The sequence below is a fragment of the Somniosus microcephalus genome, chromosome 29 (genome assembly GCF_052327205.1).
Source record: "Somniosus microcephalus isolate GS21.2 chromosome 29, FLI_Smic_1.0, whole genome shotgun sequence".
In the NCBI taxonomy this organism is placed as follows: Eukaryota; Metazoa; Chordata; class Chondrichthyes; order Squaliformes; family Somniosidae; genus Somniosus; species Somniosus microcephalus.
The window spans coordinates 34,466,543-34,570,860 of record NC_141015.1 but is presented as its reverse complement, the minus strand read 5'-3'; the positions used below and the strand labels follow the sequence as shown (position 1 = coordinate 34,570,860).

Sequence of the window (104,318 nt, the reverse complement as noted above, 5' to 3'; positions counted from 1 at the left end):
CTGAAATAACAACAGAAATTGCTTGCTAGGTCATTTCAGAGAGGCAGTTAAGAGTCAACCACATTGCTGTGGGTCTGGAGTCACATATTGGCCAGACTGGGTAAGGACGGCAGATTTCCTTCCCTAAAGGACATCAGTGAACCAGATGGGTTTTTACGACAATCCGGCAGTTTCCTGGTCACCATTACTGGCACTAGCTTTTTAATTCCAGATTTATTGAATTAGCTGAATTTAAGAGGGGTCAATAACCAGGGGGCATAGTTTCAAGGTAAGGGGCAGGAGGTTTAGAGGGGATTTGAGGAAAAACTTTTTCACCCAGAGGGTGGTTGGAATCTGGAACTCACTGCCGGAAAGGGTGGTAGAGGCAGGAACCCTCACAACATTCAAGAAGCATTTAGATGAGCACTTGCAACGCCATAGCATACAAGGCTACGGACCAAGTGCTGGAATATGGGATTAGAATAGACAGGGCTTGGTGGCCGGCGCGGACACGATGGGCCGAAGGGCCTCTTTCTGTGCTGTATAACTCTATGGCTCTAAATTCCCCAGCAGCAGTGGGTGGGATTTGAACTCATATCTCCGGATCCGGAACTTTGCAACCTTCCGGACTCAATATCGAGTTCAACAATTTCAGATCATAACCTCGGCCCCTATTACATTTTTACTCATTTTTTCCCCCACCCCTTTGTTTTGGGTTTTACCTTCCCCCCCCTTTCCTTTTTTTCCTCTCTCCCATATGACAGCTGTCTCCCATCCTGCCAGTACACTTCACACCTAATCTGAGCCATCTTTTGTCTCCACTGTCCTATCACCATCTCGTCTGGTTTTGAATACCTCTTAATGTCTCTTTACTTCTTTTGTTCTCTCCCAGCCCTGCCTTTCGATCTATTTCATTTCCTTTCCAGTTTTGAAAAAGGGTTAGACCCGAAACGTCGACTAATTTCTCTCCACGGATGTTGCCTGGCCTGCTGAGTTTTTCCAGCATTTTCTGTTGTCTCCGGATCATTAGTCCGGGCCACTGGATTACTAGTCCAGTGACATTACCACTATGCTACCTTACCCCAAGAAGATTGTCATAATATCGTTTGCAACAACAAAAAAAATGCCAAAAGTTACAATGATTCAAAGAGCCTGATGCTTGAGTTGTAGCTTGGCTGTAACTGGGACAGGGTGGTACAGGGTGTCAAAGGTGTGCCAGAATCGTTTTTTTTCCCAGTTTGACTGGTTGTGACGTTTAGGGCGGAGCAATCAGGTAGGAAGTGAAACTGGGTTGTTGGAAGATCACCCGCCCTCCAGCCTCTGCGGGTTTAGCGGAGGGGGGACGCGGCAACACCAACTGAGCTTTGCAGACCTGTCCACACAGCCGGCAGGTAAGAGTCCTATAGCCCAGACACATGAGAGGGGAGGGTGGAGGAGCGTTCAAGCCGCTGTGTGTTTGAGCAGATCATTTGCAACCTGTGGGCTTCAGTAGCAAGGCAAGAGAATCTCAACAGGCAGGAAACGTTTGGTGGCGACAGTTGTTTGCATGTGATCAAAATTAACCAGCAGAGGCTTTGTGTGTCAGAGAGGCAGGAGGAGGAGGAGGAGCATGCAGATTATTGTGACTGCAATTTTCTTCCTCCCCAGTTGCAGCTAGTTTCCGACCAAAAGTTTGGCCACTCAAAGGTCCTTCTCTGTTTTTTTTGCAGTCAAGTGTGCAGGAGGCCAGTGGACGCAAGTGGTCCCCTTGCCTGCACAACTGGAAAAAATAAAAAGCAACGATTCTGTTCACCTGGGAGTCCTGTGGCGCCTCTTCATGCGCTCGCAGGTTGCAGACTGCTCTAACTTAACGCTGTTCAGCCAGAGGAACATTTGGATTCTGAGTTCACGCTGCGGAATTTGTGGCAAACTGGGGAACGATATTGGGGTTTATGCAGCACCCGAATGTCCCAAAGTGCTTCACACACAGTGAATGACCTCGAATTGCAGTGACAAGTGGGCACACACAGCAAGATCCCACAAACAGCGATTGAAATTAATGGACAAGTTGATCTGTCTACTTTAAAAAAATAATGGTAACTCATCTGGGCTTGGTATTGTATGAATAAATACTAGCTTGTCCTCCCAGGACAGTAAATTTATTATGAATTTTCTTTTGGTTTGTATATGATTACAAAAATTGAGGTATAATTTTGGATTGACTATTCAAGGGTTGGTCTGTGGCAATATCTCGGTGTATCCCTTTTTATAATATTTTTTGTTGTTACTAAGGGAAAGGGAGCCCCTTTGTTCAGGGATGTTTTACCTTTGGCTGGAGTTTAGAAGAATGAGAGGGGATCTCATTGAAACTTATAAAATTCTGACAGGACTAGACAAACTAGATGCAGGAAGGATGTTCCCGATGGTCGGGGAGTCCAGAACCAGGGGTCACAGTCTAATGATAAGGGGTAAGCCATTTAGGACAGAGATGAGGAGGAATTTCTTCACCCAGAGAGTGGTGAACCTGTGGAATTCTCTACCACAGAAGGCAGTAGAGGCCAATTCATTAAATATATTCAAGAAGGAGTTGGATATATTTCTTAAGGCTAAAGGGATCAAGGGGTATGGGGAGAAAGCAGGGACAGGGTATTGAATTTGGATGATCAGCCATGATCTCATTAAATGGCGGAGCAGGCTCGAGGGGCCGAATGGCCTACTCCTGCTCCTATCTATGTTTCTATGTTTTCTGGTCTCCTTGGGGTGGCAATTCCTGTAGGCCCGTTTTCAGGCCTGAAATGCGCGCCCCACCCACCAAATGGCAGGTCCAAGGCCTTATTAATGTTATCTGAGCAAACCGCTGGTCACTTGACTCACTTCCATAGGCAGCTTGACCGTCTGAAGATGATGAATTTCAGGCCCACAGGTAAGTTCCAGGAAGGGGGGGTGGGAAAAGGTGAAGTCGGGGGTGGGGCTGGATACTGTTGAGTCAAGGGTTGGGGGGGAGGGAAGGGCAATCCTGCTCCTCCTAGCTCCACAGCAATGAGTTTTAAAAAAAATTACTCCCCCACTGTTGGCAGCCATTGAGAGAGCCCAGCCCCTTGATTTGCTCATCACAAAACAATCTCGGCTAGGGCGGGCCTAAAACCGGTGTAAGGCCCATAATGGGATATGTGTTTCATGGACCCATGTCTTTTATTGCAGTGGGGCAGAAACGTAATGCCACTGCGATTAGAATTACCCAATAATCGTCCACAATTTTTTTGACTTGCAGTTAATGGAGCTGTAATTGTTGAGGTATAAATGCAGTAATGTGTCTTAACTAAGTGGAGTGAACTGGGCGTCGGTGCCCATGCAACTGGCACAAAAATAAAATGCCTCCAAGTTGAATAAAACCATTCCCTAAAATTATTGATTTGGAAAATACCAGGATTGATTAAGCAGGGAATACCAGGTGGCTGAGAGCGGATTAAGGAAGTAACGTCATCTAGGGTTTAGGGGCGTAATCCACAGAACGAAGCTGTCACCTTAAGCTTGAGATGAGGCCGCTGCCTTGCAGTTCCACCCCCACTCCGCGATCTGATTTTTATTATGTAATTGGGGAATTAGGGCCCAGGCAGCTGAAGGCACGGCTGCCAATGGTGGAGCGATGAAAATCGGGGATCATAGAATCCTAGAATGGTAACAGCACAGAAGGAGGCCATTCGGCCCGTCGAGCCCGTGCCGGCTCTCTGCAAGAGCATTTCAGCTAGTCCCACTCCCCCGCCCTTTCCCCACAGCCCTGCAAATTTTTTCTTTCAGGTAGTTATCCAATTCCCTTTTGAAAGCCACGATTGAATCTGCCTCCACCACCCTTTCAGGAAGTGACATTCCAGATCCTAACCACTCGCTCACTTTTCCTCATGTCTCCTTTGGTTCTTTTGCCAATCACCTTGAATCTGTGTCCCCTGGTTCTCGACCCTTCCACCAATGGGAATAGTTTCTCTCTATCTACCCTGTCTAGACCCCTCATGATTTTGAACACCTCTATCAAATCTCTCAACCTTCTCTGCTCCAAGGAGAACAACCCCAGCTTCTCCAGTCTATCCACATAACTGAAGTCCCTCATCCCTGTAACTGAAGTCCCTCATCCCTGGAATCATTCTAATAAATCTTTTCTGCACCCTGTCTAAGGCCTTCACATCCTTCCTAAAGTGTGGTGCTCAGAATTGGACACAATGCTTTAGTTGAGGCCGAACCAGTGTTTTATACAGGTTCATCATAACCTCCTTGCTTTTACACTCTATGCCTCTATTTCTGAAGCCCAGTATCCCGTATGCTTTTTTAACCACTTTCTTTCTTTGCCCTGTCACCTTCAATGATTTGTGCACATATACCCCAGGTCTCTCTCTTCGTGCACCCCCTTTAGAATTGTATCCTTCAGTTTATATTGCCTCTCCTCGTATTTCCTACCAAAATGTATCATTTCACACCTTTCTGTGTTAAATTTCATCTGCCACGTGTCTGCCCATTCCACCAGCCTGTCTATGTCCTCTTGAAGTCTATCACTATCCTCCTCACTGTTCACTATACTTCCAAGTTTTGTGTCATCTGCAGATTTTGAAATTGTGCCCTGTACTCCTGAGTCCAAGACATTAATATATATCAAGAAAAGCAGTGGTCCTAGTACCGACCCCTGGGGAACACCACTGTATGTATACTTTCCTCCAGTCCGAAAAACAACCGTTCACCGCTACTCTCTGTTTCCTGTCACTTAGCCAATTTTGTATCCATGCTGTCACTGTCCCTTTTATTCCATGTGACTCAACTTTGCTGGCAAGCCTATTATGTGGCACTTTATCAAACGCCTTTTGAAAATCCATACACACCACGTCAACCTCATTGCCCTCACTAACCCTCTCTGTTACCTCATCAAGAAACTCAATCAAGTTAGTTAAACACGATTTGCCTTTAACAAATCTGCACTGGCTTTCCTTAATTAATCCACACTTGTCCAAGTGACTGTTAACTTTGTCCCTGATTATCATTTCCAAAAGCTTCCCCACTACCGAGGTTAAACTGACTGGGATGTGCAAGAGGCCAGAATTGGAGGAGCGTTGAGATCTCGTAGGGCTGCAGGAGATTACAGAGCTGGGGAGTGGCAAGGACTTGAAGAAGGGATTTGAAAACAAGGATGACAATTTTAAAATCGAGGCGTTGCCGGACCGAGAACCAAAGTAGGTTAGCAAGCATAGGAGTGATGGGTGAACGGGACTTGGTGTGAGTCAGATACAGGCAGCAGAGTAACTTAGCAACTCGGCAGTCTGACCTTGATTGAAAGGTCCATTAGAGTCTTTAAGAAATAAATCAATTCTACTCCACTCCCCCTGAACCGGGGGTGTATTCTCAGAGTCATAGAGTTATACAGCACAGAAAGAGGCCCATCGTGTCCACGCCGGCCATCAAGCCCTGTCTATTCTAATCCCATTTTCCAGCACTTGGTCCGTAACCTTGTATGCTATGACGTTTCAAGTGCTCATCTAAATGCTTCTTGAACGTTGTGAGGGTTCCTGTCTCTACCACCCTTTCAGGCAGAGAGGATTCTGTGCTGTATTATATGTCTGTGTTGATGTTGTATTCCAGTGTATTCTCTGAGCTCAGTATACAAATCTGCGTGCGCAGTCCGAGTCATATCAAACCATTTCTAATTCTGGCTGATGCTGAGTCTGGTTCATAGATGTCATTGATTTAAAACTGGGTGCGGCGTGTCAGATGGTACGAGTACATTTACAAACTTATCTGTAAAATTAAAGCGTTGTTTGTTATAGCAATGAATCTGACAGAATGAAAGGAGGGTTGATGCAGCCACAATACTTTTATGAGTGTTTAAAGGCTCGTCCCATGATGTGACGAGGCCATGATGGGTTGCAATACTTCTGATTTCATATTTGAATGTTTCTCCGCTCTCTCCCTTCACTTCAAGGTTGCGATGCAGTGAGCTCTTTCAGTGTAAACCGGTTAATTGTTGCTTTGCAAGTAGAGTTGAGGACAGGCAGTCATTTGGTAAATACCGCAAGGGCTTACACCTACACATAGTGCGAGGCCTGTTGTACACCATTCTCTGTAGGATTAGCTGTTGACACCACCATAAACATTCGCTGTATTAACTCCTGCCTCTGCTGTAACCCTGTCCTTGGAGTATGGTGAGGAGAGCAAACGATATGAGAGCCATTATCAGTTTGCTTTGTTTACTTGCCGAATGTAAGACTGCCCTTGAGTAGTTGTGTCTTTTTTAATTCATTCATGGGATCTGGGCGTCGCTGGCAAGGCCAGCATTTATTGCCCATCCCTAATTGCCCTCAAGAAGGTGGTGGTGAGCCGCCTTCTTGAACTGCGGCAGTCCGTGTGGTGAAGGTGCTCCCACAGTGCTGTTAGGGAGCCAGTTCCAGGATTTTGACCCAGCGACGATGAAGGAACGGCCGATATATTTCCAAGTCAGGATGGTGTGTAACTTGGAGGGGAACTTGGAGGTGGTGGTGTTCCCATGCGCCTGCTGCCCTTGTCCTTCTAGGTGGGAGAGTCGCAAGTTTGGGAGGTGCCATCGAAGAATCGGGTATCAGTGAGAAGGCCGGCGTTTATTGCCTTTCCCTAGTTGCCCTAAGAAGGTGGTGGGCCGCCTTCTTGAATTACCGATGGTGGTTTGATACAACTGAGTGGCTTGCTAGGCCACTTCAGAGGTAGTTAAACCACAGTGATATGGAACTGGAGTCACATGTAGACCAGACCAGGCAAGGGCAAATATCTATATATATATATATATATTTTTCAGCTGAAGACAAGACTCGACAGTGATGCCCTCATGGTTAAGTCATTTGCCATGAACTACAGTCTTCACTCACCCACGTGAATGAGGGAGCAAACTCATAATCCAAAATATGATAAAAATTGGACATATTTTCACCCCTAGCTGTGACACTTTGAGTAGACTTATATTGCAGCTACCATTCCAAGACCAGTTGGGGCAGCATCCGTGGAACTGTAGACCAAGATTTTCTGCTCCTAATAAGCCCCAGCTCCTGATTTTCAGCCATTCATTTCAATGGATGGAGAATTATGGGGTGGGAGTGCACCGAAGCAGGACAGTCCCTCTTGGATCACCAACATGTGTCAGCAGGGTCACCATCATGGCCGCACCACCACCACCACCTCAGCATAACTTGGGATGGACAATAAATGTGGCATCGTGAATTACATAGACTTACATAGAATATACAGCACATAAACAGGCCCAGCCAGTCCATGCTGGTGTTGATGCTCCACTCGAACGTGAGAGTGTTAACCACAGTTCCCTTTCTTCACTCACCGAAGGGAGAAGAGCTCCCTCTGATGAGCAGATAAAACTATATAAGAATATGAGGGATGACAAAGAGACAACATTAGATGTGCAGATACCCACCATAATTATACCACCTAGAATTAATTGTCAGTTCAAAGTGACACAGCTAGTCCTTGAAAGGAGTAAGTGACGAAATAAAACTCACTCCGCACTTGGTTTTAGCATAAAGCAAGGCTTTAATCAACTTGTTTCAGAACATGGAAGTCTAGTTGTATTTCACTAGCTCCTTGTCTTACAAAATGTCCCTGCAAGCTGGAGCCCACGCCCGAGTATTTATACTCCTTGGATGGCGCCACCAGCTGGCCGTCCAGCGTTATTTCATAAGTAGATTCTTGATGAGATTTATAACAGTAAGTATATCCTACGCCAATATATAAGTATGAGTTGCAAACCTTTGTGCTGACTATTTGTAGCAGACTCGCTCTGCAGTGGTATAAAGTACTGATTTTCTTTTTATCTTTCAGAATGAAACTATTGTTCTTCACCCTTTCACTCTTCATATGGACTTTGGCCATCTTGAAGTCGTCCATAGCTGCTAAGATAATGATAATCCCGCCAATCATGTTTGAAAGTCACTTGCTCATATTTAAAACACTGGCAAAGGCATTACACGAGCAGGGGCACGAGGTGGTCATCGTATCGTCAAGAGGCCGAGAAATTGAGGAATCTCCTCATTACAGATTTCAACAATATCCCGGTATGTTCACCACGCAGACTGCTGACGACTTCCTGCAGGAGAAAATGCAGAACATCTTCTCGGGGAAGTTGACTTCTCTGGAACTCTTTGGCATTTTGGAAAGTTACACCGCCAACTGTGACCAGATGGTGGGCAATCGAGACTTAGAAGACCGGCTGAGGGAAGAAAACTTTGATCTGTTGCTGGTTGACCCCAATGAAATGTGTGGTTTTGTATACGCTCAGATCCTGGGTGTAAAACACGTTACATTCTCCACTGGGCTGTGGTTTCCAGCAGAACTCGGTGCTCCTTCGCCAGTTTCTTATGTTCCAGAATTTAACTCCCTGATGACCGATCGGATGAACCTCTTGGAGCGTGTTTGGAACAGTTTGATTTACATTGTCAGCCGAATAGGCACCAGATGTGCCATCCTTCCGAAGTATGATGCCATTATGAAGAAGCACAACGTGAATCCTTCCAGATCCATGATGGAGATAGTCCAGGGCTCCTGCATGTTTCTCCTCTGCACTGACGTAGCTCTGGAGTTTCCCAGGCCGAGTCTACCTACCATTGCTTTTGTGGGAGGAATCCTCACGAGGCGTGCAAATCCATTGCCGGAGGTAAGTTAATGCAATTCCGCCTTTAACCAAACGTATCTTTCTAATGAAACCGTTTAGCCCAAATATCCAAGCCCTTAAAATAAGAAAGAGAAGTGCAAACGTACCTCCTATATCTAAGTTTGCAGATGACGCCAAATTAGGGGGTGGTTTCAATAATCGGGACAAGGTAAACCAAATGCAAATAGTCTGGAAGAAAGAACTTGCATTTCTATAGCGTCTTTCATGACCACCAGACGTCTCAAAACGTTTTACAACCAACAAAGTCCTTTTCTGAAGTGTAGTCACTGTTGTAATGTGGGAAACGCGGCAGCCAATTTGCGCACAGCAAGCTCCCACAAACAGCGATGTGATAATGGCCAGATAATCTGTTTCGGAGATGTTGGTTGAGGGATAAATATTGGCCAGGATAGTGTCGAAATAGTGCCATTGGATCTTTTACGTCCACCTGAGAGAGCAGACGGGGCCTCGGTTTAACATTTCATCCGAAAGACGGCACCTCCGACAGTGCAGCACTTCCTCAGCGCCGCACTGGGAGTGTCAGCCTAGCTTTCTGTGCTCAAGTCTCTGGAGTGGGACTTGAACCCACAACCTTCTGACTCGGAGGCGAGGGTGCTGCCCACTGAGCCACGGCTGACACTGGAAAGGAACACAACTGACTGGCAAATGGCATTTTATGTGGAGAAATGAGATGAGGGAAGGGTTTAAAAACAAATAGTGGAAAAATGAACAAAAACTAAATACTGCAGATGCTGGAAATCTGAAATAAAAACACAAAATGCTGGAAATACTCAGCAGGTTAGGCAGCATCTGTGGAGAGAGAAACAGAGTTAACGTTCCACTTAACTAATAATCCAGAGACATGAGTTCAAATCCCACCACGGTAGCTGGGGAATTTTAAATTCAGTTAATTAAATAAATCTGGAATATAAAAGTTAGTATCAGTAATGGTGAATACTCAGAGTACTTTGTATCGGTGTTTAATAAGGAGGTGGATGCTGACAAAATATCGGTAGAAGTGGAAAAGGTAGAAGCAATGGAAGGGGTGAAAATTGATAGACAGGATGTTGCCTGGCCTGCTGAGTTTTTCCAGCATTTTCTGTTGTTATTTTGGATTTCCAGCATCTGCGGTATTTTGCTATTGTACTAGAAAGGCTGGGTATGCTTGGAGTGGACAAGTCGCCTGGTCCAGATGGCTTGCATCCCAGGTTGCTAAGGGAATTGGGGGAGGAGATAGCGGAAGGGCTTGCCATAATTTTCCAATCTTCCCTAGATGCGGAGAAAGGTGCCTGAGGATTGGAAAGTGGCAAATGTGACACCATTGTTCAAGAAAGGGTGTAAGGACAATCCTAGTAACTGCAGGCTGGTCAGTTTAACATCAGTGGTGGGTAAAGTTTTAGAAACAATAATCAAGGAAAAAATTAACGGGCACTTGGCGAGGTTTGAGCTAATTAAGGAGAGCCAGCACGGATTTGTAAAAGGCAGATCGTGTTTGACTAATCTAATTGAATTTTTTGATGAAGTAACAGGGAGGATTGATGAAGGGAATGCAATGGATGTTGTCTACATGGCTTTTAGGAAGGCGTTTGATTAAGTACCACATAGAAGGTTGGTTAACAAAATTGAGGCTCATGGAATAGGTGGGTCAGTGGCAGCTTGGATAAGGAATTGGCTTAAGGACAGAAAACAGCGAGTTGTGGTAAATGGCTGTTTTTTCAGACTGGAGGATGGTAGACAGTGGTGTTCCCCAAGGGTCAGTGCTGGGGCCACTGCTTTTATTGATATATATAAATGACCTGGATATTGCAATACAGAGTAGAATTTCTAAATTTGTCGATGACACCAAACTTGAGTGTATGGCAAACAGTGAGGATGATACCAATCGACTGCAACAGGACATAGGAAGGCAGACAAGTGGCAGATGGAATTTAATACAGAGAAGTGTGTGGTGATGCATTTTGGCAGAAGGAACAGGGCGAGGCAATATACACTTAATGGCACAGTTTTAAAGAGTGTGCAGGGACAGAGGGACCAGGGAGTTAATGTGCATAGGTCCCTGAAGGTGGCAGGACATATTGAGAGAGTGGTTAGCAAAGCAAGTGGGATCTTGGGCTTCATAAATAGAGGTATTGAGTACAAAAGTAGAGAAGTTATGCTGAACCTTTATAAAGCGCTGGTTAGGCCACAACTGGAGTATTGCGTCCAGTTCTGGTCACCACACTTTAGGAAGGATGTGAAGGGCCTTGAGAGGTTGCAGAGGAGATTTACCAGAATGGTTCCGGGGATGGGAGATCTTAGCTACAAGGACAGGTTGGAGAAGCTGGATTTGTTTTCATGAGAGCAAAGGAGGTTGAGGGGTGATTTGATAGAGGTGTACAAGATTATGACGGGTTTGGATAGGCTAGACGGGGAAAGGCTGTTCCCACTAGTTGATGGTACAAGGACCAGGGGACACAAAATTAAGGTTTTGGGCAAGAGATACAGGGGGGATGTGAGGAAAAACTTTTTTACACAGCGAGTGGTGAGGACTTGGAACTCGCTGCCGACAGAAGTGGTGGAAGCTGCGACACTCGATATTTTCAAGGGGAGACTTGATAGGCACTTGAGGGAAATAAACTTGCAGGGATACGGGGCTAGAGCGGGGGAATGGGACTGACTGGATTGCTCTACAGAGAGCCGGCACGGACTCGATGGGCCGAATGGCGGCCTCCTGTGCCTCTATGACCATGAAGCTACCGGATTGTCGTAAAAACCCACCTGGTTCACTAATGCCCTTTAGGGAAGAAAGCCTGCTGCCCTTAGCCGGTCTGGCCTACATGTAACTCCAGATCCACAACAATGTGGTTGACTCTCAGTTGCCCTCCGAAGCCACTCAGTTGTACCAAACCGCTACGAATAAGTCACTGTGGGAATACCTTCAACACAAGGACTGCAGTGGTTGAAGAAGGTGACTCACCACCACCTTCTCATGGGCAATAAATGCCGGCTTTGCCGGCGACGCCCACATCCTGTGAATTAATTTTAAGTGGGAGTGTTGGTAAAGATCTAAAGTTGTTAAACTCAATTTATCAGTCCGAAAGGCTGTAAAGTGAGCAGTGAAGGGAGCTCACCAGATCTTGAGATGAGGAGCCTAGGATTGTTTACTCTTGGAAAGGCTCTGATGAGATTCAAGTATTGAAGGTCCTCAAGGGAATAGATACATTGAATCTTGATGTGTTCACAACTGCCACAGACTCTAGAACCAGGGGACAGGGGCTCAAGTGGAAAAGGGAAAGTGTGCAGAGTGTTTAAAACCAGTATTGCAAGTGAAAACAGCCACAGAAAGGGCAGGTGGTGTTCACAGGGGTTTGTATTGATGACGCTCTTATTTACTCAATACATTCATGATCTGGATTTAGGAACTGAAGGAACAGTGTTAAAAATGACTACATTGGAGAGGCATGGCAACACATGATGAGGTATGTGAAGGATTGCAGGGCCGGAGGACATAGATAGGCAAGTGCGGTTCAATGTGAAGTAATACATTTTAGAAGTGAGGGTAAGCAAATACGCCTTGTATAGTAAGATGGAGTAGAGGAGCAGAGGGACCTTGGCGTGTAAGATATACAGATCATTAAAATTGGCAGCGCAAGTAGATAAGGCCATAAAAAATAGAATCTTTTGTTTTCTATCTTTGGTTTTAAGGTCCCAGCGCCTTGGGACGTTTTGCTACGTTAAAGGCACTATATAAATACAAAATACAAGTTGTTATTGTTGCATCAAAATACAAAAGCAAGTGATCGATGCTGAGCACTCAGAGGGTTGTGAATCTTTGGAATTCTCCACCCCAGAGGGCTGTGGATGGTGAATCGTTGAGTATATTCAAGGCCGAGATAGATTGATTTTTGGAATCGAGGGATATGGGGATCGGGCAGGAAAGTGGAGTTGAGGTCGATGATCGGTCATGATTTTATTGAATGGCGGAGCAGGCTCGAGGGGCCGCATAGCCTACTCCTGCTCCTAATTCGTATGTTCTTATGTTAAGGTCACGGTTGGAGTGTAGGGTGCAGTTCATTGGGAGGCCATGAAAGATACAGCGTAGATTCACTCAGATGTTACCGTGGATCAGGGAGACTGGAGAAATTTGGGCTTTTTCCATTGGAGTTGAGAAGGTCTTCAAGATTATGGTTACGATAAGGTAAATCGTGATCGATTGTTTCCGCTGGTTGGTGAGGTGGTAACAGGAGGGCACAAAAAGAATTAAAGTGGAGATTAGAAAAAACTTCTTTAAACAGAATACCTATTACAATGTAAAATCTGTTGTTTTTCCACAACAATTAGAAGATATCTGCCTGAGTCAAGAGAAGGCTTGAGGAGGCCTTTGCTCGGGACTGGACAAATCTGGGCCAAGATATTGTTGAAAAATGTTTGCTCTTAAAAAGCTTGAATAAAATCTGGTGGATCTGTACACCTTGTTCATAGAATGGTTACAGCACTGAAGGAGGCCATTCGGCCCGTCGAGCCCGTGCTGGCTCATGCAAGAGAGTCCAACTGTGCTTGTTTGGCTTCCAACTAAAATTCTAAAAGTTCTCCATGGTTAAGTTCCACAAAAACCTTTTGTGGTTTTGAAGTGGAGTCCGTAAATCCTTTTAATAAGGAATGGGCATTATTAGTTAGCGCATTATTCCTGTTGCTGTATAATAATTGTTTCCTGCAATGGTGCCCCCGCATTTTTTTTTGGGTAGCGGACATTGCAAGTTAGGACGGGGGCTTCCCTGGATTGTATCAACATGAGGAGGGGATCCTCGGAGTGGGTGGAGGTGGGGGGTGTCAGTATTGGCATGGGGTCTGCCACACACAGAGAAGTTCGGAAAACACTGCTGTACGCTAGGCTGCTGATTAAAGCTGGTCGCTCACACATGGAGCTTAAAGGATATTAAACTAAAGTTCGACCTGAACAAAGTAGCGTTCTCCAGTGCTCCCAACTTCTTTACAATGCTTTGATTTTCAAAAGTCGCACATGAATTATTAATAATAACAATTCATACTTGGAATACATGTGTAGAATTCTGGTCGCCATATCATAAAAATGATATAGAGGCACAGGAGAGGGTGCAGGGAAGATTTACAAGGGTGATACCAGAAATGCGAGGGTACACCTATCGGGGAAAGGATGAACAGGCTGGGTCTCTCTTCTTTTGAAAAGAGAAGGCTGAGGGGTGACCTAATAGAGGTCTTTAAAATCATGAAAGGTTTTGATAGAGTGGATACAGAGAGAATGTTTCCACTTGTGGGGAAGAGCAAAACTAGAGGCCATCAATATAAGATAGTCACCAAGAAATCCAATAGGGAATTCAGAAGAAACGTCTTTTTCCAGGGAGTGGCTGAGGCGAATAGTATACATAGAAACATAAACATAGAAGATAGGAGCGGGAGTAGGCCATTCGGCCCCTCGAGCCTGCTCCGCCATTCAATGAGATCATGGCTGATCATCCAAATTCAGTACCCTGTCCCTGCCTTCTCCCCAGATCCCTTGAGCCTCAAGAAATATATCTAACTCCTTCTTGAATATATTTAATGAATTGGCCTCAACTGCCTTCTGTGGTAGAGAATGCCATAGGTTCACCACTCTCTGGGTTAAGAAATTCCTCCTCATCTCTGTCCTAAATGGCTTACCCCTTATCCTTAGACTGTGGCCCCTGGTTCTGGACTCCCCCACCATTGGGAACATCCTTCCTGCATCTAGTCTGTCTAGTCCTGTTAGAATTTTAATGTATTATGTATTATGAATTTTAATTATAGATGTATTTAAGGGGAGGCTAGCTAAGCTTATGAGTGAGAAGGGGATAGAGGGTTACGCTGATGGTTAGATGAGGAAAGACGGGAGGAGGTTCGAGTGGTGCATGGACTGGTTGGGCTGGATGGCCTGTTTGTGTGCTGTATATCCTATGTAAGCAAAATGAATATCCACCCAACTGCTAATGGTGAGGGCTTTCATTTTCCTTGTGATTCTTGGATTAACGCATTTATAAAAATATTTTCTCGACTGAATACACATATATAGCAGTTGCCATGCCAACCAGCCAACACGCTGGTCCTATTTACCCAGCAGAGAGCTGGGGCTGTGTGTGGAGACACTCTGTATCCAGGCAATCAGTGCAGCAGCAATAATGTATTCAAGGGCCGCAGTGTGAATTCAAGTGGCCACTCTGTCCGTGCAGAAGGAGAGGACAAATTAGAAAATATGTTTTAATGTTTCTTTTTACTGCCTAGTCTGAGTCACAGAGCTTGCTCGCTCGTAGCAGTTAAGTGACTCGCTGATGAGATAAGCTGCGATTGGAGGCAAAGGACAGCGTTGTCAAGCTAACACTTGCACAGTTTCAGGGTGGCGCCGGGGTCAGCTCCAGAGAGATGAGAGGGAATTTACATTACATAACGGGGAAATATTGAAGCCGCCTTCACACTTGTACTGATCATTAAACTGAAAGCACACTTAAAATTGGTTCTACCGCAATTTAATGATAAGATATCATTAGAGTTGCAAACAGAATACAGGGCAATACAATTTTAATTTCTCCTTATTGCTTGCGAGTCCTCAACAGCTTGATATGTTCATATAAAATTGCCACTTCCCATTGTGTGCTCCGATAGAAGTCCTGGGAGAGCAGTGATATCCGATCACTTTTGTACGAAGCCCTGCTGCACTTAAATAAAAAAATATTTTGCCTTCCTTATCTGGATTTATAGGCGGAAAAGCATTTTAGGTTATTGGATGCTGAAATAAAATCGGAAGAAGCTGTTTGCGTCTCTGTGGTTGTTGGCTGCAGACAGCTGCTGGGTGGGAGGGTGAGATCAAGCTGACTGTGAGGATGGGGAAGGAACTCTTGTCATTCTCTCGTTTGGCTGTGACCATCTCCCAGTTCTATTGGTTGCGGGGGGGGGGGGGGGGGGTGCCGAATGGGGCAGCAGGAGCGGCTTGTCCACGACTTGAGAGGGCACTGGATTCCGCGGTTAAAGCTGGGCCACTTTCAGCGCCTCTCCAGCCTTCCTTGCCTTGCTGCAGATAAAAGTCATTGCTGATGTGTGGCACCCAGCGTAGACAACATGGGGAGCTGGCAGCTTGAAGGATGGATAACACTGAGAGTGGATAATTAAAATGCTGATGTGATGTTCAAAGTGAGTGGAAAATTTTGTGTGCACATCCTTCTGATGTCAGAACAAGCCCTGAAGATTCTGTCTCCCAAGAGCGTGCTAATTAACATCTGCGTCTTTGAGCAGAAAGAAGGTAATTGTGGTTTATGCCTGTACCCATCGATCCTTGCACTGTGCATTTAGGTGGAGCTATGCTATGTAACCACATTTTAATATAAGGAAATGGGATTCTGATACTGCCTTTTAGATACCATTGGTGAGCAGTGCAAGGTGGCAGTACGGAGTTATACTGCTAGCTCTGCACATAGTCATAACGGCACAGAAGGAGGCCATTCGGCCCATCGAATCCGCGCCGGCTCTCTGTAGCTCATTCCAGTCAGTCCCATTCCCCCACTCTATCCCCGTAGCCCTGCAAGTTTATTTCCCTCAAGTGCCTATCAGTCTCCCCTTGAAAATTGAGTGTCTCCGCTTCCACCACTTCCGTCGGCAGCGAGTTCCAGGTCCTCACCACTCGCTGCGTAAAAAAGTTTTTCCTCACATCCCCCCTGTATCTCTTGCCCAAAACCTTAAATCTGTGTCCCCTAGTCCTTGTACCATCAACTAGTGGGAACAGCCTTTCCCCGTCTAGCCTATCCAAACCCGTCATAATCTTGTACACCTCGATCAAATCACCCCTCAACCTCCTTTGCTCTAATGAAAACAAATCCAGCTTCTCCAACCTGTTCTTGTAGGTAAGATCCCTCATCCCCCGGAACCATTCTGGTAAATCTCCTCTGCACCCTCTCAAGGCCCTTCACATCCTTCCTAAAGTGTGGTGACCAGAACTGGACGCAATACTCCAGTTGTGGCCTAACCAGCGCTTTATAAAGGTTCAGCATAACTTCTCTACTTTTGTACTCAATACCTCTATTTATGAAGCCCAAGATCCCATTTGCTTTGCTAACCACTCTCTCAATATGTCCCGCCACCTTCAGGGAGCTATGCACATTAACTCCCGGGTCCCTCTGTCCCTGCACACTCTTAATGGCACAGTTTTAAAGTGTATATTGCCTCTCCCTGTTCTTTCTGCCAAAATGCATCACCTCACACTTCTCTATTAAATTCCATCTGTCACTTGTCTGCCTTTCTATGTCCTGTTTCAGTCGATTGGTATCATCCTCACTGTTTGCCACACCCCCAAGTTTGGTGTCATCGGCAAATTTAGAAATTCTACTCTGTATTCCAATATCCAGGTCAATTTATATATATCAAAAAAAGCAGTGGCCCCAGCATCTGCCCATTAGTGGGGAAGAGGAGAGTACTGTGCATACATCCCTGGAGGCCTGAGCTGTTCTAAACAGCAGATGAACGCCGTTTGAAATTATAATTCTGAGCTGTGTTCGGGGGGTGGGTTATGGTCAAATGTGGAGCCACCGGTAAAACTCAGCATCACGCAGAGAAACTGTGTACAACCGCTGGAGCCAAACAAACTAGCCATAGAAGCACTGTCGGAAGGTGGCGAGGGGGAGTCGCAATATAAATACAGACACTTCATGTTGCAGTTCACATCAGTGCCTTAATGGATCGATTGGGGGGTTGAGTGGGGGCAGTGGTGTTGTGCGGGGTGATGTGGAAATGGGGCGTTTTGTGGGTGCGATGTTGTGCGGTGAGGGGGGTGTTGTACGGGGGGAGTGGTGTTATGCGGTGGGGGACAGGGAGTGCTGTACGGGAGGGGTGCGGTGGGTGGGGATGTGATGTTGTACGGGGTTGATTTACGGGGGCTCGCGGTGGTAGGGGGTCGTTTTGCGGGGGTTTGATGTACGGTGGGTGGGGTTGTTCAGGGGTTGAGGTGGGGGGGGGGGCAGTGGTGTTCAGGGTTGAGCTGGGGGGGTTGCGGGTGATATTGTGCGGGAGGGGGGCCCCAGAATTCTTAATCGGGCCCCGGCTGTACTTTCATTTATTAAAAACACAAAGGTGTTCTGGTGGCCTGCCTGAAAGTGTCAAAATCAAGCTGAAAGCGCATTGACAATTGATTACACAATGATTTAGTTACAAGGACCACTAGTGTTGTAAACAGAGGTTGATGGAGCTCAAGGAAATATGATTTCAGTTTATCCTCCTTTTCCAAGCTTGCTTTGCACCGACTGTAGTTATACAGCAGCCTGCGCTCTGAGACTACCTCCTCAAGGTTGGTCTCGGCTATGGTCCAAAGTAACAGAAGGTGTAGATAAGGTTGAAGCAAGCAAACTATTTAACTTGGACAGTGAGCGAGGGACACAAGTACAACATTCACAGGCCTTGTACAAGACTAGAGATTAGGAAAAAAAACTCTTGTCGCCCCCTCAGGATGGTTGCAACAGAGTCCGAGACGTTAGTAGATTTGGGGACAATTGACGCCTTTAAAGGGAAGCTGGCCCCATAATCTGTTGGGTACGGTAGCATAGTGCTTATGTTACTGGAATCGTAATCCAGAGGCCCTGGACTAATGATCCATGAGACACAAGTTCAAATCCCACCACAGCAGCTGGGGAATTTAAATTCAGTTAATTAAATAAATCTGGAATAAAAGGCTAGTGTCAGTAATGGTGACCATGAAACTACCAGATTGTTGTAAAAACCCATCTGGTTCACTAATGCCCTTTAGGGAAGGAAATCTGCTGTCGCTTACCCGGTCTGGCCTATATGTGACTCCAGACCCACAACAATGTGGTTGACTTTTAACTGCCCTCTGAAATGGCCTAGCAAGCCACTCAGTTGTATCAAACCGCCACAAAGAAGACGGACTGCAGCGGTTCAAGAAGGCGGTTCGCCAGCATCTTCTCAAGGGCAATAAATGCTGGCCTTACCAGCGACGCCCACATTCCATGAATGAATTTTAAAAAAAATCTGTTGAGAGGGTAAAGACATATTTACAGAATTGCTTTTTTTTTCAGCGAAGTAGGGGGAAGAAATTTCGGGGATAATACTGGGCCGTGTGCTGCCCGTTTGTCGGGCGAGAAATGATCATTGGGAGCATGAATTATGAGCAGCGCTGTCCTGCGCCCGATCGCTCTCAGATGCGTGCCAGCAGTTGAATTAGCAGTTGGCAATTCCCCAGTGGGGGGGCTGCCTGTCTGATACAAGCGTTGGGTTCCTTGAATATGCTAATTGGGGCCTAACGCCCATTTATAGGACCCCCGCTCTCCAAATGTGGCGTCACCTGGGCAGAGCACGCGGCGTGCAAACTCCACTCCGTTTTTTCAGGTCTACAGTGGCTTAGCTGGTGGTCCTTAAAAGGATCACTGGAGGCCGCAGAGAAAAGGTAAGTACATTTTTTAATTTTAACTTGCACCCGTGTGGATCCAGGAGGAGCAGGAGTTCTTCATCTGACTCCACAGCAATACTGCGGATAGCTGCCAGCCCAGGCTCACCCCCCATCCCCATCCTGTTCGCCTCCTCCCTCCCCTCCAGGACCTACCTATGGGTCAGTTTTGGTGCCGGCTGAATTATCCAGGGTCCTGATTGGCGAGATACATCGGGACATCCGATTGGCGACTGCAGCTCGCTGGTTTTATGTAGATAGAAACATAGAAGATAGGAGCAGGAGTAGGCCATTCGGCCCCTCGAGCCATTCAATGAGATCATGGCTGATCATCCAAATTCAGTACCCTGTCCCTGCCTTCTCCCCATATCCCTTGATCCCTTTAGCCTTAAGAAATATATCTAACTCCTTCTTGAATATATTGAATGAATTGGCCTCCACCGCCCTCTGTGGCAGAGAATTCCACAGGTTCAACACTCTCTGGGTGAAGAAATTCCTCCTCATCTCAGTCCTAAATGGCTTACCCCTTATCCTTAGACTGTGACCCCTGGTTCTGGACTCCCCCGCCATCGGGAACATCCTTCCTGCGTCTAGTCTGTCCAGTCCTGTGTCTCCAGGTTGGACGATCAGTTGAAGCTGAGGTCCGAGACCCCAATTCTCAGGTGAGCCTTGGGCCGATATCTTCGGGTACATGTTCCGAGTGTGCCCCCACTTCACACCGGTTTCCGGCACTGGACCAACTCCTCCCCCTTGGTGCTCCTCAAAGTAGGATCGTCTAGGGACGGGGAAGTCCACGTCTTGTAGAGCAATGTAATAAAACTCTGCGCCAAGCCCCGCGTTTCGATACGGGTGGAGACCGCTTGGTTTCTAAAGTCACCGCTCTAATTTGCCTTTTTGTTTCAAGGACCTAGCTACTTGGGTGGAAGATGCACCTGATGGAGTTGTGGTGGTGTCATTTGGTGCTGGAGTCAAATATCTTTCAGATGAGCTAACGGAGAAACTAGCAGCTGCCTTTGCCCGTTTACCACAGAAAGTCCTTTGGAGGTAGGTATAGAGTTTGTTAAGTTGTCAAAAGTGCAAAACTTCAAAGAACGTTTAAAAAAAAAAAGTCCGAGTACACAGAGTGTATTGGTGTTACTGTTACCAGTAAACTTCAAATGACCAGGTGGAAAAGTAGTGTTGTGCATTGGCATACTAATATATCCCAGTATAGTCTACAGCACCTCCCTTCCCTGCAACCTCTATTGCTGTGAAGGACAAAAGTAGCAATTTAATGGAAACATCACCTCCAAGTTCTCCTCCAAGTCACTCACCATCCTGACTTGGACTGCTCCTTCATCGTTGCTGGGTCAATATCTTGAAATTCCCTACCTGACCCCATTCTTCTTAGGCAGTCCCTCGGAACCGAGGATGACTTGCTTCTACACTGAAGGCGAGTTCTCAGGTGACTGATGAGTCCAATGCGGGACCTACAGTCTCTGTCACAGGTGGGGCAGACGGTGGTTGAAGGGGCGGGTGGGTGGGGTGCTTGGGTTGACGTGCGCTCCTTGCGCTGCCTGCGCTTGGCTTCCGCTTGCTCCCGGCGAAGAGACTCGAGATGTTCGGCACCTTCCCGGATGCTTTTCCTCCACTTTGTGCGGTCTTGGGCCAGGTCTTGACCCCATTACCACAAGGGCTGCAGCAGTCCAAGGAGAAGTCCCATCACCCCACCCTCTCGGGGGCAGCACCACCCACATCCGGAGAACAAATCAAGAAAACGGGTTGCGGTGGGAAGCCATTCTTGGATGTCAAACTTTGGGAGGTGGTTGTTCTCCACAGCAAGGGAGGGCGAATAGAGGGCACTGCCCAACATTTCACACTTCCAAGTGACTGGCTCTCTGGAGCATTGGCAGAGAGTTCACAGCCGGCCAGGTGGGGAAACTGGGAAGGAAACTAGAGAGAGGTTTTACGCTAAAGAAACCCTTCAAACTCGGAACATAGTAACAGGAGGAGGCCATTCAGCCCCTCGAGCCTGCTCTCCCATTCAATTAGAGCATAGCTGATCTGTACCTCAATACCATTTGCCCCATCGCCCCTCTTAGCTCCATATCCCATGATACCCATACCTAAATCTATCGATCTCAATCTTGAAAGCTCCAATTGTCCCAGCATCCACAGCCTTATGGGGGGAGATCATTCCAGATTTCGATGACCCTTTGTGTGGAAAAAGTGCTTCCTGAGTTCCCTCCTAAATGCCTAGCTCTAATTTTAAGGTTATGTCCTTCATTTTTGATTCCCCTAACAGGAAATAGTTTAGGTCTATCTACCCTATTGAATCCTTTTTAACAGTTTAAAAACCTCAATCAGATCGATCCTCAATCTTCTATACTCAAGGGAATATAAGCCAAGTTTATGTAACCTGTTCTCCATTTAACCTTCACAGCTCTGGTATAATTCTAGTTGAATCTGACGCTGCACTCCCTCCAAGGCCTATATATCCTTCCTATCAGCTGATCACAATGGAGATGGGGTCTGACCAAGACTCTGTACTACTTTTGTGTTGTATGATATTTTTACTACAGCAAAGTTTAAAGGTCACGTTTAGTTAGAAGAGGTGGTGGGCCATATCAGAGAGCTTTGGGAGACTGGATTGTGACTGCAGTTCCTGGCAAGATTTCCAGTTTTTAAAAATTCGTTTATGGGATGTGGGCGTCACTGGCAAGGCCAGCATTTATTGCCCATCCCTAATTGCTCTTGAGAAGGTGGTGGTGAGCCGCCACCTTGAACCGCTGCAGTCTGTGTGGTGAAGGTGCTCCCACAGTGCTGTTAGGGAGGGAGTTCCAGGATTTTGACCCAGCGACGATATGCTTCTAAGTCAGGATGGTGTGTGTGACTTGGAGGGGAACTTGGAGGTGGTGGTGTTCCTATGTGCCTGCTGCCCTTGTCCTTCTAGGTGGAAGAGGTCACGGGTTTGGGAGGTGCTGCTGAAGAAGCCTTGGCGAGTTGCTGCAGTGCATCTTGTAGATGGTACACACTGCAGCCACGGTGCGCCGGTGGTGGAGGGAGTGAATGTTTAAGGTGGTAGATGGGGTGGTCACTTTCCCACAGTGAAGGAAGGAAAATCAGAAGACAGTTCGGCCTGGGACAGCTCTCGCACGTTCCAGCATCAGTAGGTCACCTGTTCATCTTCTCCAATGGGGGTAGTGCTTTGGACCTCACCTTCTCTTTCAAATAACCGAGCCCGTTGGTTGATGCGTTTTCAGGAAGAGTAAGTGAAGAGAGAGGTATAATAACAGCGACTGCATGAGATCAAACACAATCTTCTTTTCAACCCCTAGGTTTTTTGGAAAAAAGCCAAGTTGCTTAGGGAACAATACTAAACTGATGGAGTGGATACCACAGAATGACTTGTTGGGTATGTGTCAATATTCTAGGATTAGATTTTTTTTTTTAACTGATCGCTTATTTCATGATCATGAAATAAGTGAAGAAAATCTAAAGTATTATTTTGAGAAGACTGCGTCAAAAATGATTATGGATGAATTACAGTACAAGGCAGTGAAGTGAAACCTGTAAATTATGGACACCTATGGGACTGGCATCGGCTGTCCATTTTTTGCAGGTGCCCTTACTTTCAAAATGGTCATTGTGTGAACTGTAAAACAAATTGTCCCAACAATCATAGAAGAACCTGCTGAGATTCTGATCAGCACTTAATCATCTGTCGTAATGCTAAGAACTTAAGTTTGGAAGCAGATACAACAAAACTGATGTGCCAAGGATTGTCCCTGTACAGTGGAACCTGTTCCTAACTACACTGAGGCGGACAACCCTACCGCGTGGTGGTCAGGTGTGCGCAAATCTTCTGGGTCCGCATGTGCTTCTTCTGGTGTGTGTTGTCGACAGGCGTCTGTAAGCTGCGGTTCCCCCACAGACCCAATTCACGTACGAACCGGGGTCAAGCAACGCTCTTCTCGATCTTCCTTGCTGCAATGCTCCATCTCACCCTCAGTAAGCTCCCCACTGGAGTGGAGCTAATTTACAGAACAAACGGGAAACTGTTCAACCTCCGTCGCCTCCAGTCCAGACCCAAGGTCGTCCCATCCTCTGTCGTCGAATTACAGTATGCAGACAACGCTTGCGTCTGCGCTCACTCGGAGGTCGAACTCCAAACCATCGTCAACACCTTCACCGAAGCGTACGAGAGCATAGGCCTTACACTAAACATGCGTAAGACAAAGGTCCTCTACCAACCTTCCCCCGCCACACAGTACTGGCTCCCGATTATCAAAATCCATGACAAGGCCTTGGACAACGTGGACCACTTTCCATACCTCGGGAGCCTACTGTCAACAAGGGCAGACGTCGGCGACGAAGTCCAACACCGCCTTCAGTGTGCCAGTGCAGCCTTTGGTCGCCTGAGGAAGAGTGTTTGAAGACCAGGACCTCAAACCTGGCACTAAGCTCATGGTCTACAGAGCAGCAGTGATACCTGCCCTGCTGTATGCCTTAGAGACATGGACCTGGTCTGGTCTTCAAACACTCTTCCTCAGGCGACCAAAGGCAGGCACCTCAAAGCACTGGAGAGGTACCACCAACGCTGCCTCCGCAAGATCCTGCAAATCCATTGGCAGGATAGGCGCACCAACCTCACTGTTCTCGCTCAGGCCAACATCCCCAGCATCGAAGCTTTGACCACGCTCGATCAGCTCCGATGGACGGATCACATTGTCCGCATGCCCGATATGAGACTCCCAAAACAAGCGCTCTACTCAGAGCTCCGGCACGGCAAGTGAGCCCCAGGTGGGCAGAGGAAACCCTTCAAGGGCACCCTCAAAGCCGCCTTGAAAAAGTGTAACATCCCCACCGACACCTGGGAATTCCTGGCCCAAGACCGCACAAAGTGGAGAAGCATCCGGGAAGCACCCCACCCACCCGCCCCTTCAACCACCGTCTGCCCCACCTGTGACAGAGACTGTAGGTCCCGCATTGGACTCATCAGTCACCTGAGAACTCATTTTTAATGTGGAAGCAAGTCATCCTCGGTTCCGAGGGACTGCCTAAGAGAAAATAAGAAAAAAGCTTTGGAGGCATGGACAGTGTGTGTGGGGGTGATTCAGACTCTGGTACAGGCAGTAATTGCTGAGCTGGACAATGGAGGAGAGTCAAACTAAGCTTTTCTCTCCATAGGATATTTTGCTACAATGTTCATTTTATTAACTTGGGCCTTCTTTTTGTTTTAGGCCACCAAAATGTCAAGGCATTTTTGAGCCATGGTGGGTTGAACGGCATCTACGAATCCATCTACCATGGTGTGCCAGTGGTAGGGATTCCATTCTTTGGAGACCATTATGACATCATGACGAGAATCCACGCTAAAGGAATGGGAATTTTTCTATCTTGGCACACAATGACTAAAGAGGATATTTATCGAGCCGTTGTCACAGTGGCCACAGAGCCAAGGTAGGAACCAAATACCATAGAATAGTACAGTACAGAAGGCCATTTGGCCCATTGAGTCTGCGCCGGCTCTTTCGAAGAGCAATCCAGTTAGTCCCCATATCCCTGCAATTTTTGCTCCTTTAAGTATTTATCCAATTCCCTTTTGAAGGCTGCTATTGAATCTGTACCCACCGCCCTAACATGCAGCTTTTGTACTCTACGCTTTGCACTCAGTCGTGAACAATCTGCTTTTCTGTCATTGGCTCATGCTAAACAATCTCTATCGTGGCCGCTTTCTCACTAAGTTAATGAAAGGCTTGAACATCTCTTACAAAACCAATCAGTGTGTTCATTGAATTAATATAGGATTACAATATTTGTATTCTAATTCAATAGCTATAAAGAATGTGCACACAGAATACTGTTTGAAATGAGTTTGCTCTGATTACCAGGTACAAGAAGCAGGCTGTGTATTTATCCAAACTGCATCAGGACCAGCCTCTGCACCCAGTGAACCGTACAGTCTACTGGCTCGATTACGTTCTCCGGCACAATGGAGCGGCGCATCTGCGCCCTACCTTGTACGACCTGTCCTTCCATCAGTATTACATGCTTGACGTGGTAGCTGTTTTCGCTGTGTGTTTAATATCGTTTTGTTACTGTTCTTTCAAAATGGTGAGCAAACTGAAAGGGAGCAGTTTGCCAAAAGCGAAAATCAGCCACGCTCAGAATGGCTTTCAAAACAGAAAGATGGTATCGGAGAGCAAAAAGAGGAAGTAACGCAGTTCACCATTATCAGACTACACTGGGAGACAGATACCTAACTGGGTTTCTCACACGTGAAACTTAGTTGCAGAAGTATTTTGATAGCCGGAAGCTAATGTGTGCAGTTTCAAGCCATGAATGTTATTTCTACTGAAATTTTTTTTATAATAAAGATATATCTTTATAAATTGGTGTGGTATTTGGGTCTAGTTTATAACTTATAATAATGGCTGTCAGCTGTGGCTGAGTGGGTAGCACACTCGCCTCGGAGTCAGAAGGTTGTGGGTTCAAGTCCCGCTCCAGGGTCTTGAGCACATGAAGTTAGGCTGACTCTCCCAGTGCAGTGCTGAGGGAGTGCTGCACTGTCAGAGGTGCCGTCTTTTGGCTGAGCTGTTAAACCGAGGCCCCGTCTACTCTCTCAGGTGGATGTAAAAGATCCCATGGCACTATTTTGAAGAGGAGCAGGGGAGTTATCCCTGGTGTCCAAATATTTCTCCCTCAACATAACAAATGCAGATGATCTGATCATTATCGCATTGCTGTTTGTGGGAGCTTGCTGTGTGCAAATTGGCTGCTGCGTTTCCTACATTACAACAGTGAGTACACTTCAAAAAGTACTTCATTGGCTGTAATGAAGGCTGAAGGTCAATTCATCACAGCCCCAGAACATCACTGCAGGAGTTCCTCAGGGCAGTGTCCTAAGACCAACCATCTTCAGCTGCTTCATCAATGAACTTCCCTCCAACATAAGGTTGGGGATGTTTGCTGATGACTGCAGTGTTCAGCGCCATTCACAACTCCTCAGATAATGAAGCAGTCCCTACATGCATGCAACAAGACCTGGACAATGTCCAGGCTTGGGCTGATGTGTGGCATGAATGTTACCTGCCACTTAAGTGCCAGGCAATGACTATCTCCAACAAGCGAGAGTCTAACCACCACCCCATGACATTCAACGGCATTACCATCGCCGAATCCCCCATTATCAACATCCTGGGGGGTCACCACTAACCAGAAACTTAACTGGACCAGCCACATAAATACTGTGGCAACAAGAGCAGGTCAGAGGCTGGGTATTCTGCAGCGAGTGTCTCACCTCCTGACTCCCCAAAGCCTTTCCACCATCTATAAGGCACAAGTCAGGAGTGTGATGGAATACTCTCCACTTGCCTGGATGAGTGCAGCTCCAACAGCACTCAAGAAGCTCAACACCATCCAGGTCAAAGCAGCCCGCTTGATTGGCCGCCCATCCACCACCGGCGTACCGTGGCTGCAGTGTGTACCATCTACAAGATGCACTGCAGCAACTTGCCAAGGCTCATTCGGCAGCACCTCCCAAACCCGCGACCTCTTCCACCTAGAAGGACAAGGGCAGCAGGCGCATGGGAACACCACCACCTCCAAGTTCCCCCCCCAAGTCACACACCATCCTGACTTAAGAAGTATATCGTCGCTGGATCAAAATCCTGGAACTCCCTCCCTAACAGCACTGTGGAAGCACCTTCACCACACGGACTGCAGCGGTTCAAGAAGGTGGCTCACCACCACCTTCTCAAGGGCAACTAGGGAGGGGCAATAAATGAAAAAAAATAAGAGACGTCCAGTGGTCGTGAAAGGCGCTATAGAAATGCAAGTCTTTTTATAAATTCTGTGAACTCTAAAAAGTGCACTATGCTACAATTATCATTTGTTACAAATTACAGCAATATAAAACATATCCATGATTTTTTTTAAAACAGATTTTCTTTATTCACAAACAGCATAATGTAGTTACATGACCAGCACTTCCCATGTGACCCATTAAAATCTGCCCAAACTCTGTCAAAATAAAAGTCAGCTGCATGCACAGGCATCTCCGTGCAGCAACAACGCTGAATGGTGGTAACATTTCCGTTTGATAATTGCATCAGAATGTTAATCTTGATCAACTCCTTCTTCACAAAGTCAGGGTCAGTCAGCATCTTAATCCACCCAGATCTCAGCTGTAGAAACTTAAAATGGAATACAGTATGGCCACTGACTAATTTAATCAACTTGCAGTTCCTATCAAGTGTCATTTCTAATCCTTGATAGCCTGAACATTTTAAACCTATAAATACCAGTAACAAACCCTCACGCCCATGGGAAATCCACGATCATGCTTTAAAATAAACTTTTTGACACTGAAATTAAGTTCATTTTAGCAGCCGCTCATCAAATGCATCCTTTTACCAGGTCGCTTTCTGTAATGCAGCAGTTCTTCTGCATTGCAAGATGTTCCCAAGTGTACTCTATAGACTGCTGCAGGAAACTCCAAGCCCTCCTGTAAAGATTCTGAAACAAAACTGACAGAATGCCATCATTCTATCACGCCAAATAAGATTCTATGGTTGAAAACAGTCCGTGCAATTCCTGCTACGTAGCTATCGGGATGTGAAATTCAGTACTGTCAAATATCAACGGTCTCTTGGGTGGGTCTGGGTCCTTGTCAGCTTTGTGTAGAAGTTTGAATAGTCCTGTTCCTATGTTCATTGGGATTCCCATGATAATACACTCCGACACACCTTTAGAGACAAAGGGAACAGCCAGTGAGTGGGATGGAAGCTGTTCGGAGAACGAAGATTGAGGAACAGTACATTTACTGATCAAAGTTATAGTTAGTCACAATGCTAATCAATACATTTAAGCTCCAAAACTACAAGGCCGAACTTACCACAGACCGAGTCCTTCTGCCCAAAGTATGCAGCATCAAAGAGGTGATCTGCAGTTTTCTCAAACGAGGCTAACATCAGAACACTTTCTTTCATTTTTGCCAAGCCAAACCGGGTTATTCCCAACACTTCACCCTGCAGAGATAAGGACAGTACCGTGAAACATGCATCTAATCTAACCGTAAGTGGCGTGCAACTTAATCCTTGCTCGACATGCAGAGATGAATGCTAAAAATACCAAATGTGGAAACTAAACATCTCTCGGGATTGTTTTGGAAATGGCCACAAATCCGTTTCTGGGGGAGAGGAGAGTGGAAGAGTGTGCATTACATAGACACAGATGAGGCAAAAAGGAATGATTTTAAAATGAAATATTTTAAAGGACAGGGGAAACTTTCATTTCAAGTATCTTTTTCATCTGTTTTAATGATTTTTTAAAAATTCGTTTATGGGATGTGGGTGTCACTGGCAATGCCAGCATTTATTGCCCATCCCGAGTTGCCCTTGAGAAGGTGGTGGTGAGCCTCCGCCTTGAACCGCTGCAGTCCATGTGGTGAAGGTGCTCCCACAGTGCTGTTAGGGAGGGAGTTCCAGGATTTTGACCCAGCGACGATGAAGGATCGGCGCTATACTAAGTCAGGATGGTGTGTGACTTGGAGGGGAAGTTGGAGGTGGTGGTGTTCCTATACGCCTGCTGCCCTTGTCCTTTTAGGTGGAAGAGGTCGCGGGTTTGGGAGGTGCTGCCGAAGAAGCCTTGGCGAGTTGCTGCAGTGCACCTCATACTGTTTTAAGACAAAGCTAGGGGACAGTGAAGAAAAACGTCATCCCTAAACTTTATTTCTCCATTACACTGCTTGAACTTTGGAGTAAGGGATAGTTATCTGCCTATTGCATCCCAAGACATCTGTTTGGGGCAGTCAGAGTTTGCTGAAGCCCAACCTACTGATGTCCTCCTAGTCACAGGCAACGCACTTTGCCTTTGCTGCTCTTGGTAACTCTGGGAGCAGCCAGAGGACATCTATCAAACAAGACTGAGAGTCAAGCCAGAACCCCTGGTCTGTGGCTGGGGTGGACTAAAGAAATTCTTCTTCAGTGAACACTTCTTGTTCGGGGAGTTACGGATTCTAACCTTGTACGTCATCAGGTCCGACAAAAGCATGACATGTCTTCTGTCAATGCTCATCCCATGATTTTTCATTGTATACTGGATCTCGTGGATAATGGTGGATCGAGCACCTTCGATCCCCAATGTCTTCTCTACCTGTGGACAATAGTAAAATACGAACTTCAAGTGTCAGCAATTCTAATCTAATTTTCAAAATATTTTCAAGCAAGCCGTTAGCTGGAACAACCTTGACATGGCCCACCATCAAACAGCAATTAAAATTCTCATCAGCAGAGCACAAAAGGCTAAGTTGAAGATAATTGTGAAGACGTCTATTCAGCCGCCCTCACATTTGAAGGAGGCTCACGTGGGTGAGCAGCATCGAGAGTTAAATTCAGGATGCAATACAATGTAAACCCACCCACACACAGTTTAACATCACACACACATATCACCGTGAGCTATAGAAAGAATCAGAGGGTTGCAGTTTTCCTGCTTATTCTACAAGAAAAGTTCTCGACGTTACAAGATCACAAATGAGGGAGGGGGATCGCTTGACCTATCTTAGCTCAGTCATGCAGACAAAAGACCCCATCACATCATCTAACTGAACTCTGAATAAGGCTTTCACCTCTACTACTCTGCCAGGAAAACCATTCCAAGTATTGATCTCTCTACATGAAGTTCTTTCTGACATCTGCCATAAACTTACCTTTTACCGGTTCTAACCCACGCCTCCTTGTTCTTGCATCCTAGTAGACCCTGAAATATGGCTCTGGATTAACCTTATTTATGCCATTTAATGGGTTATAAAAGTACACAAGGCTCTTTCTAAATTGCTTCCTCTCAAGGCTAAAACCAGTCCGAGGTTCTCCAGTTTTTCTTTATACCAGGAAACTTTCTGGTATCCGGCACTGACGGGACCGAGTTGGTGCCGTCCCATCAAAACTGGCGTATAAACCGGCGCTAATGTTAAAACATACTCAGCTCCGTATGAAACAACAAACCCTGTTGCTTAGCAACAGCTTCAAAACAGTCGGCCGCAGCTTAAAAGCGTCTCTGTAGCTAAGCAACTGCTTCAGCTAGACGCTTGGGAGCCACGATTGGGGGGAAAAAAACGAGAAGTAAAAAAACTTATAGGAAACGGCTCCTGAATTTTGCCGGTAGATAGAGCTTTCCGGGCATTTAACCTCTGGTTAAACAAAAGTTTCCTGTAACACAAATCTTTGGTGCTAGGGATCACCATCTTGCATTCCCCGTGTGCCTTGATGACCAAAACTGAACACAGTAGTCAAGGTTTGGTCCGACCAAGGTACTGTAGAGTTTTAGCAGGACATCTTCAGATTTATATTGAACTGACCTAGCAATATAACTGAAACATTATTTGTTGGTGCCTCAGTGATTTGACATGTTAAGTACTGAACCTACAATGAGCCCCTCATTCCTTGCTGTTTCACTGTTTGCTATTTCTGCACCACCCATACCCCACTTGTGACGTCCATTTTTCGTGCAATGCCATGCAATAGAATATTGACATGCCAATGTTGTGAGGCACCCTCCTCCTCTCATGTGAGGGAGCACAACGACAGCAGTGATAAGATATGAAAAACTCTATTGGAATAATCTAGAACTTGGGGCTTAGTTTCAGAATAAAGAGTCGCCCTTTTAGAACTGAGATAAGGAGGAATTTCTTCTCTCAGAGGGTCATAAATCCGTGGAATTCTGACCCAGAGAGCCGTGGAGGCTGGGTCATTGAATATATTTAAGGTGGAGATAGACAGATTTTTGCAAGATAAGGGAGTGAAGGGTTATGGGGAGCGGGCGGGGAAGTGGCTTTGAGCCCAAGATCAGCCCATGATCTTATTGAATGGCGGAGCAGGCTCGAGGGGCCAAGTGGCCTATTCCTGCTCCTATTTCTTATGTTCTAAGTTCAATTCAATAGCAGATAAAAAAAAAAATTCTTTAAAAAAAACTTCTAAAGATAGCTCAGGACTGTTACACACAGATTTGGACATTGCAAACTATAACAGTGAAGTACTCTGAACCTCTCGAGTTCATCATAGCCTTTTATCATATATTTCCCAACTTACTGAGTGTAAGTAATCGACTCAGTAATAATGTGACCATTTCACAGCACATTCTTTTTCGGTCATTTTGATAGGTAATTAATTTTTCGTGTCTGACAATGCCTTCGCACAGGAACAAAAAGGAGAAATCTTTTTCCAGGTAGCCAAGTGCCACAGCAGGTCTGTGTCCCGATGTGGTGTGACGTGGAATGACAGGGCACACAAGCCCTGCGATTCCCAACGCAATGAACTTGCGGTCCCGTCAGGCCAACAGGAAGACACCGACTGAAGGGCAGGAGGTTCCCCACAGGAGAACAGTTCCCACAAGTCACCTCGAAATCCTCTTGGATACATCCTAGCACGGATAACAGTAGCATTTGCAGAGGCCAATGCAGGAGCCACAGGCTATCATCTGCATGCATGCGCAGGCCAAGAGCGAGACTGAAGGACAGTATTTTATATACGTTAATAAGGAAGAGCAGTGGAGAAGTATATTACCTCGTACGTATTGTTTGAGGTTGTCTGCGTTCCTTTGACTCCATGAGTTGCCATGACACTACGCAAGTTGTCACCTTCCACCAACAGCTTGTACTTCTTCCTTCCACCTTGCTCATCAACATGAATAACTGCCCTGGAGACTTCCGGGATACCCTGGACAACAATCTGAAACATTTCAACTTCGTTAGATGGACTCTCTCGCATGCTTTGCCACACACACACTAAACAAGACAAAGGGGCGGGGCACAGAAACCAGTGTAAACGCTTAAAGTACTATACTCCAAACAATATTATTTAACAGCGATTTACTTGTACTTCCTGCAATCTAGTATACTGTGATCGCTGCTCGTGATGTGGTCTCCTCTACATTGGGGAGACCAAACTCAGATTGGGCGACCGCTTTGCGGAACACCTCCGTTCAGTCCGTTAAGGGGGACCCCCGAGCTCCCGGTGGCCTGTCACTTTAATTCTCCACTTCACTCCCACTCTGATCTCTGTCCTCGGCCTCTTACACTGTTCCAATGAAACTCAACACCTCATCTTTCGATTAGGCACTTTACAGTCTGCCGGACTCAACATAGAGTTCAACAATTTCAGATCATAACCTCGGCCCCCATTTTTCATGCTGTACGATTTTGCCATTCCCATTTGCAACATTTTCACAGCATGTTTTTTCAATTCCTTCCTCCCCTCCTAACCACCCCGTCTCTGCACCTGCTTAATATCTGTTACATCTCCAGCCTTTTCCAGTTCTGATGAAGGGTCCCAGACCTGAAACGTTAACTCTGTTTCTCTCTCCACGGATGCTGCCTGGCCTGCTGAGTTTTTCCAGCATTTTCTGTTGTTATTTCATATTATTTACAGCACATTTAAGCACTCAAAAAATTTACTGAACGTGACCAGACAGCTTCTGCCCCACCCTTCGAACCAAAGAAGTTTACAGCACAGAAGGAGACCATTCAGCCCATCACATTTGTACCAGCTCTCGCATGGCATTTTATTCCCCGACTGATTGCTGGCGAACATTGTGTTATTGATTGCTCTGAGCCCATGTGGAACAGTGCAGTAATGCGGAGCTTCTATTCTCCACTATCTGCCAGTGACCTGATTTGGTTAACAGCACGGTACACTAATTCTTATTTAAGATTGGTCTTATAAATGGTGATAAAGGAGCTACACCCGAAACGTTAACACATCTATTCGCTTTCCAGGTGCCGATAGGCCTGCTGTGCATTTCCAGCTCTTTATTTCACCTTATTGAGGTCCTAACTCGCACCAAGTCCCGTTCGCCCATCACCCCTGTGCTCGCTGACCTACATTGGCTCCCGGTTAAGCAACGCCTCGATTTCAAAATTCTCATCCTTGTTTTCAAATCCCTCCATGGCCTCGCCCCCCCTCCCTATCTCTGTAATTTCCTTCAGCCCCACAAACTCCCCCCCCCCCCCCCGAGATATCTGCGCTCCTCTAAATCTGCCCTCTTGAGCATCCGATTATAATCGCTTGATCATTGGTGGCCGTGCCTTCAGCTGCCTAGGCCCTAAGCTCTGGAATTCCCTCCCTAAACCTCTCCGCCTCGCTACCTCTCTTTCCTCCTTTAAGACGCTCCTTAAAACCTACCTCTTTGACCAAGCTTTTCGTCACCTGCCCTAATTTATCCTTATGTGGATCGGTGTCAAATTTGTTGTCTTATAACACTCCTGTGAAGCGCCTTGGGACTTTTTACTACATTAAAGGCGCTCTATAAATACAAGTTGTTGTTGTTATTCATATTCCCAGCCGAGGCTCAGCCTTTCAATCCACCTTACCTTTGGCAGCTCCTCTTTCAGATACTGAAGAACGTAGTACATTGAACTTTTGCTATTCTCTCGAGGCGTGACGCACACAACCGCTTCACCGTGAACGGCAATGTCGCCTGGTTTCACCCGCAGCTTCGAGGTGCAGATGGAGTATCTCACAGTCTCTGCATTCACCTTGAAATTCAAGATATCAGAATAAGATGACGTTTCTTTTAACCATACTCGCACAGTAAGGTACGCTCTTGAGTTCTGGGTTCTGATGAAGGGTCCCAGACCTGAAATGTTAACTCTGTTTCTCTCTCCGCGGATGCTGCCTGGCCAGCTGAGTGTTCCCAGTGTTTTCTGTTGTTATGCTCTTGAGGTTGGTTGAAGCACTTTTTGCTGGGGCTATGTAACAGTAGAGGGACTTGGGAGTGCTTGACGCGGTCACTAGATGGCCAAATGAATAGGGTTCCATTCCTCATGTCTACCATCAAGTGACGCCAGCAGTGAAACTCTTTATAATTCACTTAAAAAATATAATGAAGAACACCACCCATGCATAAATACCGAGAGTGGAATTCTGGCCAATTCACACTAGCCAGTGACGCTGTGGCTTATTGTAATTATATATAATTATACCCTTCCGGTTATAGTTTAAAATTTGCAGATATATTGTCTGCATATATAACCCGTATGTTAACTTGGGAGTATTTATAATACAAGCAAATATTTTCCACTTTCGGTCTCCTTACACAGTGGGTGATAATAGAAGCCCCTGAAAAGGTTCAGAGTAGATCAATACCTAGTTTAAATGCCCCAAGTTACCACAATAAGCTTAAAGAGATGGGACCTTTTAACTCTAGAAAAGCATGGCCTTCAAGGAAATTTCACTGAGGTCCTTAAAATAAATTTTAAAAGGCTTAGACTCGGACCACGTGGCTGCTAGATAGCTTAGGGACACGAGTACAAGTTGCTTAAGATTAGATGTTGGAAGGTACTACTTTTCCGCAGAGAGTCTTTGATCTCTGGAATATGTTGCCGGCTCGTGCAGCGAGTGCGGATTCGCTGCAAGTGTTCAAAAGGGAGGGTGAGAAGCTCCCGAGAGTGCCCAACATAACTGCGATAGAAGGTAGGCGGGTACTAGGGGAGGTGTCTCCCAGAACTTGTTTGATCGACTTGGGGGAGTTCCGGCAGGAACTTCCAAAAGTTTTCTCCCCCTAAATTGGTCAAAGCTTTTTTTCTTTTTGTATCTGTTCGGAGAGGACCTGACTGATGGGTGGTAGGAGAGGGAGAAAATGGGGCTGATGGGATGTGGATGTTACACCAGGTCTTTTACCCGTACTTCCTTTTCCTCGGTGGATTCAACTTCGCATCATTAATGGTTTAGCAAGTTTATCCAGTAAGTAGCAGACTTGCAGATAAGGAATGTCCCAGGCAGATTTACCGGATTTCGGCCAGGGTGACGCTTTAAGTCAGAGAGGGGAAACTTGGTCAGGATTCCTGCTCCTGATTGCTGTCCGGTGACCCTGGTGACGCATAGCTGTGATATCAGGCATAAGCAAGATCAGGTCGAGCCATTACTACCCCTGCAGTTCAAAAGACTGCTGACATTCACTGTGAAGATTTATACATGGATAATGGACATGTGGGCAATGGAAGCCCATGGAACTGTATACCCCCCAAGAGGAGTCATTGCCACTAGGAAAGAAGGGGAGGCGAGAAGATTTTCTGAAAGAGGGGCAAATCCCAGTACAGGAAACTCTCGATTTACCGGCACCTAAATAACCGGAAATCTCTGTTAACCGGCAAAATTCAGGAGTAGGTTCAGGTAAGTTTTACTTCATATTAGTGGCAGTTCCTGGATCTGCGGCTGTGTAACTGGGGTTCGTGCACTTGTTGCTAAGCAACAGGGACGCTTGGTCTGTGGCTGGGGTTCCTGCACATGTTGCTAAGCAACAGGGAAGCCTGGATTTGTTGCTGTGTACGGAGCTCTCGTACCTTTTCAACTATACCTCTCTGTAATCCGGACTTTTTGATAAACCGGCACCACGCCGGTCCCGTTGGTGCCGGATAATAAAGAGTTTCCTGTACATTCACCATTTACCTCCAGTCTCAGAAGTCTGACTCTTTCCAGGGAAAGCTTGACGAGAATGAAGCAGTCATCGGGCAGGAAAACCTCTTCAATGTACTCCGAAATCTGCAAAAATTTGTAACAACTGGAATTTAAAAAAGACTTGCTTCCAGTTACATATGTTAGTTAACACACATCAAATCTCTTGCATTTTCCAAGGTTAGCACAAAGTTTTCAATAAACAAAATCCGGTCCACCAGGAAGGATGACATTCTTGTTTTTATTTGTCCTCCCCAGTTCAGGTATCAGTCACTGGGGGACTTTTATCTGCCTCCACGGGTGCAGGAACAATCTGACACTACCCTCAAACTTTCCCATTTACACAGAACCTGCTGGTTCCAAGTTCAAGTATCTTCTGCAAATATTGTGAATCTTCTGCTCTGTCCGTAGTGCATAAAGTAACAAACCTTGCAGTGCAGCTTTTAAACCTGGCAGCAAATCAAATGGATTCTGATTTGGTGGCCGCTTGTATAAATCCCTGCCAGGCTCCTTGAACAAAACAGTGCAAGCAACAGCAACTGGACACCACCTGAATAATTCAGCCCTTAAACTATCAACAGTTCTGGGCAATTCCAGGATCTTTAAAAGAAAATTCCTCCTCTCACTATGTTGCTGAAGCAAACCCCAATACTGTAATAAAGCTACTCTGATGTCAGAAGCTGTGATTTTAACCCTACAATAAATAATCTATTTGGTCTCTATCGTTGTTGCCGCCCCCCACCCCCCCACCCCCCCTGCCTTTTATTAAGCCTGTTGTGTTTTATTTTTTCACTGACCAGTTTTCCCCGGTGTCCTGGCCAATATTTCTCCCTCAATCGACATCACTAAAATACAGACTCTCTGATCATTATCACGTTGCTGTTTGTGGGAGCTTGCTGTGCGCAAATTGGCTGCCGTGTTTCCCACATTACAACAGCGACTACACTTCACAAGTACTTAATTGGCTGTAAAGCACTTTGGGATGTCCGGTGGTCGTGAAAGGCGCTGTAGAAATCTAAGTCTTTCTTTCTTTCTCTGGGATTTAACCACCCATTTTTTGGATACGATCCAGACTGTAAAATTTGGCCTTGGATTAGATGAAAACCAGCAAAATAGCACCCCCCCCCCCCCCCCCAAAGTTAGCACGGCTGAAGCGCCCACTGTGGTCTCATACCCTCTGCCAGTTTCTCTCAGTGCCCAAATACAGAGAAAAGGCCATGCTGATAACAGTCTGTGGGAAAACTTTGTTTTTTGCACGTGTTCACAGGATCCCATCAGCTGGGAGCCCATTGACTTAAAAATCCTTCTGGTGGTGGGAGAACCAGCACTCAAGTTAGCTGCAGTGTAGAACTGATCCATGCAATCTTGCTCATTTCTTGGTGACCCAATCATCATGTTGGTTGCAGTAAGCTAAAGAAGCTGGGGTTGTTCTCCTGGGAGCAGAGAAGGTTGAGAGGAGATTTGATGGAGGTGTTCAAAATCATGAGGGGTCGGGACAGAGTAGAGAGAGAGAAACTGTTCCCACTGGCGGAAGGGTTGAGAACCAGAGGACACAGATTTAAGGTGATTGGCCGTAGATCCAAAGGCGACATGAGGAAAAACTTTTTTATGCAGTGAGTGGTTAGGATCTGGAATGCGCTGGTGGAGGCAGACTCAATCGTGGCTTTCAAAAGGGAATTAGATAAGTACCTGAAGGAAAAAACTGTGCAGGGCTACGGGGAAAGGGCAGGGGAGTGGGACTAGCTGAAGTGCTCTTGTAGAGAGCAGGCATGGGCTCGACGGGCCGAATGGCCTCCTACTGTGCTTTAACCATTCTATGATTTGTAGGAATGTCAACATTTGAAAAATATTTGCATGGGAGGCTTGAAAGCCATTGCTCAAGACTGCAAAAGTTGATGCAGTTACGTCACGGATGCAACCAGCTCAACTTTTGATGGGATTTTTTTTTAAACAGTGCAGCTGAGAGAACGACCACTTGAGAAGTCATCTTGTTGGTGGCCCCGGTAGTCTGACTGCATCGCAACAAGACAGTGTGTCATTGGTGCTTTGAGGGTTATGGAGAGTACTTGACAGCGCGCTGGAAGGACGGACCCCGACGGATGAAACTGCCTTTTCTCATCCCAGACTTCTAGGTCCTCTGCTTTTTAGAAAACAATGCCGAGGGAGAGCAAATCCCTTTCACTTTAACCAACCTTAACTGAACCAGATGTCTAAACCAGGGTTTCCAACTGTCATCTTTCTCACTTTATCATCAGTGGTGCGCCTGAGCTTGTAGAACACTCCTGGCATCCTAGCAGCCATGTCGTTCTCTCGGGTGAAGGTTATCGTGGCCGTGAATGAGGGGCATCCTGTAGCTCGCGAAGGAGTACCTAAAATGCCTGGTGCATGGTCTCAGCGCTCTAATTTTACAGAAAGAAACCTGTCGGCCCGCACCAGCTGCTGCGCACGCTGGCAAGAACGCAGGTGAAATGAGGATTTAACCTGAACGGTATGTGTTTTCAACGGAATAGAGAGATTGACCTACTTCTCCTAGCAGAGTCTTTTCAATTCTTCCTTTCACCAGTCGAGCAAAGTCAGCATCGTCATCTTGATCAAGGTGTGCTGTAATAATTGGGGTGCTGTAAGCAAAGTGAAATATTAACAGCTTAACTACTAGCCATGTTTTGAGGTGAGCTAGTCTGGAAGAAAGTTTGGAAAACATATCTTCAAGTGAGATATATATATAGTGATCTGGAATTTAAAGCAGTGGAACAATCGACTACCCTCGAAGAAATCTGTGCATTGAATCCAAGGAATTGACAGTCACTTGAACTCGCTTGGTTTAGGTGGGGCAGTTTTGCCAACTCGACTAAGCTGGCAGAGGTATGCAGCATAGGCACTGACTCATTCCACCGTACAGAATGGCAGGACTGTCGTATGAGGAGAGATTGGGTCAACTAGGCCTGTATTCACTAGAGTTTAGAAGAATGAGAGGGGATCTCATTGAAACGTATAAAATTCTGACAGGGCTAGACAGACTGGATGCAGAGAGGATGTTTCCCCTGGCTGGGGGGTCTAGAATAAGGGGTCACAGTCTCAGGATACAGGGTAGGACATTTAGGACTAGATGAGGAGAAATTTCTTCACTCAGAGGGTGGTGAACCTGTGGAATTCTCTACCACAGGAAGCTGTGGAGGCCAAGTCACTGAATATATTTAAGAAGGAGATAGATTTCTAGACACAAAAGGCATCAAGGAGTATGGGGAGAGAGCAGGAATATGGTATTGAGATAGAGGATCAGCCATGATCATATTGAATGGCGGAGCAGGCTCGAAGGGCCGACTCCTGCTCCTATTTTTCTATGTTTCTATAGACCTTTCTCTTGACTGAAACGGGAGCCAAATCTAGTGTTCCATGCATCAATCCATGACCAGAACGTTTTGACTCCTTCTTGTACCCTCACCCCTTCCTAACCCTTTAACGCCGGCGCGCCACCCGCCCCCCCCAGCCCCACCCCTGAAAATGAAGCTGTGTCGAAATAAATATCCATACAGGAGAAAACGGACAGAAGAAAATCAATGATTAGCTTTCTAAATTACATTCGGTTTGAGGCAGTCGTGTTAAAAAAGCTGTAAATGGATAATCAGTACCAGTGGATATTCATTGTAATTTAAAACACTTGTACACAAACTGATTGAAAATTCACACCTCAATGCAGTAAAAACGAAAACCATGCTGAGAAACAGAACTATATATCTGGATTTACCTTATAGATTTTGATGCATTAATAATTTCTTTTATTCTGGGTACGCCCAGAGTAATATTCATGGAAGCTACACCAGCAAAGTGGAAAGTCTTCAAGGTCATCTGCGTGCCTGGCTCTCCGATACTCTGTGCACACAAGGCTCCAACAGCAGAACCTGGCTCCATTTGAGCTCTTGTTAAAGGGACAAATATGCAAGAGGTCAGAATAAATATGAGAGAGATCATAATAAATGCAACAGTGACTTCTGATCAATGATTAAACTATTGGTAAAGCCCAAATACTATCAAGTCTTTTCAAATACAAAGTTTGCATCAGGAGCTATCTTACCGAGATTTGGATTTATCTATACAGAAACCAAAGGTGGGATCAGAAGAAAATGAAAGTTTCCAGTAATAGTTTTGTAAGATCAGATTTTGTTACGATAAGATTTGACTGGAGATAAACTGATTTACATTAATTCTCACTCTCTTTCTTAATATGGTGGTCATTTCAGTTCTGGTTATTAGAGACTCTTTGTCCATTATAGGATGATACAGCACAGGAGGCAGCCATTCGGCCCATCGTGCCGGCTCTTTGAAAGAGCTCTCCAATTAGTTCCACTCCCCAGCACTTTCCCCATCGCCCAGCAAAATGTTCCTTTTTAAGTATTTATCCAATTCCCTTTTGAAAGTTATTACTGAATCTGCTTCCACCGCCCTCTCAGGCAATGCATTCGAGATCATGACAACTCGCTGCACAAAACAATGTTTCGGCATCTCGCCTCTGGTTCTTTTGGCAATCACCTTAAACCTGTGTCCTCTGGTTACCGACCCTTCTGCCACTGGAAACAGTTTCTCCTTACTTACTCTATCAAAACCCTTCAAGATTTTGAACATCTCTATCAAATCTCCCCTTACTCTTCTCTGCTCTAAGGAGAACAACCCCAGTTTCTCTAGTCTCTCCATGTAACTGAAGTCTTTCATCCCTACTATATACAATTGGATTCCATTGCACAGGATTGAAAATAGAGCTTATTAAAACAAAGGCAGGTACTGTAGCTAACATCTTAATTATTCAGAGGATATGTTTGTGAAGAATGGCTAATCTTTCCCGGAGGTTTTTGCTCCATCTGCTGGTGGTAGTATAACCTGTATTTATCCATGACATCATCAGGGCGTACACACTATCTATCCAACATAATCATAACCGTACCTTGGACAATAAGTTCTCAATTCTAGCTAGTACTGTCATCATATAACACATCTGATTTCCACACAACACAAGCTTCCCACAAAACAGATTGCACAATTCTGTGTGGGGCCTAACTTGTGTGCATGATTCTGATCAAATGTTTAAGTTTACAGTAAATCTGAATCAGAATTAAATGGCTTAGACAGAACAGTTAGTTTAAGGGGTCAGCCGTGGCTCAGTGGGCAGCACTCTCGCCTCAGAGTTAGAAGGTCGTGGGTTCAAGTCCCACGCCAGAGACATGAACACATAATCTAGGCTGACACGCCAGTGCAGTGCTGAGGGAGTGCCGCACTGTCGGAGGTGCCGTCTTCTGGATGAGACGTTAAACTGAGGCCCCGTCTGCTTTCTCAGGTGGATGTAAAAGGTCCCATGGAACCATCAAAGAACAGGGACATTATCCCCGGTGTCCTGGCCAATATTTATCCCTCAACCAACATCACAGAGATTATCTGGTCATTATCACATTGCTGTTTGTGGGAGCTTGCTGTGTGCAAATTGGTTGCTGTGTTTCCTACGTTACACTTCAAAAATACTTCATTGGGACATCCTGAGGCAATGAAAGGTACTATATAAATGCAAGTTCTTCCTTTCTAATCCTAGTTGAATTCTAATAAAGTTTACCTATTTCACCAGCCAGGAATAAATCTAAATACACTTCAAGATTGTGCCAATAGGCCACAGCTAGAATACTGCGTGCCGTTCTGGTCACCACATTACAGGAAGGATGTGATTGCACTAGAGGGGGTGCAGAGGAGATTTACGAGGATGATGCCTGGGCTGGGGAGTTCTAGCTGTGAGGAAAGATTGGATCGGCTTGGGTTGTTTTCTTTGGAACAGAGGAGGCTGAGGGGAGACTTAATTGAGGTGTATAAAATTATGAGGGGCCTAGATAGAGTGGATAGGAAGGACCTATTTTCCTTAGCAGAAGGGTCAATAATCAGGGGGCATAGATTTAAAGTAATTGGTTGGAGTTTTAGAGGGGAGTTGAGGAGAACTTTTTTCACCCAGAGGGTGGTGGGGGTCTGGAACTCACTGCCTGAAAGGGTGGTAGAGGCAGAAACCCTCATCACATTTAAAAAGTACTTGGATATGCACTTGAAGTGCCGTAACCGACAGGGCTACGGACCAAGAGCTGGAAAGTGGGATTAGGGTGGAGAGCTCTTTGTCGGCTGGCACAGACACGATGGGCCGAATGGCCTCCTTCTGTGCAGTAAATTTCTATGATTCTAGATAAATTCCACAAGCCTGCAGCATCCGCTAAACGTTTTAGCATGGCTGGCGATATCACAACGCAGATTTGGTCTCTTCCTGCATTGCAGGTTGAATCAAAACACAAGTCATTCAAAAACGCTCCCGTGCAAGCAAAAAAAAACCGGAATCTAAAGAAATCAGTTCCATATGGATCAACTATAAATCATCCTTCAAAACCTCGTGAACCAGAAAAAGCCAACACAATTATAATTTAATCTCTGACTAGGTTTAAATCAGGCGCTTTTGTTCCAAATTCCCAAACTCAGTGAAAATCCTCAAAATTACAGGAAACTCTCTTAACCGGCACCTAAATATCCGGAAACCTCTCTTAACCAGCAAAATGCGGGAATAGGTTCAGGTAAGTTTTACTATATATTAGTGGCCGTGTAACCGGGGTTCCTGCACCTGTGGCCGTGCTACAGGGACTCCTGGATCTGTGGCCGTGTAACCGGGGTTCCTGGACCTGTGGCCGTGCAACAGGGACTCCTGGATCTGTGGCCGTGTAACCGGGGTTCCTGCACCTGTGGCCGTGCAACAGGGACTCCTGGATCTGTGGCCGTGTAACCGGGGTTCCTGGACCTGTGGCCGTGCAACAGGGACTCCTGGATCTGTGGCCGTGTAACCGGGGTTCCTGCACCTGTGGCCGTGCAACAGGGACTCCTGGATCTGTGGCCGTGTAACCGGGGTTCCTGCACCTGTGGCCGTGCAACAGGGACTCCTGGATCTGTGGCCGTGTAACCGGGGTTCCTGCACCTGTGGCCGTGCAACAGGGACTCCTGGATCTGTGGCCGTGTAACCGGGGTTCCTGGACCTGTGGCCGTGCAACAGGGACTCCTGGATCTGTGGCCGTGTAACCGGGGTTCCTGGACCTGTGGCCGTGCAACAGGGACTCCTGGATCTGTGGCCGTGTAACCGGGGTTCCTGGACCTGTGGCCGTGCAACAGGGACTCCTGGATCTGTGGCCGTGTAACCGGGGTTCCTGCACCTGTGGCCGTGCAACAGGGACTCCTGGATCTGTGGCCGTGTAACCGGGGTTCCTGCACCTGTGGCCGTGCAACAGGGACTCCTGGATCTGTGGCCGTGTAACCGGGGTTCCTGCACCTGTGGCCGTGCAACAGGGACTCCTGGATCTGTGGCTGTGTAACCGGGGTTCCTGCACCTGTGGCCGTGCAACAGGGACTCCTGGATCTGTGGCCGTGCAACAGGGACTCCTGGATCTGTGGCCGTGTAACCGGGGTTCCTGCACCTGTGCAACAGGGACTCCTGGATCTGTGGCCGTGTAACCAGGACTCCTGCACCTGTGGCCGTGCAACAGGGACTCCTGGATCTGTGGCCGTGTAACCAGGACTCCTGCACCTGTGGCCGTGCAACAGGGACTCCTGGATCTGTGGCCGTGTAACCAGGACTCCTGCACAAGTGCCGGGTAACCGGGGCTCCTGCACCTGTGGCCGTGTACGGGGCTCTCGTACCTTGGTAAGTATACCTCTCTGTAATCTGGACTTTTTGACCAACCGGCACCACGCTGGTGCCGGATAAAAAAGAGTTTCCTGTGCATCAAGGAAGGAACGCCTGTGAAAAAGGGTGGCTCCTGTCTCTGCGCAGTTCATGTAACAAGATCGTGAAAGGCAAAGGACGTCAACTTTTACAAAATCAGCTCCAGCATCAATAGCGTTGTTCAACGGTTAACGAAAAGGTTCTCCAAATGGAGCAAAAGAAAAAAAAACTTTTAGCTGCTAAAACTTAACAGTTGCAATTGTACAAAAAGAATACTTAATAAAAAAAATACTGCGTGCAACGCAAGCTATATTGTCAGAGGGTGAATGCTGGAATCTGATGACAATTTACACCCAAAACAGAACCTCAGTCCTGCATAGTTGCGTCTCACCTCATGTACTTGTCCCGACAGGTTTCTAGAAATTTGTCCACTTGTGTAGGAGTAATTCGGTCCAACTGGTATAGAACTCGGGGCTAGAGAAATAATTAAAGATTAGTTAAATAATCCAACCAAAACGTATTTACAAAAAGCACGCCATTAGAGTATAAACTGAACATATTTTACCCAATTTTATTAATGCTGAAATTTCCAACATTACATTCTATCAATGAGACCAATCATATCCCCTCTTGTCTGCATGTTGACAAATGCACTATAAACTTTTATTAAAGAATGCAATACCTCGGTAGTTCCATTGTCATTAATGCCGTACTTGTCTCGAGTTTTCTTGATCTTATCAGAAAAATCCTTGATAAAATTTCTGATCGCCTAATGAAAGTAGAACAGTCAGATTCAATATTCAGAACTATTTGCATGAAATCCAATTATTTACCAGTGACGCAGAGCTGAATATCTAAATAAATTCCTCAATTCGTGTATATTTCTCAGATTTAGAATACAAGATTCCTGGAATGATATTAAAATTCTATTTAATTTCAGAAAGATTAAAATACAGTCTCGTCCTGTGAATTCAAAGTCTCTTTTGCTTGACTAAAAACCTGAATTTAAACTAAACAGCACAGGAGGCTCTTTTGCACGATTTCAATTCAAATGAACAGCTATTTCATGTATAAACGACACATCCCATTCACTAGTCCAAGCTCAGTGTCATTACAGAGAACCTGAATGGCAGATCGTATTAAAACTTGTTCTGGAAAAGACTTGGAGTTGGTAATCTAATCTAGTAAAACCGGTTGTGTTTGCCGTTACTTCTTCCAATTTTATTTCTTAATTAACCTAATTCATAGTTTACTGCTTGTGCTGTACAGTCTGTCAGCGTGTCATTTCCCTATCAAAAAAATCCAGAGATTATGAGGCAGCTCGTACTCGAGCTCATCGGCAGAACAAGGCGTTTATTATTCACCCCAGGTACACTACGCCCGGAAGTACTTTGTGGACATGTCGGTTCACAGGAAGCGGGCTTGGCTGCGGAAGCCATCCTTTGCACTAGGCACAAGCAAGATTATCTGGAGAAGCCTGTATCATAACTAGAAGCTCTTTAGAAACACACACCATGCCAAGTCAATACATCCAAAATATTCATGCACTTTCCACTCGCAATCAAGCGGCTGAAGACTCCCAGCTATATTCACCCCGTCACACCAGTCTAATGGGTAATGCTGAATATTAAGATTTGAGGACACTAGCAAGTGGGTAAACACACTGTGTGATGTTGCATTGAGCCATAGAGACGGGCATCATCTTAAGCTCAATTCTTGATCCGTCCTTGGCTAATCTCACCCAATACAACAGTGGGGAAGAAAGTGCAACAACTGACCTCTGCCCCAAAGGTAAGAGCAGAAATCATTAGCAAGGGTTTCCAATGATGATAATTATCCAGCAAGGTGCTGACCATTGCTACCTTGTGACATGGCTGGTAACTGGTTGGGAAGTAGGAGAGAGCAGGTGTAAAAGGGGATGTATACACTGATTGGCGGGATGTGACAAGTGGTGTTCCCCAGGAATCTGTACTGGTGCCTCAGCTTTTGACCATATATATCAATAACTTAGGTGAAGGAAGAGAGGGTGAAATTGGACATGGCCAGGGACGCTAAACAGGCAGCCTCCCATCAGATTGGACTTCAATAGAATGGAATATTGGCGTGTCGCAAAAGCGATACTGCCTGTTTTGCACCACCCGCCCTGGTCAATTTTCACCCCCAGAGAGGTGTATACCCAAGTTTGCAGATGACACAAAGTTAGGAGGCTCAGTAAGTTGTGTCGACGGGAGCAGGAAGTTACAAAAGGGACACAAACAGATTTACTGAGTTGGCTAAACTATGGCAGATGGATTTCAATGCGATGAATTACGAGGTCATCCACTTTGGATCCAAGAAAGACCACACGGAATATTTTCTAAATGACGAAAGAGTTGGAACTATGGAAGAGCAAAGGGTTTCGGGTGTCCAGGTACATAAATCACCAAATGCTAGTGCACAGGTTCAAAAAGGCTAACAGAATGTTGGTCTTCATATCAAGGGGGGCTGGAATATAAAATGGAGGAAGTTATGCTTCAGTTGCACAGAGCAACTGGTCAGACCCCGTCTGGAGTACTGCGTTCCGTTTTGGGCACCACACCTCTAAAAGGATATATTGGCCTTATATCTGGCACAACAGTGATTCACCAGAATGATGCCAGCGCGCAAAGGGTTAAATGACGAGACCAGTTTGCATAAACTAGGCTTGTATTCCCTCGAGTTTAGAAGGTTGAGGGGTGATCCAATGGAGGTCTTTGAAATGATAAAGGGATTCAAAAGGTTAGCTACAGAGAAATTATTTCCTCTTGTTAGGAAGCAAAAGAGAAGACAGCTGGAGGGCAAAAACAGACGAGATGAAGTAGGAGTGGATGTTTCGAACCGTCAGGTCCCCTCTCGGACATTACTTTTTGTGCTGTTTTGTTGAGCATGTGGTTCCTGATCTTTTCCTGGGTTAGTGGCGTTTTTCAGACCAGCATTAAGAAATGTGAAAAAGCAGTCCAGGGATGGCTCTCCCTTTCTTGTTATACATAAGTACCTCTACTTGACATGTACCATGGCAAAATGGTTGTAATGAGAGAGGTGCAAGGATAGTAAGCGTGAAACCACATCCCACCATTACATTTCCTCCTTTTTTCTTATTAGACTGAAACGATTCCCTCACGGTATGTTCTAAATACCCCCCACAGAAAGTAACTTGGAACAAATCAATTGCAAGAGACAGAGTAACACAGGGGCTAGTTTCATCAGCTATAGGGTTGGGATTGGGATTGGGATTGAGCTCAGACTAATGGGATCACAGCTATGTTCTGTTAGCTGCAAGGATGCAATCATTTGGGGTTATTTAAGCCCAGTTCCTAGAGGCTCTGAATCAACAGTGCAAAACTACTCATACAGGAAACTTTCGTTTAAACGGAGGTTAAATCTCCGGAATGCTCTAGCCACCAGCAAAATTCAGGAGTCGGTTCAGATAACTTTTTTTTACTTTTCGTTGCTTTTTTTCCTCCATTCCTGGCTCTGCAAGCGTCTAGCTGAAGCTGTTGCTTAGCTACAGAGACGCTTGCAAGCTGCGCCGACTGTTTTGAAGCTGTTGCTAAGCAACAGGGTTTGTTGCTTCAGACGGAGCTCAGAAGCTCCGTATGTTTTAACATTAGCGCTGGTTTCTCCGGCAGTGTTGATCGACCGGCACCAGCTTGGTCCCCGTCAGTGCCGGATACCAGAAAGTTTCCTGTAATTTGACAAAGTCGCAATCTCACAGAGAGGGTGTGGAAAGATCAGTGTGGGAGATGCCTATAATGGTATTGTAGGGGTTTCTCTTTTGATGCTTGATTTAAACACACATGTCGGTAATCTAGTGCGGGGCAATGGGCACAAAAGGGTTCCAAGTCCTCCAAAATGTCCTACCAGTACTAAAAAGAATTAAAAATCTGAACTTCCAGGACGAGCCTGGTGGGAATCACTGACTTGAGATTTAAATGTGCAGCAGAACAATTGCTTGTGCTACTAGTATGTTCCTCAATACACAAGGAGCAACGTATTAAAGCCTCCTGATGTGGGAGTACCTAAGTGACTGACTATAAATCTTTTGTAGATGCTTTAAAGGTTAAATTGAGGAGCTAGCAGCAAAATCAGCCAGTGCATTAGGGGAGGCATTTACAGTGAGTGAGGTTCTGTAAGACGAAAATGCCCAAACCACACAACTATAACCATTACCTCAATGTACTTCTCACAATTGGTCCCAGTTAGAGCCTTTAGAAATGGGATAGATTCATCAATACAAGGAAAAAGTGAAACACAATAGGAAACAAAGGCTGCATTCTCCATCTCACGTACAATAATGCTTTGATGTAAAGAGAACGAGAACTCTGCTAACCTGCAGATATTCATTTTGACAGCTCAGAAACTCGCTTCTCTTCATAATCCCCTCGGCAGCTGCAACCACTTCATTCTTACTCAGCGCCGGTTCACTGTGGCACGGGTAAATGGCCTAGGAGGGAAGAAAAGCTTATGATGGAGCTGTACAAAACGCTAGTTAGGCCACAGCTGGAATACTGTGTGCAGTTCTGGTCGCCACACTATAGGAAGGATGTGATTGCATTGGAGAGGGCGCAGAGGAGATTCACCAGGATGTTACCTGGGCTGGAGCGCTTCAGCTATGAAGAGAGACTGGACAGGCTGGGTTTGTTTTCCTTAGAGCAGAGAAGGCTGAGGGGGGACCTGATTGAGGTGTACAAAATTATGAGGGGCATAGATAGGGTAGATGGAAAGGAACTTTTTCCCCTTAGTAGAGGAGTCAATAACCAGGGGGCATAGTTTCAAGATAAGGGGCAGGAGGTTTAAGAGGGGATTTGAGGAAAAACCTTTTCACCCAGAGGGTGGTTGGAATCTGGAACTCACTGCCTGAAAGGGTGGTAGAGGCAGGAAACCTCAACATTCAAGAAGCATTTAGATGAGCACTTGAAACGCCACAGCATACAAGGCTATGGACCAAGTGCTGGAAAATGGGATTAGAATAGACAGGGTTTGATGGCCGGCGCGGACACGATGGGCCTCTTTCTGTGTTGTATAACTCTATGACTCTATAAAAGCAAAGATACTCCTTTAAAAAAAAAAAAAAAACAGCTTTCAAATGAAACCATCTGACACTGCTGTGGCTATACCTGCATAACACACAGGAGTATATCAGGAGTATATTCTGTAGTTAGTAGTTCAGCTAAGCTTTACTCATTGTGGATCAAACATTTCCATGAACTGTAGCACGTCAACAGGGCTGTCTCCAGGGATAAAATGCACTCACACGACAATTGTTTTGGACATGAAGAGTACAAGGAACTAGCCAAATTATACTAGAATTGTTATTTTAATATGCTGAATACATAAGTTTTCACAAAATGAACAGAAGATTTTGCTAAACTTGAGTGAACAAAGTAACACAGAATCCTGTTTATTTTGCCACTGCACAAAGCAGACTCAACATATATTATAGCGCAGTACAGTAACAGGTGTTTTTCAGTGTTTGAACCTGAAGTAATACAGGAAACTTTGTGTTATCCGGAGACTAAATGTCCGGCAAGCTCGAGCCACCGGCAAAAATCAGGAGCCGTTTCATTAGTTTTTTTTTCTTTTCGTTGCTTTTTTCTCAACAGTCAAGCTCTGCAGGGTCTCGCTGAAGCTGTTGCTAAGCTACAGAGACGCTTGCAAGGTACGGCCGACTGTTTAGAAGCTGAGCAACAGGGTTTGTTGCCAGATATGGAGCTCAAAATCTCCGTATGTTTCAACATTAGCGCTGGTTTGTCCGGCAGTTTTGATGGGACGGCAACAGCTCTGTCCCGTCGGTGCCGGATAGCGCAAAGTTTCCTGTATCCTCTTTCCCAGTCCATTCTGTCTTTAGGAATTCAGTGGTCATAGGTAGACAGAAACTCAGTGGTCACGGATAGACAGAGATCCCTCGTTTTCTGTCAATGCTGTCTTAATTTAAATCCCAATTTTACTAAGCAAGTCACAGAATCTTTTAGAAACAGCAAGATTGGCAGTATACAGGAATACTGCAATAAAATGGAAGAATTTTTCAAACAAGACTGAACACTACGGAGGTAGGTTAGAAGGATGTGAGCTTAGCTGCCTTGCAGAACAAGAACTGTATTAAAGGTTTTTTGAGGAGTGGAAATCTTTTGTCCAGTGCTTAAGAAATTCAAGATAAGGTCCTGAAAAACATGCAGACATTTGTTGAAATTTTACTTACATATATTCATGAGAAAACAGTTTCGCTTTTTCAAATTCCATTGTGAAAATTAATTTAAGCATGTACTAACACAACTTCTGTTAGATACCGGTTCTTAATGGAATTGAAATTGATAAAATTAAAGTCTCTCTCTTATCCCCAAGAACAACTTAATTCTCACAGATAGGTGTAAAGATTCAATCATAGCACTGGGTGCAGCCAAGGGTGCCGCACAGAGGTTCAATCTCTCAACTTCAGTGAATTTCTCAGCTCATCCACACTGCTGTATAGTGGCAATACTGAAGGGAGGGTCACCATACACTTTCACAAAAAATCTTGTGACTAGTTCAACAGCAACATGGGCAGAGACCAGAAAGAAGGCTGCCTACTGGACATGGGCTGGAGGGGCCAGAACAGCCGTGAAAATTGTGTGGAGGCGTGTGGTGATGATGGGAGGAGGTGGCAGAAACCGCGAGATCAAATTAACATTTGGGAAATCAATTAATCTTCTCAGTACAAGTTTTACAACTGAACATTTATCTCAGTTCAGAAGTTTAAGAGTTCTTACTAACCTGGGAAAATCCACAATTCTCAGAACTGAGAAAAATGAATTTAACAGTTCTACAGTGGTGAATTTAAGGGAGGAGAGGTATAATGTCCAATTCTGGGCACCACACTTTAGGAAGGACGTGAAGGCTTTGGAGAGGGTGCAGAAGAGATTTACTAGAATGGTTCCAGGGATGAGAAAATACCGTTACGTGGATAGACTAGAGAAGCTGGGGTTGTTCTCCTTGAAGCAGAGGAGGCCAAGAGGAGATTTGATAGAGGTGTTTAAAACCATGAAGGATTTAGATAGAATAAATAAAGAGAATCTGTTGCCAACAACTGAAGGGTCGATAACCAGAGAGCACAGATTTAAAGTGATTGGCTTAAGAACCAGAGGCGGCATGAGGAAACTTTTTTTTTTAAAGCAACGAGTGGTTAGGATTTGGAATGCACTGCCTGAGCGGGCGGTGGATACAGATTCAATAGTAGCTTTCAAAAGGGGAATCGGGTAAATACTTTTGAGAAAAAAAATGTAGGGATATGGGGAAAGAGCGGGGGAGTGGGACTAACTGGATTGCTCTTCGAAAGAGCCGGCGCAGACTCTGTGTTGTGCTATTCTATAACAATATATTTTGGTTTGTACTATTGCTTGGATAATACCACTTGACATGAACCATGGTACAATAATAATTTTAGCACGTTCTTTTTCTAAACAGGTTTCAAAAAAGTAGTATATATAAACTTATCACAATTAAGCCTGTAACTAAAGGGCATTCCTTGAATATATTTGACCTCAAGCTGGCAGAAACATAGTTTAACCTGGAGTTGGTAGAAACAACACAAGCTTTAAAGTTTACGAAACTATCCAAAGCATAGCATATTGCGGTACGCACCACATCAACAAGCGTTAGAAACAGAATCTCATTACCCGAATGTTATCCAGCACCCGCTTAAACTCTAAAGGTTCATCTTTGCCTTCCATAGCTGCTGGGTCTAAGCCATCTCCGCCATAGATAAACTGGATAATGTCACCAGTTGAGCTGCGGACAGTTAGATCATACTGTGTGCAAAGATCCTCCAAAGATTTAACCAGACGTCTCTGGGGGAAATAAAGCACAAACAGAAAAATATCTTCAGAACAGACTGTTGTACACTAAATACTGCAACTGTATTCCAAATGTATCGGGGTACTGAATATCTACAGACAGATAAATAAGTGCATACTTAAGACTCTATTGCTCTTGGAAATGGCTTTAAAAAATATAGAAGGACAGGTGCCCGATACAGACACGTTAGTCATGCCCCCTTACCTTCCATGACTGTACTCGAAAGACAAAAAGTGTAAGTGTAAGAAGAAATGTTATCTACTTTGTAGAATGTTATAAAATGTACACACAGTGCTGGAGTTTTGCAAGGCTCTGGGAGAAAGCACTGGTGGGTGATGCACCTTTGTAACATTTTTTGACATGCAGATTAGGGGGGAGTAGATGGGCTGATGAAAGATTTAAGCCCAGGTTGTTCTAAACTTTTCCATTTGGCCATCAACCAGAGCATACCCCGCAGTACCGGGGGGGGGGGGGGGGGGGGGGGGTGAACCTGTGGGTGGTTCCAGCACAGGTAGGGGCCTCTCCAGTGCAGCAGGCCATACCAGATGTCATCCACCAAGTGGTTTCCCCAGAATGCTGATCAGATCTGGCTCCAGTTAATAACCTGGTGTGTGCAGGATGCACAATTCAGGTTTTCACTTTGAAAGCTGGAAAATGTTTTATTGTTGGTTTCATAGATGGCCTTCCAAATTATTTTTATACATTCTTTCTGCACTTTTCAAAAAATCCAGAAAGTATGCAATACAGAAGGTAAATGAAATACACCAATCAAGATTGAGAATACATCTAAAGACACACTAGAATAAGTGCTAATAGTTAAATAATTTCACATTGCAGATATACATATAAAATAGTAAGAATGCTATTAAAGGTATTAAAACACAGACAGTCCAATTAAGTGCCACCTATTTGTTGGTAAAATGTTGAGGAAAATTTAGGGCCAAATAGTCTTCAATGGTGCAAGTTACTCTTCCAAGCAGTGGAATGTCACGAAGCTCAGACATCTCATTCGTAATAAGTTAATAAGACTTCCCTAGATGTCAAAAAATCGTGACATAATCGAGGCATTCACATTACCTGAACAGCAAAGATTCTCTTAAGGATTGCCTTAAGGTTCAACAGGGGTTAGAATTTGAAAGGTAGCCTTTGGCATTTACCTTCTCCACAGCAAACAAGAAAGATTGCCATCTACCCGGAATAATTATCTACGCGGAACCAAGTTCTCAGTGTAATTTACCATCAGTGTAGTTCGAGCACGAATCACCTGATTGTGGTGGGGGTGGAGAGGAGGAAGAAGAGGAGGTAGAGGCAGCACACTATTTCAGGCTACGTAGATGATATCATTGAGCTGTGTTGTGCATGGAATACTTAGGACAATGCTCTAGAGGTTACACTACCAACATTTTACTGCACATTGGAATGGAAAACAAAGCCAAAATAAACAGCATGGATTAGTCAAAGATTTGGTCATTAACATTGAGAGTTTTTTTACAAATTATGCACACTTAGGATCAATGTTCTCCAATATTTTTTGTCCTGCGCGGTCCTTTTAATTGACTGCGTGGCCCATTCAAATTTACGCGCATGCGCGGTTTCTCCCGTATAAAAGCCGGCGAGCAGCCTGCGCGGGACCTCCAGACCGCTGCGCAACCGCCCAGCATTAGCGGGAATGCTGCTTAGGACGGAGATTCACATTTGTTCTGCAACTAAATACTGCTAGAATATGCTACGCCCGACAATGACACCCAGCGACTTTTTCCAAATTTTGCTTTGGTCGGAAAAGTGGTTCAAACCGATTAGGCCAGCATCAAATTCGATTGTAGGAACAAGTCAATACTTCCCACACCACTCATTATTACAAAGATGTGAAATTCTGCCATTACCTGCATGTATCCAGTTTCTGCTGTCTTGACAGCAGTATCTACCAGGCCCTCACGACCAGCCATGGTATGGAAGATAAACTCTGTCGGAGTTAAGCCAGAATAGAAACTGTCTGCAACAAAGCCCTTTGCTGCTGGAAGCTGCGCAAAGAGATTTGCAAAATTAATTAGAAGTTGCACAGTAGATTTGTAAACGAATTATTAGAAGAGATGAACATAAAGCCAAGTGATGATAGGAGCTTCGTCTAAATAAGTGGGCTGCTCACCTTGGAATGCTTTTCGAAGTGAGGTAGAGATCGGTTCTCAAAACCGTCAGGAACACGAGATCCACTAATAGCCTGCTGTCCTACACAGGCAATCATCTGCGAGATGTTGATGAAGGAGCCTGTTAAAGAGGGTTCATTACTACAGGGTTAATACATTATGGGAGATTAAAAGGAAAATGCTAGTATTTATTCCTAGAGGTTAGAAATTGTGGTTTAAACAAAATACTAAAAAGAACCATAACTCTGTCTCTGTAAGCGAGTAACTGATCGCAACTGCGCTACCAGGAAGCAGCCCCAAGAGGCAAGATGCTTTCCGACGGAAAGGAAGCAAGCAAGGAGGAGGGGGCAGTTTCGGCAATCTGCTCTCAATCAACTTGAAATTGTAGTTATACTGTTTCAGTGGCAGAGTATTTGGAGCTGGTCCCTGTTTACCTTTACACCAATGGAATGGCGTACTACACGCAGAGAAGTCCTGCTACAACTGTACAGGGTATTGGCGAGACCACACCTGGAGTACTGCGTACAGTTTTGGTCTCCTTATTTAATGAAGGATATACTTGCATTGGAGGCAGTTCAGAGACAATTCACTGGGTTAATTCCAGAGATGAAGGGGTTGTCTTATGAAGAAAGGTTGAGCAGGTTGGGCCTATACTCATTGGAACTTAGAAGAATGAGAGGTGATCTTTTTGAAACATATAAGATACTGAGGGGGCTCGACAAGGTAGATGCAGAGAGGATGTTTCCCCTCGAGGGGAAATCTAGAACTCAGGGGCATAGTTTCAGAATAAAGGGTCGCCCTTTTAGAACTGAGATGAGGAGGAATTCCTTCTCTCAGAGCCTTATCCTCCCGTTACCTGATAACCACATACATGCACCTTTCAGCTGGGACCGCAGCATAATTTAGGATAGTGATCAGGAGCAGAAACCTGGTCTGATTTTCGCTTCTCACTACTAATCACTATCCACGGGCACAGTACCAGATGTCTGTGAGCACTCATGGAAGTATATGTCAGCAAGAGTTAGTGTTTCAGCAAAGGAGGAAATTAAAGGTAAAAATACTGTATTGAATTTTGCGGTAGTCCTTAAAATGCTAAAGAAATATATTTAGAGTAAAATTCTCAACATTAGAATGTGTTACACATTAGCAGATAATTAATAAGCTTTGTGAAGACTCCAGGGACTGTTTACCTTTATTACTAAAAATCAAACACTTTGATTAATCTCTTGTACATTAACAAATCTGAAACCAAAAACAATGACCAAGAGGGGGCTACTTCATATAGCTTTGTGTACATATATATGGAATGCAGAAAAGAAATGCACGAATATGCAACTACTTAAAACATTAGAACGATGTCGACTGTAAATGTTACATTCTCCCATTACTAAATATGTCAAAGTATCTAAGTTTAAAAAAAAACTAAACACCCACTCAGTGTCCATTTGACTAAATAATCTCTAACACGGCTATCCACCCACACACCAGCAACAGCATTTGCAATTTAAAGATGACTAAATTGCAGTTACCTTTTGACCCACAGAGGGCCATAGTGAGGGGGCTATTGCTCTTGTCCAGCTCCCTGAGGCATGCACTGCCAGCGTGGTCTCTAATTACAGAGAGCTCCTTGAGGATCAAAGCCTGAAAGTAGTGAAAGTACCATGTCAAATCTGTTCAGGCAAAATGTAAGCAGACATATTTTGCTTTGTTCATTAAAGCAACCATAGAACTGAAAACAGCAAAGAACGAAATGTTATTCTAAAACCCAAGTGCAGAGTGTGATGATCTGGGATATTTCTTTTACATTTTTAGAAGATTTTAGGCGAATGCGTTTTATAAATTGGCCTCAGCGAGCAGTGGCCTGCAGCAAGAGGAACGTAGTCAGGTTTTCTGGGATGAAGCTGACGCCTTTGAACGCAAGATAATCAAATTATTAATCCTTTGAAAGATAATGATATTTTGTAAACTTCAGCTGATGCAAATCAGATGAAAGTTTGCGGTTTCAATTGTTGTCAAGTATCAAACAGACTATTCGATGGGCAGCAGACTAGTCAACACTTTGTCTGCTTGAGCATTAAAGGTGGTTAAGCTGTTAGACCACCGAGAGCTAATTTCGATCATCAAATGGCCTGCTTTAACATCAAAATATATTTATTCACCTGAACCTTGTGGTCTCCAGTGGAGAATGAGGAATGCACAATATATGATTTCACCTTTAACACTGCACAATATACTTGAGGATTCTTATTACTCTTCGGCGTTTTCATAGTACAGAATTAGCATTTAAAAAAAAACTTTACTCATGACCGTCCATACCATAAATGCCCAAGGAAGTTTGTGACAAACATGTTTCATGCAAATCTTTCCAGAAGGTTTAATCACAGATATACAGGAAACTTTCTGGTATCCGGTACTGACGGGACCGAGCTGTTGCCGTCCCATCAAAACTGCCGTAGAAACCAGCGCTAATGTTAAAACATACGGAGCTTCTGAGCTCCGTGTGAAGCAACAAACCCTGTGCTTCAAAACAGTCGGCGTAGCTTGCAAGCGTCTCTGTAGCTAAGCAACAGCTTCAGCTAGACCTTGCAGAGCCACGACTGCAGAAAAAAAGCAACGTAAAGAAAAAAAAAATTATCTGAACCGACTCCTGAATTTTGCCGGTGGATAGAGCTTTCCGGACATTTAACCTCCGGATAAACGAAAGTTTCCTGTACATCAGTCTCATTTTTGGTATGAGGTGAAGCCAGCCATTTTTCAATCACTATTTGAATTTTCACTAGAGAAATGTGCAAATTGGCTGCCGCCTTTCCTACATTACAACAGTAACTACACTTCAAAAAAGTACTTCGTTGGCTGTAAAGCGCTTTGGGACGTCCGGTGGTCGTGAAAGGGGCTATAGAAATGCAAGTCTTTCTTTAACAAAAAGTATAAATGCATGTTTATTGTGGGTTTTGCAAAAATAATTGATTAGTTTAAGTGTTGCCACGGAGACTAATTTCTGGCCCACATATTTCTTCATTACAGCCATTCTATGCTACAGTGCAAGCAGATTTATTTTGTAATTTAACTGAAAGAAATGTTCCGTGTATCCTGCAAGAACCAAATGCATTTGTTAATTTGAGAAAAGATGAGTAAATTATTTATGAAAGAGACAAACAGATGACATTTTAAATGTATACTTTTTTCACTTTGGAAGGATAAACCAACCCTTACTTCTAAAGTTTCTTCTGCTGTACAGCCAGGTTGTTGCTGAAGCTTGCCGGTGTTGAGTGCTTCAATGAATTCATCACACTTCTTATAGCCAGCATCAAGTAGTTCCTGTTTGGCTTTCAGCAGCCCCTGACCTGGTGTTACATCACCAATGCCAATAGAAAATCCTCGATTGGCTAGGTTTTAAAAAGAACAAACACAAACATGGAAAATTAAACCTTAAAATAAAATGTAACACAGCCAAACACCGATAAAGGAACATGTCAAAAGCAATGTTTGCATCAAGGTAATGCTGTTGACAACTTCCAACAGAATTGTGCAATATTTCTGCCGCCGCACATTAAAATTAATTCTACAAAAGGATTATAAATTCAAACACTGCAACACAAACTGATAATTAATAAAGTGTGGATAATCGTAGTACAATTGTTAATTCTTCAGTGTGTACGTTATGCGCCCGCGACACGGCGCGCACGTTATGGAAAAAAAGATGTACATGGTTAGCAAAAACAGATTAATGGATTGAAAATATTTAGTGCATGAAGCACTGGAAACAAACACTTCATGGCTAAATAAGGATTACATTTATGTGGTCTGCTAACATCAGGAATTCTATTATCTACTAGAAATAAAGAGGGGTATTTTGGTGCAGAGGAATTATATACTTTCATCCGTGGTCAATTTTAGTTCAAGTGTGCATTTAACCAAGAAAAGCATCCAATTAGGTAAAAACAAAAAAAAGAGAACGTTTGTAGATCAGGGATTTAACTGTTGGTAATTACTGTAGAGTGTTAAAATAATCACTTGATCCCCAGGGGTCAGTACTAGGACCACTACTTTTCTCGATATATATTAATGACTTGGGAGTACAGGGCACAATTTCAAAATCTACAGATGGCACAAAACAAGGAAGTATAGTGAACAGTGAGGAGGATAGTGATAGACTTCAAGAAGACATAGATAGGCTGGTGAAATGGGCGGACACTAGCAGATGAAGTTTAATGCAGAAAAGTGCAAAGTGATGGAATTTGGTAGGAAGAACGAGGAGAGGCAATATAAACTAAAGGGTACAATCCTAAAGGGGGTGCATGAAGAGAGAGAGCTGGGGGTATGTGTGCACAAATCATTGAAGGTGGCAGGGAAGGTTGAGAAGTTAAAAAAGCATACGGGATATTGGACTTCATAAATAGAGGCAGAGCACAAAAGCAAGGAGGTTATGATGAACCTGTATAAAACACTGGTTCGGCCTCAACTGGAGTATTGTGTCCAATTCTGGGCACCGCTCTTTAGGAAGAATATGAAGGCCTTAGAGAGGGTGCAGAAAAGGTTTACGAGAATGATCCCAGGGATGAGGGACTTCAGTTACGTATATAGACTAGAGAAGCTGGGGTTGTTCTCCTTAGAGCAGAGAAGGTTGAGAGGAGATTTTATAGAGGTATTCAAAATCATGAGGGGTCTAGACAGAGTAGATAGAGAGAAACTGTTCCCATTGGCGGAAGGGTCGAGAACCAGAGGACACAGGTTCAAGGTGATTGGCAGAAGAACCAAAGGTGACATGAGGAAAATCTTTTTTACGCAGCGAGTGGTTAGGATCTGGAATGCACTGCCTGAAAGGGTGGTGGAGGCAGACTCAATCGTGGCTTTCAAAAGGGAATTGGATAAGTACCTGAAGGGAAAAAATTTGCAGGGCTACGGTGAAAGGGTGAGGGAGTGGGACTAGCTGAAGTGCTCTTGCAGAGAGCGGCACGGGCTCGACGGGCCAAATGGCCTCCTTCTGTGCTGTAACCATTCTATGATTCTATAACAATGTAGAAGACAGGCAATTAATACTGCAGATGACAGCACAGCGTCACTGTAGTTTCAACAGGTGCACCAGGGAATGGCAACATATACAGCTGTACTTTTAACACCCCACATTAAACCCAACCCAATCTCAACCATCCAGCCCCCACATTAAACCCAATCTCGACCATTCAGCCCCACATTAAACCCAATCTCGACCATTCAGCCCCACATTAAACCCAATCTCGACCATTCAGCCCCACATTAAACCCAATCTCGACCATTCAGCCCCACATTAAACCCAATCTCGACCATTCAGCCCCCAACATTAAACCCAATCTCGACCAGTCAGCCCCCACATTAAACCCAATCTCGACCAGTCAGCCCCCACATTAAACCCAATCTCGATCATCCAACCCCCAACATTAAACCCAATCTCGACCAGTCAGCCCCCACATTAAATCCAATCTCGATCATCCAACCCCCAACATTAAACCCAATCTCGACCAGTCAGCCCCCACATTAAACCCGATCTCGAACATCCAACCCCCAACATTAAACCCAATCTCGACCAGTCAGCCCCCACATTAAACCCGATCTCGAACATCCAACCCCCAACATTAAACCCAATCTCGACCAGTCAGCCCCCACATTAAACCCAATGTTGGCCAATCAGCTGAAAATCAAATCTAAAATAAATTCCAAAATCAATGCCGAGTAAGCCCAGGTGTAAAAAGGCTGAAATATGGTTACAGCACTGATACTGCTCACACATGGTGGCAAAAGTGAAAGTTCCCTTACTCCACCCCCTTTATTAGGCCATAATCCAATCCCAATTAGATTGGAAGGCCTCAAAAAAGCAGATTTTGTTCAAATTAAATGTGTGATTGCAACATATAAAAACAATAAGGCTTAGGTTGCCCAGCATATATCTGTAAAACATAGAATAAGCGCTATTTTGGTTCTTGCAAAATACTTACGACAGAAAACTTCAAAGTAACCTGCACTAGCATATCTATTCCAGGTTGATGATATTTATCCATCATTAAAAATCTTGTACCGATCCTTTCCGTCATATTTGCCCGATTGTAGAAAGGGTCAAAATTCACTGATTCAGATCCCAACACTGGTCCAAGGCGTCATGGTTAACGTGAACCAATCAGATCCTAACACTGGCCCAAGCTAACATCTATATATATAAAGCGGCTCTTCTGTCTGTCCCAATGTCTGTCCTGATGTCTGTCTGTCCGTTCTCTATACGTTTGAAAGTTACAGAGCGTACCGACGCGTGCGTCGCCTCAAAAGAAAGCTTGCGATTCCGGACCGGTCATAGGCGTATTTACGTTTCGGCCGGACAAAAATCCCGCCCGCGGTATCCCAAAAACGTTCAGCGTTCCGTTCATTAGCATCTCATTAGCGACCGTGTGACGTCGAGGTCCACCAATCGGACGGCGGGTTCCTTCCTACAGTTGAGTGTCGAGTGACTCGACGATTGACCAATCCTACGCTTCGGTGACCCGACCGGTCGACCAATGCGTGTGTGGGCGGGCCTTATCCTTCTGAACCGAGGTGAGTGGCCGCCATCTTGATTTTTCACAATTTTTTCCCCCACACTTTCTGTGTTAGGGAACTAAGGTAAATATTTTAATGATGTGTTAGGGAATTAAATAACAATTTAATGGGGGGGGGGGGGGGGGGAGAAAGAGAGCCTCGGGAAATCGCGGGGGGGGGGCCTCGGGAAATCGCGGGGGGGGGGGGGCCTCGGGAAATCGCGGGGGGGGGGGGGCGAGCCTCGGGAAATTGCGGGGGGGCTCGCGCCGCCCGCCCGCCCACAGCGGCCGTCCATCAGCCGCGCGATACGCGGGGGACCTCAGCTCCAGTCCGTCCCGGCCCGGCCGCTATCGCAACGGCACCGGACCTCAGGCGCTAGGCAGGGGGAGGGGCCGGAGAGAGGGACAGAGGGGAGTGGGGGAGCGGGGGAGGGGGTGGGCGAGGGGAGGGGAGGGGAGGGGAGGGTAGGTGTGGGGGTGGGGGGAGGGAGGGAGAGGAGGGGTGGGGAGGGAGAGGAGGGGAGGGGAGGGAGGGATAGGACAGGGAGAGGACATGACAGGGAGAGGGGGGACACACAGGGGCAGGGAGACCAAGCGCCCCAAAATTGCCCTCGCAACGCGGGGCTCCCCAGCTAGTGACACTATAAAGCAGATTGGTGGAAAACATATTTAACCAATTTTCAGCCCCCTTGTAGGTTCCCCGATCTCCCTCCATTAACCCTCCACTTGGGGCATTTTACCCAGTCACCCAATCTTTGTTTCTCCTAGGCCTTCGTCCCCAGTGTTCCTGCTCTGTTACACTCCCTCACTTCCCCCAGTATTGTAGCCCTATGCAACATGACTAGTTTTTCAGCTATTACCAAATACAGGAAACACTTTTTTTAAAATCCGGCACCGACGGGACCGGCGTGGTGCCGGTTGATCAAAAAAATCCGGATTACAGAGAGGTATACTTACCAAGGTACGAGAGCCCCGGTTACACGGCACTTGTGCAGGAGTCCCGGCTACACGGCACTTGCGCAGGAGTCCTGGCTACACGGCACTTGCGCAGGAGTCCCGGTTACACGGCACTTGTGCAGGAGCCCCGGTTACACGGCACTTGTGCAGGAGCCCCGGTTACACGGCACTTGCGCAGGAGCCCCGGCTACACGGCACTTGCGCAGGAGCCCCGGTTACACGGCACTTGCGCAGGAGTCCCGGTTACACGGCACTTGCGCAGGAGTCCCGGTTACACGGCACTTGTGCAGGAGTCCCGGTTACACGGCACTTGTGCAGGAGCCCCGGTTACACGGCACTTGTGCAGGAGCCCCGGTTACACGGCACTTGTGCAGGAGCCCCGGTTACACGGCACTTGTGCAGGAGCCCCGGTTACACGACACTTGTGCAGGAGTCCCGGTTACACGGCACTTGTGCAGGAGCCCCGGTTACACGGCACTTGTGCAGGAGCCCCGGTTACACGGCACTTGTGCAGGAGCCCCGGTTACACGGCACTTGTGCAGGAGCCCCGGTTACACGGCACTTGTGCAGGAGTCCCTGTTGCACGGCAGCAGGTGCAGAAACCCCGGTTACACGGCCACAGATCCAGGAACCCCGGTTACACGGCCACTAGTATACAGTAAAACTTACCTGAACCTACTCCTGAATTTTGCCGGTTAAGAGAGATTGCTGGATATTTAGGTGCCGGTTAAAAGAGAGTTTCCTGTAAATCAGTTTGTTGTTCATGGGACTGGCAGTGTAATATTTATGGTCGTGAATTAGCAACCCGGAGGTCGAGAGCTCAAATCCAACTATGGCAAGTTGCAAAATATCCCAAGAACAAAAAAAAACAGATGTCCTCAAGGTAAATTCAATAGTCATTTAGACAGCAGCATTTTACAACCAAGTTACTACTTGCAAATACTTACAAAGGTAGACAGGAGCCAGCCGAGCAAGACGAGACATGGCATCGGCAGCAGCCATCTGCCCCCAGTCTCTCAGCAGAATGTAGAAGATGTTGTTCTTGGAACCTGACCCCAGAGTTCCTTTATCCAGGGTCCCAGACATCAGCTCACTGTTCTGGATTACAACGACTGCAAGATGACAAAAAAAAGCAAGGTGGTAAAAAACACAATGCATTTGCTTATAGGGAGAGATACCCCTGTGTAAAAGAAATATGTGGAATATTGTAACTGTGCTTCCATCACTCTGATCTGTGGGGAAAGTAGTTTCTGGACAACTGCATGCATGTGGAGAAATCCCAGTGCAAATAAAGACCTACATTTCTACTAGTATATCACGAAAGTTTCAACTGGGCTACAAAAGATATTTTATATTATTCAAGACATATTGGCCCATAATTTCCGATTGGAAGCTTCCTGCGTGTGAATGCCTCCTATCGGAAAAAAACCTACAAACTTACCCGAGGGCTCCCGAGGTCCGGACACTTCTGCTCTTGGGCCTCTCCACAGTCGAAATGCGCAGGGCCCACGTATCCCAGACGTAAGATTTCTAAGGGTTTTCAGCAGACGGAGGTTCTCCAGAAAGTAGAACTCTCCCGCCCGCAGAGGCCCTTCTCCAGGGCAGGCGTCCGATCGGTCAAGAGCATTCTTGACAGATCGGAAATGCCGCTTTTCAGCGCATTTCTGATGTCCCTATGGGTGAGTACACAGCCCGTACACACCCGTAGGCATCGGAAAATACGGGCCATTATGAGTGTTTATATCATTTGGAGATGCTTAATATCTAGTGGTTTGAACACTCATTGCATACCATACCTACAAAATGTTCTACAACATCTAAATAACAAACGTGTGTACAACGTTTGAACCCATCTGGATAATCCCCATGTGGGAGGATCACTATGATCTGGCTTTCGAACTGACATGGTTGATTCCAGGTCAACTACCAAGGAAATATTTAAAATTTCTGTTAATGTGCACAAATGTTCAGTGATCACAAAGTCACTGAATTTTCCCATAGGACAGACTGCACTCCCAAGTTTTTTTTAATTCACTAACCGTCAGGAATAGCTTCATATGCCCCCCATAGCCACAAATAGGACAGAAATTCCGAAGAGACAGACTACGAATAAACTCACCATCAGTGTCATTGAAAACATTCTATTGGAATCTGAAAATGGGCATCAAAATTATAGTTTCCCACATACCAGGCAACTGTGGTTGATTTTTTTCACGTGCATATCACGTTGCTGGCTGCTAGAAATCATTTAATTTATATAGCACCTTTAACGTAGAAAAATGCCCCAATGTGCTTCACAGAAGCCTAATCAAACAAAAATTGGCACCGAGTCAACTGAGGAGGTATTGGGAGGGGTGACAAAAAGTTTGGTCAAAGAGGTATGTTTTAAGAAGGATCTTAAAGGAGGAGAGGGAGGCAGAGGGGGTTAGGGAGGAAATTCCAGAGGTTATGGCCTAGAGGACTAAAGGCACAACCATCAATGGTGGGGTGAAGAAAGAGAGGGATGCACAAGAGGCCAAAGCTGGAGGGTTGTAACTCTGGAGGAGGTTAGAGGTAGGGAGGGACGAGGCCATGAAAGGATTTGAATACAAGGATGAGAACTTTAAATTGGAGGTGGTGGGAGACCGGGAGCCAATGTAGATCAGCGAGCACAGGGTGATGGGCTTGGTGTGGATGAGGATAAGGGCAACTGTATGTGGAGTGTGGAGCAGGGCCCGAAGACAGCGGCTCATACAGGGCTGGATGTTGGACTCACGTGTTGACAACAGAGACAAAGGAGGGGTGGAGAGAGGTGGCGCTGAAGGTCGTCAGCGTACATGTGGAACCTGATGCCACGTCTTCTGATGATTTTGCTAAAAGGCAGCACGTAGGTGAGGAATAGCAGGGGGCCAAGGAGAGATCTTTGGGGGACTCCAGAGGTGATGGTGCGGGGGGCGGGATGAGAAGCCATTGCTGGAGATGCTCTGACTACAATTGGATAAGCAAGAGTGGAACCAAGCAAGGGCAATCGCACATAGATGAACAACGGAGGAGAACGGTGTGGCTGATCGGATCAAAGGCTGCAGAGAGCTCAAGAAGGACAGTGCACCATGGTCATAGTCACAGAGGATGCCATTTGTGACTTTGATTAGTGCCGTTTTAGTGCTGTGGTGGGGCGGAAACCAGATTGGAGAGATTTAAACATGAAGTTGTGGGAAAGGTGGGCATCGATTTGGGCGACAATACACTAAAGGATTCGAGAGGAAAGGGAGGTTGGAGCTGGGGCAGTAGTTTGCAAGAACAGAGGGGTTGTGGGATTTCGAGGAAGGGGGATGATAGCGGCAGTTTTGAGAGGGGGGGGACAGTACTTCAGGAGAGGGAACCATTTACGATGTCAGCTAACATGGGGACTAGGAAGGGAAGTTGGGTGGTCAGTAGTTTAGTGGGAACAGGGTCATGGTGAGTCTCGTGGGCAGGATGACCTTGGATAGGGCATGAGGGGAGACAGGAGAAAGACACGAGTTCAGGGCTAGGGCAGTGGGGAGGATGCGGCAGAGGCAGCTGAGCAGATAGTTTCAATCCGAGTGGCAAAGATCCACGAGGTCCTCGCACTCGCTGTTGGAGATGAGGGTGAATGGAAGCAGGGGAAGAGGAAGTTAAGGAGAAGGTTTGAAGTGGCGAAAAGAAGCCAGGTATTATCTTTGCATTGCAGGATAATCCTGGAATAGTGGTTTTGCCAGAGGAAAGCAAGGCCTGATAGTGCTCGATGATTGCAAACAAGTAACATTCTGCTTGAAAATCAGCCACTTAACCGAGATCCCTTCTGCAACATGAGAGTCTAAGTGTACACTTATCATCGCATCTAAACCTCGAAAAGAAAACCGCTCGCATCACTCTTTTAAAGAAAGGCCTCATTGTGAGGCATCACTGTAAATGAGGATTTAGCTATGGGTTAATGCAATAGCCTGAACAACAGAAAACTAACTGAGACACCCATTTCCAGTGTTCTGATATAATGGTAAGCGATCCCTACTGATAAGATAGTCGTTTTTGTATTAAATCTTGCTTTGTTGCTTGAACTTTGCGTTCAATCATTCACTTGTATCATGTTTTCGATTTTGTTTAAGAATGCTCACTTTTTCGCTGCATTTTAAGAGTTTACATTCACAAATATATTTGATGACGTCACTGTACATTTGATTACATTCTGCTTTCGGGAGTGCGCTGATGAGGTTTCCTGGCACAAGTGAACTTGCACGGGGAGGGAAACGCAGGTTTAAATGTTGAAGCAATTTGCGAAGTGGTAGAAAATGTTATTGTAAAATGTAAAAAAAAAATGTTCCACAGGAGGATTAGCTGCCACACTGGACCAGAACCCTCAGGTGGACAACAGAAATTAATGGATGATTGAGGGCTCACTGGTGCAGGGAGCTGTACAGAACAGTCTCCTACACACAGCTCTCATTACATTGTTTCTTTTCAAATCTTTTATTGTTATTATTATTGAGCGGACTAAAGATTTGAAAGGAGAGGCAGCTATACGAGCCTCCTCTGCTCCCATGATCAGCGAGTTCCTCACAGTGATCTTGGCACTCGAGCGTTCTTTCCCTCCAGTCATCACTCCCAACAGCTGCCACTGCCTTCGAACTCATCTGCACATAGTTCACCTTACATCGTGTCTCGTCTTAGAAGGGGGTGCAACGAAGGCTCATTAGATTTGATTCTTGGGATGAGGGGATTGCCCTATGAGAAGAGATTGAGTAGAATTGGCCTATATTCTCTGGAGTTTAGAAGAATGAGAGGTGATCTCATTGAAACATAAGATTCTGAGAGGGATTGACAGGGTAGATGGCGAGAGGCTGTTTCCCCCTGGCTGGAGTGTCTAGAACTAGAGGTCACGGTGGCATAGTGGTTAGCACTGTTGCCTCACAGCGCCTGAGACCCGGGTTCAAATCCGGCCTCGGGTGACTGTGTGGAGTTTGCACATTCTCCCTGTGTTTGCGTGGGTTTTCTCCGGGTGCTCCGGTTTCCTCCCACAGTCCAAAGATGTGCGGGTTAGGTTGATTGGCCATGATAAAAATAAAAAAAATTGGCCCTTAGTGTTAGGGGGGATTAAATACGTGGGGTTACGGGGATAGGGCTTGTGTGGGATGGCGGTCGGTGTAGGGACCGGGTGCTAGGGTTTGGATGATCAGCCATGATCTCGTTGAATGGCGGAGCAGGCTCGAAGGGCCGAATGGCCTACTCCTGCTCCTATCTTCTATGTTTCTATGTCACAGTCTCAGGATAAGGGGTCGGCCATTTAGGACTGAGATGAGGAGAAATGTCTTCACTCAGAGGGTGGTGAATCTTTGGAATTCTCTACCCCAGAGGGCTGTGGAGGCTCAGTCGTTGAGTATATTCAAGGCTGAGATAGATAGATTGTTGGACTCTAGGGGAATCAAGGAATATGGGGATAGGGCGGGAAAGTGCAGTTGAGGTAGATGATCAGCCATGATCTTATTGAATGGCGGAGCAGGCTCGAGGGGCCTTATGGCCGACTCCTGCTCCTATTTCTTATGTTCTTGTCAAATTTTTTGTCACTTTAAGAATGACTCAATGAAAGCGTCTACAAGGATAGCCATATACAAGAGACTCCTCCACAGCTGGCCAGCGTGCCCCTCTACCTCGCTATTCCCGGCTGGCCTCCTGGCTCCCACAACAATTCTGGAAAATGAGGTCGAACACAGATACTCATGCTCCACTGGATGCAACATTCAATTATATAATTAACCCCATTTCATATCACAAATACTCACTTAAATGTCAAGGACCTCTGGCAGCTAAAACTGGAATATAAACATCTCAACTACTTCAGTTTTATTCTAATGCCACACAGTCTGCATGACATCAAACATGTGCCAAATTTGGAATGATTAGTAATTAACAGGAACAAAAAGTCTTCCCGTATAAAATGATTTCCAACAAAAGTTATTGCTCAGCCTGTTTTAAGCATGTCATTCTGTTCTGATGATCTGAAGGTTTTTGTTTAAGGTGAAAACGTTTATCTGACTTACAGGAGTCATTGTGGCAGAGGTCCTCGCCTTTTCCACAGTACTGCTTGCCCTTGGTACGCAGGTTTGCATTAATCGGACAGTCTTTGTTTGGTTTGAGAATAAGGCTAAAAATTTGCTTCCCTGTCCATAGTGTCACAGGCTGTAAAGGAGACAATATGACATTATCTTGCACTTTAGCACCGATCATGCTCAGCTCTCGGTCACAAACCTAAAGTACGGATTTACAAAGAAATGTACAACCTCCTTTCCCATAACAGATGCAAGGAACAGCCACCATTAAGGTACTGAATTATGCAATTTATCCCATAAATGAATGCGATTAAATAACTTGCTAGCAACATGAATTTGGCCAAGTTGTATACACCTCTCAAAAATTAAGCATCTGTTTATCCCTTATCTACGGTAACAAATAACCATTGATATTTTAACTGTAAATTTGTATACAATTCCAAATGGGCGATCATCAGCAAGAAGGACATACAATTTGCCTGATACTTTATATGAGGCAGCTTTAATACGGTTCATTGATTTGGCTATCACCTTGCAAACCATGTGGTTATGGATTGATTTTAGAAATGAGCTAAGGTAGGGCCACCCAAAAAAAAAAATCAATAGATTTTCTGTGGAGTGGGGTGGGGGGAAATTTTATCCTTACCCACCTGGCAGAAACTGGATGGTTAGGCCCTAATTCACATATGCTAATTGGGGTACGATGAGGTCTTCAGGCCCCCAACAGCTATATTAACTTCAATTTGAGCTCGGAAGCACCGCGGCTTTCCCCGTCATGTGAAGGCCAGTTTGAAGAGGGCCAAGAAGCTCAAGAGGCCCTTCCAAGTAAGTTTTTTTTTTACTTTCCTCCGGGCCCCACATCAAAAGTTTAGGCTTCCTTGTGCCGGACTCCCCACCTTACCTGACCGCGAGATCCCCCAGCACTCCCTCCCCCACACTTGCCTGAGCGCGGGCGAGCAGCCAAGGGCTGCCCGATTTTCCGAGAGGTTGGCAGCCGCCTCCCAGGTGGAAAGTTGACTGGCGGCATATTAATCAGGCCCAGTGCCTATAATTGCCGTGGCCAGGTACAGGAAACTCTATCAGGCACCAACGGGACTGGCGTGGTGCCGGTTTATCAAAAAGTCCGGATTACAGAGAGGTATAGTAAAAGGTACAAGAGCCCCGTACACGGCCACAGATCCAGGCGTCCCTGTTGCATAGCAACAGGTGCAGGAACCCGGCCACAGATCCAGGCGTCCCTGTTGCATAGCAACAGGTGCAGGAACACCGGTTACACGGCCACAGATCCAGGAACGGCCACTAATATGAAGTAAAACTTTCCTGAATCTACTCCTGAATCTTGCTGGTTAATAGAGATTTCCGGTTATTTAGGTGGCGGTAAATCGAGAGTTTCCTGTACTGCAACAGATGGGTGGGCAACTTACTGAAGCCAGCAGTTTTGGGGATGGAAACCCGCTGGCAGTTAAAATCCCACCCCCCCCAAATTTCCAATTTAGTGACACCCTGATTAGAAACAGGTTAACATCATGGTGAACACGGAAATGAAATGGGGAGCATGTAAAACCTCAATGATTAAAAACTTGCATGTTTGTAAAGGTTTTATCCAGCCCTGTGATAAACTAAAAAGATCAAACTGTAGGAGAATATATAAACTGTGTCGCGGGAACAGACTCAAATTAAGTTTTGTGAATCAAGTTAGTCCCATATCTTGCATAACCCGCATTTGTGAAGCATCACCATATAGTATATTGAACATATACTGCATAAAATTGCCCACCTTAAAATCTGTGAAATAAGGGACAGGAGTCCTGCCCAAGCTCCCAGCTTACGTAATTTCAGCATTAAATGATAAAAACTTATTTCAGCTTTTTAAAAATAGATAGAAGGATCACCCTCAGGATTGCAGGAGGCGGAAGACTAATTTTGATTCGCTCATCTTTCCCTGAAAGAATGGAGGCAACGATCTGACACGTCTTCGCTCTGTCAAAGAAAGTGTCTTTCATGGTAAGCAGATAGGCACCTGTCCAAACAAAAATGAATCATCTTTTAATAAATGGGATATCTTCTCAGCAGTCACGTACAAAGCCATGTGGTATATATGTAAAAACCAGCACACAGTCTGCTACATCATACTGAATATAGTCATGGAAGGCAAGTTAAAAATTCTTTCTGTACGCATATATTTCCAAGTGCTGAATTCCTGAACTCAACTCTACCAATTGTGGGAGAAGCCAGGCATTTCCCATAGAGAAAGGGTGGGATGGGGAGGGGAAAGGAAATATTCCTGAACCATGGCTGGTCTCACTGTGCCTGCAAGTTGCCAGTTTGAGGGTGGCACTGGCTAAAGACTGGAAAGAAGAAAGCAGTAAGCGACCTTGTGAATTGAAATACCGTTTCAGGCCACTTCTCGGCCTGATTCCAGATCAAATCTTAAAACTCTGCAGGTCGATATTCAAAGCCATTTACATCAGTTTGTGCATTCAGTCACTGAACAAAAAGTGAACAATTTGCCAAGTTTGAAGACTTTTAAAAGCAACTCTTATACCGTCAACTCGACTGAAACAAACGTCAATCATGCTACTGATACTGGTACCAACTTCGGCTGTTGTCAACCAGTAGCACAACTGCACTCTCTTCCTAATCAACTACAGGAAACTTTGGTTTATCCGGAGGTTAACTGTCCGGAATGCTCGAGCCACCGGCAAAAATCAGGAGCCATTTCGTTCGGTTTTTTTTCTTTTCGTTGCTTTTTTTTCCCCACCAGTCAGGCTCTGCAAGGTCTCGCTGAAGCTGTTGCTAAGCTACAGAGACGCTTGCAAGGTACGGCCGACTGTTTAGAAGCTGTGCAACAGGGTTTGTCGCCAGATACGGAGCTCAAAATCTCCGTATGTTTCAACATTAGCGCTGGTTTGTCCGGCAGTTTTGATGGGACGGCAACAGCTCGGTCCCGTCGGTGCCGGACAGCACAAAGTTTCCTGGTAGTTAACTATATGTGATGAGGTACGTTTTTAAAAAAAAAAGCCATCCAGTACAACAATTGCTTGACAAAGAGGATGCAATTGTCAAGAATCAAACACTATTATGTTAACAAATTAAATACCAATATACATATTAGCAATAAAGCTATCTTAGCAACAGAAACTCAAAAAAAAAAGATTACTGGGGATATCAGCAAATTCCATTGTACAAACATTCAAAAAGGAAATTAAGTTGTAAAGCCTGCTCAAATCCCAGGACATAATCAGTTATATGTACAGTTGGCCTGATCGAGTTCCTGGTAAGTTTGGAGAGAACGCAAACTCCAGTTGATTCACAAAGTGCACAGAATTTTCACTACTCTTAACATATCAGTTAAATAAAATCCCAAACATTGACATGAAAAATGCTTAACTCTACTTCACCTGTTAGAAAGTCCTGGATTGCAGCAATTAGGGGCTCCCCATTTCTAGGAGTTACCAAGTTGGCTTTTGTCTAAAGGGAAAAGAAAAGGAATCGTGTGGCGATAAATGAATTCAACTGTGACAGCTATTGCTTTTTTATATAACACGTTATAAATCTCATCATCAAGAAACTACTTATGAAATAACGCTGGATGGCCAGCTGGTGACGCCGTCCAAGGAGTATAAATACTCGGGCGTGGGCCCCAGCTTTTCAGGGACATTTTGTAAGACAAGGAGCTAGTGAAGTACAACTAGACTTCCATGTTCTGAAACAAGTTGATTAAAGCCTTGCTTTATGCTCAAACCAAGTGAGTGAGTTTTATTACGTCAACACTTTGATGCTCCCGAGAACGAGACGTTGTTATTGAAATGAATCCGGTGTATTAGACCCAGTTAAATAATATAATCAAACCGCACTTACCCCCATAAGAATAAGTGCTTCAGCCTTGGCCTCCTCAGTTTGAGGAAGATGAAGATTCATTTCATCACCGTCAAAATCTGCATTATATGGTGTGCAGACACATTCATTGAACCTGAATGTTCGGTGCGGTTTCACCACGGCCTGAAATTTATATAAAAATAAAAAAGGAAAAAAAATGGAGCTGAATTTCCTTCTTTTATCTTGGCAGACTTTACATTTTACAGAAGTTACTATTAATCCTGGTTATACTTTGACAATACAAACTCAGCTACCAGTAAATTTCAAGAGGATTATAATATAAACCAGAGTGGGGAGAGGAAAGAGAAAAGGCGGAATCAATTGGAGAAATTCTGCTTTTGCAAATTACAGACATCATTTGGAGCTAAACATAAGCCTCGCTTTTTTAATTTTTTCACACCTTGCAGACATGCCAGAAACAATTAAGAGCACAAAATATTAGCAGGGTGTTGAAGGACACATTTGTCTGTCTAAATATTTTTGCAGTATTGTACCACAGAAGCTGATGTACAAAATCTATTCAAGTTATTTTTATTTACGCCAAATATATGGTGCAATTGAAAACACCAGTATAAAGCAATTTGTTTCTACAACCCAGGATATGAATAATGCACTTTTACAGCATTTCGTGTTTTACAAAACACTTACTATGTGGGCCATGATGCTCAGCTTGTGCAGGGACGGTTGTCTATTGAACAGCACGATATCCCCATCAATTAGATGTCGCTCCACAATGTCACCATATTTCAGCTCTTGTGCCATCTTCTCCCTATTTCCATATCTTAGAAACCTTTATTTCAAGGGGCAAAAATTAGGCAGTGTATGTAAATAAACATATACAAAAATGTTGTCTTTAGAAGAGTAATTTGTACTCCTGTGCAACCAAAACTTTTGGCACAAACATTGGTTGTGTGAGTGCTAGATGCACTCAAATGTACAGTAATATCCCATAACCAATTCAACACAAGAGAGCAGTTTACAGACAATCTCGCTCTAAACTCTAGCTTCAAAAGAAAGCTGGGAAACTATGCAAGGCCGCATCACTTAACCTCACAATCACGCCACAGTCAGAACACTGAAAGTGCCAGAAAATGGCAATTTTTCCAAAAAATACTTTACGCAGACATCCATAAATAATTGCTTGCGACGGCCAGTTCACTGAAAATAGTCCGGTCGCATTAATAACACAAGGGCATCACAGGTACTTGTGAGCAATGCTCCCTCTAATTTTTTCCCCCCCAGCGTGGGCCTTTTAAATTTGCTGTGCTGCATGCGCAGTATCTGTTCCAGCAGTGGCCTGCCCGGGACCTCGCAATCGGTACGCGGCCTGGGGGGAAACGTTGCTTGTGAGTTACTTGGCCAACGCACTCTGGTTTAATTTCCACGATTCACCAGCTCATGACTGGCCATTGGTTATGCTGGAAGCCAAACTCACCGTTCATTGATGTCAATGTACCAAGCTGCCCGACAGCCATGAAGCACCAAGCATACCTTGTTCCACAAATCATAAATTATATATGCTCATACTGTACTGTAGATGGCACTTTTATACAATTGTATTGCTCAAGATATGTATATAAGCAGGATAAAGCTGCACAAAAATTGTTAATAAATTAACCCGTTAAACAGTCACACCTTTAGTCAATACACAGTTCCAGAACAAATGGTCAACTCGCAATGTCACTTTTCTAGTCTTTCACATGTACACTAATAAAGAATTGTTTTTGATGGTATAACGTCACACATCTCCCATGCAATCAAATTCTGCGATCTATATTTCATCTGACAACTTTAGGTTGCACTCAAGTTAATATATAAATATGTTACAGTGACTTCATTTCAGCTTTCTCTGCGGGCCAGACAACATCTTTTTAAAGATAGCTTCTCCCTTTACTGTGCACCTTTACTTGATGCGGTCTTGCATAGTTTCCCAGCTTTCTTTTGAAGCTCGAGTTTACTTGGATCATTGGGGATGTGGTGTTCTGCTCCCACACCTTTCCAACGCCACTCAGATCTACAAAGAATGGCCTGGCTTAACGCCACCTCTGGCAAAAAGCATCTGGGCCTCCACTCAACACTTCTTCCTGATGGCACAGTGGAGATAGGCAGCAGCGTGCTGGGTTAGCAAGGGCAAGATGCTGCATTCCCAACACTTTGTGGCTCCAAAGCACTAACAACTCCACCCTTTTCCTCTTTTAAAAAAGACAGCTGAAGGAATTGAAAGAAAAAAGTTCCAACTACAATTAACTCTTTCGTATCCGGCATCTACGGGACCGGGATGGCGCCGGTTGATGAAAAATTCCAGATAACAGAGAGGTAGGCAATTTTTAACACAAAAAAAATAAAAACCACGGACTTACTCGGCCACCGGGGGAAACTCAGACTCGGAAAAATGGATGGATTCGGCAAGATTACCGGTTATCTATTTTGCCGGTTATTAAAGAATTCCGGATGTTTAAGTGCCGTTTAAACAAGCGTTTACTGTACATCAAACTTAAAGTCTCCATTCTGTATAATCACTGAACGAAAACAGGATAAACTCCAGAGCAATTAATATTTTAAATTGGGAACAACAACAACGACTTGTATTTATATAGCGCCTTTAAACTAGTAAAATGTCCCAGGGCATTTCACAGGAGTGTCATAAAACAACATTTGACACCGAGCCACATGCGGTATTAAGGCAGGCTTGGTCAAAGAGGTAGGTTTTAAGGAGCGTCTTAAAGGAGGAGAGCGAGGTAGAGAGACGGAGAGGGAAGGAAAAAATGCAAACAAAATCAGCTATAAACCAAAACTCAAAGGGAAATGATCACCTCTTCAGGTTTGTGTGCCGCTGCTGAATAAAGTTAGCCCCTGGGTGTACTTCAGGTCCACTGCGCACAAGTTTCTGCATCAAGTCCAGGTTGGCTTTCGTCACCTGTTGCAAAAATAACAAAAGTTAATATGGTTTAAACAGACACTTTCCAATAAGGGATAAAATATCCTTAAAGGAAACTCACCCTTTCGGGATACGTCAGGATCTTTGCCACATGCACTGGAACCGCTACTTCATCTATACGCAGATTAGGGTCGGGAGAGATGACAGTTCTGCTGGAAAAATCCACTCTTTTTCCAGACAAGTTTCCTCGAAATCGACCTACAGTTTTATTTTGAATAAAGAGCTATCATTTAGTATTATACATTCTTTCATGTATGATGACTAGGGTGTATTGTCATGTTTCTGAGGGACTTATAACTTTACAGCTATTTCAGTCTGACAGGCCGCAACAAGTGATCGTGAGTATGCTGTTGTTTTGACTCAAATCTCTGAACCTGTATAGTTAGCAGTTAGATTTTAATGGGGTGAAGAAGGCAAGGACAGGGATCAAGGCAGAATGGAATTTAATAAAGATCTAGTGATCTTGGTGTGAGCGAACAGAGCACGAGAATCGTTAGCTCCAGGGAGCTAGAAATTGCTGAGGGAAGTGAAAACAACCCAAATGCAACCAACCGTTTTCAAAAACTCACTTCGACAGAGCAAACTAAAACTTTCCTGCTTCTCACCCACCCAGTTATTCAAAGAAATACACAGGATATCGTTCAGTTTCAGGTCACCAGGATTTTGAATGAACTATTCAATTTCTTAAGATTCTCCTGACCGCATTGGGTTCCTGTTGCATCTGAATGCTCTAAGTTACTGCGTTAGTTGTGCAGTCGCTCGTTAATGTGTTTATTTTACTCAGCCATAGAGAACACATCTACACATTCATTTTTGTATAATTAACGGAGTTTTCCTCTATTTATTTCATGCCAGATAACTTCCCTGGCTGAATAAGGGCAGGTGGGTGACGCGCTCCCCAAGTCTCTGTCGATTGGGGTTGGAGTATAAGAGTAAGGAGGTCTTGCTGCAATTGTACAGGGCCTTGGTGAGACCACACCTGGAGCACTGTGCACAGTTTTGGTCTCCTTATCTAAGGAAGGATACACAAGCCTTGGAGGCTGAGCAATGAAGGTTCACTCAACTGATTCTTGGGATGAGAGGGCTGTCCTATAAGGAAAGATTGAGTAGAATGGGCCTATACTCTCTGGAGTTTAGAAGAATGAGAGGTGATCTCATTGAAACATACAAGATTCTGAAGGGGATTGACAGGGTAGATGCTGAGAGGTTGTTTCCCCTGGCTGGAGAGTCTAGAACTAGGGGGCATAGTCTCAGGATAAAGGGTCGGCCATTTAAGACCGAGATGAGGAGGAATTTCTTCACTCAGAAGGTTGTGAATCTTTGGAATTCTCTGCCCCAGAGGGCTGTGAATGCAGAGTCTTTTGACTCAGCCGAGGCTGAGATAGATGGATTTTTGGACTCTAGGGGAATCAAGGGATATGGGGATGGTGCGGGACGGTGGAGTTGAGGTCGATGATCAGCCATGATCTTATTGAATGGCGGAGCAGGCTCGAGGGGCCGTGTGGCCGACTCCTGCTCCTAATTCTTATGTCATTAGTGCTTTGGGCGACTTGGCCTCTGATTTTTCCCTCGCTCCCTGAAGGAAGCAGATGCCCTCGGCTTGCCTCTCTTCTGTGGCAGCGGTGAAACTGAAAGTGCAATGTGCTGAATTATGTTGCACCATCCTTATGCATTTCTATTATTTTCTCGGATGTGGGGCACAGTTTTGTTTTTAAATTTGTCAAGTGGCATTTAGGCTGCACAAGGTTACGTCAAATCACAGTATAACTGTAGACTGAATATCTCCATTTTGATAAATGGGTCTTAGTTAGGAAAAAACCAAAAGAATTAATTTGAAATATTTGCTGCAGTTTCCTTGATGGGGAAAGACATCACCCACTGAGGTACTGAGCATTATCCTCCTCTCCCAGCACTCAGAGCTCAAGGGAAACTTTGCACTGTTAATGGGATAAAAGACACTTTAAACTTAATAAAAAGGTTGCATAAAAAGAACAAAAACTATTGACAAAGTTATATGATCGGTGTTATATATGATCATCCTTTGCAACATTATCAAACTAAATTTAAATAAGAATTATGCAGCCCTTGCTGCCCCACAGTGAAGTCCAATACAGGAAACTCTCGATTTACTGGCACCTAAATAACCGGAAATCTCTGTTAACCGGTAAAATTCAGGAGTAGGTTCAGGTAAGTTTTACTTCATATTAGTAGCCGTTCCTGGATATGTGGCTGTGTAACCGGGGTTCCTGCACCTGTTGCTAAGCAACAGGGACACCTGGATCTTGTGGCCGGAGTTCCTGCACATGTTGCTAAGCAACAGGGAAGCCTGGATTTGTTGCTGTGTACGGGGCTCTCGTACCTTTTACTATACCTCTCTGTAATCCGGACTTTGATAAACCGGCACCACGCCGGTCCCGGATAAAAAAAAGAGTTTTCTGTACCTAGAATTGAGCTGCAGGATCCTCCTCCCGCCCCCCCCATTTTCTCCCATGGGGTATCACAATCAAATTTCTTTTGAGACCAAAAAAACTCACGTGTTTATGAATTTTTGTTTCATTCTATTCGGAGACAGAGCCTTTAAGTACTTAAACAGAAAGCAATCCACTGCAGTTTGAAGTAACCTACCCTGTTTTCCTTTCAACCTCTGCACGAAGCCCCTGGTCCATTTCTTGGGTGCCATGTTGAGAGGAATGCCAGAAAGCTCACTATTGATGTAAAGTGCACACTGTAATTGTAGGAAGTCCCAGTCTTCCATGATCATTTGAGTCTTTGCTCCGGACATTCGATGCTGAGGAAACAGAGAGTTCATGATCCAACTCTGCGCTCTGAAGCGGAGAACTGCTGACAGGTTTTGAACTGAAGTTTACAAATGGATCTGACGAAAGGGCATCGACCTGAAACGTTAACTCTGTTCCTCTCTTCACAGATGCTGCGTGACCTGCTGAGTGTCTCCAGCATGTTCTGTTTTTATTTACAAATGGACTATACAGCAACGGTTTATGATGTTAAAGGGGAATTCCATTTCCCTCTCTATAACCTTCACGAAGCCAAGATCAATTTGATCCAACCACTTTCCATCCAATTCCACTGCACAGAATCCCAATAAGAACATAAGAAATAGGAGCAGGAGTAGGCCAATCGGCCCCTTGAGCCTGCTCCGCCATTCAATATCATGGCTGATCTGATCCTAACCGCCAATCTACTATCACAGAACCATCTCCTGAATCTAACAGAATTAGACACACGAAATAGGAGCAGGATCAGGCTACACGGCCCCTGGGCCTGCTCCGCTACCCACAGGGCCATGACCGATCCGAACCTAGACTCATGTCCAAATTCCTGCCCGCTCCCCGTAACCCTGAATTCCCTTTACTTCTAGGAAACTGTCTATTTCGGTTTTAAATTTATGTAATGATGTAGCTTCTACAGCTTGTACAAAACACCATTGCTTTTGTCCGATTCACTAAATCTTTGTGCCCCTCATTTATTTTCCTCTTTCTGTATGCTCTGTCACATTTTTCTCAAAGTCGTCTCTTGCATGCTGCCCGATTCTAACCAGATTCTTCTCAACATCCAGTGCTCACCACACCCGCCTTCTTCCAACTTTGAAATATCACCCGCCTCCGTCCCTACCCTTCCCCCACCACTGTAGAGACACTAATCCATCTATTTATCATCTCGACTTTTCTAATGCTGTCCTAGCTGGACTCCTCACTTCCATTTGCCATAAACTGCAGCATGTTCAGAATGTTGCAGCCTCTACCTACCCTTACCCACACAAAGCTCTAAACTTCCATCAGCCACGTCAGGCTCCAATAGCTCCCTATTCTCCATTCTTCAGGCCAACAGCCCTGCTCATAACACTTTGCTCCTCTAACACTGGCCTTCTCCTTGTTCCCTGCCTTCTTCACTCCACCACTGATGGCCACTCTTTCAGCCACCGTGCCCCGACACTCAAACGCCCTCCCAAAATTCACATGCCAAACCTTCTCCCTCATTTCTTTCTTTTCACCTATCCCTCAATTCCATTCCTCTCTTGCTCAGTGTATTTTTCTTCACTCTGCGAAACAGTCCAAGACATCTTTTTGACATCAATAACACTACATAAATGCCAGTTGTTATATCTGTTTATCTAGAATTTCTTTTCTCCCCATACTATTCCCCTCCCTATTTCTTTTAAATTGGCTCTTCCCTCTGTCTCTCCTCTCTTCTGTACATCACCCAATTTTTCTTTGATATTCACACATTTCTTTACCGGTGTATCTCTTATTCTTTCTAAAACCTTTGGTACGGAGCAAGATGGGAGGCAGTGCGTATTGGGTCAGTGGAGAGTACTGGGATCAGGTGAGAGGAGAGATGTTGTAACAAAAAATTGGGGCGGGCCAGGACTGAGGCTCTGGGATCGAGAGGAACGAGGTATTAGAATTTGGAAAGGGAGAGTAACACCATGCCACAGAATTGACTTTGGAACCAGCTACACTGCATCTATGGGGCTAGGGAGTAAGAATTTCCTAGCAGGCAGGAAGCTCAGTGAGAGTGTGGAAAGACTAAGACCAAAACATTTTCTATTAAAAGTAGAAAGTTGTACAAAAATGGTTAAAAAATACATTTGTAATATATATTTCACATATACTGGTCCACAGGAAACTTTGGTTTATCCGGAGGTTGTATGTCCGGAAACCTCGATCTAACGGCAGAAATCAGCAGCCGTTTTGTTAGGTTTTTTTTCTTTTTTTTTCTTCTCCTAGCATTTTTTTAAACAGTCAGTCTCTGGAAAGCCTCTCTGAAGCTGTTGCTAAGCTACAGAGACGCTTCCAAGGTATGGGCCGACTGTTTACAAGCTGTTGCTAAGCAACAGTGTTTGTTGTCAGATACGGAGATGAAAACCTCCGTATCCTTCAACATTAGCGCTGGTCTGTCCGGAAGTTTTCATAGATCGGCATCACGCCGGTCCCGTCGGTGCCGGATATCGCGAAGTTTCCTGTATTTCAAACTAGTGTAAGGTACCGAATACAGTGCTAAAATCACAATGGCCACAAGATGGTGCCATGTTCAGAACAAGTCTGAAAATTATAACAAAAAATTCTTGCATTTATTCATCATACTGGGTAGCCAATGACATATGGGAAATACACCAGCAAGAGAACTTGAACCTGCTGTAATCATTCATGAGTTACGTCCTAACATTATCTTGCTATCCGGCGTGCATCTTCTGTACTGTACACAAACACTAAAATTGCGGTGTGAGATTACAAGACACAGGCAATGCTTGAGGGAAGGGGATAAAGCCAAAGACTCCCTTTCTCTCGCTTCCCTTTCCACTGACCCGATACCAACCAGAGCTCCTCGTATGTTGTGGTGCCTCCAAGTAAACTTTGGAACAATACAACCATTTGCTTCACTCTTCTCCGGGGGGAGGGGGGGGGTGGGGGGGTACATCCCGGAGTCAGACTGAAACGCTGAAGGGACTTTCACTGCTGTGGCCTGGGTTCAAATCCAGCCCATACCAACGGTAGTGAAGTCTAGTCAGTCTCAAACTTGGTGGTCGCGCACATCAATCCGCGGAATAAAAACCACAAACTGCAATCTGAAACAGATAAAGCCAGAGGGAGGGCTTCTTTGGGGAAATAGCAACGTCAAATGGCTGTAGTTGGGGGCACTCTAATCCAATTTAGATTAAGAAACAACAGAGTAAGAAAGTTTCATTCTGCATCTGGGTAGCTTGAGACAGATAATATTTGTAAAAAAAAAAATGGAGAAACCTTCTGTTTCCAAGCACCAAGATTCTTCATGAGGATACAAAATTACCCCCAAAAACTCAATTTAACGCCAGCACATCTCCGGTGGTGTTACTCACACCATGTCAGGAGGTATGCAGCTTTACAGGGACTATTTCGCACACAATATATTACTTCGCTGCTGGGGAAACGTGCGCGCAACTCGGCCTGTCCTTTTAATGCCACATGTTCTTAAACACAGACATCCTATGGTAAAGGAGACATATTCCCCTCTGGTGCTAGCGAAGTTTCTCTGAAATCTCAGGGAATAACTGGCTTCCTGTTTTAAGTATAATAGAAATTTGTAGATTAAGTTCAATCTTCTTCTTCTTAGGCAGTCCCTCGGAACCGAGGATGACTTGCTTCCACACTAAAAATGAGTTCTCAGGTGACTGATGAGTCCAATGCGGGACCTGCAGTCTCTGTCACAGTTGGGGTTGTCTGTGAGGGTCCCGACGTTCCAGGTCCCTAACTTCATTTTAAAGGGTGGAAGATGCCTGTGCGTGAATTCTTTTAACGTGGGGTGGCCGTTGCACACCAGCTACCACACGGGGCTTGACAGAGCAAGGTCTTGGCCCAATGGCAAGGGGATCCAAGACGATTGGAGACCAGGCTCTGCTACAGCGGCCTAGCGCGCACACACACAGTTCAATACCACAATTGTGAGAGGTGTCTTGTGAACATTATATATAAAATTGCATAGAGACTTTTAACAAATTAGCTACATGAATGATGTACCATCTTATAATATGCACAGGGCAGGCAATTCTCTTTATAAGTTATATCAAACAATTCAAATTACCAGGTACGTTATTTAAATTGATTGCATGATCCCATGTTTTGACCCACTTGTCTTAATCCCCACCAGACGGGAAAGGAGCCACTTTGCAAAAACTGCGATCCGCAGAATACACAGGGCGCAATGGCTGTTGGATAGCAAGGAGAGGGAACCCTGGCTAATTTGTCCCTCGCTTAGCAAGGGCACTGAGGAAAGAGGTGATGGGTTACTATCTGTACTAAATGTTACACATTTAAGACCAATCCTAAACACAAAACCAAAAAAGTTAGGTATGGAACAAAAATGCTCCATGAACAAAGACAAACTCACACCTGTTTAGGATCTTAGCCAATGTTTTACATTTACAGAAAAACAAATACAAACATCTCAATTAAGTTATTTAGGATATGTACTACTTATTGTAGAACCCTGCTAAAAGCCCAAGACTGTATTTAACTGTTATTAGATTGTAGCACTGACCAAGTCCACTTCAGTGCATGCTCATCACGGAGCATTGCATTATAATGCTGGATAAAATGTAAATTCTAGAAACATGGCCTGACCTTTTTAATGACGTCATTTAGGAAGATAATTTCTGTCAGCTTCATGGTCAGGTCGTCTTCGTTAGTCCCCGATTTCAGGTCACTGACCACTGAAGGCCGGATGCAAAGTGGAGGAACCAGCAACCGAGTAAGGACCAAGTCAGCGGGCTTCCCTGCTTCCAGGTTCATAAGAAGCAGTGGGATATCTTCTGAGGGGATTCTTTTAAATAAGTTCAACACCACAAGGGGATTGAGATTCTCCTGAAAGATTAAGAAAGCGAGTTGTAGAAGACTGCATATAAAATAAGCTTTTGAGAGATTGCGGTGATATATAATCAATACTTTCAGAAATTATACACTCAGCAGGCAAACTTCCCTGGCTTTTAAGACAGCGATGTACTGTAATGAAGTACAGATTAAAGTATATATCCAAGACAGGTATGCCCCATACATTGTACACACCTTTCTCAAGGCTAATATTCAAGATAATTAAACATTAGCGTCGTGAAAACTTTTGAAGTGAATGCCCAACCTAAATTGCAAGCATCAAAATTTCTAAATTCTAATCAATAGATTTATTAAAATTAGAATGTTACGGTTAATTTATTGCAGAGTTTATATTCTCCTGTTACATTGATTGCAGGGCAGCTTTACGAACAAACTTCTCACATTATCTAATGAAACAATCGTACCGCTCAATAGAATTATTAAATAAAAATGATCCAAGAAATTTAATTCTGGTAATAAAGTGCGGAATTTGTCTTCAAGGATGCGAACACCACGATACTAACTTGAGCTCGTCCAAGCAGTGCCTCCACCTCTTTGTTATGTTCTATGGCTATATCAAAAGACTGTAGAAAATCTGATACCACAGGATCCATCACTTTCTTATTTGTCTTGTACTTTTCATGAATAATTTTTAATAAGCCACATTTTTTCACAGGACCTATTGAAAACAAAGCACCAACACTTTTAACTTGATACAACAGACGACGACACTGAAATACAAAATGCTGATCATCCATTTTGAGATAGGGCACGACAAGGTTTAAGACCTTGGATTTATATAGTGCTTTATTTTCAGAAGTGACCCAAAAGACTCCACATTGAATGAATTACTTTGTGCACTTACAATCTGGAGTTTTCACACAGCAAGATCCAACAAAGAGCAATGTGAAGAATGAGCAGTTAATGTTTTTTGGTGGTGTTTGGTGAGGGAGGAATATACACATGGGAATTATTCTTTGAATAGACATGGACATTTAAACCTCTGACTGAAATATTAGAACAGGTAAAGGGGGCCTTGGTTTAACGTCTCACCCAAAGGACAGCATCTTTAGCAATGCTGCACTCCCTCAGCACTGGAGTGTTAACCTAGATTGTGTGCTCAAGTCTTGACGTGGAACTTGAACCCATGGCCTTCTGGCTCAGAGGCAAACGTGCTACCAACCAAACCAAGCTGACACTTCATAAAGTCGGTGACAATAAAACGGAGTTACTTTTCATATGCAGAACATGTCAGGGGACAGAATGTTTATTTTCAAGCAGGGGCCCCGTTAACAAAATAAGAACATCTCATTTTATATAGACTGACCTCCATACATCACTTGCCTTAACTTGAACTTTTAAAAAGTGTAGCATTGATGCAAAGCTTTGGCAATGGATAAAAGGTTTCCTATAGGATGCTATTCACAAGTACAAGTAAAAGTTTCTTAAAGGATTACCAATCTAGTTAAGACTCTTCTGTACCCTGATCTTTCCCAAATGCCTGCTGCCAATACTTCCACTTGTTTTCAGGCAGTCATTACTGCATTTTGATAATGTTACTGCATTCACCCACCCCTCCTCATGATCTTGCCAATCTCCATGTCCATCTACCCAATATTTTTTGGTATCAAAATCAGAATTACTGTGATAGCAGTTTGACAGCTCTTAGTTATTGTCGGTGGAAGATGTTCTTTTGTTGGCCAGCTCATCATCAAAACAGGACACAAAACTGAAAACAACTTGTATTTATATAGCGCCTTTAATGTAGTAAAACGTCCTAAGGCGCTTCACAGGAATGTTATTAGACAAAAAATTTGACACCGAGCCACATAAGGAGAAATTAAGGCAGGTGACCAAAAGCTAGGTCAAAGAGGTAGGTTTTAAGGAGCGTCTTAAAAGAGAGAGGTAGCGAGGCGGAGAGCTTTAGGCAGGGAATTCCAGAGCTTAGGGCCTAGGCAACAGAAGGCATGTCCACCAATGAATGAGTGATTATAATCAGGGATGCTCAAGAGAGCAGAATTAGAGGAGCGCAGATATCTTGGGGGGTTGTGGAGCTGGAGGAGATTACAGAGATAGACACATAGAAACATGAGTAGGCCATTCGGCCCTTCAAGCCTGCTCTGCCATTCAATATGATCATGGCTGATCCTCTATCTCAATACCATATTCCCACTCTCTCCCCCTTTGATGCCTTTTGTGTCTGGAATTCTATCTATCTCCTTCTTAAATATATTCAGTGACTTGGCCTCCACAGCCTCCTGGAGTAGAGAATTCCACAGGTTCACCACCCTCTGAGTGATGAAATTTCTCCTCATCTCAGTCCTAAATGTCCTACCCCGTATCCTGAGGCTGTGATCCCTCGTTCTAGACCTTAATAGGGAGGGGCGAGGCCATGGAGGGATTTGAAAACAAGAATGAGAATTTTGAAATCGAGGCGCTGCTTAACCGGGAGCCAATGTAGGTCAGCGAGCACAGGGGGTGATGGGTGAACGGGGCTTGGTGCGAGTTAGGACACGCCTCAAGGTACCAGAGCATTCAGTGCGAACTTGTGTTCAAAATGCATACAAACATCTAGTCAGATAGAATATGGGTTACATGTATTGAGGCTCCCCTTACAGTACTCAAAAGTGTTCCTCAACCTCACGTGGACTATCCAACCAACGCAGGATTAGGAGAAAGTTTGTGCTTTGGAATTTTTGGTTAAGAACGGGGCTGAAATTAATTTATCAGTGAATTGTTTATTTAATTCTATCAATCGGTGTTGAATTCCAATACAGTTCACAAGTAAATAATGGAATGTGGAGTGTATCGCACAGCACCACCCAACTATATCCCAAGTTACAGCAGTGGAAATGCATTAAATAAGCAATCACTTCTGACATACAGAAACACTCATTTGTGTGTACCACTTCTGAGTGAGATACATTATCTTGAAAAAGTTATATGTTTTTCTTGTATATTTTTCCATAATGAGTTGAATACCCGCAGTAATTTTTAGAACGGGCTCCTACCATTGAAGGATCCGCAATATAGACAGATTGTCTTTTTCCTACATTTGTCAGAGACTTTCTTTTTTAAGCCTCGCTTCTGAAGATAGGTTAAGCCGGGCCTCTTCAAAGTATCTAGAAAAAGCTTCCTTTCTTCTTGAGACAGCATGATATGGGAACATATTTTACAGATCATCTGGGGAAAGAAAACACAGCAAGGCATGAGTAACTAGAAAAGGTTACAACCAGAATCGATAGCAGTAATTGTTGCATTCTGTACAGCTGCTTGCACGATAACCAAGATACAGTGAAATCTGTATAAACCGACACTCTCAAAAACACTTCGAGACCCCCAAATAACTTGCATGGTTAAATACACAAGAGGCACTCTGAAATCATGGACACTCGTAAATTGCAAACTACCCGACAGCCTTCAATGCACCAAACTCTTTTACAACTTAAAACACTCGACACGCAGGCACTGTTCCCTCTAATTTTGTTTTGGGCTGCAGGGCCCACTCAAAGAATCCGCGCATGCGCGGTTTTTGCATTTAAAAGCCGGTGAGCCGGCTGCGTGGGAGCTTCAGACAGCTGCGCAGCTTAAAGGGAACACTGCACGCAGGTTAGTGAGAGGTGGCAGCGGGCTTTGTAAAGGAAATGGCTATTCTGCAATGGGGAGCTCTTTACCCAGCATCCATAGCAACAGAGAAACCGCTCTATCTCTGGGATTGAATGCTTGCACGACTATCTCAGGGATAGAGCGGTTTCTCTGCTATGGGTGCTGGGTAAGGAACTCCCCATTCTACAAAAAACGCTTTTGTCACAAAACCCGGCTGCAGCTAGAGTAGGACCTCACCAGCCTCCCGAATCAAGGAAAGCGCGCGCAAACAGTGAGAGGGGGGTCATCCTTTCCTGACCTGGTGCCACGTCCATACACTCTTTCAGCGGCTGCTGGCAGCTCCTCTCCCCCTGACCCTGCCATCGCCCTTTTCCCCCCCCCCCATCGGCTTCTGATGGTGGATCCGCTTCTTTGAGGAGCTTTGGCTTTGGGGAGTGAAGGTGGATGGTTGTCCCGTGTCTCCCTGCTGCTCTATAGTTATGAACAGGTTTGTGGGTCCCAGCCAACAGTCAGTCTTCCGGCAGAATCACTGCAGTTTCACTCCTGCACACAATGTGACCAGTTGTGTTTTCCCTTCCAAATGTGCTCAATCCGTTCGAAGACTTGCCTTTAGAAGCTTCAATGTACCGGCACAACCGGTCATTGCATTTTCCCCACTTTTTTTTTTGTCCTGTGATAGCCCTAATGCTGGTAAGTAGAAACTGAGGAACGCTGTTCATTACTGAAGATACCCTCTGCTCCAAGGCTGTTTGAAATGAAACGGGAATTTAGACTGCAAAACTGTTAGGTGAACAGAGCTGAACACTGGTGTGCGGGAGGGGGATTCTTAGCAATGTTGCAGCTGATTAGTTGCGAATCATAATCTCAGCTGGTTCTTCAAGGTTGCTGGGAAACTTTTACGGTACAGGAAACTCTTTCGTATCCAGTACCGACGGGACCGGCGTGTTGCCGGTTGATTAAAAATTCCGGATAACGGAGAGGTATATCTACTGAGGCTATTTTTAACAAACAAAAGTAAAAAAAATAAGAAATGTGCAGTATAATTGGGTACTCATAAAATGTTGTGTTAAATGGATGGTGGAAGATGCTTGATTAAGTACAGTACTGCCAGTTGAGGGTAATCCATAACTCGGATCGGAAGAGACTACCGGCAGCGTGGAAGAGTCAAACCCGTTATTGAGGTGCTCAGATCGGAAGAGACTCCCGGCAGCGCGGGAGAGTCAGACTCCTGTTACAGGGGTTTTGAGATGTTCCGACTTCCGACAGCGCCAAGAAGCCGAGTAGTGGCAGTTTGGAGAACTACCCCCACTGACTAACTCGGCCACCACGGGAGACTCGGACTCGGCAACCGCGGGAGACTCGGACTCGGCAACATTTCCGGTTATTGAGGTGTTGTTTTCGGAGTATGAATTTTGCCGGTTAAGAGAGAATTCCGGATATTTAGGTGCCGTTTAAACGAGAGTTTCCTGTACATACAAATGACCACTGTGATAATGAGGGCACCTGCAATTAAGGCATACAGTTTTGTTTCTGCGCTGCTACAGATATGTGCATCAATGCGAACAGTAAATACTTTGAAAATCTCTGCCTAATTTTTTCCACGCAGTGACCGCGTCAAACACTCCCAACGCTGGTTTATGTCACTGCATCACAGGTGGCCCAATCCGTAAAGTCTCAACCCATACCTCACAGAACTCCCTACTGCGCTACGGCATTTCCACTTTCCAAACTCTTTCCTTTGAGACAGATTTTAAACCCTGATAAATGGGGAAAAATATTCTAATGCTGACAAGTGGAAACTAGTGTCAGAACGCCTGAAACACAGGACTGTTGGCCCTTCACAGCTAAACACAAGTGCCTGTTGTTTAGGCAGGATTTGAGTCCAATACTATGCCCCAAACTATGTTCTGACATACGATGCTATTTAGTCCCCTGTTGTAAATATGCATAAACATATAGCCAATTTATACTACAGAAGTTCCCATCATGTGTATTTGAGGAGTTTTTTTTAAAGTTTGCGCCTTGTTTATCGTCATTATCGGCTTTGCCAGTGCTCGCCATCCTGGGCTCCCAACTACCACCCTCCAAAATCTCTAAGTTGTCAAAAAGTCTACCATACAAATTCTGTCCCACAGTAAGCCCTGCTTGTCCCATACCGCCACCCCCCAATGGGTCAAATTTAAAATCCTTATTCTCTTCTACAAATTTCTCCAAGGCCTCATCCTACGCTACCTCTGCAACATTTTCCAGCGTTACTTCCTCCCCTGTACCCACTAGCCTCCTGTGCATCCCTCTATCCACTCCACCTTTGGAGCCTTTGGTTGTCTAAGTCCTACTCTCTGCAACTCTCTCGCTAAAGCCCTGGCTCTCCACCTCCCTTCCCATCTTAAAATCCATCTTTTCAACTAAGCTTTTAGCCATCTTTCCTAACCTTCCGATAAGGACGCAGCACCAACATTCCCCCTAAGCTGCGCGGGCGCGTGGCCGTGCATCGACCGTGAGGTCCCGCGCAGGCCGCTCACAAGCAGTAGCCGCTGGAAAAGATAGCGCGCAGCAAATTTAAAGGGACCGCGCACAAAAAAAAGAGGGGGAACATTGCTCAGCACCAGCTCCTTTTCTCCTCTATGAAGTGTCCGGAGCTGTTTTTCGACATTAGAGGTGCTACATAAATGAAAATTGCTCCTATTATTAGTGTTCAAGGTTTGGATTTACTATTAATACGTTTCTGTGGAACAGTTAAAAAAAAAAACTCCACAGCAATCACACCAAAATCTGGCATGGATCAGCCATGTACAATACAATAACCCTAAACCTGTTTTGCTTTTCTTCCTATGAGTTGCAGCTGATCATTACCACCCTCAAATTTCAACTCAAAGCCCTCCCACATAAGAACACTAACAGACTTCTCAAGTAGTGGGTCACGTAGTAAGAAAGCTGCTAGAGTGGGATCCGAGTGGCTACACGTTGAAATTATTCCTTGGCTGCAAGATCTCACATCCAGAGATTGGGTGTTCTACTGATAAGAGACCCAAGAGCTAACCCTTTAACATCTGGGCCCGCACAACATCTCAAAAGTGAAGTCTAGAAAGTTAATTGTATTGCAGTACCAGATTTGTACAATTGAAGCCATTTCACTTCCAGGGAATTTCTAAAGATAGAAATCAAATATGGTAAAGGAAGAAAGGCTTGCATTTCTATAGCGTCTGTCACGACCTCAGGACGCCTCAAAGCACTTTACAACCAATGAAGTACTTTTGAAGTGTAGTCACTGTTGTAAAGTATTTGACACAGTTACAATGCTAGTCAATTTAATAGACTGTACACGAGCAATAGGGACAAAGCTCGTGGAGGTGTTTTTCAAGACCTATTGAACATAACCTTCTGGGGGTTTAAAAACCCAACAGTAAAATTGACACATTTAAGGCAATGCTGGGAACAGCTTGCTTACACACAAAGATTAAATCTTCCATCTAGTATAATCACTAATACATTATATAATATCTATATATGTTATATATATCTATTTTACCTACACTGAATCAAGAACTCACAACGCATCCCACAGACAGCTCACCAATAAGGACTGTATAACGGTCATTGTTCGCAGAATCAGTACGCTCATAGCAGCTGTATGTTATTTCTCCCTACCTGTAAGATGCCAATAATTGCTTTAAAATATCCAACATGGAAACATGGCAGCTCCAAGTCAATGTACCCATAGTGCCCGATACAGTCAGCCAGATTCTTCCCACATGTTTCACACGGGCGATCTTTCTCACTGGTTCCCTATTGAGGTACAAGAGTTAAGAGCGATTAACTTGAAGAACAAATTACTGGAGCTGCTCATCGACAGAACGATCAAGCTACCAAACATGCTTCCGGAACACTTTAATAGGAAAACGTGCCAAAACACTTTCAATATTTTATTTTCTGGGCACACAGTAAACTCCTTATTGTTTGGTGCTTTGACAATAGAGGGAAATGGGACTCGATGGGTAGAAGACGCACTCTCAACAATTTACAATTCAAAAAGTTACACTGCAGCCATATAACTTCAGAAAGGAGAACTACAAACTATATGATTTTTGCCATTCCCATTTGCAACATTTTATCTTTCCTGCCTCTTACAAAAGTACAGGATGTTCTTTCAATTCCTTCCTCCCCCCCTTGTCTCTGCACCTGCTTAATATCTGTTACATCTCCAGCTTTTTCCAGTTCTGACGAAGGGTCCCAGACCCGAAACGTTAACTCTGTTTCTCTCTCCACGGATGCTGCCTGGCCTGCCGAGTGTTTCCAGCATTTTCTGTTGTTACTACAAACTATAACTGTGTTAATTAGCAACGTTACTTCATTATTTTCCTTTGAAAATCAAGCACAGTCCCTGCAACCCCTAAAGTTTTACAGTTAGCTTTTCCTACTCGGGTAAAAGCTGTGATTTACCGCAATATTAGTGTGAACGGACTCTGAGCTTACCATGCGATGGTCCAGCACACCATGGGACAAAGGAGTGTGGCTATTATCCTGGCTGTACAGGTTCTTGCTGACCACCTGGATGTGCGCCTGCTGCCGCATCTGTTCTGCGGACTTCATCCCAAAACAGATGTGGCTTCTACACGAGGGAGCAAACCAAAGATCATTACGGTCATGTGTATTTCGCTTAACAGATTAGTCCGAATAATAAGCCATTTAAAATTTACTACCCGTCTATTATATCCTGAAGACAAATACTGGTTTAATTCTCTACACATAACACTGTTGCCAACAGATCATATACAACCCCAGAACTGCACTCGACACGTCAAGTATGTTGTGCATTGGGTACCTAACATTTGTTGATCTCTGTGACTGTACGGTTTCAAATCGCCACACATTACATCAGTCAAAAATGGATAAAATTTATTGAAACACAAATGTGGCAATTCTGCAGGCAGAGAACATTTTTAGATACCCGAAGGACTAAAATATTGTTGGGTGCAATTATATGAATCGCATTTTATAAAAGACTTCTATATTTAATCAGGAATTTCAATGTTTTTTTTCTCGACAGTCCTCTATGTTTGGTTCTTGGCATACAAAATCCAAAAGCTCAGCCAAAGCAGAATCCACAAGAACAGTTCAACATAAATACAAGAAAATATTTCAGACTGAGCTACAGAGGTCCATACTTTACAGTGGAGACAGCCACTAGCAACCCAAACAAAAGATGATAGTAAAAGGCTTCACACCAATCCAAAATATTCTTCAAAAGAAACTTACCAACTGAGTTGGCTTTTAATACATTTCTTAAGTTATTGTAATGTGATATTTTAATTTTCCCAATCATTGAAAGAAGCTGTAAACACTTGCACTGAAAGGTAAAAATGTACACAAACTAAAAGGACTGTCAGGGTACATCTGATCAGCCGCCCGCCGACCCCCCGACCCCCCGGCCGACCCCCGACAAATTTCCCAGTCTTATAAAATACCTTCTGAAATCCGAAATTTTCCGAAAACCGAAACACGGCTGGTCCCAAGGTTTTCGGATAAAGGATAGTCTACCTGTACTTCCAAGTTTGCCGACGACGCAAAACTAGATTGAGAGTTGTGAGGAGGATGCAAAGAGGCTTCAAGGCGATTTAGACGAGTTGAGTGAGAGAGAAAATACATGGCAGATGCAGTAAAACGTAGATAAATGTGAAGTTATCCACTTCGGTAGGAAAAACAGAAAGGCAGAGTATTATTTAAATGGTGATAGATTGGGAAATGCTGATGTACAAAGGGACCTGGGTGTCCTTGTACACCAGTCACTGAAAGCAAACATGCAGGTGCAGCAAGCAGTTAGGAAGGCAAATGATATGTTGGCCTTCATTGCAAGAGGATTTGAGTACAGGAGCAAGGATGTCTTACTAGTGTTATACAGGGCCTTGGTGAGACCACAGCTGGAGTACTGTGTGCAGTTTTGGTCTCCTTACCTAAGAAAGGATATACTTGCCATAGAGGGAGTGCAGCGAAGGTTCACCAGACTGATCCTGGGATGGCAGGACTGTCGTACGAGGAGAGATTGGGTCGACTAGGCCTGTATTCACTAGAGTTTAGAAGAATGAGAGGGGACTTCATTGAAACGTATAAAATTCTAACGGGGCTAGACAGGCTGGATGCAGGGAGGATGTTTCCCCTGGGAGGTCAAGAACGAGGGGTCACAGTCTCAGGATACGGGGTAGGACATTTAAGACTGAGATGAGGAGAAATTTCTTCACTCAGAGGGTGGTGAACCTGTGGAATTCTCTACCACAGAATGCTGTGGAGGCTAAGTCACTGAATATATTTAAGGAGATCGATAGATTTCTAGACACAAAAGGCATCAAGGGGTATGGGGAGTGAGCGGGAATATGGTATTGAGATAGAGGATCAGCCGTGATCATGTTGAATGGCGGAGCAGGCTCGAAGGGCCGAAGGGCCGACTCCTGCTCCTGTGTTTCTAACTGCGGAATTGATATTGGAACAAAGTGGAGACACAGAGACTGCCTGGAAAAGGGAGTCTCTCACTCTCACTCGCTGTTAGTTCGGGTTGTTTCGGCTTTGCACTGATTAATTTATATCTTGTCTAGTGGCTGTTGGAGGTATATTTTAGTCCATATTTTTTAAGAGGCTTCCTGCATGTAGGAGCACAGTGCAGGGGATACTCAGTGGTTCAGACCGGCCCATGGTCCACTGCTGAATCACACTGTCTCGTAAGAGAGTGACAATTTCAAGTATCGAGAATATAAACATCATTGCAAATTTTTACAAGCTTAATTTTATTAAAAGAATACAGTTAATGGTTGTCATTTTTAAACTGGCATTTTGCGCCAATATAAAATCCGTGGGCACTTTTAATTTGGCAGAAATTCAGGATTTCTCACAAAGTTAATACTGTCATCATTTTATTTTAAAAAATAAGTTAATTCCTGACTTGCTGAAGTTAACTGAGTGCCCACATACAGTTTCCAGCTCACCAAATAATGAGATTACCTAGAACTTGATGGACGCGAGCCCTGGGCCACATTCCCCATTACATACTTTCTTAAATGACTATCCTCGATGGGAGAAGGAGGGGGAATGGATCGGAAGCTAAACAGGATCTGTTTGGGTTCAAAGTGGCTCCAAGACGACACTTTGGACAATGAAACATTGAAAACAAACCAACCCTGTGGTAGACTGCAATCATGAAAAGTAAATAAAACACTTGTACAATCATAAAGGTACATTGTAACTACTGTCACACAAAGGAAAGCTTGGTTTGGAATGAATACTAGACAATCAGGCTATAACCAGTGACACGGTGAACATGTCCAAGCCAGTGTGCACACACTGCATTCCTGAATATAAGCAGCTTGATGAACACGCTTTCAATAAAACAATCACCTGTACATGCAAGGCAAAACAAGCATGTTTGATTTGGACAGGTTGGGTGATTGGGCAGAGGCATGGCAGATGCAGTATAATGTGGATAAATGCGAGGTTATCCACTTTGGTGGCAAAAACAGGAAGGCAGATTATCTGAACGGCAATAGATTGGAAGAAGGGGAAGTGCAACGAGACCTGGGTGTCCTTGTGCACCAGTCGCTGAAGGTAAGCATGCAGGTGCAGCAGGCGGTTAAGAAAACAAATGGTATGTTGGCCTTCGTAGCGAGAGGGTTTGAGTACAGGAACAAGGATGTCTTGCTGCAGTTGTACAAGGCCTTGGTGAGACCGCACCTTGAGTATTGTGTGCAGTTTTGCTCGCCTTATCTGAGGAAGGATGTTCTTGCCATGGAGGGAGTGCAAAGAAGATTCACCAGACTGATACCTGGGATGGCAAGAATGACGTATGAGGAGAGAGTGGGTCGATTGGGCTTATACAGGAAACTGGTTTATCCGGAGGTTGAATGTTCGGAAACCTCAATCCACCGGCAGAAATCAGGAGCCGTTTTGTTAGGTTTTTTTCTTCTCGTGGCTTTTTTTTCCAACAGTCAGGCTCTGCAAGGACTGAGATGAGGAGGAATTTCTTCACCCAGAGAGTGGTGAACCTGTGGAATTCTCTACCACAGAAGGCAGTTGAGGCCAATTCATTAAATATATTCAAGAAGGAGTTGGATATATTTCTTAAGGCTAAAGGGATCAAGGGATATGGGGAGAAAGCAGGGACAGGGTACTGAATTTGGATGATCAGCCATGATCTCATTGAATGGCGGAGCAGGCTCGAGGGGCCGAATGGCCGACTCCTGCTCCTATCTTCTATGTTTCTATAAAGGTCGTGGATCAGCAACTTGCCAATTACTGCCCATGCTGTTTAACTGTGACCAACCATCTTAGTTTTACACCTTGTATTGCTGCTAAATGCAGCCATCACGACTATGGCCATATAAATGAATGCACATCACAAGGAGTGTGGTCAGAGAGAGGAGGAGCCTTCTGCACAGGCACTGATCCACAATACCCGCAATCACTTAAATATGTTGTGCCCGCAAACAAAAAAAAATCATTTTTATGAGCAGCAAATTTTCCAGATAGTGTTTGTCTAATTACATTGATGTTCATTTTAAGAACATAAGAAATAGGAGCAGGAGTAGGCCAATCGGCCCCTCGAGCCTGCTCCACCATTCAATAAGATCATGGCTGATCTGATCCTAACCTCAAATCTTCTATCACTCTGCATCCACCCGAACCCATGTGATCTCCCGGGAGAGGCGAAAAACCAGATAAAGACCCAATGGCCAATTTGGGAGAAAAAAATCTGGGAAATTCCTCTCCGACCCAACTAGGCGATCGAAATTCTTCCAGGAGATCACTCTGTCCCTATATTTTCTACAGTACTTACCTTCTGTAAAGGCGATCTCCACCCCAGCCAGGAACAGGAATAAAACCATCTCCTGAAATCTAACACAGAATTAGAACACAGTAGGAGCAGAACCAGGCTACACGGCCCCTGGGCCCACTCCACTACCCACAGGGCCATGACCATTCCGAACCTAGACTCATGTCCAATTTCCTGCCCGCTCCCCATAACCCTTAATTCCCTTTACTTCTAGGAAACTATCTATTTCTGTTTTAAATTTATTTAATGATGTAGCTTCCACAGCTTTCTGGGGCAGCAAATTCCACAAACCTACCACCCTCTGAGTGAAGAGGTTTCTCCTCATCTCAGTTTTGAAAGAGCAGCCCCTTATTTTAAGATTATGCCCCCTAGTTCTAGTTTCACCCATCATTGGGAACATCCTCACCGCATCCACCCGATCAAGCCCCTTCACAATCTTATATGTTTCAATAAGATCGCCTCTCATTCTTCTGAACTCCAATGAGTAGAGTCTCAATCTACTCAACCTCTCCTCATATGAACTTGGCAAACTGTAAACAGAAGCACCAATAATGCCACTGATAACCTTTCTGATTAAATAATCAGTTGGTACAGTTTTAGCTCCAGAAGTTTTGGAAAACTTGTCCAGTTGAAGTCATCCGACATGATTTTTCTCAATCAAGTTTTAAAATATCCCAACGTATTATTTAACACAATTACCGCCCCCCACCCACCCCCCCAAACACCCACCTATGATTTCCTTACAAAAACAGGTTATTACAAGGGTGGTTTCTTTTGTGAATTTATATGAGGAAACAGCATGAACGATGCAGGTTAGCTCACACTGAATCATGTGAACAGGCAAGGTACAGTGGGAACAATCCCCATCAAATTAGTCCCATGCAGTACCTGGCAGGGCAGAGATATGGTAGCCCCAGAGTTGCAAGAGCTCAGTAGACCTAACTCAATCCTGAACGAAGGCCTCCTAAATGCCAATGACTCATCTTCCTGGAGGCACTGTGCAAGCAATGAAGTTTCTAATGCGAGTAAGGACATCGGGGGTTCTTGCTTGAATTCTGCAGGCCCAATGACTATCTCCAACAAGTGAGAGTCTAACCACCGCCCCCTTGACATTCAATGGCATTACCATCGCCGAATCCCCCACCATCAACATCCTAGGGGTCACCATTGATCAGAAACTTAACTGGACCAGCCACATAAATACTGTGGCAACAAGAGCAGGTCAGAGGCTGGGTATTCTGCGGCGAGTGTCTCACCTCCTGACTCCCCAAAGCCTTTCCACCATCTACAAGGCACAAGTAAGGAGTGTGATGGAATACGCTCCACTTGCCTGGACGAGTGCAGCTCCAACACTCAAGAAGCTCGACACCATCCAGGACAAAGCAGCCCGCTTGATTGGCACCCCATCCACCACCTTAAACATTCACTCCCTCCACCACCGGCGCACCGTGGCTGCAGTGTGTACCATCTACAAGATGCACTGCAGCGATTCGCCAAGGCTTCTTCGGCAGCACCTCCCAAACCCACAACCTCTTCCACCTAGAAGGACAAGGGCAGCAGATGCATGGGAACACCACCCCCTCCAAGTTCCCCTCCAAGTCACATACCATCCTGACTTAGAAGTATATCATCGATCCTTCATCATTGCTGGGTCAAAATCCTGGAATTCCTTCCCTCACAGCACTGTGGGAGTACCTCCACCACACGGACTGCAGCGGTTCAAGAAGGCGGCTCACCACCTCCTTCTCGAGGGCAACTAGGGATGGGCAATAAATGCTGGCCTTGCCAACGACGCCCACATCCCATAAGCGAATTTAAAAAAAGTAGTGCCTGTCCCTTATTCCAACGATGAGGAAACACTGAGGACAGATCCTTCAGGCCTACAGGACTCAAACAGCCAAAACCAGCATCCTTGCCATCAGACAAAATATCACAGCACTTAGTGTTGCCGACAGGAGGGCGAGTTAGTGAGGCTGGGAGACATTTCGCCAACACTCGGGCACAAGCACCAGCTCAATGCAGTACCTTCAAGACAGGAGGGGACAAACACATGGAACAATGTTTACTTTCCAGAATGAGATTTTTTAAATGAGCAAGTCCAAATGAACACTTTAGAGACCTGCTGTCTCAGAAATCCATATGATGTTTCCACCAACCCAATCTCTGCATTATCCCATACGTACACTAACTCACGATCATATCCTAAACTCCCTGGCATCCCAACTTTAGCCCACACTTAACCCCAAAGCTCCCTATTCCAGCACCTCCCACTCCTATATAAAAACTACAATCTCAGCCCCCACTCTCCCTTCCCCGTACCCCCAGTCTCCCTTCCCCGTACCCCCAGTCTCCCTTCCCCGTACCCCCAGTCTCCCTTCCCCGTACCCCCAGTCTCCCTTCCCCGTACCCCCAGTCTCCCTCCCCCGTACCCCCAGTCTCCCTTCCCCGTACCCCCAGTCTCCCTTCCCCGTACCCCCAGTCTCCCTCCCCAGTCCCTCTTCTCAATCCCCTACCCCAGCTCTCCGCCCCCCCCCGCTTTCCCTATCCCAGCTCTTTTCCCCCGCCACCCTACCGCACTCCCTACCCTTAGCTCCCCCCTCCCCCACCAGCTTCCCCCCGCTCTCTATCCCAGCCTCCCCAACACCTCTCCCCCAGCCCCCCCTTCACTCCCCCCCAGCCCCCACCTACACTCTCCCCCAGCACCCCCTTCACTCCCCCCCAGCACCCCCTTCACTCCCCCCAGCCTCCCCCTTCACTCTCCCCCAGCCCCCACACTCTCCTCAGCCCCCCCTTCACTCCCCCCCAGCCCCCCTTCACTCTCCCCCAGCCCCCCCACCACTCCCCCCCAGCCCCCCCTTCACTCCCCCCCAACCACTCCCCCCCAACCACTCCCCCTCCCCCCCACCCCCTCCCCCTCAGCCCAGCCCCTCCCCCCCACCCACTCCCCCCCAGCCCCTCCCCCAGCCCCCCCTTCACTCTCCTCAGCCCCCCTCCACTCTTCTCAGCCCCCCCTCCACTCTCCTCAGCCCCCCTCCACTCTCCTCAGCCCCCCCTCCACTCTCCTCAGCCCCCCCTCTCACTCTCCGCAGCCCCCCCTCACTCTCCGCAGCCCCCCTCACTCTCCGCAGCCCCCCCTCACTCTCCGCAGCCCCCCCTCACTCTCCGCAGCCCCCCCTCACTCTCCGCAGCCCCCCCTCACTCTCCGCAGCCCCCCCTCACTCTCCGCAGCCCCCCTCACTCTCCGCAGCCCCCCTCACTCTCCGCAGCACCCCCCTCACTCTCCGCAGCAACCCCCTCACTCTCCGCAGCAACCCCCTCACTCTCCGCAGCCCCCCCTCACTCTCCGCAGCCCCCCTCACTCTCCGCAGCTCCCCCTCACTCTCCTCAGCCCCCCTCTCACTCTCCTCAGCCCCCCTCTCACTCTCCTCAGCCCCCCACTCTCCTCAGCCCCCCACTCAGTCTCCGCAGCACCCCCACTCTCCGCAGCACCCCCTCACTCTCCTCAGCCCCCCCACTCTCTTCAGCCCCCCTCACTCTCCTCAGCCCCCCTCACTCTCCTCAGCCCCCCCTCACTCTCCGCAGCCCCCCCACTCTCCTCAGCCCCCCCACTCTCCTCAGCCCCCCCTCACTCTCCTCAGCCCCCCTCACTCTCCTCAGCCCCCCTCACTCTCCGCAGCCCCCCCCTCACTCTCCGCAGCCCCCCCCTCACTCTCCGCAGCCCCCCCTCACTCTCCGCAGCCCCCCTCACTCTCCGCAGCTCCCCCTCACTCTCCTCAGCCCCCCACTCACTCTCCTCAGCCCCCCCACTCTCCGCAGCACCCCCTCACTCTCCTCAGCCCCCCTCACTCTCCTCAGCCCCCCCTCACTCTCCGCAGCCCCCCCACTCTCCGCAGCCCCCCCTCACTCTCCTCAGCCCCCCTCTCACTCTCCTCAGCCCCCCTCTCACTCTCCTCAGCCCCCCTCTCACTCTCCTCAGCCCCCACTCAGTCTCCGCAGCCCCCCCACTCTCCGCAGCACCCCCTCACTCTCCTCAGCCCCCCCTCACTCTCCTCAGCCCCCCCCACTCTCCTCAGCCCCCCTCACTCTCCTCAGCCCCCCCCACTCTCCTCAGCCCCCCCCACTCTCCGCAGCCCCCCCTCACTCTCCGCAGCCCCCCTCACTCTCTCCTCAGCCCCCCTCTCTCTCTCCTCAGCCCCCCTCTCTCACTCTCCTCAGCCCCCCCCTCTCAATCTCCTCAGCCCCCCCCTCTCAATCTCCTCAGCCCCCCCCTCTCAATCTCCTCAGCCCCCCCCTCTCAATCTCCTCAGCCCCCCCCTCTCAATCTCCTCAGCCCCCCCCCTCTCAATCTCCTCAGCCCCCCCTCACTCTCCTCCACTCTCCACAGCCCGCCCCCCTTCACTATCCCCTCCCCCAGCCTCCTCACTATCCAAACGCTCCCCTTGGCCCACATGCTGCCCTCTGAGCCCCGCCACCCATGTGCCTCACTACTGCCGGCACTGAACACGCCCCTCCTCACATTTTCTTGGCCACATCCGTCTCCCTGAACTGCTCCTTCACCATGGTGGTGGTGGTGATGATGGCAGCTGCCCGGCTGCCTCTCGCCCTTCAGCTTCAGCTCCGGCTCCAGCCCCGGCTTCTCACTGCGGCCCGCGCCTGCGCACCGCCGCCGTCCTTCCTCCCTCCCTCCCGCGACAGCGCCACCCACAGGCACCCGGCCTAACGAGCAGCGTCAAATGATTGCAATGAGCTGGAAACCACTGCTTGCAAGGGCGGTGGAAGCACATTCACTAGTGCCTGTCCAAAGGGAATTAGATATCTACAGATAAGGATAAATTCTCTGCTATTTAAAGCACTGTACAAGTTGTTGGGAATTTAGGGCTGATCTCAGGGAGTGTTTCTTCATACAAAAGGTGGTCACTAAGGGAATGGTAGCGTAGTGGGAATGTCACTGGACTAATGATCCAGAGACGTGGGTTCAAATCCCACCATTGGCAGCTGCTGAACTTAAATTCAGTTTTGGGCTTATACTCGCTGGAGTTTAGAAGAATGAGAGGGGATCTCATTGAAACTTATAAAATTCTAACAGGACTAGACAAACTAGACGCAGGAAGGATGTTCCCGCTGGCCGGGGAGTCCAGAACCAGGGATCACAGTCTAAGGATACGGGTAAGCCATTTAGGACAGAGATGAGGAGGAATTTCTTCACCCAGAGAGTGGTGAACCTGTGGAATTCTCTACCACAGAAGGCAGTTGAGGCCAATTCATTAAATATATTCAAGAAGGAGTTAGATATATTTCTTAAGGCTAAAGGGATCAAGGGGTATGGGGAGAAAGCAGGGACAGGGTACTGAATTTGGATGATCAGCCATTGAATGGCAGAGCAGGCTCGAGGGGCCGAATGGCCTACTCCTGCTCCTATCTTCTATGTTTCTATGTCACAGTTGGCACGGGCTCGATGGGCCGAATGGCCTCCTTCTGTGCTGTCACCATTCTGTGATTCTAAGATAAATTTGCAGGGCTATGGGGAAAGGACAGTGGGTTGGGATTAATTGGATAGCTCTCACAAAGGCACGATGGGCTGAATGGCCTCCTGCGCTGTTATGATTTTATGAATGTTAGTGCTGATAGGCTCTCCTTTTTGCTTTGAACATTAAACCTTTTTTTTGATCAGATCTGTCACTGCTGTGCAATTCCAAGGTGTGAGATTTTCAAGACAAATCTGAGGGGAGGTCTACATGCACCCAAAAATATAAACATCACAAGATAGGCTTAGATGGAAAAAAAAGCCATTCAACCTCAAAATACCAACCCTGTCATCTCATCACAGCATCAAACTATTTATTAAGTAAATCCAGCATCCTGGCCTCAACCCCTTTGTGGCAACTTGTTCCAACTGTGATCACCTCCTGTGTGAAGCAACACTCCCTGAGATCAGCCCTAAACCTGGCCTTCCCAACAACAACTTGCATGTGTACAGCGCTTTACACAACAGAGAATAGACTGAGTTGCAGTAGAAGAATTAGGTCATATGATCAAAGCATGGTCTTGGGGAGGCTTTTAAAGGGTGGGAGGGCAGTAGCAAAATGAAGAGGTTTAGGAATAAGCTCCAGAGGAAAGATGGCTGGAAGCTTATCCATCCAGCAAGTGAGGAATGCAGACAAGACAGGAGGTCAGAGCTTGAAGTGGCCGAGCAAGCCATTCAGTTGTTAAAGACCACTATGAAACACTGACATAAGAAAACTACTAGGCACTTGGTCTGAGTATTAAACAAGGCTTTAATCAACTGTTTTTCAACATGCAGATCTAGTTGTGTCCTTCACTAGTTCCTGTTAAAGAATGTCCTGAGCAAGCTGGGCCCATGCCCGAGTATTTATACTCTCCCTGGACAGCGCCACCAGCAGGCCGCCCAGTATTACTTCATAAGTCATTTCCACATGAATGACAAGATTCATGTCAAACACTATCACCACAAGAACTGAAGCAATTCAAGAAAGTGGCCCACCACCACCATGTAGGGGTGGGGATTAAGTATCTTCCCAGTGTTGTCCACATCCTGAGAATATATAAATATAAAAGGTTGTTTGTCCAGGAGTTGGGAAGTGAGGGGATCAATGGTGGGTGTCATGTGTTTTCTGTGATCCTCAAACAGAGGTGGGAAGGGTAACAGGGGAATGGCAGAGGTTGGGAGACCACGAGTGACTTGGCCCTGACAAAAGCAGCAAAGGGAGAAACGAGGTTGCTGCTGAGCAGATCGAAAAGGGCAGGAGTATTGTGAGCAATGGAGGGCCAAAGAAGAGGACCTTTTTCCTGCTCCTCCTTGGCCCACAAGGACACAAAGAAAAGAAGGGAACGGACCTTTCTGTGCCTCTTCGGCCTGGTGGGGAAGCCAAGCCAGCTTCTCCAAACAGGCCTGGGGGGGTCAAGATTGTAGATGATGTCATCTGGACCCGATCTGCATATTTAAACCAGGTTCTCGCTGGCTTTGGGCGGGTGACCTTGGTCTCTGCCATTTCAAATTGTAGTCGGCAGTATCGGGGCAGGAGGCCAGCGGGTAAGTCTCCAGTTCTATTTTAACTGCCCCCTAGTCCGGTTTCTGTCGGGCGGGGTGGTTAAAAGTCCCCCCCATTGAGTGTCCTGCTGGAAGTATAAACCGTCGAGGGACTTATTCCTTTCAGAGATGCCTCAGATTCTTGTACGATAGCAAAATACTGGTGACCCCGAGCTTCCGGTCGCCTGTCATTTTAATTCACCGCCCCATTCCCACTCGGACCTCACCGTCCTCGGGCTCTTGCATTGTTCCACGGAAGCTCAGCGTAAGCTCGAGGAACAGCACCTCATCTTCCGATTAGGCACTTTATAGCCTTCCGGACTCAACACTGAGTTCAACAATTTCAGATCATAACCTCGGCCCCTATCATATTTATATATTTTTTATCCACACTTTTGGTTTGCGCCTTTTCTTTTTTTCTCTCTCCCACATGGCAGCTGTCTTTCATTCTGCCAGCGCATTTCACACTTCATCTACAGCCATCTTTTGTTTCTTAACCTGCCCCATTACCATCTCGTCTCGCCTTGAATATCTCTTAATGTCTCTTAACTTCTCCTGCCTCCTATCCTATCACAGACCTTTCCTTTTGCTCTTTCATCCCCTCCCCCTTTTCCCAGCCCCTACACTTGCTTAAAAATCTGTTCCATTTCCTGCTTTTTCCAGTTCTGACGAAAGGTCATCGACCTGAAACGTTAACTCTGTTTCTCTCTTCACAGATGCTGCCCGTCCTGCTGAGTATTTCCAGCACTTTTTGTTTTTATTTCAGATCTGCAGTATTTTCTTTTTGTCCTAAAGCACTTTACAGCCAATGAAGTATTTTTGAAGTGTAGTCACGGTTGTAATGTAGGAAGCACAGCAGCCAATTTACACACAGCAAGCTCCCACAAACAGCAATGTGATAATGACTGACATGAATCTTATCATTCATATGGAAATGACTTATGAAGTAATACTGGGCGGCCTGCTGGTGGCGCTGTCCAGGGAGAGTATAAATACTCGGGCATGGGCCCAGCTTGTTCAGGACATTCTTTAACAGGAACTAGTGAAGGACACAACTAGATCTCCATGTTGAAAAACAGTTGATTAAAGCCTTGTTTAATACTCAGACCAAGTGCCTAGTAGTTTTCTTACATCAATGACCAGATCATGTTTTTTTGGTTATGTTGATTAAGGGAGAAATATTGGCCAAGACACTGGCGATAACTCCCCTGCTCTTCTTCAAAATAGTGCCATGGGATCTTTTACATCCACCTGAGAGAGCAGACGGGGCCTCGGTTTAACGTCTCATCCGAAAGACGGCACCTCCGACAGTGCGGCACTCCCTCAGCACTGCACTGGATTGTCAGCCTAGCTTTATGTGCTCAAGTCTATGGAGTGAGACTTGAACCCACAATCTTCTGACTTAAGAGGAGGGAGTGCGACCTGTTGCAGAGCATTTCAAAATACTCGACACAAGTCAGGAGCAAGAGTGTAAACAGTCTTTATTTTGCATGGGTGGGAGAAATCTCTGTTCCACCAGGGTCGAGAGAATTTCTGCTTTTACAAAGAAGCAGGCTGCTTTTATTCTTGAAAACTGCTAAGATCAACTTGTTGTTTTGCACGTACGAAAAACTGCAGACAGGTTGTCTTAACAGTCTTTATTTGCAGAAGTTAATGTCTATCACCTAAGCTGTAGCAGCTAACCACATCCTAACATAAGAAATAGGAGTCGTCGGCCATTCGGCCCCTCGAGCCTGCTCCGCCATTCAATGAGATCGTGGCTGATCTTCTGCCTCAACTCCACTCACCGGTCCTATCGCCATATCCCTTGATGCCTTTACTAGTCAGAAATCTATCGACTTCTGTTTTGAATATACCCAATGATTGAGCCTCCACAGCCCTCTGGGGTAGAGAATTCCAAAGATTCACCACCCGCTGTGTGAAGAAATTTCTTCTCATCTCAGTCTTGATCGGCCTACCCTTTATCCTGAGGCTGTGGCCCCTGGTTCTAGACTCCCCAGCCAAGGGAAACATTCTCCCAGCATCCACCCGATCAAGCCCTGTAATAATTTTGTATGCTTCAATGAGATCCGCTCATTCTTCTGAATTCAAGAGAATACAGGCCTAATTTACTCAATCTCTTCTCATACGACAGTCCCGCCATCCCATGGATCGAACTCGTGAAACTTCGTTGCACTCCCTCTATGGTAAGTATATCCTTCCTTAGGTAAGGAGACCAAAATTGTACACAGTACTCCAGGTGTGGTCTCACCAAGGCCCTATATAATTGGAGTAAGACTTCTTTACTCCTGTACTCAAATCCTCTTGTAATGAAGGCCAGCATACCATTTGCCTTCCTAATGGCTTGCTCCACCTGCACATTCACTTTCAGTCACTCATGTACAAGGACACCCAGGTCCCTTTGAGCATCTGCATTCCCCAATCTTTCACCATTTAGGAAATACTCTGCCTTTCTGTTTTTTCTACCAAAGTGGATAACTTCACATTTATCCACATTATATTCCATTTGCCATATTCTCGCCCACTCACTGAGCCTTTCGAGATCCCCTTGAAGCCTCTTCACAACTGACACTGCCACCTAGCTTTGTATCATCAGCAAATTTGGAAATGTTACATTTAGTCCCCTCATCCAAATCATTGATATAGATTGTGAATAGCTGGGGCCCCAAGCACCGATCCTTGCGGTACCCCACTAGTCACAGCCTGCCATCCTGACCCATTTATCCCTACTCTTTGTTTTCTGTCTGTTAACCAATTCTCAATCCATGCTAGTATATTACCCCCAATTCCAACTGCCCTAATTTTGTTCACCAACTTCTTGTGTGGGACCTTATCGAAGGCCTTCTGAAAATCCAAATACACCACATCTACCGGTTCTCCTTTGTCTACTCCACTAGTTACATCCTCAAAGAACTCCAATAGGTTTGTCAAACAGGATTTCCCTTTCATAAATCCATGTTGACTCTGGCCAATCTTACTACCAGTTTCTAAGTGCCTAGTTATTGAATCCTTTATAACAGATTCCAGCATTTTCCCAACTACTGATGTGAGGCCAACAGGTCTGTAACATCCTCTGTTCAGAGAGGTTGTCTCCATGGCTACACTTATCTAGACACTTTGTGGTTTCTGTTATCTGGGTCATAATGTTAAGACTCAGCTCAACAGTTTAGGTCAAGCCTCTCTGCATTTTTAGCTTACCCAAACACTACCCACTGGCTGACACAGAGAAAAGTCTGGCTAAATACAGTAAGTAGGAACTATGCATTACTACCTGCTCTCTGTGCCTGCGAGGATGAGTCACAGACTTGGTACGTTCTAGGAATAGCACAGTATTGACTTTGAAATTGTGTCTTGATTGTTGTCCCTCTGTTTGAAGTGTTGGTCACTAAATGAACACTGCTTCCCCCTCTTGTACATTGATAAGCCCGGCGGGGGCTTCTACTGAGGAAGCAGCTTGTGCGGAACGATTCTGGACCTGATGCAGTTGTACTGGGATCTAGAAGGCAGATCAAACATGGCCTGAAGCTGTATCTGATCAAATAAAGTTTCCTATTATGATCTGGGCTTTCTTATTCTCATGAAGCCAATTTGCTCAAATTTTATTTCTACATAATAAAGCATTGAAAGGCACCAAACAATCCAATCTTTGTCAGCAGTGCAGCTAGCTCTGAATGGTTAACGTGTAGATGTCACCTCATAAAAGTAATGTACCGTTTGTAAAAGATGTATATTATAATAGAAAATTTGACTCTGTCACAACATTCTGGCATTACTGAAAATCCGACACTCTCTGAGATTAGTTTCCCAGTATAAATAAAAGTTGTAGAAATATACTGGTCACTCAGTGCGCCTGAGAGAATGAGAGCGAGAGAGAAAAAGCTGGAGAAGGAATGAGAAAGAAAATGATAAATGAGAGAGTTACAGAAAATGGAGAGAGAAGCAGCAT

General features: G+C 45.4%; 2 protein-coding genes across 3 annotated transcripts; one reads left to right on the top strand and one right to left on the bottom strand.

Annotated features, from left to right (window-relative positions):
- Positions 1–1,240: 1,240 nt before the first annotated feature.
- On the top strand, positions 1,241–25,411 carry LOC147098630 (2-hydroxyacylsphingosine 1-beta-galactosyltransferase-like). The gene is made up of 6 exons (XM_085970572.1): positions 1,241–1,370; positions 7,795–8,626; positions 19,939–20,078; positions 22,352–22,428; positions 24,257–24,476; positions 24,908–25,411. Exons 2-6 carry the CDS (start codon positions 7,796–7,798, stop codon positions 25,233–25,235), a joined length of 1,596 nt encoding a protein of 531 aa, XP_085826698.1. The 5' UTR covers positions 1,241–1,370; position 7,795; the 3' UTR covers positions 25,236–25,411.
- A 1,533-nt stretch (positions 25,412–26,944) lies between these two features.
- polr3a (polymerase (RNA) III (DNA directed) polypeptide A) lies at positions 26,945–97,994 on the bottom strand. Of its 2 annotated transcripts, XM_085970570.1 has the most exons (32): positions 97,841–97,994; positions 88,983–89,118; positions 88,158–88,295; positions 83,915–84,086; positions 81,428–81,582; positions 80,658–80,897; positions 76,165–76,327; positions 73,601–73,737; positions 73,415–73,518; positions 71,250–71,391; positions 70,584–70,724; positions 70,124–70,193; positions 68,615–68,742; positions 66,714–66,852; positions 61,626–61,790; positions 56,393–56,565; positions 54,709–54,820; positions 53,182–53,300; positions 52,919–53,056; positions 50,858–51,028; positions 47,536–47,649; positions 47,376–47,411; positions 43,870–43,956; positions 43,579–43,661; positions 39,213–39,383; positions 37,992–38,085; positions 35,462–35,554; positions 33,385–33,549; positions 31,580–31,744; positions 29,040–29,171; positions 27,913–28,045; positions 26,945–27,763 (listed from the first exon to the last, which is right to left on the bottom strand). In XM_085970570.1, exons 1-32 carry the CDS (start codon positions 97,882–97,884, stop codon positions 27,615–27,617), a joined length of 4,209 nt encoding a protein of 1,402 aa, XP_085826696.1. In that variant the 5' UTR covers positions 97,885–97,994; the 3' UTR covers positions 26,945–27,614. The 2 variants fall into 2 exon arrangements, with proteins under 2 accessions (XP_085826696.1, XP_085826697.1); XM_085970571.1 differs by lacking the exon at positions 47,376–47,411.
- Positions 97,995–104,318: the final 6,324 nt, after the last annotated feature.

Coding starts and splice junctions, on each gene's coding strand:
- LOC147098630 (XM_085970572.1), top strand. CDS start 7,796: ATGAAACTATTGTTCTTCACCCTTTCACTCTTCATATGGACTTTGGCC. Junction 8,627..19,938: donor GTGCAAATCCATTGCCGGAG/GTAAGTTAATGC, acceptor TTTTGTTTCAAG/GACCTAGCTACTTGGGTGGA. Junction 20,079..22,351: donor CCACAGAAAGTCCTTTGGAG/GTAGGTATAGAG, acceptor TTCAACCCCTAG/GTTTTTTGGAAAAAAGCCAA.
- polr3a (XM_085970570.1), bottom strand. CDS start 97,884: ATGGTGAAGGAGCAGTTCAGGGAGACGGATGTGGCCAAGAAAAT. Junction 88,296..88,982: donor GTGTGCTGGACCATCGCATG/GTAAGCTCAGAG, acceptor GTACCTCAATAG/GGAACCAGTGAGAAAGATCG. Junction 68,743..70,123: donor AATCCAGGACTTTCTAACAG/GTGAAGTAGAGT, acceptor TTGTTTGGACAG/GTGCCTATCTGCTTACCATG.